The 144,179-nt window shown below is 40.6% G+C and overlaps 3 protein-coding genes and 1 pseudogene across 9 annotated transcripts; 2 read left to right on the forward strand and 2 right to left on the reverse strand.

Moving 5' to 3' along the window:
• Nucleotides 1-7,470: 7,470 nt before the first annotated feature.
• Nucleotides 7,471-20,968, forward strand: ELAC1 (elaC ribonuclease Z 1). The gene is made up of 4 exons (XM_003995200.4): nt 7,471-7,594; nt 11,011-11,175; nt 17,263-17,730; nt 19,479-20,968. The coding sequence occupies exons 2-4, from the start codon at nt 11,019-11,021 to the stop codon at nt 19,943-19,945; spliced, it is 1,092 nt and encodes a 363-aa protein (XP_003995249.2). The 5' UTR covers nt 7,471-7,594; nt 11,011-11,018; the 3' UTR covers nt 19,946-20,968.
• On the forward strand, nt 11,052-120,681 carry SMAD4 (SMAD family member 4). 6 transcript variants are annotated; one of them, XR_002737356.2, is made up of 13 exons: nt 58,242-58,376; nt 78,255-78,632; nt 79,474-79,648; nt 80,084-80,113; nt 85,022-85,234; nt 89,205-89,324; nt 89,419-89,535; nt 90,926-90,976; nt 100,530-100,713; nt 102,013-102,181; nt 112,329-112,467; nt 112,996-113,108; nt 113,954-114,092. XR_002737356.2 is itself a non-coding variant. In XM_019815278.3 (12 exons), exons 2-12 carry the CDS (start codon nt 78,384-78,386, stop codon nt 114,163-114,165), a joined length of 1,659 nt encoding a protein of 552 aa, XP_019670837.1. In that variant the 5' UTR covers nt 11,052-11,175; nt 78,255-78,383; the 3' UTR covers nt 114,166-120,681. The 6 variants fall into 6 exon arrangements, 5 of the variants coding, with proteins under 5 accessions (XP_019670837.1, XP_023097770.1, XP_044898241.1 ...); XM_019815278.3 differs by lacking the exons at nt 58,242-58,376; nt 112,996-113,108 and adding an exon at nt 11,052-11,175 and having other exon boundaries at nt 113,954-120,681; XM_023242002.2 differs by lacking the exon at nt 112,996-113,108 and having other exon boundaries at nt 113,954-120,681.
• LOC111557333 (translation initiation factor IF-2-like) lies at nt 49,008-58,363 on the reverse strand. 2 transcript variants are annotated; one of them, XR_006588404.1, is made up of 3 exons: nt 57,948-58,363; nt 51,514-51,600; nt 49,008-50,281 (listed from the first exon to the last, which is right to left on the reverse strand). XR_006588404.1 is itself a non-coding variant. In XM_023242004.2 (2 exons), the coding sequence occupies exons 1-2, from the start codon at nt 58,361-58,363 to the stop codon at nt 51,576-51,578; spliced, it is 441 nt and encodes a 146-aa protein (XP_023097772.1). In that variant the 3' UTR covers nt 51,245-51,575. The 2 variants fall into 2 exon arrangements, 1 of the variants encoding a protein (XP_023097772.1); XM_023242004.2 differs by lacking the exon at nt 49,008-50,281 and having other exon boundaries at nt 51,245-51,600.
• LOC101094886 lies at nt 63,754-66,210 on the reverse strand (annotated as a pseudogene).
• Nucleotides 120,682-144,179: the final 23,498 nt, after the last annotated feature.

The raw sequence follows: 144,179 nt of genomic DNA on the forward strand, positions 1-144,179 counted from the left end.
GAAGGCACCTTTCTCCTACCTGTATAAATCATATTATTAGATGTGCTAGGTATCACTTTGGAATGACTCACATTTGAATAACACTTTACAAAGCATTTTCAACAAACACCATTTAGCCTTTGTAACAAAAGTTTGAGGCAAGAGCAGACACAAAAAATCCAGACTGAAACTGTCTTTTGACTCAAAAGTTCATGCTGTTAAGCGATGTAAAAAGACAAATGACAAATTTGGAAAATATTTGCACCATATATCATAGTTAAAAAGTTAGTATCCCTAATATATAGAAAGTACCTAAAAATTCAGAAGAAAAAGACCATTAAAATGAAAAAAAAAAAACTGAACAGAAGATATGCACAAAATGTTCACAGAAAAAAATGCAAATGACCCTTAAACTTATGAAAACATACTCAACATAGCTCATGAAAGATAAATGCAAATTTCAACTACACTAAGATGTTAGATTGGCAAAACCCCCAAACTTTGATAACATTAATAGTGGTGAGGCTCTCAGGATAAAGGTACTCTGATACGTTGCTAATGGGAGGCAAATGACACAACATCCAGAGCAGTAATTCTGGCATTGTCTAGCAAAATTATACATGTAGTTACTAGTTGAGCCATCCCACTTGTACGAATCTATGTCAAAGATACACTTGCAAAAATAAAAAAAAATAACTTATACACATATTATAACAAAAGACTAAACAACCCAGAAGACTGACTGAATAAACTATAGTATAATCCATTCAGTATTAGATAACTGTAAAAAGGAATGAGGAAGAAATTTGTATCCCGATACAGGGTTGTGGTAGCCAAGGAGATGTGCTATTTGGAACTTCTTTCCAAAAATAACTTGCTGCAAGGAGTGCATCTTTACTGATGCTTTTTGCTTTTTCACATGTATTTGCTTCAATGTATTTGCTTCTTGAGAGAGAGAGAGAGACAGACAGACAATGTGAGTTGGGGAGGGGCAGAAAGAGAAGGAGACACACACTCTGAAGCAGGCTCCAGGCTCTGAGCTGTCAGCACAGAGCCCAATGCGGGGCTCAAACCCAGGAACCATGAGGTCGTGACCTGAGCCGAAGTCACCTGCTTAACTGACTGAGCCACCCAGGTGTCCCCTTTGCTTCTTTAATCATGATTTCTTTTAGTTCTTTGAACATATTTATAACGGCTACTTGGATAGCTTCGTCTGATAAATCTAACACCTGGGTCACTCTCACAGGCGGTTTCTGTTGCCTGCTTTCTATTATACAGGTCATAGTTTCCACTTTCTTTATATTTCCCACATTGTTTTTGCTGTTGTTGGAGAATGCATATTTTAGATAATATATTGTAGCAAGTCTGGGTATTGTCCACCTACCACTTCTGAAACTTGTTATTGTTATTTGCTTGCTTATTTGTTTAATGACTGCTGGATTCTTTTATTGGAGCCTATTTCCCCTAACCCCGTCTGCCTACAGAGTTAAGCCTCTGATATTTGCCCTTCAGAGACACAGTCTTTTTAGGCCCACTGTCATCCTGGGCTCACAGTGGTTTTGACAGGGCTCTCTTTGTCTCTTTCCCTAACTATACCAATCTGTTAAGCTTTCTGAATGCCAGCTGATTGCTTTATTATTTTCAACAATATCCAGGGCATAGATTGCCCCACAGATTAAAGCAATCAAATTTGAGTTCCTTTGAAGGGACAGTTTCTCTTACTGTTTGAATTTTGTTCTGACCTCAGGTAGGCTCCTTCCATTGTCTTGTGCCCACTGTCCCTTATTAGGAAAACTAGCTGCTGACAATTTAGCCTGTATGTCTAATGATACCAATCTCCTCCCAGTTCCCTTTCACCATCATTTCCATTCATTTTGTAAGTGTCCTTAAGCTTGAATGTCTCCACACTCCATTGCAAGTAAAACTAACACGGTGGAAGAGATTAAAAGATACATTTTTTAAAAAGTTTATTTTGAGAGGGGCGCCTGGGTGGCGCAGTCGGTTAAGCGTCCGACTTCAGCCAGGTCACGATCTCGCAGTCCGTGAGTTCGAGCCCCGCATCGGGCTCTGGGCTGATGGCTCAGAGCCTGGAGCCTGTTTCTGTATCTGTGTCTCCCTCTCTCTCTGCCCCTCCCCCGTTCATGCTGTGTCTCTCTCTGTCCCAAAAATAAATAAATGTTGAAAAAAAAAAAAGTTTATTTTGAGAGAGAGAGAATGACTGGGTGAGGGGCACAGAGAGGGGGACAGAGGATGTGAAGTGGGCTCTGTGCTGACAGCAGAGAGCCTGATGTGGGGCTCGAACTCACAAACCGTGAGATCACGACCTGAGCTGAAGTCAGACATTAAACAACTAAGCCACCCAGGTGCCCCAAAATACACGTTTTATTTATTTTTTTTTCTTACAGCAAGTGTAAGCAGGGGAGGGGCAGAGAGAGAGAGGGGGAGAAAGAATCTTAAGCAGGCTCCATGCTGAGCATGGAACCCAACACAGGGCTCCATCCCATGACCGTAAGATTCTGACCTGAGCCCATATCAAGAGTTGGACGCTCAACCTATTGAGCCACCTAATTCCCCTAACAGGTAGATTTTGGGTCTGCTTCTCCCCCCAGGCAAAGCATCTTTGCCAAGGCTCTGGAACTGGAGACAATGGCATGCTACTCACTCAGTGACATCCCCAATTTAGGAACTGGGCCCTTGAGGAGTGGAGTAGAGACCTCAGGTCTTCTTGGTTGGCCTCTCCCTCATGGAACCACCACTTTATGAGCCAGGCCAAGGGCAATCAGGACCCTTGTACTCTCGCTAAGCCAGGTCTAAGCCAAAGCCTCCATCCTGCCTCTTCGCTACACTTGCCTAGAATTTAGCTTCACCAACCAGTAGCTGGGGGCAGCATGAGAAACACCGATATGCTAGCCCTTCCTGGAAGACAGCCCCCTGACTGTGAGCTGGGAGGACAAGGAGTCTTGTGTTATTGGTTGTGCCAGTCTGGCGCAGAGGTTCAGTCTCACTGATTTGGGAGAGAAAAGGGGGGAAACAGGTCTCAGTTCAAATACTATAAACTCTCACTGTTTCTGCTGAATTTTGGTAGAATTTTTGAATAAATGTTTCTTCATTTGCTGAATGTCCTTAGGACAATTTCCAGAGACTTGAAGTGATTTTGTTTTTATCATTTTAACCAGTTTTCCTGGGGAATGGGCCCATAGGCACCTCATGCTGTCATACTAGAAGTTCCTCTAAAACTAATTTTAATAAAGTGTCACCAGGGCACCTGGGTGGCTCAGTTGGTTGAGCATCTGACTGTTGATTTCGATTCAGGTCATCCCAGGGTTGTGGGATGGAGTCCCGCATTGGGCTCTGCACTGGTCATAGAGCCTGCTTAAGATTCTCTCTCCCTCTCCCTCTGCCCCACCCCCCCCATTTACAAAAATAAAAAATAAATTTAAAAAAGTAAAGCGTCAAGGCGCTTGGGTGACTCGGTCAGTTGAGTGCCCGACTTAGGCTCAGGTCATGACCTCACAGTTTGTGGGTTCAAGCCCTGTGTTGGGCTCTGTGCTGACAGCTCAGAGCCTGGAGCCTGCTTTGGATTCTGTGTCTCCCTCTGTCTCTGCCCCTCCCACGCTCTCTCTCTCCCTCTCTCTCAAAAATGAATAAAATATTAAGAAAATATATTAAAAATATTTTTTGAAGTAAAGTGTCACCTATGGAAGGAAGGAATATTTTTCTGAATATGATTTTGACTTTGGAACCCATGTAAGTAATGTACATAATTTAAAACAAATTTTAAAAAGCAGTACCTAAAAATGGAAAATAAGTAAAAAATCTAACTGTATATCAGGTTGGTGGCATAACAACATGGAAAAATAATTCTTTTTTCTTTTTTCTAAATATTTATTTTATTTATTTTTTTTTAATTTTTTTTTCAACGTTTATTTATTTTTGGGACAGAGAGAGACAGAGCATGAATGGGGGAGGGGCAGAGAGAGAGGGAGACACAGAATCGGAAGCAGGCTCCAGGCTCTGAGCCATCAGCCCAGAGCCTGACGCGGGGCTCGAACTCACGGACCGCGAGATCATGACCTGGCTGAAGTCGGACGCTTAACCGATTGCGCCACCCAGGCGCCCCTAAATATTTATTTTTGAGAGAGACAGAGGGACAGAGTGTGAGCTGGGGAGGAGAGAGAGAGGGGGAGACACAGAATCTGAAGCAGGTTCCAGGCTCCGATCTGTCAGCATAGAGCCCAACTTGGGGCTTAAACTCACAAACTATGAGACCAAGACCTAAGCCAAAGTCAGAGGCTTAACCAAATGAGCCACCAAGGTGCCCTGAAAAAAACAATTCTTAAGAAACCTAAAAATAGGTTTTTGACTGTATATACCTACTGTGATATATACAGTGGTTTGCTAAAGTTACTCTCCTAGAGCCAAATCAAATTATGTTAATGTCATTAGGAACCAAGATTTTTTTTTTTTTTTTTTTGAGAGAGAGCAAGCAAGAGAGAGCGCTCATGTGAGTTGGAGAAAGGCAGAGGAAGAAAGAGAGAGAATCTTAAACAGGCTCCACGTCCAGCTCAGAGCCCCATGCAGGGCTCAATCTCACGACCATGAAATTATGACCTGAGCTGAAATCAAGAGCCGGATGCTCAATTGACTGAGCCACCCAGGGGTCCCAAGGAAACAAGATTTTTTATTTAAGTGACATCAGTATAAAACTAAACAAATTAAGTAAAAACTCTGTAATCTTGTAACTGAATTGAAAAAATCAGTATGAATTCATGATTTATTTTAAACTTTTTTTTAATGTTTATTTATTTTTGACAGAGAGAGAGAGAGATAGAGCATCCGAAGCGGGCTCCAGGCTCTGAGCTGTTGGCACAGAGCCTGATGCGGGGCTTGAACTCACAGACCATGAGGTCATGACCTGAGCTGAAGTCTGATGCTCAACCAACTGAGCCACCCGGGTGCCCCGATTTATTTTACTTTTAAAAATATGTATTTATTAGCTCTGCCCACTAAAAGGCCTAGAACAAGCCTCTAGATCTAACTCCCATGTGATAGGAAATGCATGGGATAGAGAAACATGTTACATGGAGATGGAATCAGCCAAGTCCAGAATTTCAGAAACTCTAGAGTATAAGCGACCCAATTTCTTCCACAAATAAATGGCAAGAAAAAAGGAGAGGGAAAAGAAACCATCAAAGTTTAACAGAAACTTTAGAAACTCATACTAAATGCAGTATAAACATTTTTTTTGAATCCTGGTTCAAACAAACCAACTACATATGAGACTCTTTGGGAATAATTAGGGAAAATTGAACACTGAACAGTTATTAGATGATATTAATAAGTAACCGGGTATTTTAACAAATTAGATGAAGGAATTGCTAACTTTTTCAGGGGAGACAATAACATTAAGAAATTTTTAATGTTTTTATTGTGTATTTTTATTTTCTGATTTGAACAAATGAGCCTCAAAAAGTTATGAGATGATCAGGAAAATTTAAACAATGAATGGATATTTGATATTAAGGAATTATTGTCTCCTTATGATAATATTATGATCATATAACAAAAAATTTATCTTTTATATTTATATACTCAACTGCCTATCATCATTATGTAGTGATAAGACTTTACCAAAAAAAAGGATTCTTTTTTTTTTAAGTGTATTTATTTATTTTTGAGAGATACAGAGACAGCGTGAGCAGGGGAGGGGCAGAGAGAGAAGGAGAGAATCCCAAGCAGGCCCCATGCTGTCAGCACAGAGCCTGATGCCAGGCTCAAACTCACCAAACCGTGAGATAACCTGAGGGGAAACCAAGAGTCAGGTGCTCAACTGACTGAGCCACCCCAGGTGCCCCCCAACAGAGGATTCTTAAATGCTTATAGAACTATTTATGGATAAAGTAATATTGTATCTGGAATTCGCTTGAAAATAATCCAGGTTTTTGTTGCTTTTGAAGGGGGAGGGGTTGGTTGTAGGTGAAACAAGATGGACCAGATGTTACTATTAAAGGTGAGTGATCACTATTCATTAAAGTTCATTAGACATTTTCCCAACTTTTCTATATGTTTAAAATTTCCCATAATGGAAAGTTTTAAAAATAAGCAAAAAGTTCTACCCATGATTCTCTAATGGGAAGAGAAGAGTTGGGAAGAGGAGTTGTAGGAATCCTTGATGGGTAGGCAGGAAGTTCTGGGGCAGATAAGTCCATTGAGGGTACTGCTGTGGGTAACCCGTAGCTGAGTTGTGACCAAGACCTCGCTGTAGAATGATGTGTGTCTTCCTGGGCCCTCCTGAGCTAAGCAAGTATCAGGATAAATAAAGTTCAAGTTCTGGTGTTTAATACTTTGCTAAGGCAGACCCCACATGACCAAATCCAACTTATTTTTTTCCTTTTCCAAAATACCAATCCAAGTCTCAACCATCCTACTGGACCCAGCTCAAACCCTTCCTTTTCTTAACTAACTGCATATCTAGTCATCTCTCTTTTTCTATATTTCTGTCACTCATTTTGTCTTCTTGTTTGTTCCCTCATATTGTGAGTTGGTGGCTTCCCAAGACATATTTTTCCAGCCTCAGTGTATGCTCCTAAAGCCAGGGACTATGACATACTCAAAAAATTATTTCAGCATCAAAAATAATACCATCCACAGAGCTGGAACTCAATTAATACTTGAATAAAGGCTTTGAAGAAGCCAAAAAGTAAATTATGCCATGGTCTATTGGATAAAACAGTCGGGGTGGGGCAAAAGGGTTCTTGAGTCCTCTCTCCTGGTAGTTCCAAAACCCCCACAGTCCCAGCACCTCTATTCCTGTTATGAAACTGTTGGATACTTTGACCATCTCAAGTATGTCTAGCAAAACTCAGGGCCATCTGGCACTGCATAGGAGCTTAAGATACCTTTTTTTTTTTTTTTTAAGTTGGAATTTAAGCCAAGTTTTTTGCCCTTGTGGTAATCACCACGTGCAGTTTCTGCACAGAGCAAGTCTGGGTTTTTCGCTGTCGTGTCCAGCAGGCTATGCTGTGCACAAAGAGAACACACCAGCAATGTTTGTGTGAAAGCAGATATCCTGTGTATCCCTAAATAAAGTGGAATAGAACGGAGCTCTCAGGATCTATAGTAATGCTGCTATGAACTCTGATTCAAAGGCACATTGCTTTCTCTTAAGGCATCGTAGGCTTAAACGTTTAGATTTAGTGATTAAAAGAAAGATTTATTACAGCGCAAGACTAGAAATTACACAAACATATGCAGCAACAAAGCATTAGGGACAACACTCATCTGGGAGCACGCTGGAAAACGTTACATGTTTCTCCTTTGGGCGCTGTGGTGACCGCTACCACCTTTACCCAGAGAATTGTGCGGACGAATGAAGGCCGACGGGTACCCACGCGGACCTAGAGGGCGCCTACCATCGGTGCGGAGCCCACCCACGCGGCCCGGCCAGGCCAGGCCCGGCACCACCGAGCGCGGACCTCCGGCGCATCCTAGAGCGGCCACACGCGGCCACAGCCCGCGGGGCACTTCCGCCCGCGCCGGCGCCGCCCGGTGGACGGCTGGGCCTTGCCGCGGGCCTGCGCCTCCCTCGGCTCCTGCCGCGGGCCTCGGGTAGTGGGTGAGTGGGACGGGGAGCGCCGGAGAGGGGCGGGCCAGGGTCTGCGCCGCCGTCTGTCCGCGTTCGCCTTGTGGGCCGAGCCGCGCGGGCGGGCGCGCTTCCTCCGGACTCGAGGGCCGGGCCGGAATGGAGGACCCAGGCCCGGGGAGCGCCCGGGAACGAGGACGCGCCTAGTCTGTCCTCCACGCCCCCCCCCCCCAAGGCGGGAGCCCCCGCCCACCCCTCCTTTGGGAAATTGACATTGATTTGAGGGCGAGCCTGGGCTCGCTGGTGGTCGGAGACCTGGCCTGTGGCCCTGACTCGGCGTTGGCATCTATTTGTCTCCGGGCCACGGTTCTTTCATTTCCAAAATGGAGGAAGGCAGTATGCGCCCTCCCTAGATCACAGGGTGATTGCAGGGTTGGCGCTGCCTGTATGGAAACTGGTTCTCAACCCGGCAGCCTTTAGAATCGTTTGGGAAGCCTTCCCAATGCTGAGTCCCCAGAATCACCAGGTGATTGGGATATCCTGCCCGGACGAGAACCACTGGCCGGGAGTGTCAGGTGACAGTACTGTGGTCGTGTGCTGTGCTCTCCACTGGAATGTGCACTTGGTCCAAGGTGGATCATAGCCATGAGAAAGCAAGTGGCTGGTTTTATGTTCAAGAAGACAGGGACCAAATCCGGTCTGGTCACATTGAATTCCTGGTGCATAGAATGGTGCATGCCACAAAACATGAACCATTGTAAATAAAGTAATTTCTGATTACTTTCCGACCTACTGGGTGGGTTTTGATCATTTGGCTCATTTTTTAACTTTTTATTGTGGAAACTTCCACACATTGAAACAAGATACTGTACCGAATTCCCAACTCTGTTGGGTGACTCTTATGCTCACCTCACGAGCTTAATTTGAAAGCAAATCTGAATGTTCCGTTTTGTCTATTAAATACTTGTTTGCGTTTATAAAACATAATAATTCCTTTTTAAAATATCAATTTAATAAGCATTTCATGTTACCATCTATCCAGTCAGTGTTTACATTTCCCCAGTTGTCTCTTTTTTCTCCCAGTTCTCTTTTTCATTCTGCCCAAATCCAGATCCAAACAAGCTACACATGACATTTGGTTGACATCTCTTATATTTCATTTAATCTCCTTATGCCATCCCTCTTTATTTTTTTTCCTCTGTATTTTACTTGTTGAAGCAACCTATTCATTTGTAACATTTCCTACGTACTGGATTTTGCTTCTTCCATTCCTGTGTTGTCCTTTAATAAACTGGTATTTAGGTTACAGGCTTTTTCAGATTTCAGGTCCTACTTTTTGGCAAGAAAACCTCATAGTGTTATTGTGTACCTCCTATTGCAGCCCACCAGGAGTTACATAAGGTCTTGTTTCTCTTTGTGGTGTTAAGATTGGTCAGTGGGCCTTTTCTGTACAAATCGCACTGCAGGGTAACTAAATAATTGGCCAGAGATTTACAGAAGGATGCCAACTAATAACTTCAGAAGGAATGAGAGAATGTCACCTTTTGGCAACCTCTAGTGAAATAACCCAGGCAATGATTAGTGGTTGTTAAACATCAGGAAGAGAGACATTCAGACAGCATGTGCTTCCTGATGGGAGTACCCAATACCATGTAAACAAGCATTCTTGGATAAATACTTATGAAATATTCTTGGATATGAATGTGGGTGGTGAATATAAACCAAGATTGGCCATGAGTTGATACTTGTTGAAGCTTGGTGATGGTCATGTGGTAATGCATTATACTAATCTCTCTACTTTTCTATGTGTTTGAAATTTTTCAAAATAAAATTTTATTTTGTTAAGTTTGGCTAATTGGCCAGTGAATTCAGGTCAGCCTGATCCATCCATTATAGTTCTCCATGAGCCTTTCACTAAGTGATTCTCAACCAGACTGCACATTAGAATCACAGGGGAAGAATTTTTTTTTAAAATACTAAAACACATGTCTCACTTGCAGAATTTCCTTTTTAATTGTTCTGGGATGGAACCCAATTATTGATATGTCTTAAAAGCTCTCCAGGTGATTCTAATATGCTCTTGAGTTCTGTACCATTGGCCTAGATCCATTATTTGTTAGGGATTGCAGAGTGATTATATTTTATTATTCCTTCTGCATTTATTAGCTTTTAAAATGTTTGACTTTCTATATTGTGTTATTCCCATCTCTGTTGCAAACTGCAATCCAACAGGAAAGCCTCTGCAAATTACCTAATTATCAGAGGAATGCTTGATTTTGGAAGTAGAAGTGTGGAGTAACACATGGAAGGGACAGTAGCATAACCTAAAGCCTGTGCATGAATTGGAGAGATGTACCATCTGTGTGGGTGAGGTGGGGGGGGCGGGGGGGGGTTGGGAGGGCTGACTGTGTCCCCAAACGGAAAGGAAGATTCGGTGATGTGTAGTTAGAAAAGTATGTTCGGCCTTGTGACCCATTTCTTTTTAATAATCAGTATTAAATAAATGAAATAAACATTGAAAATAGAGTCATCAGATGCTGCTCATTGCAATGAAAACCAATCCAAAGATTTAAAAGAAAACTTAATGACCACTCCCCACCATCACCATTTTAATCACTCCTGAGATAACCAATGTTAACAATATGCTGTGTATCCTTACACACAGACTTTCTCTCTCATATAAATGCAGAGGTTTGGGGCATTGTTGTAAAAATGATGTTGTAAAAATCTGTAACTTTTCTCATTGTCGTCCCTCCAGGACAAGAGTTACAGAGCTGACTTAACTGCAGAATAAATAGTTGATGGTAGGAATGTACAGTAAAATATTCAGTCATTGTCCTGGTGAAATATATTCAGACCGTGTCCAAATTTTAGCCACCTTAAAAGTACCACCAGAAACATTGTACATAGGTCCTTTATTTCTATAGGGTCGATTCCCCAAAATAGGGTGGCTGAGTTAAAATGTACTGTTAATAGCATCATTATTATTGGTAATATATATTGCCAAATTGCGCTCCCAAACATAAAAGCAGTTTACACCTCTGCCAGTAGTAACATATGAGAATACCCATTTCCCCCTGTGTTCTACCTATTCATTCTTCCCTCCTTCCCCCCCAAACCACTCTCAACCACTGGTCTTTTACTGTCTTCATAGTTTTACCTTTTCCAGAACATTACATAGTTGGGATTCGATTACAGTTTTTAATTGACTGGATCTGGCAGTTTTTTAACTTGTTTGTTTTTGTACGTGTGAGCAGCCATCCAAGGTTTGGTAACTTGTGGTTTTAACTCACTAAGAGTTATTCAAATCTTACTTGGGATTTCTGTATAAGAACCCACTGTCTTCTGAATAACGAAAAGATAAATGAACAGTAAATCTCACAACGACCTGTTTTTGGTGATATCGAGCAGTGATGTGTAATAATCCCTGGGTAATCTTTTCATTGTAGGGTGGAAGATGTCTATGGATGTGACATTTCTGGGTACGGGTGCAGCATACCCATCCCCAACCCGGGGTGCCTCTGCTCTGGTCCTTCGGTGTGAGGGCGAGTGCTGGCTCTTTGACTGTGGGGAGGGAACTCAGACACAGCTGATGAAAAGCCAACTTAAAGCAGGTTAGTGTGCATTCAACTCTCTCACCAAGACTATCTCTTACTCTGCTTCATTTTCTTGGCTCTCCTTGAGGCTTTTGCTCAGAAACAGCCCTCACAGTTGCATCCCACTTCAGTGCTAGAGCCCTGGCAAGGTTTGGAAGACCCTCAGGCATCCAGCCTCCCCCACTGAACTTTATCTACTTGTTTGTACTGTAAATGTTGAGAGCAAGGATTTATATAGGGTTAGGGGGTGGAGGATGGGTTGGGATACATGAGGCATATTAGATGGATACTATGCAAGCAAAGGAACAGTGTACATGATTCCACCAGGAGATGGTTGTCAGTATCACGAGAAGATACAAAGAGTAATAGACATTCAGAAGAGTGAGGTGTTCTTTTTCATGTGAGGTTATCAGGGTAGGCCTCTCACAGAAGGTGACCTGTGAGTCGTTGAAGGAGGTAGAGGGATTTGCTGGGCTGGGGAGATGAACATGCAAAGGCCCAGCACCAGGGAGACTGAGGAGTACAGTGGCGCAAAGCCTTGGCCTAGAGTCAGACCAACCTGGGTTGCAGTCCCAGCAGTGTCTTGGCTTTTGGCCTTAGCAGATCAACAAACTTAAGGCTTATTTTCCTTATCTTTTTTTTTTTTTAATGTTATGTATTTTTGAGAGAGAAAGAGAGAGAGAGACAACACGCATGAGCAAAGGAGGGGCACAGAGAGAGGGAGACATAGAATCTGAAGCAGGCTCCAGGCTCTGAGCTGTCAGCATAGAGCCCGACATGGGCCTCGAACTCACATGCTACAAGATCATGACCTGAGCCGAAGTCTGAAACTTAACCGACTGAGCCCCTTATCTTAAAACGTGGATAGAAACTCAACTCAAGTCAGCTTAAAAGGGGTGTTGTAAAAATTACGTAAAATAATCCCCTTTCTGTGTGGTTGTTTCTTTCTCATCAGTTAAAGCTTAGCTCAGATGCCATCTCCTCAGAGACTTTCCCTGAACCCCTGGAGTTCAGTAATTCCTCGTTCTTCTCAGGCATTTTACTGCTTTGTGCTATTTTTATTGACTTCTTAGCATCAATATCTAAAATTGTTATTTAAATAGTTGTTTCTGTGTTTGCTGTATTTTCCCTGTATGATAAAGTAAGCCCAAGGATCATTTATATCCTTAGTAGATGCCTAGTAAATATCTGATCAGTTAACGCATGAATAAGGTGTTCAGCACTTAGTATGGTTCCTCTCACTGCATCTTGTTAACTGGAAGTTATTGAAATTATTCCTCTGATTCATCACAGTGTGTGGCATTGATGGCTATAAGAAAGTTAGTTCTAGCGTCCAGGGATCTCTTAGTCTAGTGGTGGGAACTGATGTGTAAGTAGTCATAATGTAATGTGATAAAGAGAATAATGGATCTGTTTTCTAAATACTTTTGGAGCACAAAGGGGACGTTAACTGTGTGTTCAGAGAAAGCATCCCAGAGATGGTAATAGTACAGCTAGGATCTAAGTGATGATTAGAAGTTTCTCTGGGGAGAAAAGCAGGGATGGACTTTCAAGGAACAGAAAAAGTGATCAAGAAGTAATCGAGTTTCTAGGAGAGAAGTGACATGTTTGGCCAGGATAAATGAGAGGTAAAAATGCTGAAAAAGTGAGGGCAGATTATGAAGTTCTCTGTGGTTTGCTAAGGTATTTGGACCTTCTTATTCTGTTGGCAGTAAGGAACCATTAAAAGTTTTTAAGAAGGGGAATGATATGGTCTGATTTATGTGTTAGGGACAGAGTTTTCTCGTGGCAGATGTACTGGGAGAGACCAGTGTTAAGGCAGTTGCATTCATCTGAGAGAAGAGAGAGAGGATGAGGGTGTAGGGATAGGGATGAAGATGAGACTCAATTTAAGAAATACTTGTAGACCTAGCAGGGAGTGGGTGACTGACTGAATGTCTAGGATGTGAAGAAGTGAAGGATTATTCCAAGTTACAAGGATGGTGTCTGAGACCTAAACAGGGAGACAGGAAAGGAGCTGTTGGAGGAAGGAACTAATGCATTTCACTTAGGACTCGTGGCCTTCAGGTGTACACAGTTCAGCCTAAGACCCTGAGGTCTTAGTATAGCAGGTACTATACTTTATTTCCCTTGGGTCACACAGAGGTTCCTTTCATGAGAACTCTCAGGGAGGAGCAGGCTGGCGTGGAGGCAGTAATACCCCATTTTAGAGAGTAGGGGTTGAGGTGGTGGGATGATTAAAACAGAAACAAGAAACTGTTAAGTGTGGGTACTAGAGGTGTGGGTGTGGGGATTAGTCGTTACTTTTTATTTAATACCTGTGTCAGTTACCAATGCTGTATCACAGATTACAAATTTAGTGTCTTACTGCTTTTATTGTCTCATAGTTTCTGTGGGTCAGGGAGTTTGGGCCTGGGTTGGCTGGCTTCTCTGCGTCAAGGTCTCACTGGGTTGCATTCTGTATTTGGCTGGGGCTGAGGTCTCATCAGAGGCTCATCTGGGGAAGAATCTGCTTCAGAGCTCACATAGGTTGTTGGCAGGACTAAGGCTGCCTCAGCCCCTAGAGGTCTCCTCCAGTTCCTGATCATGTGAGTTTCTCCTTTGTGGTAGCTCGATTCCTTACTGCCATCCAAGGGCAAAGAAACTCCAGAGCAAGTCTGCTAGCAAGGTGGAGTCTTATAACATAATCACCATAATCACACTGCATCCCTGTGCCATATTTTACTGGTTAGAAACAGTTTGCAAGTCCCACCTACACTCAAGGAGAAGAAATTGTGAAAGGATATGAATATCAGGAGCCAGGGGCCATGGGTACCACCTCACGTCTATCTGTTATAGTACCTTTCTCTAATATTTTATATTTTGTAGCTATTTTATATATGTTTTAAGTAAACATTTTGCAAAGCTAAGCCTCATAAAAAATAAATAAAGTCTAAGGGAATCTTTAGTTTACTAAATTCGTATTGGCTAGAAAGATTACTGGCTTCAGAGAGGAGGGTGAGATGGTAATCCTAGAATATTATCTATGACTCTTTAGCATTTCAAAAGCCCTCAGTCTCAAACTGGAATGCAGCACCCTCAATTCATCTCGGTTACTCTCAACCCAATGAGGACCTGTTATTTGATTCATTGAAACCCTGTCAGCTTATACTCCTCCACTTATGAGTTTTGTAAGGAAGTGCTCTCTGTTTATCTAAACACACTTCTTTTAAGCTTCCTTGGCCCTAATGTGCAAGCATCTGATTAACAAGTAATAGGTTTGTCATGTCTTATTTCTTTCATAATTTTAAAGAGTGAGCTTAAGCTTTTCTTCTTTTTCCCTTAAAAATGATTATGAAAAGGGGGCGCCTGGGTGGCTCAGTTGGTTAAGCGACAGACTTCGGCTCAGGTCATGATCTCGCAGTTTGTGAGTTCGAGACCCACGTCGGGCTCTGTGCTGACAGCTCAGAGCCTGGAGCCTACTTCAGATTCTATGTCTCCCCTTCTCTCTACCCCTCCCCTGCTCACGCTCTGTGTCTGTCTCTCAATAATAAATAAACGTTAAACAATTTTTTTTAATGATTATAAAAAGTATTACAAAAGTATGATGAAAAAATGTTTATAAAAAGTATACTTAGGGAGCACCTAGCTGGCTCACTGAGAGGAACATGCAACTTCTTGATCTCGGGGTCATGAGTTCGAGCCCCACGCTTGGTGTAGAGGTTACTTAAGTAAATAAATAAAGACATTTTAAAAAGTGTACATTCTCATTGTAAAAATTCAAACAAAGCAGAAAAAGATTAAAAAAGCCTAAAATCCCCCTTATAGGTAAATATTTTATAGATGTATATATGTTAAAGGTATAGGTATATTTGGTGTGTGTGTGTGTGTGTGTGTGTGTGTGTGTGTGTGTACAATTTTGCATAAACAGTATCATGTTAGGTGTAACCTGCTTTTTTTTTTTCAACTGAACAATAATATATTGCAGATATTTTCCTATGGCAGTAAGTATAACTGTGTCATCACTTAGGGGATCCTTAGAATTCCACTTCTCTATGGATGGCATATTCCCCTGTAATTTTCTTGTTCGCAAGTGAAAGGAAATTCATGCACTTTGCTTTCTTCATTTGATAGCATCCCCTAAATTTGATAATTGAGGTTGCTATTCCTTCTCCTTCTGAAATCAAGTTTCTTGAAATGAAATGTTTGTCTTCCCTGAACCTGTGATAACTGTGGGAAGCAATTTTGACTTACTTAATTTGTCTCACTTGCTTTGGACTCACAGATTGTTTTGGTGTTCAGTTTTGGCTTTGTTTTACACCAGATAGGGAGAGGGCCCAAAAAGTCTCACTTGGCAGTTTTAAGGTCAACGTGGAGATCATGACTCAATAGCCATTCTAGTTATCTAGTTCTTTTGTCTGCAGAGGCCTCAGGTCACACTTATGTGTGTCTTGGCAGCTCGGACAGCAGGAAGGGGGGTGATGAATGGGTTCCAAGAAGTCAAAAGACAGCAACAACAGGGACTAAAAAGAGAAAACAAAAAGGAGCATACTGAGGATACTTCTGGAGTGCCTCAGGGTTCTCCAGATCTCAGATCAGCCTCTGCCCAACTGTTGTTCTCTGCCATGGGGCCTGGGTTTGATGTATTAACTCAGGAAAGACTTACTTGGAGAACACTTTCGCCTTGATGTCACAGGATAAATCACATTACAATAAACTATTCCTGTTCTTTTATGGTATCAAATACTTGAAATAGATGGGCCATGAGCTAGGAGCAGAAGCCTCTGTTATACTAAAATTGTGTTAATTGGGATTGTTACTTTTAAAATGCCTTGTGGCGCATCTCAGAGAAATGCTAATGTGGCATCATGCCACATACCAGCAGTAGATTCAGTTTACCATTGATGAATTCAAGTTACGACCTAAGCCAATATGTACTGAAAAAGCCATTGTGTTAGCTCACGTTGAAAAGAAGGCATGGGCACATGTACGTTGACATAATACCATAGGAGATCTGCCCTCTGATCTACATTCTAGCACCTATTGCCCACCTTCCCTCTGGGTTCTTCACCGCTTTCCTCTCCTGTGTCCTCCTTTCCCCCTCCTGTTTCATCAGCTTCTTTTTCCTCCTCCCCCTTCAACCTCACTCAGACAGGCAGGCTCTGTCTTGGTTAATTCATCTCTGTCCAGTGCAGAGGGTCCTTACACGGCAGTTTTGGGTTCAGGCATTGGTCCAGTTGGAGCCTGGGGAACATTTGTTTTGCTGGAGGTATGTATTTTTTATTCTCAGAGGGAACAGTAGAGGGCACTGTAACTGTCAGATGCTTTTGACGTTTGAGGCCTATCTAGTTTAAGTGAACTATTTTGGTACACTTTTTGTGTCCCTTTTCTTGCTTGCTTGCTTGCTTTCTGGCTTTCTGTCTGTCTTTTAAATTTTTTTTGAGGTTTATTCATTTTTCAGAGACAGACAAAGCATGAGTGGGGGAGGGGCAGAGAGAGAGGGAGACATAGAATCTGAAGCAGGCTCCATGGTCTGAGCTGTCAGCACAGAGCCTGACACGGGGCTCGAATCCACGGACTATGAGATCATGACCTGAGCTGAAGTCAGACGCTTAACCAACTGAGCCACTCAGGTGCCCCTGTTTCCCTTTGCTTTGCTTTGCTTTGCTTTGCTTCGCTTCGCTTCGCTTCGCTTCGCTTCGCTTCGCTTCGCTTCGCTTTGCTTTGCTTTGCTTTGCTTTGCTTTGCTTTGCTTTGCTTCGCTTCGCTTCGCTTTGCTTTGCTTTGCTATCACACTCTTTGTTTCCCTTTTCTTCCCTTTTCTTTTTCTATTTCCTTTCTTTCTGTAAGAAGATATGTAGGAAAATACTCTTAAAACTGCAATACTATGTAAATTGAAGATGCTTTATGAAAAAAGTTACATCTAGATCTTGTTAAAACATAAAGCCTGTCTTGCTTCTGAAATCATGTAGAAAAATATAAAGAAATACGTTTATGGTAATAAATAGAATTCTAAATTCATTTTGCTGCTTTCTATGTAAGTTGTTACACATGTTTCAAGTAGCTTTGTATAGGTTTTTATTTCTGGAAAAACTCCCAAATTTTTTTCTCTGCCTCAATCAAAAGGGAGAATTACCAAGATTTTCATCACACATCTTCATGGAGACCATTTCTTTGGCCTTCCTGGCCTCCTCTGCACAATCAGCCTGCAGAGTGGCTCTGTGGTTACCAAACAGCCTATTGAAATCTATGGCCCTGCCGGGCTTCGGGACTTTATCTGGAGAACCATGGAACTCTCTCACACAGAGCTGGTCTTCCCTTACGTGGTCCATGAGCTGGTGCCTACAGCAGATCAGTGTCCAACAGAAGAACTAAAAGAATTTATGCACGTGAATAAAACAGACAGTCTTCCCAAAGAGGGACAAGGAAGAACTATCCTACTAGACTCAGAAGAAAACTCATACCTTCTGGTTGATGATGAACAGTTTGTTGTAAAAGCATTTCGCCTCTTTCACCGAATTCCCTCCTTTGGGTTTTCAGTCGTAGAGAAGAAACGACCAGGTAAACTCAATGCACAGAAACTGAAAGACCTCGGTAAGTGGTTTTCTTTCTTCTTCTTTTTCTTCTTATCAGTTGAGCTGTTGTTAGCTGAAGCTGTTAGAAGTGTCATAATAACCTTCCTTTCCTTTCTCCCAGGCCCGAAACTGACATTTCTCCACTTATTTCTTTTGCCCAAAGTCTGCTTATTAAGGGAAATTCTTGAGGGCAAAAGATGCTATTCAGACCAAAATCCAAATATATACTTGAATCCTTTTCTCTTCAGCTCCCTGGATCCACATTTTTAGTCTCTCTTATCTTCAGCTAATGCTATCTTGCTTGGGAGGGTGGTTGTTGTTGTCCTAGGTCTAGGCTTTTATTTTTTCATGTCTTCCTTTTGAAATATGCTTTCAGTGACATCTTTGGCCTGAGAATTTTTGCCAGAGTTCTTAACCTTGCAACTGCAACCAGCTACTTTTCTTTGTTTCAGGATTTTCTTTCTTTATCAACTTTGCCTACTCATTCAACCTGGATTAAATTAATTTGATGTTCAGAATACTATGTCTCAATTGTTTTACATGCCTGGGTTCATCATAGGTGGAAACAAGCATACAGAGATAGACTTGGGCCCCATCTGAGGCTGTGTACCTCCTCCCTGCCAGGCCATCAAGCATGAGAGGATCTTCAGCACCTCTCTGGAAGCAGTGTCCAGGTCCTTTATACCTCCAGCATCACCACCTTCCTTGTCATGGCCATGTAGACCCTATAAAAAGCATGAGGGTATCTTCCGTAGATTTGTTTCTTTTTTCTTTTAAATTTACTTGTTTTTGAGAGAGAGAGAGAGAGACAGAGTGCGAGCAGGGAGGGAAAGAGACAGGGAGGGAGACGCAGAATCTGAAGCAGGCTCCAGGCTCCGAGCTGTCAGCACAGAGCCCAACATGGGGCTCGAACTCATAAGCTCTGAGATCATGACCTGAGCTGAATTCAGACACTTAACCGACTGAGCCACCCAGGTGCCCCTAGATTTGTTTCTTTATGCAAACTCTTCCTTCCTCCTCAACTAAAACAAAACGCTAAATAATGAGGAAAAGTGACTTAGGCCAAAGGTATTTTTATTATCTAAAAGCTGTGGAAATACTATTATATTGGGAAACTTTAAATATGATGTATGCTGGAATTAGCGAACACATTCTATTTGTTTATAGGTATTGTTCAGAGTGATGATCATCAGGTGTTGTTCTATATTAACGTAAGATAATTAATATAAGTTTTACCAAACCTAATTTGGTAAACATGGAACTGCCCTGCCTACGAAGAAGATTATGTATGATTGCCAGAAGTTCTCCTTGATCTTGTGATCCAAACAATCCCCTCAAACAATTTTTTTTATTAAGTTAGTCAGTTTGTAGGTACTTTGTCATTATTTAAATGGACTCGTTAAATTTACTCAAAAGATGAGCTTGTTAAGTAAAGCGGCCTCAAAAACTGTTATTCCTGTTCACAGCCGAGAATCAAAGCTGATAGCTTGACCCTAAGAAGGTCTTAGTGGGACTTAAAAGCTTAAAGCTCATCTGACATGTGTGCTTGGGAAATGTTTTAAGTACTAGGGCATCACTAACATCAATAGCCAACACTGAACTTTTAAAAATGTATAAATATTCCAGCTTTCCACAAGTAGTAAAATATTTATAACGATTATGAAAAGAATTGGATGCCTTTTCCATTTTGGTGCTGTTAAAACAGACTCTCTTAACAAGTCATAAATTCCATTCCCATGATGTGGTGTTATCTGCCTCCATCATTAGGTGTGCCGCCAGGTCCTGCCTATGGGAAGCTGAAAAATGGAATTTCTGTTGTTCTGGAAAACGGAGTTACAATTTCTCCCCAAGATGTCTTAAAAAAGCCTATTGTTGGAAGAAAAATCTGCATTTTGGGTGACTGTTCTGGGGTTGTGGGTGACGGAGGAGTGAAGCTGTGCTTTGAAGCAGACCTGTTGATCCATGAAGCGACCCTAGATGATGCCCAGATGGACAAAGCAAAGGAGCACGGCCACAGCACACCACAGATGGCAGCAGCATTTGCAAAGTTGTGCCAAGCAAAGAGGCTAGTTCTGACTCACTTCAGTCAGAGGTACAAGCCAGTTGCCTTGGCCAGAGAAGGAGAAACAGATGGGATTGTAGAACTGAAAAAGCAAGCCGAATCAGTGTTAGATCTCCAAGAAGTGACTCTAGCAGAAGACTTTATGGTGATTGGCATTCCGATCAAGAAATGAAACCCGGGTTCTGGAATACATACTGACATGTCCGTGAATATGTTCCTGAGCCAACAGCCAAGTTGGTTGTTGTAGTTGGAGGTTGTGCTTCTAGTTTTGGTCTGAAATTATTTGGGTCCTAACCACCCTAAAAAAGGGTAGAGCTGCATTGCTGAGCTGATTCAGCAGTGACAGGGAGCAAGCTTTTGGATAATAAATCATTTTAAAAAGAAAAAACCAGCATCCTTCTTAAAGCCCAAATTTGACAAAACGATAACCTGTTCAGGTATACTTTTTGTTCTGTGGCTGCTGCCTCAGGTGTAAGCCAGTACCCCCATGCAATCCTGGGCTTAGCTTCTGCCCGGGTTGATCGCTGTTGTCGGCACAGTATATAGGGATTGGCCCTTTGGGCTAAAAATGGTATTTTGGCAGTTTGTTGAATCTGTTCATATTATTAACAGAATACAGAGAAATGTAATGAGACATTGGACATGCAGGATTGAAGGTAGCATATTAAATCTGTATTTGTTTGCTGGAATACTGAATGCAGGATCAAGGTAGGTGTTTATCTTCAGTCGTTGTTTTATGGAACTTTCTGCTTTGCTGTAAACCTGTGGGTCTCGGCTGGGGGTGATACCACTCCCTTAGAAATTATGGGGATGTTTCTTGTCAAAATGACTCGGGGGCTGGAGAGGGGTACTACTAGAATTTAGTCAGTAGGGACCAGGGATGCTAGATACTAAAAAATTTGAGTCCTGTACAGTGAAAAATTATCTCCCCCCAAAATGCAAATCTCAGGCCTTTTGAAATACACAGCAAGTTAAAACCTATACTCCCAATGTAAATATACTTTGTCAAAATTAGTGATGTGAATTGAACTACTGGGTAAGTCAAATTCTGCAGAAAGCATTAAAAACCTAGCTACATGAAGGTATGGGGATTGGAATGTTATATCAAATATTATTTGACAGAAATGAGCCATGAACTGGAACTTATGAATCTGGAGGTAAAGAAATGATATCTATTAAACCGAAGTTTAATTTATGTGTCCCTATTAATTAATAATTCTTTGAGCACAGTTTCAATAAGCTAGCTTTTCTTCCTTCTTCCTTCTATCTGCCACAGTGTTTCTCAAAATGGGTTACATGGAAAGCTAGTCTCAAGCATAGATTCATTCAGAAGGATTTCCTAATCACATTAGTTTGGGGAACACTTTATGTTGTGTGTCCCTCTGTAGGTGTTCTAGTTCTCATCAATATATTAAAAACTGTACTGCTTGAGTGATAACAAACCAGTCTTTGGTGCCAGAAAGACTGATTTCAGAGTCCCAATTCTGTACCTTATGGTGGTACCTTTGTGGCCTGGTGCAGATTACTTACTCCCTGTCAGCTTCAGCTTGCCTTTTCCTTTTCCTTTTCCTTTTCCTTTTCCTTTTCCTTTTCCTTTTCCTTTTCCTTTTCCTTTTCCTTTTCCTTTTCCTTTTCCTTTTCCTTTTCCTTTCCATTTATTTTGAGAGAGGGAGCGTGAGAACGGGGAAGGGGCAGAGAGAGAGGAGAGAGAGAAAATCCCACGTAGGCTGCCTGTTGCCAGCACAGAGCCCGACGCAGGGCTCGAACCCATGAACCATTAGATCATAACCTGAGCCAAAATCAAGAGTTGGATGCCTAACTGACTGAGCCCCCCAGGTACCCCTTGCTCATTCTACACTAGGAAAAATAATGAGACCTACTGTGTAGGATTGCTGTGAAGACTAAATAGGAGGAACATAGCATAAAAGGAACATAGCACATGGCTTAAAGGTTGAGAAGTCCTGCAGTAGAGGGGCCTGTCATTTGTTTTGGGCCCCTTTCTCAGTCCTGTTTCACCACATACCATCTATGAACATGCAGGAACCTAGAGAATTTCATAGTACACATATTTACAAATTCTGTCATGGTATATACTGTTAAATCCCTTTAGGTTCTTTCTGGGACTTATCTCACAAAAACTTTTGACTGCTGATTCTACCCTACTCTAGGCTCCCGGGCCACCAAAGTTTGACCAGCCTAGCATATCTTGGTTTCCGAACTCAGTTAAAACAAGCATTTATTAGACACCTAATGTGTGCCCAACCCTGTACACCAGGGACTGGTTGGTAATACTCCTGGGGCTCTTGAGGTTAAAGACTGTAGCTTAATCACCTCTGCATTCTTGGAATTACCCACTCATCATAAGCACTCAAAAGTGTTTATTGAATGAAATGAGGCCTTGATATCATGACTGCATAAACTATATGGCCTAATGTTGAGGACCTGTGCTGAGCCCATTTCATTATTGCATTTGTCTAAAAAAATTTGGCCACCTGTTTGGTTGTGCTCTGTTCAACTGAGTACCAACTAAGTGCTGGGCTTTACCATGTTAGAACTACATAAGTGAATATAAGACACAATTTCAGGCTCAATGTCTGGTGGTAGAGACTACTAGTAAACAAAAGTAAATATACAATTCCTTCTCAGATTCTAATTTTGTAGCCTGGCACTAAATTTTGTTTTTCTTGAGTGTTATTTGGTAACTGATTTGAGCTGTGCCCTTAGAATCAGACCCTATTAATGTATGTGGTCTAAGTCATCAGAGACCATGGGAATGTAAGATTGATCAAACGTAGAGTGTCAGTCCATAGTGAGAAATCTTGGGCTCTCTCCTGGCCTAGAATTTTTTTTTTTAAGTTTATTTATTTTTTTATTTTGAGAGAGAGAGGAGAGAGAATCCCAAACAGGCTCTGCACTATCATTGCAGAGCCCAATGCGAGGCTCAAACTCATGAACCACGAGATCATGAGCCAAAATCAAGAGTCAGACGCTTAACTGACTGAGCCACCCTGGTGTCCCTAGTTTTTTTCTTAATGGTAGGACACATCCTAAGAATTTGTGGAGCTAGATTTAAGAATGAAGATTATACTGGACTTCCCAGAGCCTATAATATGCTCATGGTTGTATGACTCTAAGAGAGGATTAGAATATGTATCGTGCCCCAAAGTTATTTGATCATTGAATCCTTTTTGCCAAGGAACATCTTGGAGCACAGGAAAATACTGTTTCTTAATACTTTTCAAAATTATTATATTTATATTTTTTACCTGCACTATTTATTGAGTTAATGAATTTCGTATTTACACGTAGTATTTTTTTGTCCTAAACTATTTATTTTTTTCATTTATTATTATTATTATTATTATTAATTTATATCCAAGTTAGCATATAGTGCAATAATGATTTCAGGAATAGAATCCAGTGATTCATCCCCTATGTATAACACCCAGTGCTCATTCCAAAAAGTGCCCTCCTCAATGCCCCTTGCCCATTTAGCCCATCTCCTGCCCACCCAAAACCTCTCCATCAACCTTCAGTTTGTTCTCTCTAAACTGACATTCTGTCAGGAATCTATAGGTACCTGCTTGCTTTAAATTTTAAAAATGAACTTTCCAATTCTCAAAAGGTGTTTAGACTTGCCCAAATAGACCCCAAATCTGTTCTGTTTTTCTAATACTCATGCTTCATTAATATACTTTTAATGAGCTTTTAATTACAAAAGCAGCATATGCTTGGCAGATAATTTTTTTAAAGAATTCCAGGAAGAAGATTACTCATAATTCTGTCACCCAGAAAGCACCTACTTCTCATTCACTGGTGTTCAAATGGAGGTGTGAATCAGTATCAATCAAGGTAGGCCATAGGTGAACAAGGCAGGACATAGGTGGACAAGGCAGGGTATAGGCAGACAAGGTAGTACGTGGGTGGGCAAGGTAGGACGTGGGTGTGTAGGTAGGCAGAAATCCTAGGGCTGTGATGCCAAAGCCTCTAATTCAGTAGGTCTGGAGTGGAACCCAAGGATTTGCACTTGTAGCAAGCCCTCTAAGATACATGGATGTCTGACCATAGTGGGAGAAAAAGCTCTTTTTCTATGCACTAAAAAAAAGAAAGAAAGAAAAAAAATGGAGTGTGTGTAGATATTTTATATATATTTAAACATACTATGTTTGGGGCGCCTGGGTGGCTCAGTCGGTTAAGCGGCTGACTTCGGCTCAGGTCATGATCTCACGGTCCGTGAGTTCGAGCCCCGCGTCTGGCTCTGTGCTGACAGTTCAGAGCCTGGAGCCTGTTTCAGATTCTGTGTCTCCCTCTCTCTGACCCTCCCCCGTTCATGCTCTGTCTCTCTCTGTCTCAAAAATAAATAAACGTTAAAAAAAAAATTTAAACATACTATGTTTATGTATGTGTGTATGTTTTTACACGTAGGTTGACTTCAACTGTTTTTCTAATTTCACATTACGAGCATTGTCCCATGATGTTAACTGTTCTTTGAAAGCATGAATTTAATGATTATAATATTCCATTCTGTAGATGTAACAATTTAACCTATTTCCTATTTGGGGGGCATTGAGGTTCTTTTCCATTATGTATAAATAATACCATCATGAAGATTCTTTGGTGTCAATCTTTGTATCTCTGAATATTTCCTTAGGATTGATTGACTTATTGGAAGGCCAAAACCTCTGACTGTTGTTTTAGACTCTGCATAGGAATCACCCACCTGTTTAATAGCTCACAGCAGTGTGAGAGAGGCCTATTTTGCTAGTCAGTGGGTGGATTATACAGTTCATCAGTTAATGACTTTTCTAACACTTCTCTCCCAAGATATTTGTCTTGTAAAGATTATTTTTGCCTCCTAGTGCAAATAGCTTTATTATGTCTTTCAACTAGCATGTATAATTCAACTATAATTTCCTTGACTATTCTTATGCCAACTTAAAAAAATTGAACAGTTTTTACTTAATGGGGTATAAGTCCTTACTGCTTTAAGTGTGTTCATGACCGATGTACAGGGAAGGTACTTTTGTCTTCGCAATGTACTTGTTCTGTCCTTACTGATTGATGGATTTTTCAAGTAATGAATGAGTCAATATTTTTTCTTATTTGGGAAGAATAAAAAGAAAATGTTGGTAATGCTTTGAATATTCACTCTTGGCAGGATAAGAATAGAGTTTGGGCATGGTGGGACATGGGGTAAAATCAAGAAATTCTTTTCTTCCAAAGTAGAAAGTAAACAGTGTTTAAAACTGGAAAATAGAGGTGCCTAGGTGGCTTAGTTGATTGATCATCCTACGCTTGATTTTGGCTCAAGTCACAATCCCAGGGTTGCAGGACTGAGCCCTGTCAGGCTCTGTGCTAAGAGCATGGAGCCTGCTTAAGGTTCTCTTTCTCCCTTCACCCTCTCTCTCCCCCTCGGGCACTTTTCCTGGCTCACACTCTCTCCCTCTTTCCCTCTAAGATAAAAATTAAAAACTACTGAAAAATAAATAACGCTTTTAGCATGCTGTATTAAAAAAGAAAAAAGGGGGCACCTGGATAGCTCAGTCAGTTAAACATCCAACCCTTAATCCCAGCTCAGGTCATGATCTCACAGCTCATCAGATCGTACCCTGTGTCAGGCTCTGAGCTATCAGCACAGAGCCTGCTTGGGATTCTCTCTCTCCCTCTCTGTCTCTGCCCCTCCCTGCTCACTCTCTCAAAATAAATAAGTAAACATTTTAAAAGGTAAAAAAAATATTCTCCTAATAATAAAGGGGGGGGGGGTGTAGTCAATACCAGATGAATAGTTAGGAGTGGAGGAAGGGATCTTGAGTGGAAGGTGCGAGGGGTATGAGGAGGAATGATCAGAGGACTACTGACTTTTATAACCTAATATAGTATGAGTACCAGTTGCTATTTTTAAAATACTGTTTGCTATTCTGAATGATTTATGTGTATATGTATTCATTTTGTTTAAAAATTATATGAAACACATAAATATCATTCAGAGTAGAATAATCGTATCAGTTGCTGGTTTCCACATGGCTGCTCCAGGTATTCGACAGTTTCTCTCAAGCTTTTTTTAACATCCAATCCATTCTCCCTACTGAAAAGTGATTTTTTTTTTTTTTTTTTTTTTTTTTGCAAAACGCAAATCTGAGCCCAGCATCCCCTACTTGAAACTTTTTAATGGCCTTGCCTTAACACCCTTTCCAACCTAATCTTTCTCCAAAGTGGCATTCATTTTTGCAGCTCCAGCCACGGGTCCTTCTTTTGCTTTGTTAGGGGCTTCTGTTGTTCCAACCTCCACTTGGGAAGTTCTTTCTCCTCCCCACAAGATAACCTTTAGTGGGCCTTCAGATCACAGCTCTGCAGTCACATCCTCAGAGAGACCTTCTCAGACTTCCCACCAGGAGGCATATTAACTCTTGAAGCACCTGCACCCCCACCTTTCTGGTGCTTGTCGCTTATATTTTCGTTTTGTTTATTTGAGTATTTGATTAACGTTCCTTTTTCCCACTAACACTGCAATCAGAACTGTGTCTGATTTTGTTGCCTTTTGTGCCCTAGCTCCTAGCTCATTGGAGCATACTAGGCGCTCAATAAATAATAGTGACTGGCTCAATTTTCTTGCCATCCTGTTCTATTAAGATGCAACACCTCATTCTCCTAGGGATTTTTCCTGATCAATACTAAAAACAAAGAAAAATCCCCACCGTTACTCTCTGAACTAAAACTGGAGAGGAATAGAATGGTTGTCTGTGACCTTAATGAGGCAAATCCTTATAAATACTAATTCTAAAGCTTTAGCTTGTGTCCTAAGATATGCAGACAGATACCTAGAGTCAGAGAAAAGGTTGGAAAAAAGTTTTTGTGCCTAAGAAATTGGGATGTTGCCTTTTGCGAGGCATAGGAAAGTCGGAACAAAGGTAATAAAGAATGAGAGAAGGCTAAGCCCCATTCAGGATAAGGAAACTGGGGGAGAACCTTAAAAACACAGATAGGTGATAATTCAGTTTTTATGGTGGCTGCGCTGCTTGGAGTAAGCCCCTCCAATTCCCCCAGACTATCTTTGAAGTCTGATAGACACATAGGATTTGAGTAATCTCTCCTCAACTCTGCACACCAAATAAGAACAGGTTCTGAATTCCCTGACTGTGTTGACCTGGGTGGAAAAGGGACAGCAGAAGTGAGAGTGAGACAACCCCAAACTAACACGGTTGACAGGAGCTGGAGTCAGAGGTGAACACAGCCTAAGTCTCCCAGGAATTTTCAGAAAATTGTAAGGAGGGCATTGACCTTTATGTAACCCATGGGGTGGGGAGGCAGGAGAGGTATTGAGCCAATGTCATGTGTATCTTAAAGGAGAGGGCAACTTTGGCTAATGTCTGGACACATATTTCTGTGCCCTTGACAGAAATATTCTAGGGATTAAACACCTGTCATCTCCAGGATAATAAGGAAGTAGAGGGGGGTGCCTAAGTTGACCCAAAGTAAAAAATATTTCCATTCCTAAATAAAGCTGAGAAACACTGTTGCTCAGATGTCAGCATGCTAATTATACACTCAGCAGACATGGCAGGTACAAAGATTAAATTCGCCCACGAAAAAGTAAAAGGGGAAAGGCAAGAGATCAAGTTTCCCAGCTATATAAATCCCCCTGTAACTGCCAGAAACTGTTCAGGCAACCTCAGCTAGAGCTAAGCAACATTTAGTTTGGTGTTGCCAAATGAAGCCAAGGTTATTTTGTCTAGGTTGTACTCGACATTGTTGTGGCTTCCAGAGATCATAGGTTTGTCTGAATGAGACCATATCTTTGTCAAACATCCTGGACTGGAGCTGACCTTGTAGGAGTACCTATGTCTGGGTCAGCAACCCAAATGCTGTTCCTAATTGACCACAAAGGGCCTTGCTATGGAACGCATCTTCATACAGCTGGTAGATACTGGAAAACAGTTTTTTCTCCCACATGCCTCTACTAAGAGGCAGCATAGCCTACTGCAGTGGCCTTCAAACTAGGATATTTGTACCCCTCGGGACATGTAAAGACTTTCCTAAGGATACACAGGCAAGCTTCCATATGAAGGATTTCCTAAGATCAATCTTGCTGATAACTAGTGTAGGCACAGTATCTTTCTGGGTCCATTTCACAATGCTCCAGGATACCAAAAAAGGGGGAAATTGAAGTATTGGCATTGGGGCTAAGACATGAATGATTAGGTACCAAATTCTTTTGCAAAATGGGTAAGTAGTTTCTAATTTGTTGCTTTGAACAAAATTGAAAGAGGATCTAATCAAGTCTAGATCAAGGAGTATCTGACCTATCCAATGATAGATTTCTTAAATTGCTTTATTGAGATAACAATTCACATACCATGAAATTCAGCGGTTTTTCTTACATTCAGAGAGTTGTGTAAATATCACCATTATCAATTGTAGAACATTTTCATTATCCCCTGAAGAAACTCTGTACCCTTTGGCAGTCACTCCCACTTTCCTCCCAAACTTCATAGCCCTCAACCACTTTCTACCACTAATCTACTTTCTAACTACTAATCTGTTTTGTCTCTATAGATTTGCCTATTCTTAACATTTCATATAAATTGAATCACACAATATGTGGTCCTTTGTGATTGGCTTCTTTCAGTTAGCATAATGTTTTCAAGATGTATCCACGTTGTAGCTTGTATCAGCCAAATAATAATATTCCATTGCGTGGATACACTGCATTTTATTTATCCATTCATCAGTTGATCCAATGATAGATTATTGAAAATACTCTTTACAATATGCCTATATCAGGAATGAAGAAGGAGACATTGCTACAGATCTTACAAATATTAAAAAGTGAAAAGAATACTATAAGTAACTTTAATTTTAGATAAAATTGCTAAAAGAACTTCCTTAAAAAACAAAATTTTCTAGAACTGACATAAGAAAAAATATAGGACTATTCAAATTTTCTGTTTTTTAAAGAAATTGAATTTGTGGTAAGAAACACTTCTTACAAAAAACCTCCAAACCCTGCCTGCCTCCCCCCTGCCCCCCCCCCCCAAAAATCCAGGTTTACATGGTTTCACTAGTGAATCATTCTGAACAATTAAGGAAGAAATATACCTTTCTCCTACAAATACTTCCAGAAAACAGAAAAAGAGGGAACACTTCCCAACTCATTTTATGAGGTCAACATAACCTTGATTCCAAAACTAAAGGACATTAAAAGAAAGGAAAATTATAGTCTAATCTCTCTCATGAAAACCCTAAAGAAAATAATTAGTTAATTGAATTCAGTATTATATAAAAGGAGTAAGACATCTTGACAAAAGGAGTTTGTTCTTCAAGGAATGGAAGATTTATTTAACATTTTGAAATCAATATTATTCACAACATTAATAAAATAAGTGGGGAAAAAGTGGTAAGATGATCTTCATAAATACAAGATTTTTTTTGATAAAATTTAATACTCATATGATAAGAACTCTTAGCATATTAAGAACAGGAAGGAATGCCCTTAATCTGATATATATCCACAAAATAATAGACTAAATATTATATACATTTAGTAATAAAATATTGAAAGCTCCCCTTGTGGTGTGAGAAACAGACAAGGATGCTCATTTAATACCACTTCTATACAACATTGTTTTGAAGGTCTTAGCCAGTGTAATAAGGCAAGAAAAATAAATGAAAGGTATAAGGAGTAGAAAGGAAGAAATAAGACATTGTTAGCTGATGATATGATTATGTCTATAGAAAAATTCAAAAGAATAAGCAGATAACATGTTACCATTATAAGTGAGCTTAGCAAGATATCTGGATACTCAATCAGTGTATGGAAAATCAATTTTGTTTCTATATTCCAACAATAAACAGATTTAAATATTTTAACTGAAGCCATTTACAGGGGCATCGAAACTATCAAAAACCTTGGAATAGGGGCAGTTGGCTGGCTCAGTAGGTAGAGCATGTGACTGTTGATCTTGAGGTTGTGAGTTTAAGCCCCATGTTGGGTGTAGAGATTACTTAAAAATGAAAATCTTCAAAAAACAAAAACAAAAACAAAACCCTGGGAAAAGATCTAATGAAAGATATGCAAAACTTAATTGAAAACTACAAAACATTATTGAGATATATTAAAGAAGACTCAAATACATGGAACTTTATACCATGTTAATAAATTTGGAATACTCAGTATTAGAAAAATGTCATTTATCCCTAAATTTATCTTTAGTTTCTTGGTCTAGGTGGGAGTTATATGGGTACCTTTATGGTGTGAAAATAATCAAGCTTTTCAGTTCTGATTTAGGTATTTTTCTATATGTAGTTACACATCAATGAAAATTTAAGAACATTTTTGAGTTATATGTCAATTATATCTCAATGAAGCTGAAAAAGGGGGGAATATTTTTTGAAGAAAAGATTCTAGGAAGAGTTCTAATTCCTATTTCCTGGTTATTCGATCAAGCACCAATCTAGGTACTGCCATGAATTTTGCAAATATGATTAAAGTCCCAAGTCAATTGACCTTAAGACATGAAAATTATCAGTTTGAGCCCCGCATCAGGCTCTGTGCTGGCAGCTCAGAGCCTGGAGCCTGTTTCGGATTCTGTGTCTCCCTCTCTCTGCCCCTCCCCTGCTCACACTCAGTCTCTCTCTCAAAAATAAACATTAAAAAAAAGATATGGAAATTATCTGGATGGATCTGATTCAATCAGGGGTGTTATTTGAAAGCAGAGAATTTTCTCTGGCTAGTAGTAGAAGGGTAAGTTAGAGAAGTTTGAAGCATAAGAAATATTTGAGAGTCCATTGCTGGCTTTGAAAATGGAAAGGGCAACATTCAATGACCTGAGAGGGTGCTTTGCCAGTAGCCAGCTGGGAAACAGGACTTTGGTCCTACAACTGCAAGTATCTTAATTCTGCCAACAATACGAATGAAACATTTTCTTCCCCAGAGCCTCCAGATAAGAACTCAGTCCTACTAATATCTTAATTTTGGACTTGCAAGACCCTAAGCAGAAAACTCAGCCAGTAGTCCTAACCTCCTCTACCCACCACAGACTTCTCACCTACAAAATGGTGAGATAATAAATGGGTGTTATTTTAAGCTGCTGCTTTTATGGTATTTTGTTATGCAATAATAATACAATAGAAAACTAATGCAATCACTATGTAATTAAAAAAATATTTTTGTTTTATTAAGATAGAATTCACATACCACAATTCACTCATTTAAAGTGTACAATTCAATGACTTTTATTGTATTCATAGGGTTATACAAGCATCACCACAATCAATTTTAGAACATTTTCATCACATCAAAAAGAAATTCCTTACTCATTAGCTATCATCCCTTAGTTTTTCATCCCCTAGCCCTAGGCAACCACCAATCTACTTTCTGTCTCTCTGGATTTGTCTATTCTAGACATTTCATATAAGTGGAATCATACGATGTGTGATCTTTTGTGCTTGATTTCTTTCACTTAGCATGCTTCAAGTTTCACACATGCTATATCCATGTATCAGAACTTCATTTCTTTCTATGTCTGAACAGCAAATATTCCATTGTATGGATACACATTTTGTGGATATATGCATACATTTTGTATGGATATATATTTTGTTTACCTATTCATCAGTTGATGGACCAGGCTTTATTCTTCCTTCCTTCCTTCCTTCCTTCCTTCCTTCCTTCCTTCCTTCCTTCCTCCCTCCCTCCCTCCCTCCCTCCCTCCCTCCCTTCCTCCCTTCCTCCTTCCCTCCCTTTCTTCCTTCCTCTCTCTCTTTCTCAGAGCAAGATATATATTTTCTAATATTTATTTACTTATTTTGAGAGGGAGAATGAGTGAGCACACAAGCAGGGGAGTGACAGAGAGAGAGGGAGAGAGAGAATCCCAAGCAGGCTCCATGATGTCAGTGCAAAACCCGACACGGGGCTTGATCCATCAAACCCTGAGATCATGACCTCAGCTGAAATCAAGAGTTGGACGCTTAAAGAACTGAGCCATCCAAGCGCCCCTCTTTCTTTTTTTTAATAGTAAAAAAAAACCAATAAACACATAAACTTGCCCTAATAATTTTTAACTGTACCTTACAGTATTGCTATTACCAATAACACACTATTGTACAATAGACCTCTAGAATTTTTTCACTTTGCATGACTGAACCTTTATACCTATTGAACAACAACTCCCTATTCTCCCTCTCCCTAGCCCATCAGTCATATAATTATATAATATAATATAATATAATATAATATAATATAATATAATATAATATAATCCTAGCCCATCAGTCATATAATATAAATGATATATGTAAATAAAATATAATATAATATAGAATAATAAAGAGTATATGGTAAATATTAAATGAGGTTATAGGATAATCTATTCCTATCTATCTGTGTCTTTCTAGAAGAGCAGTTTAGCATGATGGCTAAGAGAGTGTTCTTTTAAATTCCAACTGTATCGGGGCGCCTGGGTGGCTCAGTCGGTTAAGCCACCGACTTCGGCTCAGGTCATGATCTCGCGGTCCGTGAGTTCAAGCCCCGCGTCGGGCTCTGTGCTGACAGCTCAGAGCCTGGAGCCTGTTTCAGATTCTGTGTCTCCCTCTCTCTGACCCTCCCCCATTCATGCTCTGTCTCTCTCTGTCTCAAAAATAAATAAACATTAAAAAAAAAATTCCAACTGTATCATTAGTCATGTGATTCTGGGCAAAATCACTTAATCTCTGATTCATTGTCCTCTTCTGTACACTGGGTAATATAATAGTATCCATCTCACAGGGTCATTGGGAGGCTTAAATGAGTTGATATGAGTGTAACACTAAGCATAGTGCCCAACACATAGTAAGTCCTCAATCAATGCTAGCAAACAATATTATGTCTAAGTTATATAGATTATAAATGCCTCAAAAGCAGGGGCCCTTGCATTCTTTATAGCTAACGTGTAGAGACTGCTCAAGTTTTATCCATTTGCTTGGCTCAGCAGTATTAATTTATTAGCAGATGCAGGCATTGTCTTGCTTGCTGGTTTCTCCATCTGCTCTAAATTTAGGACTAAATAAAGACAGTTGTGGGGGTGGAGGAAGGTTTAGAGATCTCTGGTCCAAATCCACTGGGTTTTTGTTTTGTTCGAAAGCTGTAATCCAGAGAAAATTTAGAAGCATCTGCTGAAGACCATTTTTAGGCATTTGCAGAAATGTGTAGCATCTATTTACATTGTTATGTGCATCCATACTTCGAATCTTCAGTCATTTGCATAGAGTAATATCCTAACTGGTGTTCCAAATTTGATGCTACTCTGTATATGGTAATTCCTAACTCATTATAACATATAGATATTAAATAAATTGATTTATGAGAAGCCATTCACTTTTTCAATCTTTGTAATTAGAATAGTCAGAATCTTACAATCCCAGATTTGAATAAAGATGTCTAAGAATAGGGCAGTGTAATTAAACTTTACATTTGTATAGTGCATAATAATACCTTACATCTGTATATCTTTTTTTTCAATGTTTATTTATTTATTTTGAGAGAAAGACAGCATGAGCAGGGGAGGGGCAGAGAGAGAGAGAAAATCCCAAGTAGGTTCCATGCTGATAGCACAAAGCCCAATGTGGGGCTCAATCCCACGACCCTGGGATCATGACCTGAGTCAAAATCAAGAGTCAGATGCTCAACTGACAGAGCCACCTAGGCACCCTAACATCTGCATATGTCGTTTGATGCAGGGGAGTATGATGAATTCCATTTTGTAGATGAAGAAATTAGAATCAAGAGGTGTTGGAGCACCTGGGTGGCTCAGTTGGTTAAGCGTCTGACTCTTAATTTCGGCTCAGGTCATGATCTCACAGTTCGTGAAACTGAGCCCTGCATCAGGCTCTGCGCTGACAGCATGAAGCCTGCTTGGGATTCTCTCTCTCCCTTTCTCTCTGCCCCTCCCTCCCTCCCTCTCTCTCTCTCTTTCTCTCTCAAAAATAAATAAACTTAAAAAAAAAAAGGGAATCAAGAGGTATTGACTGACTTGCCTAAATTTACTAACTGGTATTAAATGGCAGAGCCAAGGCTATCCTCAGGTTTCCTGACTGTTAGCCAGTGCCCTTTCCATCTGTTGGCAGAGGGAAAAGTTAGGAATTCCCACTTTCTTCCACCAAGTTTTACAGCCTGACTCTACTAAGGACCAGACATTATTTTCCAGGATGGTCTGTGTGTGAGCCTTCAGTGAAGCCCAGGCCTCCCTTGGTCAGTCCCATTTTGTAAATGCTACAGGCTCATCCGCCTGACAATGAGGATTTATACTAGGGAAATGTTGCAGATAACAGTGTTTAACTGCATTGCTGGAACTGAGAAACTTTGGAATTGAAAGATCAAAAGCAATCATCTATTAAATAACTTGAATGATGAGGGAAAATCTTCTAGTCAGCACTCAACCTCTTTGCTTCTCATGTCAGGCTAAAGATGCCTATAAAACCCCATGTAATGTGACTGCAGAAGGTGTTCTGTAGACAGAACATTGAATAAAAGCCATCATAGGAGTTTTGCAGTTTGTTTTCCCTGGAGGAAAGCCAGCATCCCAGAATTCCTTGTCATTGAATAGATGAGAGGGAGCAGGATTAAAGTGGAAAGAGAAGTAGCCTGAACATCTAGTTGAATGGGACTGCTCCTATGTGGTTGATGGAAAATATTTATACTGTAAAGGAGTTAGCTTGAGTGGTAGAGACAGAATGACTAAAATCTCAATGCAAGTTGTGTATAAATCCTGACCAGACAAGTATAAACTGGCATAGACAGGTATGAAGCATATGATGTTGGGGATAGAAACTGGTGAAGAGAAAGCCAGTGTAAAGGACCCATTTCGTGTAACACCCAAGTATGATAGGAGTGTTTATATTTCAGAGGACCAAAACCAAACTGAATGAGCCTAAACAGTAACAGAAGTTAATTGATTTCTTTTAAGTCAAAAGAACAGAGATGCTACCAGCATCAGGTACAACTGGATCCAGAGCTCAAAGGAGATCAGGGCTTTTTCCTCTCTCTCCTTCTAATTTTTAGCTCTGCTCCCCTCTGTTTATTATCTCTTTGCTAATGTAGAAGGACTTCCTCTACCTAGTCAGGGAAGAAGGGCAAACTGATGCTCCATCCTAGCATAGCAATCTCAGCACAAAGAAGGAATATGGATTCCCTGTATAAATTCACAGAGGATTGTGATTGGCTAGTGTAGGCCATATGTCTGCCTGTGGACCAGTCTAAGGCTCAAAGGCAATGGAGTGCCAGAACTGGTCAATTCTTGCTCTTGTGCTCACACCCAAATCACAGCCCATGGAGTTTATTATCAGGAAATTGGTGGTGAGAAATTTGGCTGGGCTATCACAGTCCACTATAGCTGTAGTTCTCCAATTTACCTGCAGATAAAAATCATCTTAGGGTATCTGGGTGGCTCAGTCAGTGGAGTGTTTGCCTTTGGCTCAGGTCATGATCTCATGGTTCTTGAATTCAAGCCCCACACCGGGCTTGATGTTGTCAGTGTAGAGCCCACTTCGTATCCTCTGTCCCTCTCCCTGCCCTTCCCCTGCTTGTGCTCTCTCAAAAATAAATAAAACATTTTAAAAAAAGGGGTGGTGGTGCCTGGATGGCTCAGTTGGTTAAGCATCCAACTCTTATTTTTGGCTTAGGTCATGATCCCACAGTTTGTGAGCCCCACATCAGGGCAATTTTCTCAAAAATTCTGTACTGCACTGTTAGCTGTTAGAGGGATTCTCTCTCTCTCTCTCTCTCTCTCTCTCTCTCTCTCTCTCTCTCTCTCTCTCTCTTTCTCTCTCTCTTTCTCTCTCCCTCTATGCCCTTCTTCTGCTCCTACTCTCTCTCTCAAAATAAGTAAATAAACTAAAAAAAGTCACCTTGGCCCGTTATAAAACAGATGCCTAGGCTCCCCCCTCAAACCAATGCAAGCAGAATTTACAGGAGAGACAGATGGTAACTTGTATAGTAAACGAGTAACCCAAGTGTGTTAGTTTCCTGTTGCCACTGTAACAAATTGCCAAAATCTTAGTGGCTTAAAACAACATGAAGTTATTGTCTTACAGTTCTGGAGGCCAAAAGTCCAAAATCAATTCAAATGGACTAACATCAAGGAGTTGATAGGACTGCTTTCTTCGGGAGGCTCTGAAGGAAGAATCTGTTTGTCTTTTTCAGCTTCTAGTGGTTTTCTAGTGGTGTTCCTTAGCTTATGGCCATTCCTCCATCCTCTTAGCATTTTCTACTCTGACTTTTCCTGTGTCCCTTTGGAGAGGGCCATTGTGACTACCTCAAGGCCCACCAGGATAATCCAGGATAGTCTCCCCACCTCAAAATCCTTAACTTAATCATGTCCACAAAGTCTCTCTTGCCATATAATGTGATATTCATATGTTCCATGGATTGGGTCATGGACATAGTTGAGCCATTATTCATGCTACCATACCACATAATTGTTATTAGGTAGATTTGAGACATACCACCAGGAATGCTAGCTAATACTAGAACTGCAATGTAAATATTCCAAACCACAAATATACAAGCATCATTAATTATTTAACTGTATATAATATATAGATGCCCAAACTGGGTGGCCCACATACCATGTCTTTGCATGTATCAATTAATCTTGCCATTTTGTGTAGGAGACCATTGAATGAATTTACTGCAATCTGTATTTTCACCCATGCATGGATATTTGGCTTATTTCCTGTTCTATTTTGAATAAAACTACTTATGAACATTGGTGTACAAGTCTTTGTGAAGACCTATGTTTTCATGTGGGGGTGGGGGTAAATATCTATGAGTCGAATTGCTGGGTCATATGATGAATGCATATATACATTTTTTAAGACACTGCTGAACTGTTTCCCAAAGTGACTGTACCATTTTACTCTCCTACTAACATTCCAAGTGCTCCACATCCTTGCCAACACTTTATACAGCAAACCTCTGTAATTTTAGCTATCCTGGTGGCCACAAAGAGGTATCTCAGTGTGTGTGTGTGTGTGTGTGTGTGTTTTATTTTATTTTTTTTCAAAATATGAAATTTATTGTCAAATTGGTTTCCATACAACACCCAGTGCTCATTGTGTGTGTGTGTTAATAAGCTCTAAGCCCAGTGTGGGGCTTGAAGCCTTGACCCTAAGATTGAGAGTCACATGCTCCACTGACTGAGCCCGCCGATGCCCCTCATTGTGGTTTTAACCTGCATTTCACTGATGACTATTACTATCGAGCTTCTTTTCTTGTGCTTTTGGCCATTTGTACATTCTTTTGGCATTTTTTTCCTTTTTTATTTGTACCATTTTTCTCCATCACCCTTTTTGAATTTTTTTGAGATCCTGTTAATGCAAATGCCCTTCAGGCAACAGTGGTGGCTACATAGGTGGTGGTTTCTGCTAAGTGAGGCCTAGGGAGGAAGTGATGATGGTAGATGAGGTTAGGGAGGTGGGGACAGGTGGGGTCAATGCTGAGAACAGGGTGAGGAAAACTGGGAGACTTTGGATCAGGAAAGTTAAGACAAGAGCAGCTGCAGTTTGGGTAGAAATGAAAGCCTTCCTCATCACCTTGGGGCTTTCCTCCCTCAGTAGTGCCTACTGAATTGTGTTGTTTTGCAACCAAAAGAGAACTATAGCCTAAGAAGGCACTGTGCTCCCTAGTCATCTGATCCAATATAAATTCTGACATTCCTGGGTAGTAACTGTGAAACTTCTTTGGATTTGTATCTGCTGAGCCTTTATTTTCTTATCTGTGAAAATGAGTTATGGCACCTTCCTCACAGAATTATCGAATAGCTGAAATGAGATCACACATCCAAAAATGCTTAGCAAATTGTGAGATACCCATAGGGTATACTGTGTTGTTGCTCCTAGAAGTTTTAACGCGGAAGTGATTGACAACAGGGTTAGCTTTGACAATCAGTTGGCTTGTGAAATTGCATTTCTACGTCCTTTTTGCCAACCTTTTTCAACTTCCAGGTGAAAATTGTCTAAGAGCCACTTGGAAATAAAGTTTGCCAAGAAGGATGGAACAAAAGAACAAATATTTGACTTGATTCCTGAGTGTTACTCACTTGATTCTTACAATGGCCCTAAGTTTCTTTTAAGGATAAGGCCAGGACATTTGCAACTACGTGGATGGAACTGGAGGGTATTATGCTAAGTGAAACTAGTCAGAGAAAGACAAAAATCATATGACTTCACTCATATGAGGACTTTAAGAGACAAAACAGATGAACATAAGGGAAGGGAAGCAAAAATAATATAAAAACAGGGAGGGGGACAAAACAGAAGAGACTCATAAGTATGGAGAACAAACAGAGGGTTCCTGGAGGGGGTGGTGGGAGGGGGGATGGGCTAAATGGGGAAGGGGCACTAAGGAATCTCCTCCTGAAATCACTGTTGCACTGTATGCTAACTAATTTGGATGTAAATTTTAAAAAATAAAAAATAAAATAGAATAGAATAAAATAAAGGAAAAAGGATAAGGCCAGGAGCAGAACTGCGGGGTTGGAAGGCTACGTACTCCTGTTTCCAAGCAGTGATGCCAAGTGCTCTCCTGAATGGCTGCCCAATTTACACTCCCACCAAGAGCACCTTAAACGTCCTGTGCCCTAGTCACTGCCAGCAGTTAATGCTATCTGATTCTCCTTTTTCTTTCTTCTAATCTGAGATGTGTAAAGTGGTATTTTAGCTCTAATTTACATTTCTCTGACTACTAATGAGTTTAAACATCTCTTAGGAGACTTAATAGTCATTCAGATTTCTCCTGTGAATTGCCTCATCACATCCTATGCTCATTTTATTTTCTGTTAGATTTCTTATATTTTCCTTGGAGCTATCTTAGGATTTTTAAAATATAAATCTTTATTTTGTGTTGACTTTGAATATTACAAATAAGCTTTCCCATTTGATCACCTATTAGTTGTGTTTATGGTGGCCTCTAGAAGACAGAAATAATATGATTTAATCAAATCTATGGCTTTCCCCCTTAAAATTTGTACATTTGGCATCTTTTAAAAGAAAATTTTCCCACCCCTAAAGTCCCAATAATATTCTTCCACATTTCCTTCCATTGGCTTTACAATTTTTTTCTTTCAAATTTAGGACTTAATCTGCTTAGAGGATTTTTTTTTTTTTTATATGTTGTGAGATTCAACATTCAGCTGATTATTCTAGCTTTGCAATATGTCTCATTATTTGGTAGGGTGCATCCCCCCTTTTACTCTTCTTTTGAGATGTGTCTTAGCTCTTTGTAGATATGTGTTCTTCCATATATATTTAATTCTGTATATATTTTAGAGTCAAATTCTCTTCAAGTAGGATTATAATACAATTACATTTAATTTATAGGTTAAAATTGAGAGAATTGCTATTTTTATGACGTTAAGCTCTTCTAGCAATGAACATACAATATATTCTCATTTATTCAGGTTTTCTTTAATGCCTTTTAATTGAGTTTTACATTTTTATCCAGATAGTTTATGTACATTACTGGGTAATTTAATTTCTGCATATTTTATAGTTTTATAACTCTGTAAATGGTATCTTATTTACTGGAATTTGAAGGTGTACAGAAATACTATTGATTTTTATATGTTGCCCTGCTATGTGGCAATCTTTGTGAATTTGTGTGAGATCTGATAACTTGTTAATTCTCTTGGGTTTTCCATATAAGTGACAATAACACATTTATCTTTTTCCTTCCAATCCTTGAACTCTCTTCTCATGGCATTAAATTGGTCATTCCTCTATATTTGTATCAAATTGCAGTGGTGGTTAGCAAGTCTGTTATCTTTCTGAATTAAAAGTAATCACATCTAAGGGGTTGCCATCTAAAGTCTTTGAATTCTAGATCCTTTTTTATCTTTTTATTTTTTTAATGTTTATTTATTTATTTTGAGAGAGAGAGAGTGAGAAAGAGAGAGCACACACACAAGCCGGGGAGGGGGAGAGAGAGAGGGAGAGAGAGAATCTCAAGCAGGCCCCGCCCTGTCAATGCAGAGCCTGATGCGGGGCTGGATCTCACAAACTGTGAGATTGTGACCGAGCCGAAATCAAGAGTTGGACGCCCAACCAACTGAGCCACCCAGGTGCCCCGTAGATCCTCTTTTAAAGGGCTATCTGATTAGTCAGGCTCACCAAGGAAAATATTCTTGATTAATTTAAAGTTAACTGATTTCAGAACTTTAATTATGTTTTTAAATTTTTTATGTTTTATTTTTATTTTTATTTTTGAGAGAGAGAGAGAGAGAGAGAGAGAGAGAGAGAGAGAGAGATCATGAGTGGGAGAGGGGCAGAGAGAGAGAGAGAGACAGAATCTGAAACAGGCTTTAGGCTCTGAGCTGTCAGCACAGAGCCTGACGTGGGGCTCGAACTCATGAACTTCAAGATCATGACTTGAGTCAAAGTCGGATGCCCAACCAACTGAGCGACCCAGGCACTCCCAGAACTTTAATTATATCTGTACAATACTTTATTTTCCTTTTTTATCACGTCCCTTTGCCCTATAACGTAACCTAACCACAGGAATGACACTTCATCATATTCCCAGGTTCTGCCTGCACCCAAGGGGGGGAGATTTCACAAGGGCTTGTCTCAGTGAGGATCATTATACAGTTCTGCCTACCACCTACTTCCAGTTCAAATCCAGGACTCCACACCTTCATCTATGTAACCCCTATATCTCCTTTCTGTCATGTCAGAAATCTCAGTTCTCAATAATACCAACCTAAATTACTCACTTCCTTTATCCTGCAATACATACTAGCATTCTCAGAATAATAATACTACAACTCCCTAGCACCTAGGTAGCTTAGTCAGTTATGGGTCCGACTCTTGATCTCAGCTTAGGTCTTGATCTCAGAGTCATGAGTTCAAGCTCCATGTTGGGCTAGCACTGTGTTGGGCTGGGCATGAAGCCTACATAAAAAGAAACCATGATACCAAACCTCTACGACCAATGTGATTATCAAAAATAATTTTTAGAGATTTTTTATGTGTATGCTTATGTTTGTATTGCAGTTCTTTCGTCCTCAGGCTATGTCCTGCTAGGGATATAGAGTCAAGTTATTTTTTTTTTTAACGTTTTATTTATTTTTGAGATAGAGAGAGAGACAGAGCATGAATGGGGGAGGGTCAGAGAGAGGGAGACACAGAATCGGAAACAGGCCCCAGGCTCTGAGCTGTCAGCACAGAGCCCGACGCGGGGCTCGAACTCATGGACCGCGAGATCATGACCTGAGCCGAAGTCGGCCGCCCAACCGACTGAGCCACCCAGGCGCCCCAATCAAGTTATTTGTTTTAAAGTCACTTGGTGGGCACCTGGGTGGCTCAGTCGGTTAAGTGTCTGACTTCAGCTCAGGTCATGATCTCACAGTGCATGGGTTCGAGCCCTGTGTTGGGCTCTGTGCTGGCAGCTCAGAGCCTAGAGCCTGCTTCAGATTCTGTATATCCCTCTCTCTGCCCCTCTCTGTTCACCTTTGTCTCTCTCTCTCTCTCTCTCTCTCTCTCTCTCTCCCTCAAAAATAAACAAACACTACAAAAAATAAACATAAATAGTCACTTGGAATAGCTCCCTTGTGTGCCACCAACTTGAAACAGAATCAGGTTCGTCTGTTTCAATTTGTTTTCATTTTAGGGATTGCTTTTTAACTTTAATTTAATTTTATTTCATAATTATGTTAAAGATCTACGTAGTTTTACAGTAAAATTCACGCAACCAGGTATATTTAGAGAATTCTAGTTTCTCTCTCCTTGTCTCTTTCCTCCTAAGTAGCTTTTATGATTTCTTATGACTTAGTTTTCCATTGATTTTTAAAATAAGCAAATGTGTGTATATGTTTATATCTGATGGAGTAGGGGGAATCTCATGACAATTTCAAATTTTTTAACGGTTATTTTTCTATTTAAAATTTTGTGTCAACAGGTATTTTCTGTTTTTCCAGCTGTATACCCTTCTCATCAATGTATTCAAATTTATTAGCAGATAGTAGTTAATAATCTTTTAAAAAATGCCTATTTTGTCTGTAAATTATTTTTTCCTTTTTATTTGGTGTTCTATTTACTTGCATATCTTCCTGCTTTTTATTGATCTTGGCACGATGGTCACTTTCAGGAGTCTTTTGAAAAAAATCATCTTTTAGTTTTGTTGTTCATGTGTACTGCTTTTCTCCCCTCTCCCCTGATGCCTCGTTATCATTGATTTTTGCCCCATCTGTATTCCTTTCTGCTTATTTCTCTGGGGTTTTTGCACGGGGCACTTGGCTCATTTGATTTCAATATTTCTTATTTGTTAAATGTATATAACTCTACAAATCCTTTTTATGTACCAGCTATGTACAGTTTGACACACGGTGCTTTTATTATATTTTGTAATTTCCAGTATGATAATTTCTTTATTCTATTATTTAATAGAATTTTTCATTTCCAGACTTCTAGGAATTTGAAGGTATTCTTTTGTTAATGATTTCCAAATTTATTGTATTATGATAGAGAACATGGCCTGAATGATGTGGATTTTTTTGGAATTTATTGAAGCGCATGACTAGTACATGACCGATCTTTGGAGTCTTCCATACATTCTTGAAAAATGTATATTCTTTATTTGTTGAGTACAAAGTTCTCTATTAGATCGAGCTCACTAATTGAGTCATTCAGTTGACCTACACTGCATATACAATCTTCTTTGTCCCTCATGATGTTTTCCACCTTACAGTCTCTTTCAGATGATATGAAAGTTACTACCCTGGAACTGTTTTGGTTTATATTTACCTGTATCTCTTTTTCCATCCCTTAATATTCAGATAATGATTTCACTGGGCACTTTCTGGGGCATGTTGTACAACAGCATGGCAAGCATCAGGATGCCCTTGAGCCAAGCTCAGTCCCTAAGGTTGCAGTAGGCTAGGCTCAGCTGTCTCTGACCCTGCAAATCACCCTGCTCACTTTCTCATTTTCCTTTCCCACATCTGTGTTGTTCGTTTTTATATTCCTATCTCGTAGCACAGTGACTGACACCTGGTAGGCACTCAGTATTTTCCAATGAATGAGTGCATTCAAAGAGTATATAGCCTCGTTAGGAAAACAAGACCCCTTTAAGAATAGTTGGAATGTATGGAGCACTGACCACATGCTGATGCTTCTCCCCACATATTACCTATCTGATCTTATCCCCTACCTTGCTCCTCTCTCTTGCCCTGCCCTAGCTGCGCTGATGTTACTGTTGTTCCATGAACACATCGACCTCGTTTCTGCTTCAGAATCTTTACACCTGCACTCCCCAGATTTTTGCATAGCTCACTTCTTTGTATCATTCAGGGCCCTGATCAAATGTCCCCTCTTCAGACATCCTTCCCTAATCATCCTATCTAAAATACTACTCCCCACCCTCTCCAAATCTAATCACTCTCTCTGGTATGTTGTGGTTTTTTTTAATGGTAATTATCACTAGTATTGTTTGTTTGGCTACAGGTTTATTGGTGTATCGTTAGTCATCCACCAGAATGTAAGTTCTTTGAGGACAAGGAGTTTGCCTTGTACACCACGGTATTGTCATCCACAGTAGTGCCTACCAAACACTAGACACTCGGTATATTTTTGTTGGATGAGAGAATTTGCCTTTAATCTTCGGAGGAGAACATTTTTTTAACAAGTGTGATGATACCTACTTTAAGAGAGGAAGTAATTAAAGCTGAGAAAGGTTCAGTAACTTGCCCAGGAACACACAGCAATGGAAGCAGGATTTGAATACATGTCCATTTGACTCCAAAGCCCATCTGTAATCTCCACTTCTATGCTACTCTGTTAATAAAGTCGAAAGTAAACAGGACATTAGGAAATCAAGGGTCAGTGGAGTGGCTGGTGAGATCAGCTGGGCTGGAGTCGTTGGTAGGGGAGAGTTGGGCCTCCCGATGGGATTTGGCATGGTGAGGGAGGCAGGGAGGGAAGGACGGCAGGCAAACGCTGGGCCTGGGCCTGGGATTGTTCACATGGCCTTTTCCTTGGCCGAAGAATCTGTTGGGACTTGCTCCTGGGGGAGCAGTGGGAATGGAGGGCAGCTGTAAGGGAGGATGGCATAAGCCTGCATTCCTGGGCCTTTGGATCAAAGATTGCACAAAGAGCCCCTGCCGAGGAGCCTTTGTGGACTGTGGCTAAGACCGGAGTCGGCCTGGTATTCTAACTAACCCATGGAGCCTCAGGCAAGTTCAGACCAACTGCGGCTCCCGGCCACGCCAGTGGTGTGTGTGTATGCTGGGGAGGGCGGGCCGGGCGTCCAGGCTGGAGACGTGCTGCGGAACCAGGGCACCTTTCTCAGTGAGGATAGGTGTCAGCGCTGAACCAGGTGGGGGCCAACCCGGGAACCAGCTTCCCGGAAAAACGGGCGGGAGGCAAACATCTGCCGCCACTGGTGGCCTCCCGGGGCGTGTGGCTGGGAGGGTGTTGATTTCTCACTTCCTTGCTGGTGAAAGATGCGCGTATGGAGGCCCAGGTAGCCAGGCCCAGAAGGCGGCTCCATGGGCAGCAGTGCTCCCGCACGGGGCTGACCTTGCGTGGGCTGCACGGGGCGGAGGGCAGGAAGCGTGGGGACAGTTCATCCGCAGCAGCTGGGTGCAGCTTGTCAGAAGGGCCCGGGAAGTGAAAGTCCACCAGGCAAAGGAAAGGGGAAGAGAAAACAGCAGAGGGGAGAGGTGGCCGCAGCCAATGGGCGCAAGAGAAAGACAAATCTGAGTGGCAGGTGTTGTGGGAGCTTCTGCCGGGCACCTTTTCTTGGAGGAGGGGACAGCAAGGAGGGGACACCTTTTCTTGGAGGCTGAGTCCTGGAAGCAGCTTCGCACATCCTTCACACAGCCGGTTCCCAAGGAGAAGCGAGGTAAGGGCTGTTCAAGCGCTCACAGCATCCTTCTCCTTCAAATCCTGCGTTTCCACCTCTGAAAAGGTGGCACTTGTTTATCCTTGAACCCTTTAAAATAAAATAGTAACTGCAATTTTCTTCCCAGGTAAAGTTAATTACCCGCCTCAAGGTTGTCTCCCAAGAAAAATTCTTTAAAACTAAGGAAAGATTTTGGTGATGTTAAGGTTAGATGTTTTCCCCCCTCAGAGCTGAAAGCTCAAAACCCTTTGCACAAATATTCATTATAAGATCCTTTTGTCACTAAAACGATACCAACTCTACCTTTAAAAAAAATGTTTTGTTTTTGCCTTTGATGAAATTGTTATTTCCAGCACCCCCCTCCCTGCAATGTTCCCTGTTGTGCCTGTGACACTGACTGAGACGGTTAGATGCTACATTCACTTGTTTGAACCAAAAACTGTCTAGTTTTAAGGCAGATCTGGAGTCTCCTAGGGGAAGGGAGAGGCTGGATAAATTTTAGGCGTTTCAGTTAATGTTCATCACCATCCAATTCCTCACCCGAAATAAAGCATGGCACCCAGTAGGCTCACTCTGCATGTTTCCTGAATGAAAGGATGTTTAAAAAAAGAAAGCTACGCTAATCATTGACAAGCATTTGAAGTAGGTAGCATCGCAACTGTGGACTGTCTCCTAAATCAGCTAGTTTTCCTTTCTATTTCCCACCTCAAGAAATTTTGCAGTTTAGGCTCTAGAGATCTAGGCTCTGGAGTCTAGGGTCTTGCGTTCAGAGCTCTGGTCCAGCGACCAGCTGCATCACTTCACCTGGGAGCCTGTTAGAAATGTGGCCCCACCTTGGAGTCACCAAATCAAAACCTGCATTTTTTGTTAAAATTTGTTTTTAATGTTTCATTTTTTAGAGACAAAGAAAGAGTGCAAGGCCGGGGAGAGGCAGAGAGAGAGGGAGACACAGAATCCAAAGCAGGCTCCAGGCTCTGAGCTGTCAGCAAGGAGCCTGATGTGGGGCTTGAACCCATGAACCCGAGATCATGACCAGAGCCAAAGCTGGACGCTCAACCGACTGAGCCACCCAGGCACCCCAAACCTGTATTTTAATAAGATCATGTTAAAGTGGAAGAAACACTGTTCAAAGGCACCTGGGCCACTTCCTGAAGCATCTGGTCAAGAGGCCCTTCTGGGTCCTGGCTTCAGATTTGGGTTGCAGGACTGCTCCACACTGCACTCAGTGTGGAGGGCTGGAAGCTGGAGAGGGCTCAGGTTCCAGCTCTGCTGTTAAAGGGACTTCATCACATGGGCAGGTAACTTAAAAATTGTTTTATGGGGCGCCTGGGTGGTGCAGTCGGTTAAGCGTCCGACTTCAGCCAGGTCACGATCTCGCGGTCCGGGAGTTCGAGCCCCGCGTCAGGCTCTGGGCTGATGGCTCGGAGCCTGGAGCCTGTTTCCGATTCTGTGTCTCCCTCTCTCTCTGCCCCTGCCCCGTTCATGCTCTGTCTCTCTCTGTCCCAAAAATAAATAAAAAACGTTGAAAAAAAATAAAAAAAATAAAAATTGTTTTAAAAACCCAGTCTTACAGAAAACTTGCAAGAGTAGTACAAAAAACTTCTGCATATCCTTTATCCAGATTCACAAATTATTAACATTTTGCCACATACGCTTTAATATTTTCTTTCTATGCTTATATATTATTTTGGAACTACTGGAAGGCTAGTTACATACATATATGCCTTTCTTCTTAATACTTCAGTGTGTACTTACTAAAAACAAGGACATCCTTGGGGCGCCTGGGTGGCTCAGTTGAGCTCAAGTCGGTTGAGCATCCAACTTCGGCTCAGATTGTGATCTCGTGGTTTTTGAATTTGAGCCTCGCATCGGGCTCTGTCCTGACACTGCAGAGCCAGCTTTGGATCCTCTGTCCCCCTCTGTCTCTGCCCCTCTCCCACTCATGCTCTCTCTCTCTCAAAATAAATAAATAAATAAATAAAATAAATAAATAAATAAAATAAAATAAGATAAATAAAATAAAAACAAGGACATCTCTTATGCCACCATAACACCAGGGCCAGATCCAGGGGGGAAGCAAGCAATGCCTGAGTCATGGCCCTGAGAGGGCTTCCCAGGAGCTTTGCTCGCCACACCCTAGGTCCTGGCTTTGCACACTATCGTTGCCCAAATCAGGAATCCTAACATGGATTCACTACTATTATCTGATCTGCTGTCCATATTCCAATTTTGTCAGTTGTCCCAATAATGTCCCCCCCTTCTTCCATCCCCAGTTCAGGAGCACGCACAGCATTTGATTGTCATGTCTGTTGAGCCTCCTTCAGTCCAGAACAGTTCTCCAGTCTGTTTTTCATGACATTGACACGTTTGAAAAATACAGACCAATTATTTTATAGAATCTTCCCTAATATGGGGACAAGTTATTTTTAATCTCTTGATAGTTCAGTTTCACCACCTATAGATTGAGAATAATCCCTGCTTCGTGTTGAATTGAATAAATTAAGACATGTTATAGACTTGACATATGTAGGTGTAGGTGGATTAAAAAGTTAGCTAATACTGATCAGGTGCTTGTCAGGACCATGTTACGTGCTTTACAGGCATTATCTCACTGAGTCCTCTCTACAGCTCAGTGGCACAACAGGCTTTATTTTTATCCCTGTTTCACAGATGAAGAAACTGAGACTTAGAATGCTTTGTCCCCTGTCTCATAGCTAGTAAGAAGTGAAATGAAAACCTGAACCAAGTGAGGCTGCCTCCAAGGGCTATTTGCTTAGTAACCTTGTTAGTGATGCTTACCTCAAATGTAACTTTTTTTTTTTTTTTTTTTTTTTTTTGAGCAGCAGGCAAGTTTATTAGAGTATAAGATCAGAAAGGAAGAATAGTAGGAAAGCTCTCTCTACAGAGAGGGGGCATTCGAAAGTGAATGCCACCTAGAATGTAACTTTTTAAGATAAAATGTACATAACATAAAGCTTACCATTTTAATAATTTTATTTCCCCCAGCTTTATTGAGAGATAATTGACATAAAGCATTGTATAGGTTTAAGGCATACGATGCAATGATTTTATACATGTATATATTGTGAAATGATTACCCTTATAAAGTTAGTTTACTACATCACTCACCTCACATAATTATACCTTTTTTTTGGTGGCGAGAACATTTAAGATCTTAGCAACTTTCAAGTATATATGATACAGTATTGTTAACTAAAGTCACTATGCTATATGTTAGATCCCTAGAACTTATTCATCTTATAATTGGAAACTGGTATCCTTTGACCAACATTTTCTCATTTCTCCCCCGACCCTTGGCAACCACCATTCGACTCTTTGTTTCTATGAATTTGGACGATTTTATTTGTTTGTTTTTATTGAAGTATAGTTGACACACAGTGCTACATTAGTTTCAGGTGCATGTGTTTTAACCATTTTAAAGTGTACAATTCAGTCTTTGAATATATTCACAATGTAGCACAACCATCAGCACGAATTCCAGAACATTTCCATTACCTCAAAAACAAACCCCGTGTCTTTCAATTCCCCTCCTCTCCTGTCCTGTGACCACCGCTAATCTGCCAATCTACTTTCTGTTTCTATGGATTTGCAAATACACACAATGGAATACTACTGAACAATAAAAAGGAGCTAACTACTGATACACGCAATAACATTTTCGATCTCAAAAACATCATGCTGAGTAAAAACAATCCAGATGCAAAAATTACATGTTGTAAGATTCCATTTATATGGAATTTTCGAAAAACCAAAACCTGAAAAACAGGAAGCAGGCAGCGGCAATGGTTGCCTGGGGCCAGGAATATGGGGGTGGGGATTGACAGCAAAGGGGCAGAAGGGAACATTCTGGAGCGATGTCGTAATGGTTGCACAATGTATACATTTACCCAAATTCATCCAACTCCCTTAAAAAGTTTGTAAATGTAAGTTGTACCTCAGTAAAACTATAAAACCCAAACATATCTGTCCCCCAGTGGAGTTCGACTCATGAGCATGTCTTCCTTCATAGTCTGGCTCCAAATCTATCTTCCCAGCCTCATCTCTCACCTCTGTGCATTCATTCAACAAACATTCTCTGACACTTCCACACTTGTTATGCAGAAGGCCCTCAAGAGAACCTCTGTCCTCAGGGACAAAGGAACTCACAGTCTGGTCTGGGAGCAGAAAGAAAGGGCACCCAGTCCTGACAAACATCAGGGATCCTAGAGGATCATCAAGTCTTTTTTTTTTTTTTTTGAATATATGTATATATGTGCGTATATATATATATATATATGTGTGTGTGTGTGTGTATGTGTGTGTGTGTGTGTGTGTATATATATATATATATATTTAGTACCTATCACGGGGCTCGAACTCATGACCCCAAGATCAAGATCAGGAGTCCCATACTCTTCCAACTGAGCCAGCCAGGCACCCTGATTATCGACAGAGTCTTAAAGGAAAGGAAGGGCATACACATTCCAGTCACTCTGAATTTCAAGTTTGAATCTAGTTTCAGTTTAATTTTTTGAATAGGTAATGCATCTACATGGTTGAATAATAAAAGAAGTTATACAGTGAAAAATTTTCTCCCATCCATTCCTCATCTGTCCAATTCTCACTCTACTCCATACAACCATTATTGTTATAAATGTATACTATTTTTCCTCCTTTATGATAGAAAAGATAGCATAATATACACATTGTTTTGGACTTTGCATTGTCATTTGGCAGTAAACCTTTGAGATCTTTCCATACGGGTACAGTGAAAACTTCCACTTAAATTACAGCTATCTAGTCTTCCATTGTATGGATGTGCCATAGTTTATTTATCCAGTCTCCTTTTGGTAAACCTTTGAGTTATTTCCAACAGTCTGTTAAGGCCAACAACGCTGTAATATGTACCCTCTTGAACGTGGTGTATTGCGTTTTGCTTTGTTTGTATATGACAAGTATACCTACGGCTATATATTGAATTCCACAAACACACCAATCACTTTCATATCTGTAGCCTGTTTTCTCTGCCCTGAAAGTCTTCACTCAATCCTATTCGACTGGCAAACTCCTACTTTCCCTCAAAGTCCAGCTCAAATGTCACTTTCTTGTGAAGGCTTCTGAACTCTGGCAAGATTAGGTTGCTCCTTCTTTGTTTTTTCACAGCATTCTGTGTCCACCTCATCAGAATTATCTATTAACACTTCACTCTTCCCCCACTAGACTCGGCGCTACTCAAGGGCATGTGCTATAGATTTCTCTCTGAATCCCTTAGTACTTGGTACCTGGTCCGTATTGAATAAAAACGTGCATTGTGTGAATGGTTAGGGCTGACAGAGGGGTGTGTACTGCTCCTGTCCCTTGCTTTCAGCTGCCTCTTGGTCTCTGTTAGTACTTAGAGGACTGCAGCCAGACAAAGGTGGGCTGTGATTTCCCTTCCCCTCCCACGTAATTCCTTCCTGCCTGCCCAACCCCTTTCCCCCACTTCGGATTCTGTCCACAGCTGCCTCTGTCACCCTTGCTGGATCTGGCATGGATAGCAGCTATTGTAGCTTTTTAGTAGATTAAAATAAATAAATAAAATGGAGCATTGGCTCTACCCATCTTCGCTCTTCTTCGTCAAGTCTTTGGCCTCCTATAGAGCTGAAAGAACAAATCACTTGATAGTCAAATGTACACCAGTCACTCTCAAACATAATGTTCTACACTTTAAGCCAAAGGAGATGACAGTTTACTGTAGTGCTTTTAGGGATGAGGGAAATAGTGCTTTGCAGTGTTTAAGTTAATCAATGTTAAATGATTTTCAAGGGCAACTTAGATTATTTTTTAAAACATTGGGTTAACTCCCATTATGCTCCTAAAATAACCCACTGGTTCTACATCTTTTTTAATGTATGAGCTCCTTTCATTTTATCAGTACCCTTTATTACTATTCACTAGACCTGGCGTAAAACAATTATAATTTATCACTTGCCTAGCGAATGAAAGCAAATAAACAGAACCAAAACAGGCTAAAAAAAAATTGGGTTAACTCTAAAATGTCATGATGCCTAACTCATGCCTTGAACTGTCAATTGCTACATCATTTCCACATTTCCATTAAGCATCTTTTTTTTTAATGTATGTTTGTTTGTTTATTTATTTATTTATTTATTTATTTATTTATTTATTTATTTATTTATTTTTGAGAGACAGAGAGACAGAGCATGAGCGGGAGAGGGGCAGAGAGAGGGGAAGACACAGAATCTGAAGCAGGCTCCAGGCTCTGAACTGTCAACACAAGCCCGACACGGGGCTTGAACTCATGAACTGCAAGATTATGACCTGAGCCAAAGTCAGACGCTTCACTGACTGAGCCACCCAGAAGCATCCAACTCTTGATCTCAGCTCAGTCATAATCTCACAGTTTGTGGGTTCAAGGCCCGCATTGGGCTCCGTGCTGACAGTGAATAGGTTTTTTTTTAAGTTTTATTTATTTATTTTGAAAGAGAGAGTGTGATCAGGGGAGGGGCAGAGAGAGAGAGAGAGAGGGAGAGAGAATCCCAAGCAGGCTCCACACTATTAGTACAGAGCCCTGTGGGGGGCTTGAACCCACGAACTCTGAAATCATGACCTAAGTGGAGATCAAGAGCCGGATGCTTAAATGACTGAGCCACCCAGGCACTCCCACATGAAAAATTATTCTATTTCTTCCTCAGTGGGCGGTGCTGGAAGTGGGACGGCTAGGTCTTCAACTCTGGGATGAAAAGGTAAAAGCTCTATGTTCTCCTTACCCTGGGGAAGCTCTGTTTCACAGGAGGTGAGCCTCAGAGAAAACAAAAGGGAACGAGAGCCCAGGGAAGAGACGGATGGAAGAACGGAGTGAGATGTTTCACCTGAAGAAGTCTCCGGAAAGGTGGTGGCTTAGGTCCCCTGGAGTGCCTTGGCACTGTGGTCTTCAAAATTTCTTGCTTGCATGCCTCCTAAGAGAAATTTGAGAAATGATGTTTCTTCTTGTACCTTTAAAGGTCATATCTAAAACGTTTCATCTTAAGTTTAAATAATGGCAAAGTTTGTTATTTCTGGCATATTATAAGTATTGGCATTTTAAAATAAGATTGTTACATCATTCTGTAAGTGTATCCAAGGGAATCTAAATATCATAATGCATCTATGATCTATTTAAAAAAATACATGAACAAGCTTTTCTTAAAAAGAAATTCTGTATCACTCTTTTTCTCCTTATCTTGTACTTCCATTCTACTTGCTCCTGAACATTTTAATATAAGATTTTAGTCTGGAAAGTCTTTTATTGATCAGCCTATCATATTTCCCTAAAAATTAAAAAAAAAAATCTTTGAGTCTCTAAGTTTAAAACATTCATCTTGCTTGTATTATTAATACAATTTTGAATACCTAATTGGTATAAACAACATAAAATGTTACAAATTTTGATGAACTACTGAAATTAAAATGTAGAATATTTTTGCTGGAATAAGACATGGTTAGAAGTATGAAACACCGTATTCATTTACCCAAACGAATTTATCAAGAACCTCCTATGTGTCAATAGCAACTCTAGTCACTTGGGATATATTAGTAAACACTATGTATAAATCCCTGCCCTTGTGGAGCTTACATTCTAGTGGGGGGTAGGAGACAATAAGCAATAAGCATAAATATAAGTAAATAACACAGTAAATGAGAAGAGCTATGAGGAAGATAGATCAGGGTAAGGGGAATCTGGGGTGTAGGGTAGGGTTCAAAACGAGTTATGGTTTTAAAAAGGTTAGGGTGGGCCTCATTGAGAAGATGACGTATGACTCAAGAGGGTTAGGGAGTTAGCACTGCAGGTATCTGGGGGAGATGTGTCCCAGGCAGAGGGAAGAGCCAACACAAATGCCCTAATTTGAGAATATGGCTCATATCTTCTAGGGTCAATAAAGAAAGTTAGTAAGGCTGCAGCAGATTCATCCAAGGGAACAACAAGAGATGAGATTAGAAAAATAATGATTGGGGTAGGATGGTGGTGAAAATCTTGTGGAACCCTGTAGACTACGGTAAGGACAGTCTTTTACTCTGAGTGAAATGAGGAGCCATTGTGGAGATTTAAGCAGAGGAGTGACATCATTATGTTTTCGGAGGATCACTCTGGTTATTACGTTGAGAACAGACTCTAAGGGGCAAGATGGAAAGCAGGGAGAGCTTTTTTTTTTTTTTCTTCAATATATGAAATTTATTGTCAAATTGGTTTCCATACAACACCCAGTGCTCATCCCAAAAGGTTCCCTCCTCAATACCCATCACCCACCCTCCCCTCCCTCCCACCCCCCACCAACCCTCAGTTTGTTCTCAGTTTTTAACAGTCTCTTATGCTTTGGCTCTCTCCCACTCTAACCTCTTTTTTTTTTTTTTTCCTTCCCCTCCCCCATGGGTTTCTGTTAAGTTTCTCAAGATCCACATAAGAGTGAAACCATATGGTATCTGTCTTTCTCTGTATGGCTTATTTCAGTTAGCATCACACTCTCCAGTTCCATCCACGTTGCTACAAAAGGCCATATTTCATTCTTTCTCATTGCCACGTAGTATTCCATTGTGTATATAAACCACAATTTCTTTATCCATTCATCAGTTGATGGACATTTAGGCTCTTTCCACAATTTGGCTATTGTTGAGAGTGCAAGCAGGGAGAGCTTTTAGAAGACTAATCCAAACATGAGATGGTGGTGGCTCAGACCAGGGAGGAAGCAGTAAAGATGGTAAGGGATGCTCTGAATCTGGACTAGACACTGGACATAAAAGAAAGAGGGAAGGCAGCATGCTTCCAGGGCTTTTGATCTGAGCAATTTGAAGGATGGACTTGTCGTCAATGAGAGAGGAAAGCTGGTGAGTTGAACAGGTTTAAGAGAGAATATTTTTTCAGTTTGTGGCATAAGTTTGAGATGTACAGCAGACTGCTGGATATCAGAATCTGGAGTTTAGATGAGAGGTCTGGGCTGAATCTATAAATTTGGAAATGTCATCATATATGATGATATCTTGTATCTCTGATGTTGTTGAAAGTTAGGAGATTTAATGAGATCACCAATGAAATAAGTATAGATGGAAAGGAGAAGTAATCCAAGGAATGAGCCCTACGTCATTGCAAGGTTGTCTGGGAAAAGAGAACCAACAAAGAAGAAATAAGACAGGAAAAGAGGGATCAGTGATGAAGGAGGAAAACTGGCGAATGTGGTTAAAAAAAAAAAAGGTGAATCAAGTGATTAGCTATGTTAGCTGTTACAGACAGGTCAATTAAAATGAAAATTGTGAATAGATCAATGGACTTAGGCAATATGAAGTTCATTGTTGACCTTGACTAGAATAGTTTTGATAGAGTAGTAAGGATGAAAGCATGAATGGGACTGGTTTAAGTGGGAGACCTGCTCACTTGGATACTTCAAATGTGCCACATCTGTAACCTTATATGCACTGGTGTGATTCTATTACATATGCATGTAGTGTTATCACAGGCATTATATTTGGCATGTTTTTTAACTTTATATAAATTGTATCATATGGCATGAATTCTGCTGCTACAGGGTGGCAGGAGAACCAGAAACAGAAAGCATGGAAAACTCTTGAAATTTTGTTGGAATTGAAGGACAGACACGAGGCAGTAGCGGAGAGAAGTGGGTCAAAGAGGCTTTGTATGATTGGAGAAGTAACAGCTGCTTGTCAGCTGGATGGGAATGACCCGGTATAGAGGGAAACATTGATAATTAGAAGGGGGCAGATAATTGCTGGAGTCATGGTGATGATCTGGATTAGTCAAGCCAAGATTGGTATTTGTTGCCTTAGCAGAGGGACTGGCTTTAGCTAGGAGCATGGAAAATTCAACTACGTAATGGAGGGAAGGTGGAGAAGAGGTTATAGATGTTGGTATGAGGGTATGGGTGGATGGGATCGTGGGATTGTGTGGAGATTTTCGTCTCATTGCTTCAATTTTCTCAACGAAACAGGAAGCAAGGTTACTGAGAATAAGGATGAAAGGGAAGGAGGTGTAGGTTAGAGGACAGAGAGCTATGACATCCAGAAGAATGGAGGAGTGAAGTGGGAGTCTGGGGCAGCACGGAGGGCACACTGGAGGTTGAGTGATGAGATTAAAGTGAAGCTAAGCAGTGTCATTGTGTTTTTCTCCAGCCACATTCAGATGCGTGAGTGCTGGTGTGGGGTAGGTGGGAGCTGGCTTGATCAGGATTGTGGTTTTGCCTAGCAAGCACAACAAAGGGGGATGAGAGTGTGCCGGGGTGGAGAATGTGTGCAAGGGAGTGATTGTAATGATTGGCCAGATATTTAGCCTGGGTAAGGATGGGAGAGAGCAGATACGTACTTTCAACAATTGCTGCAAGGAGATTTGTAAATGAGATCGTGTTCAGAGTATATTTGAAATTGTGATTATGATGAGTTGCAAAGTTTGATAAGGCGCCTATGATTATGCCCATGGGAGTGAGTGGCAGACTTAGGGTAGGACAGGGTCCTTGGAAGAGAAGTCAAAGAACTGAGAGGTCAGGATATTGGGAAGATCATCCACATGTACATTATAAGCACCTAGGATTAAGACAGAAGAGGGGCGCCTGGGTGGCTCAGTCGGTTAAGCGGCCGACTTCACTTCAGGTCATGATCTCGCACTCCGTGAGTTCGAGCCCCGCGTCGGGCTCTGTGCTGACAGCTCAGAGCCTGGAGCCTGTTTCAGATTCTGTGTCTCCCTCTCTCTGACCCTCCCCCGTTCATGCTCTGTCTCTCTCTGTCTCAAAAATAAATAAATGTTAAAAAAAAATTGAAAAAAAAAAAAGACAGAAGTGGTATTGGAGTGACTGACAGAGCAAATGGTGACAAAATGAAGGGGAATGAGAGCAACGATGAGGGGTACTGGATAGGAAGATTTAAAGCTGCAGGTTAGTAGGAAGAGAGGGGGATGGTCTGTTGAGGAACAGGGAGGACACCTACCCGGCTTCCAGGCACAGTCTAAGAGACTTAGGATTGAAAACACAGTTACCACTACTTTCAAAGGGGGAAGGGAAAGCACTGTCCCAGGGGAAAGTCAGGTTTCCCTTAAGCAAGGAAGTGAAGAGAGCTTGAAGACAAATTCTGAGGAGGTTGGGGTTATAGGATTATTATTTGCATAAATAAATAGACGGTGTAGTGGATTCTAATACGGCCCCACATGATCCCTGCCTATGTGGTCTCCTTCTTTTGAGTAAGGGCAGGGCTTGTGAGTTGCTTCTGGTCAATAGAGTATGGCAGAGGCACCTGGGTGGCTCAGTTGGTTAAGCCTCTGAGTTCAGCTCAGGTCATGATCTCTATATTCTTGAGTTCAAGCCCCGTGTCGGGCTCTGTGCTGACAGCTTAGAGCCTGGAGCCTGCTTCAGATTCTGTGTCTCCCCCTCTCTCTGCCCCTTGCCTGCTCTCACTGTCTCTCTCTCTCAAAAATAAATAAGCATTAAAAAAATAGAGTATGGCAAAGGTGACAGGATATATGCAATTATGCATACGTGATTGTTACATACGTCTGTTACCAGTGTCTTACACTGAGAATCTCCCCCTTGCTGTCTTTGAAGAAGCAAGCTGCTATATTGACAAAAAACTGAAGGGACCTCCAGCTGACAGTGAGCAAGGGACTAAGGCCTTCAGTCCTGTGCAGCCTGCAGGGAACTGAATGCTGCCAGTGACAGTTTGGAAGTGCATCCTTTCCCATCCAACCTTCATTTGGGATCTTACAGAGGACCCAGCTAAGCCATGCCTAAACTCTTGACCCACGGAAACTGTGAACTAATAAATGTGTGTTGTTTTAAGCTGCTAAATTTGTGGTTATATTGTCATACAGTGATAAATAACAAATACGAATGGCAAAGGAAGAGGTTTAGTTATACCAATGTTACTTTTTAATTCCTTCTGAGGTAGAGTGCCTAGGAATCACATATTGATCTTTTACCAAATCACCGAGTTAGAGCTTCCTTCAATTTCGTTGGCAGCAAGAACTGGAAACCACCTGACTTGCAAAAGAATTTATAACCCATTCATTTGGGCCATTCACTTCCACATCACAGACACCCATTTCTGAATTGTCCCTTTGAATTGCCCTGGAGGTTTTTACATCTTGAGCTGATGCACCTTAAGTAACGGGTGAGAGTTTTACTTTTTTTCTGTCCGGTGGGAGAAGGACGGTTTTCAAAGGGGACACTCTGTCCTCAGGTGATTTCTCAAGCTGAGCAATTTTTATTAAATAGTACATATAGCAGTGGAAGATGTGTAAATGAATTCCCTTAAAACTAGTCTTGGAAAGTCTTCCTGCACCCTAGGAGTAGGGAACACCAGTGACCATGACAGTTGTAGAGGCTTTCTGGTAGAAGAGGTAAGAGCCCAGGACATGATGGCGGGTAGGACAGCATGGGGATAGGAGGTAGGACACTGTGTGAAAGATAGGAGGGCAACGAGACTTAAGAAATGACTTTAGAACTTCCCAATAATTAGTTTCCGTGGGACCCCCAATGGAGGTATTTCCTAGGTGGTAGAAAAGTAAAATAAAAATTAAAAAAATATATAATTAGTATGTGTTTTCCGAAACTTTTAAAATATAAAATAAACGCATGTATCTTGGAAAGCTTTCAAATAAGTATTAATTCAAAAGCAGAGTTTATGCCTTTCTCTACCCAACAGGTAACCTAGTTAACAGGTGTGTTGTAGGTCCTGGAAGGTCCCTTCCAACTCTGAGGTTTCACCTAGATTCTTCCACTCACTTTTCATAACACCTGGCCAGATTCTCAAATGTGTGATTCCTTGACGCTCCTGTGCATCTCTTCAGCCCAAAAAGGGATTTGGCAAGTTTAAACACCTTTGGATCTAGTAATCCAGGGCTGGTGGAAAGGGAAAGAAGGTGCGGTCATCGCCTGTTTCTTCCCAACGTAAACCGCTACAACCATCTTCTCCCCGGAGCTGGCTGTCCAAGCCTAATTTTTGTGGCCGCAGGTCCTCAAAAAACAAGGCCCGGCTCATCGCTGTTTACAAACACTTACTGGACGCCCACTCTACTCCGAGCTCTGAGCGCTGCTTGCGTACTTTTCTGTAAAGGGATGCCAATTTCCCTGATGAACACACTGCAAGCAGCCTCTCTGGGGCAGCGCCCTCCGCCAGGCCCGGAGCCCAGACCGGCACTCCGGGCAGCTTGCCGACTGGTGCCGCCTCGTGAGCGCCTGCGCAGAGCGACCCTCCCGTCACTCCGGGCGGGAGGCGGGGGCAGCAGGGAGAAAGGAAAGCTGCAGGGGGAAAAAGGGCCAAACCCTGAAATTACCCGGATGTGGTCTCCGTGCGCGCATGCTCAGTGTCCTTTCGACAAGTTGGCAGCAACAACACGGCCCTGGTCGTCGTCGCCGCTGCGGTAACGGAGCGGCTCGGGTGGCGGAGCCCGCGTTCGCGCCCGCCCGCTCTCCTCGGGAGGCCCTTCCCGCCCTCCCCGCGACTCCACGGCCGCCCAGGGGGCGGGAGCGGGTGAGGGGAGCCGGGCGCCCCGCGAGAGAGGCCCCCGGTCGCGGGGCGGCCCGGGAGCTCTAGGCGGCCCGCGCGGGCAGCGGCGCGGCGCCGAGGAGGGGCGGCCTGGCTCGGACGCGGCGGGGCCGGGGCCGAGGAGCGCTCCGGGCCGCCAGGGGAGCGACGGGCTCGGCGCTCCCGCGGACGAGTCGCGGCGGGAGAGTGGACACTCCTCGCCATCGCCCGAGCCCAGGTAACGCGCCATGTCCCCTCCCCTTCCCCCGGCCGGGCCCGCGCACCCCGCCCGCGGCTTCCCCGCCCCGGGGCGGGCTCCCGGCCGCGGCCGGGAGCAAGCAGGAGGCCGGCGGGTGCGCCGGGAGAGCGAGCGCGGCCCCCTGACGGGCCGGGCCGGCGGCCCCTGCGCAGGGGCCGCGGGGCCTCGCGTCACTCGGGCTACGGGCTGGGTCCTGCGGCCCCGAACTCCCCTTGCGGTTTGTGGCAGAATCAAGTTAAACTCGGACCGGGACTCCTGCTGCGGCCGCCGCTTCTCTTTGTTGTTCTTGAGTAGTTTCGCTGTCCGCCCCAGCCGAGTGCGCTGGGTTGGCCGGAGCGTGTCGCCTCAGGTATAAATGAAAGTTGTAAATGGCTTGTCTTCATTTCTTTTCTTAAGCAAATTTTTGTTTTCTCTTTGTCCTTCACTTTCCCTTCCTGGTTGTGTCATTCCAGTTTATGTTTCTGGCTTTGATTTGTTTACTTACTTTTTGAGTAGTGTGGGTGATGGCGGTATGCGGGAAACATTCTCGGCACCTAACTGACCACCCCCACCTTCCACTCCTCTAACAAAAAATAAAGGACGTAGTTTATTTTATTGCTAGGATTACGTGTACTGAGCGTGAAATTGGTATACGATGTAGGGCGGTGGCTCCATCACAGCCCCAAACTGCTGTTATAATCTCTCCGGCAAGATTTTCAAAGAAATGGGTGTGTTTGGTTAACTGGAAAGATTTCTTTGAGGGTGCAGAGAGGTTTTTAAAACTCTGTTGATGGTTGATAGCTATCCCCCCCCCCCCCCGAAAGTACTGGTAAAAATTTTAATGAATATATTTTTAATTAATTTGTTTTGAATTTGGTTTCCTCATGCCTTTCGTTTTTGCATTCTAGTTTAAGGTGAAACCGCTCGTTTTTCCGGAATTACAAATATAAGATGATGTGGAATCATTTTAATTAGTCTGAGTTGATTTTCTAAAGGCATGTAATCTTGGCTAATTTTGTTAACAACCTTTGACTTTTGCCAGACTTACATCTTTTTAGCATCAATAGCAGTTTAATAATGTGGGTTTTAAAAAGTAGGTTCAGTATTTTTTGTTGGAAGAAACTATGTAGTCTTATAGAAAATAAAGAAATGCATACTTTCATAAAGTAATTAGATTTAGAATATTGCAGTGGAATAAATTTTACTGTGGATTTCATTAACTGCCTTTGCCTTGTTGCACTGAGACTGTATTTCAGTTGAAATATAGCATAGGAAGTTCCAATGTGTAACTTCTTTTTCTGCTAAGGACTTATTTCTTATTTTCTCTTTTGGAAAGTTCTGATATGCTTAGTACATGACATTTCAAGTTGTAAATGATTGATATCATTAACGTTTTAAAATATGATATCCTGTTAATGCTTCCTAAGTTCATTTTTTTATGATTTTGTTTTCTTAAATGGGTTTGTTACTGAACAAAGTAATACAGGTAGGCTAAGCATTTAAGATTTGCAGAATCTTTAGATATAAAGGTGCTAATGAATTATGTAAATTTCAGTTGTTGGAATTAAAACTAAAAGCCTTTCTAGAGAAAATGGATACATTTTGTGAGTCTATTAATAGAAGTGGCTTTTTCTTTGCTTTCCAGGTTTTTGGGGTGAGGTTGCTTTAAAGAGGTATTACACCTTAATTTTCTGATTTTCGAGGTGGGAGTACCTAATAGGAATTTCTCTGTATAGCTAAGTGCCTTCATTGTAAATCTTGAGCTTAGAAAAAAACTGCAAATCAATTTCAGATTTAATGAAAATTTGGGCTGAGAAGGTGAATTTGAAATTTTGTATACATTTTATGTGGATCTTTGGCCTTTTCTGATGGCTTTGTTGTTTGAAACAATTCTGCTTATACTATGAAGCAGCAATTCTTATTTCGAAAACCTATGCTTCACTTTTTAAAGCTACATTTTAGTTGAGCTATTTCTTTATTTGTATGTGAATTATTTTTTCTGCATTCCTCTTTAGATCCGCCCCCCAAACCCCCAAATTAAGAGCAAGTATTAAACTAATTTATGCTGCCCAGTCACACACCGCCTCTCTGGCTTGGAAGCTGTTTTTTCTGATTGAGCTGGTGTTATAGTAACATCATTAGCCACTATTCTAATTGAGCTGTGAATTGCTGAGGCCCCTACTAGGGCAGTTAACCCCACAGGATCTGCCTCGTTCATTACATTTAAAATGCATATTTAGTCTTGTCTAAGATTTTACCTACTTTGGTGAGAACATATATTATTTTTTTTTTATGTTTAAACTTACTTCAGTTCTATTTTGGCCTCCTCTAGCTCATGCCTAACTTTTTTTTCATTTTTCATTTAGTGATTTTAAGGGTGAATGGTTCTTTAAACATCTTATGTTGGCATTTCAGTGCTCCTTGTACATGTTTTGATTTCCTTTTTTTCTAGAAGATTGTGTAGTTAGGCAGGAATTTTTGTTTTGCTTAAGTGATGATTAAAGATGACTGTGGGGGCACCTAGGTAGCTCAGTTGGTTAAGCTTCTGACTTCGGCTCAGGTCACGATCTCACAGTTCATGAGTTTGAGCTCTGCGTCGGTCTCTGTGCTGTCAGCTCAGAGCCTGGAGCACGCTTTGGATTCTGTGCCTCTCTCTCTTTCTGCCCCTTCCCTGCTCGCGCTCTCTTTCTCTCTCAAAAATGAATAAACATTTAAAAAAATAAACATGACTCTGAGGTGATGTTTAATCATGTGTAAAACTAATATGACTAAGTTTCATTGATTTCATTATTTTCTACACTCAATGAAAGTTAAAGGACTTACATCAGCATAACACAGAATTTAATTTTGTTAAATTATCAAATTTAGGGCTTTTTACTCAACAGTTGATGAAGATTCAGTTGCTTTAAAAAGAGAAACAGTTGACAAATATGTCTAGATATTCATTTGAATAACTTTCAGTATGATACTGTTTGCATCATAACATAACAAAACATATGCTTGATAATGAGTCAGATTTAGTATTTTTGGATTTTTTGTTTCATTTTTAAAATGTGTAATTTTGGTGATGGAAAATGTGGCCGAATTCCAGTTTCTCAGGAACAAGGTATTTTAGGTTGTGTCACCCTGACACTATTATGTGATATGTTTGGCATCCAGGAAAATTTGTTTTAACCATGAAAGTGGATAGAAACTAGGGTGGTACTTATGTAAAACTAAGATGATGGGTGGTGAGAATCTTATAATTTAAGTCTTGATTATTTGCGACTGCAAATGATACAGGTCAGATAGCTAGCTACAAGAGACCGATTATAAAGAGTATCTGTTGGGGTACCTGGGTGCCTCAGTCAGTTGAGCATCCGACTCTTGATTTTGGCTCAGGTCATGGTCCCAGGGTGGTGGGATCAAACCTCATCTCTGGCTCCATGCTGAGCGTGGAGCCTACTTGAGATTCTCTCCCTCCCCCTCTCTCCCTCTCCCCCTCTACCCTCTTCCAGGCTTCTGTTCTCTCTCTCTCAAAAAAAGTGTCTATTATAACATCTTAATTTAAAATTGGTGATAATTGGGGGTGCCTGTGTGGTTCAGTAGGTTAAGTTCCCGACTTTGGCTCAGGTCATGATCTCACGGTCCGTGAGTTTGAGCCCCACGTCAGACCCTGTGCTGATAGCTTGGAGCCTGGTACTGCTTCCGATTCTGTGTCTCCTTCACTCTCTCCCCCTCCCCTGCTCACACTCTGTCTCTCTTTCTCTCTCTCAAAAATAAACATTAAAAAAAATTTTTTTTAAGTTGGTGATAATTGTAAATACGTTTAGGGTCAAAGACTATGTTAAGTGAAAATTGCATTTTAGAAAACTTGTAACTGTATGGGATCCATCTTTTTATTGCTTTTTTACTCCCAAGGTTTAGGACAGTGTTTCTCAACTTTGGCTGCATTTTGAAATCTTCCGGGGAGCTTTACAAAATACTAGTGGCTGGATCCTACCTCCAGAAATTGTGATTCATTTGGCCTGCGGTGCAGCAAGATCAGAGTTGGAGGTGGTTTAGCTGTTAGAGTCCTCTAACTTAATTTTTTTTAATGTTTTTAATTTATTTTTTGAGACAGAGTGCCAGTGAGGGAGGGGTAGAGAGAGGGGAACAGAGGATCTGAAGTGGGCTCTGTGCTTGATAGGCTGACTGCAGCAAGCCTGATGTGGGCCTCGAACTCATGAACTGTGAGAGATCACAACCTGAGCTGAAGTCAGATGCTCAACCCACTGAGCCACCCAGACACTCCATCTAACTTTATTTTTTGAACTGTTTCAACTTGTGTTGGCTTTACATTCTTTAATACAGTGAGGTGTCTGTGTACTATGTAATCATCTCACATCTAATTTAATGGGTCTCTTGAAGGTATTGCCCCATTCGTTTTGCTTCAGTGTTTGTCTCTTCATTTGTCGCTCTCTCCCCTTTTCTCCTCTTTTTCAATTCATTTGAAGTGTCTGGTAGCAAGTTTTAGGTACTTGTATTTTCCCATGATAAGAAGTTGGTATAGCATCACTATTCTGAATAGGGAGTTGATCTCCCCCCCCCCCCCCCCCCAACCCCGGCCGGCCAAGTACTCAAAAATACTTACTTGGGCTCCTTTTAGAGATTTAGGATTTTGTGTAGGTGCCAAAATTACCATCTAAACTCCCAGTGGAATTTGTTCTTCAAGGGGGGAAGGTTAATCTGCTTGGAAGCCATAACATTTTCTAGGCACCAGTTAACTAGTCACTTCACTGGTTCTGAGAGGCAAGCTGCACCTTTTTGCTGTCAGGAGTTAACTTAAACACTGGGAGACAGTTGTTCAGCAGGCCCCACCAGTTAGCATTTTTTTATATCATCCAAGGAGGGCATGTCCAGTTCATTTACATCACCTGGAGTAGTACCCAAGTGCTAGTTGAAGAGTGGTTGCATCTCCATCTCTGGAAGAGCTTTATTTCTCTCTTCCCATGCTCCATCCCAACACACACACAGATTCAGAATGGGAATTGAGTGGAGGAGGCATGGGGATCTGTATTATATATTTTAAAAAAATAGCTCTTGATTTTATAGGCTTTGGGTATTTTAGTATGCTTATCCTTATTGCTTTAATATGGTACCAGCTTTATTTTGCAGTCATTGATGCACTGGAGTAATTTACTTAAAATCTGTCAAATCCCAATTTGCATGTTTAGAATGCATATCATTTATGTTTGTTTTTTTTTAAAGGACTGCTACTGAATATTTGTGTTTTTTTGTAGTAAGGGATGATTTCTATATTTTAATATTGATGAATTCAATCTTTTTCAAGTCAAAATGTATTTCTGGTTTTTTTTTCATGCTATATGATCTTTAAGTATAAAGACTTCCAATCACATCACCTACGGACCATTTTACCCACTGCTCTTTTGGCCCCCAGTCTCTTGTCTCTCTCTTCAGCAATGGTGAGGTGGATACACTTTCCATGGGGAAGAGAAATCCATGTTTTGTTGCCTTTGTGATTAACAAAAATGTTGGAGAGCTGGGTGGCAAAGCTGTTGCCATTGGCATCTTTCACGTGACCCAGTTCTTCCTAGGTTAGAACCTTCAGTCACCATACACAGATTACCAGTATCAAACTTGTTGAAATCAGTAATCTTTCTAGTCTCCAACATTCTGAATGGTGTCATTCACCTTGATTGAGGGGATCAGGATAGCAGATGGTGAGAGCATCATGGGTCACCATGAGGCATTCCTTTTATCCCCATAAAGATTGTTATCATTTTGCACAACTTATACTTGGCCTCCTTAGGTGAAATCTGATGAACAGCAAAGTGACCCTTGGTGTCATAAATGAGACAGAAATTCTCCCCAGTTTTGTCAATGCTGATGACATCCGTAAAACCAGCAGGGTAGGTTGTATCAGTGTGGACCTTGTCATCAATCTTAATAAAACACTACATACAGATCTTCTTTACTTCACGTCCCGTTAGGGCATACCTAGTCTGATCTTTAGGGAAATAATGAGGAGATGATCTCTCAGTTTATGGGGACTGGTAGATGGATGAGGGGCAAACATACCAATCAGTTAATCCAGCATCCTGCGCTCTGGAGCTGCTACATGCTTTAGAGGCTTCTTGGGACCACAAGCATGGCCACAATAGGCATGTGAAAAGAGCAAAATATATTTCTAAATGTAAAACTTTATGAAGGATATTTATCAGTGGTATTCATTAGTGAATTCTAGAGCATATCAACAGATGCTAATCATTGTAACAATTCAGTAATTTGGTGAAAGGATGGCCGGAAGTAGTACTTAATGTGGTAAGATAAACCAGGTATCATTGTACACAAACACACTAGGTACATCTCTGTCATAGATATGTCCCACTAAATTAGTTGAAGGAAGAATTTCGTGTGTATACATGTCGAAATTAAGCAGCGAGTTTTAAAGAAAAATGATGTAACTTTTGTGCAGTTAGTCTTTTTTAAAAGTTTCTTAAATGTTTATTTTTTAGAGAGAGAGCGCGAACAGGGGAGGGGCACAGAGAGAGGAAGACATAGAATCTGAAGCAGGCTCCAAGCTATCAGCACAGAGCCTGACGTGGGGCTCCAACTCACAAACCGTGAGATCATGACCTGAGCCAAAGTCAGGCACTTAACTGACCGAGCCACCCTGGTGCCCTGTGCAGTTAGTCTTTTTTATCAGTTGCATATATCCATGATACTGCAATTTGTTTCACTGTCTTTTTGCTAATTTGTAAAGTGAAGTATGTAGACTAGCATAGGCTAGATCAGTGCTTTCTGAAACTGACAGCACCTCAAACTCTTAGAGTGCTTTTTAAAGGTAGGGCCCCATTCCTGGTACATAGTTAGTAGGACTGGGCTAACCTGCAGGGGATTCTGAAACACCTCTTTTGAAAGAATAAGCTACATGAGTTGATAGTTTCCTTTGTGTCAAAGGTTTTAGGAATTGTATTTTTCAGTTATCAGTTATTAAAATTCAGTTTTTAGGGGGCGCCTGGGTGGCGCAGTCGGTTAAGCGTCCGACTTCAGCCAGGTCACGATCTCACGGTCCGGGAGTTCGAGCCCCGCGTCAGGCTCTGGGCTGATGGCTCAGAGCCTGGAGCCTGTTTCTGATTCTGTGTCTCCCTCTCTCTCTGCCCCTCCCCCATTCATGCTCTGTCTCTCTCTGTCCCAAAAATAAATAAACGTTGAAAAAAAAATTAAAAAATAAAATAAAATTCAGTTTTTAGAACAGTGTTTCCCAAGGCACCTGGGTGACTCAAGTCAGTTGAGCATCCAACTCTTGGTTTCGGCTCAGGTCATGATCTCATGGTTTGTGAGATTGAGCCCCACATTGGGCTCTGAGCTGATGGCGTGGAGCCTGCTTGGGGTTCTCTCTCTGTCCTCCCCCACTTGCTCTCTCTCTCAAAATAAATAAACATTAAAAAAAATTAAAAATTGTGTTTCTCAAAGTGTAGTCCACAAAATCCTGGGGTCCCCGTGGCCTTTTTCTTTTAGGGGGCTCATGAAGTCATTATTTTTAATATTTAATTTTGAGTGAGAGAGAGAGAGAGAGAGAGAGAGAGAGAACACAAGTGGGGGAGGGGCAGAGAGAGAGGGAAACAGAATCTGAAGGAGGCTCTGCACTGTCAGCACAAAGCCTGAGGTGGGGCTCAAACTCAACCATGAGATCCTGACCTGAGCCGAAGTTGGATGCTCAACTGACTGAGCCACCCAGACACCCCATCAAAATAATTTTTATAATAAAATATGTTACTTGCTGTATTTCTGTGTTGATATTTGCACTGATGGTGAAGAAGTGGGTGGCACACCGCTTGTACCTTAGCATGAATCAGGGCAGTGGCATTAAACTGTATGAATCTTTACTTGTTCTTCACAGCCAAACACATCTTAAGCGTTTGAAAAAGTCTCGTTTCACTTAAGAAAAGCCTTGGTGAAGCAGTAATAAGTTTTATTTTTGAAATCTCTACTCTGGAGTGCATATCTTTTTAATACTCTGTGTGATTCAGTGGAAGTGTGCATAAAATACTTCTGCACATCCAAGTACAAGATTCATCTCTAGGAACAGTACTTGTGTGGTTGAGCTGCAAGGTAAATTAACTTTTTTTGAATGGAATACCACTTTTATTTTTACTTAAAACTGACTGAGATGAACTATAGTTTCTCATACTTGGATATTTGTCAGGTATTTCCTTGAAAATTAATGAAGTGGGCCTGACACTCAAGGAGAATAACTAGCTGTTGCCAATGATAAAATCCTGATCTTTCAGGTGAAAATTAGATTTGAAAACTTGTGTCTGTCACCATGGGCAGATCATTACACCAGCTGTGTAATACTTAAAGATTTTTCTGATGAGATTGGTGATGATATTAAGGAATGTGATTTTTAAACGATGTATATTGTGTAAGGAAGTATGCCAGCATTTGGAAGATCTGTATAATTCATCGAACCAGTACTTTTTAGTGACCAATGCATGATGTTACAAGATATATCACCAATATATCACCAGTATACACCAAACAGAGCCAAGAAGTTCGTTGATATGGTTTCAGATTCCACATTGCAGCTAACCTTTAACGATTGCCATTTGGTGCATTTTGGTGTTGAATAAAAGATGAATAATCATTATGATCTAACATGCTATTAAAATACTCCTCCCTTTTCCAAGTATGTGTGTGTGAGAGGCACATTTTCTTCATGTTCTTTAACCAAAACAACAGATTGAATGCAGAAGCAGGGGCACCTGCCTGGCTCAGTTGGTGGAATGTGCGACTCTTGTACGTTTGAGCTCTATATTGGATGTAGAGATTACTTAAAAAGAAAATCTTAAAAAAATAAATAAAATAAAAAAGTGCAGAAGCAAAGATGAGAATCTAGTTGTCTTAAGTTAGATACTAAAGAAATTAGCAAAAATGGAAAACAATGTCACTCTGAATACTGATGTTTTTGTTTTGGAAAATAGTTATTTTTCATACAACATATTAACACATATGGGCTTATTATTTTAAACTAATTTAATAAAATGCATGTTTAAACACTTTTTAGCTTTAGCACATGAAAGAAACATTAACAAAAGCTGTTTGGAATTCTTAGTAATTAAGAATGTAAATAAGGGGACCTGAAACCAGACAGTTTGACAACTGCTGGTTTTTTTTTTTTTTAATGTTTATTTATTTACTTTGAAAGAGGGAGGGAGAGAGAGCAAGTGTGGGGGAGGGGCAGAGAGAGGGAGAGAGAGAATCCCAAGCAGGCTCCCTTCGCAATGCAGAGCCCAATGTGGGGCTCAATCCCACAACCATGAGATTATGACCTGAGCCGAAATGAAGAGACAGATGCTTAACTGACTGAACCACTCAGACCCCCCTTGACAACTGCTATTTTTAAGGTTATTAATTGTCTATTGTTGACAGGATTATGATTGGTTCCACTTTTTATGTGGTTTGTGTTATATCGCTGTTATTCTATGAATGTTAAGTCAATTTTTGCTTAGTAATTATGTACTGGAAAACATGTATCAGTCAAATTTTTGTCAAAAGGGGAATTCCTTGGCTTGGTCTGAAAATAGAGCTGGCCTCAGAGTGCCAGATCGTTGGTCACAACCAGCCAGTATCATCAGGACTCATTGTCTTGTATTTGCTTTTCTTTCTGTTAGTTTAAGTCTTGGGTCAGGTTGAGGATAACTACTTCCAGTGTCAAGCCCAGCAGAGAGAGATTTTTTTTCCCTTTGCAGTTCCAACAGAAGTCCTGGAGCTGTGTCATTGATCTGACTTGGGTCCTTTCCCATCTTAGAAGCAACTAATGTGGCTAGGAGGTGGCTCTGGTTAGTCAGCCTGGGGATCGTCCCACCTGCCCAGATGGGGAGATTCTCCTTGGAAAATCAATTGCAGGATAGTTGGCAGACAAAAAACAGGTGTCGCATTCACATAGAGGACTTCGTTGATTCTTTTTTCTTTTTTTTTTTTTTTTAACTTTTTAGAAGTGTATTTATTTTGAGAGAGGGAGCGTGAGTGAGCAGGGGAGGGATAGAGAGGGAGAGAGAGGATCCTAACCAGGCTCCGCACTGTCCGCACAGAGCCCAGTGTGGGTCTGGAGCTCACGAATGGTGAGATCCTGACCTGAGCCGAAACCAAGAGTTGGATGCTTAACCAACTGAGTCACCCAGGTGGCCCCTGTTGTTTCTTCTTTTAACTTCTATTATGAATCTAGAAAAATGTTAATTTTTTTGGCTTAATAGAAATTTATTTTAACCTTAATTAACCTCTTTAAGTTTATTTATTTTTTTTGAGAGAGAGAGAACAAGTGGGGGAGGAAGAGAGAGAGGGAGACAGAGAATCCCAAGCAAGCTCTGCACTGTCAGTGCAGAGTCCGACGCAAGGCTCGAACTCACGAACTGTGAGATCATGACCTGAGCTGAAATCAAGAGTTGGACGCTTAACCCACTGAACCATCCAGGCACCCCCTTAATTAACTTCTTTAAAGCTCTGTCTCCAAATATAGTCACATTCTGATGGAGTTCTGGGGTTTAGAGCTTCAACATATGAATTTGGGTGGGAGAGACCTTTTAGCCTGTAACACCCTGTCAGTAACAGTATTTGAAACTCTGATATGAAATACTCAGATCAGGCACATCTTAAGCTCCTTCTAAGATTCTCTGGATTCTTTAGCGGCTTTGGCAGCTTGTTCTGTTTCAGCTGCTGCTCCAGCCTTCCTCTTCTGTTTGTGACTACATGGTTTCACTGCCTGGAGGTGACCATTCACTGAGACCTGCTGCAGAGCCTGACTGATCAGTTGTCACCCTGAGTTTCTGGCCTCTCCTCCTCCCCTGGGACCTGGATGAGATGCTGTGTGGTGGGGCATGGGATCTCATTTCTGGCACAGCAACCAAAGGGGCCAGATGATGCAACCCAGAAATGCAGAGAGGTTAAGTCCCCATTGAAGCAAACTTTTTTTTATTTAAAAAAATGTTTATTTAAAAATTCTGTTTATTAAACAGAGAGGGAGAGGGAGACACAGAATCTGAAGCAGGTTCTAGGCTCTGAGCTGTCAGCGCAGAGCCTGACACGGGGCTTGAACTCATGAACTGTGAGATCATGACCTGAGCCAAAGTTGGACACTTAACTGACTGAGCCACCCAGGTGCTCCGAAGCAAACTTTTTTTTTAATTGAAGTATAATTGACATACAATATCCTATCAGTTTCAGCTGTATATCATGGTGATTTGATGTTTTTATATGTTATAAAAATATCTCCACAATAAGTCTAGTTACAAAGTTAATTTTTAAATAAGATTATTTAAGGTAAAGCTGGTATACCAGTATGACACTTACCCAAGACCAGTGGGTAAACAAGAAGCTTGTCTCTAAATTTGTCCCTCGTAGTTCATCTTTCTCTTTTTTAAGTTTATTTATTTTGGGAGAGAGAGAGAGAGTGCAAACAGGGGAGGAGCAGAGAGAGAAGGAGAGATAATCCTAAGCAGGCTCCGTGCTGTCAGCGCAAAGCCCAACGCGGGGTTCCATCTCATGAACTGAACCGTCGTCAGGTCGTGATCTGAGCCGAAATCAAGGAGATCAAGAGTTAGGTGCTCAACCAACTGAGCCACCCAGTCGTCTCCCCTTGTAGTTCATCTTAAATGTTAGCACAAAAACATTCTTTTTATTTGATTGTATTATTTGCACCTGAGATTTTATAATCACTTATACCTGTGCACTTAATCCTTTGTGCTCTTTGGAGATTTTCTCCCGTTGCCCTCAGTTTAAGGAACTTCAATTCTTAGGAGCATCTGGGTGGCTCAGTCGGTTGAGTGTCCGACTTCAGCTCAGGTCAGGATCTCACGGTATGTGGGTTCGAGCCCCGCCTCGGGCTCTGTGCTGACAGCTCAGAGCCTGGAGCCTGCTTTGGATTCTGTGTCTCACTCTCTCTCTGCCCTTCCCCCACTCACGCTCTGTCTCTCTCTGTCTCAAAAATAAATAAAATGTTAAAAAAAAAAGGAACTTCAATTCTTAGACTTTCCTCTGTTTAGAAACTAGGCTATAACTTCTGCTGTAGGCAGTTGAACTAAGCCTGCACAACCTTTTTATGTTTTCTGCTTGTAAACCTACAGTTTGAATTTCTTTCTAGTGATATTTCACTGTGCCAGGCTTTTTTCCCCCTTGTTAAACAAAAGCATTTGTCTCATATTCTCATATTAACTAGTTTATTGATCATTGATCAAAATACCTATAACTTCTAGAAAATCTGTTTCATATGTGTAATAGTGCCAATAATTCAAAAGTAAATAGCCATCTGAGAATAAAAAAATGTCAACATTCATTAACTAAAGTTTATGAATTCCCATGAGAACCTCTCAGGCCAGCATTCATCTTTGCTGTTTTAGAGAGTATCTTAATTAGTTTGGTTGTCTGGCTCTATAGTTCATGGAGTTCCTGTTAGACCTGTGGTCAGTATAGCTTATGATATATAGCAGGTGCAAGGCTAGAGACATAACACAATAGGTGGGTAGATGTAAGGGAGCCTCTATCTCTTTTGCTGACTTTTTACCTCCCATTACCCCTGTCATCATGGGATGGTTTGTTCTATTACAGAGACTTTATCTAATAGTTGTATGTTAGAGACTTTTAAATAGGCTTACCTTCCCTACTGAGCTCTTCAAACTCACTATATTTAAAACTGAATTTATTTACCCTTTTAAAATCTTGTGTTCTTTCTTTATCATTTAGTTAACTAAGAAATGGGTCCTCTTTTGACTCTCCCTTCTTTTCACCCTTTATACTTAGTTGATTAAAAAATCTAGTCCATTCTACCTAGAAATATTGGTTCTCCCTTTGTTTCTATTGCCCATGCCCCAACCTATCACTTTTCTGATCATTGTCTCCTGACTAGTTTTCTGTTTCCCTTTCCAGAGTTATTCTCCATGTTCTTACTGTAGTTTTCTTTCTAATGCAAATCTAATGTTGTTATTTCTTCCCCTTTCCTAATGATGAATCTAGACAAAACATCTGCACTCTATATCCCTCTGCTTGTCTGGTTTTTCCTGCAGCCTGGCAAATTCTTATTCACGTGTGGTAGTTATTAGTATTATTCCACCAGTATTCTGATGGCTCTCTTCTGGCACATGGTAGTATTGTGCTTCTCTGCCTCCTTCCCCCACACTGAAATTAGGCATAGTCCAGGGTGTCGCAACCTCAGCACTGTTGACATTTTGGGTTGGCTAAATTGTTGTTGTGGGTTGCTGTCTTGTGCATTGTAGGATGTTTAGCAGTAGCTCTAGCCTTTACCTACTTGACCCCCAGTAGTACTTTTCCTCCTACCTCCCTATTGCAGTTGTGACAATCAAAAATTTCTTTAAACATTGCCAAAAGTCCCCTGAGAGAGTTTTTTCCTGGTTGAGAACCACTGACGTGGCCTTTTAACTTTGGCCAATCAAATGTGAACAGAAGTGATAGCCTTTAAAAGACAGTATGTGTTGGGGCGCCTGGGTGGCTCAGTCGGTTGAACTTCTGACTTCAGCTCAGGTCATGATCTCATGGTTCGTGAGTTCGAGCCCCGCGTCGTGCTCTGTGCTGACGGCTCAGAGCTGGAGCCTGCTTCAGATTCTGTGTCTCCCTCTCTCTCTGACCCTCCCCCACTCATATTCTGTCTCTCAAAAATAAATAAACATTAAAAAAAGTTTTTTAAAAGACAGTACGTGAGTTACCCTATCTTTCCTCTTGCCATTTAAGGACATAGGTAGTGATGGAGTCTTTGTTAGCCTGATCCCTGAAAGATGTTAGTGAGCAGTGACCTTTTTATCTGTGATGGACATACAGTTTAGTTTATTCAGAAAATAAACCTTTGTTTTAAGCCACTGATATTTTGAGGGTTGGTGGTTGCTGCAGCCTAGCCTAGCCTAGCCTGATACATCATGCTCAGACTTACTTTAACTCTGGACTTCCATCCTTTCTCACTTATGGTCCTGAATCACTTTAGTACCTACCTCTATTAGCATCTCTTACTTAGTGTAGTAATATTTTGGATCTTCTAGATTAGTGGTTCTCAGTGGAGTAAGTAGTGCTGTTTAAGGGATGTTGTGGAAATTAGTGAGAGGAACTTTGGTAGATGAGGGTAAGGGATGCCATCCTGTAATGTGAGGTTCTGTGAAGAATTACCAATGCATCTTGTAGCACTTTGACATGCCCCAGAAATTCATGTAGGAGGAAAATGTTATAACTAGCTTACTATCTGACTCCATCTTAACGTATAGTCAGTTTTTCAGGAATTAAGTTTCTCTTAATTCTTTTTCTTACAGTTTTTTTTTAATGTTTATTTATTTTTGAGAGAGAGCATGAGTTGGTGAGGGGCAGAGAGAGAGGGAGACACAGAATCCGAAATGGGCTCCAGACTCAGAGCTGTTAGCACAGAGCCCAATGCGGCAATCGAACTCACGAACCATGAGATCATGACCTGAGTCGAAGTTGGACGCCCAACCGACTGAGCCACCCAGGCGCCCCATCTTAATTCTTTTTCTTAAATTGAAGTTGTTATGTTTGGCACTTTATCAAGAATTCACCATTTGCGGAAATCCGTCTCACCATCTGCAGTGCCATTGTGCTGTTGGAGTTGCCAAAACACCACACCTCTCTTGGAAGGTGTGAATTTGTCATAATTATGCTGTCATAATTAAAGTATTGTTAAATTTTTAAAAATACGTGTGTTAGAACTTTGTTTCAGAATAACTGAGAGGAGGTAATATAAATTATTTGTTAACAAAAATGGGATATTTGGTAGAGTTGAGAACCACTTTCTGATTATGTGCTACTTTTTGTATCTGGAGTGCTTTGTGCATATTTTAGATACAGTGTTTGTTGAATTGGTCAATTTATGGTTCCTAGATTGCTTTTTTTTAAAAATTTTTTTTTCAACGTTTATTTATTTTTGAGACAGAGAGAGACAGAGCATGAACAGGGGAGGGGCAGAGACAGAGGGAGACACAGAATCGGAAACAGGCTGCAGGCTCTGAGCGGTCAGCACAGAGCCCGACGCGGGGCTCGAACTCACGGGCCGTGAGATCATGACCTGAGCCGAAGTCCCGAAGTCGGATGCTTAACCGACCAAGCCACCCAGGCACCCCCCCTAGATTGCTTTTATATACACTGTTGCATTTGATTACCGTAGAGAATCTGTAAAGTTGTTCCCATTTTACAGATAAGATAATTGAAAAACATATTAACTTGCCCAGTCATACTGCTAGAGTTTTAATCAGAACTTACAGTTTTGTTTATACCGTCCTAGTACCTTTGTCTATCATTCCGTACCACTTGTAAAAAATTGTAATCCAGAGCTGTTTAACGTAGGAAAGCACGTATATATCCCTGTTGGTATTATTTTATCTTTTAAAGATGTGTACTTATTTTGAGAGAGAGAGAGAGAGAGCACGAGTTGGGGAGAGGCAGAGAGCGAAGGAGAGAGAGAATCCCAAGCAGCCTGGCATTGTCAGTGGCTGTCAGCACAGAGCCCAACTTGAGGCACGATCTCACAACTCATGAGATCATGACCTAAGCCGAAAGCAAGAGTCCGATGCTTAACTGTGACTGAGCCGCCCAGGAGTCCATGTATTATTTTTTATGCAAGGAACTTTATATTATGTTTTAGGCACTTGTGATCATAGGAAATCAACAAGGATAAAATCGAGAACATGGTGCCTAAGAAAGTTTTCAAAGGAAACTGTTAAAACAGTTTCTAAGATACCATTAGGTCCCAAATAGCTTAAGTTTTAGGAATGGTAACATCTGGGTGTGGGGAAATAATTACACTCAAATTCTTTAATTATAAATTGGTGCAAATCTTTTGGAATGTAATATCAGAAAATGAATTTAACAACAAAAATTTTGTATTCTTTAAAATTTGTTGCAAGGAAATGCCACAGAATAAAAAAGCTATAGTCACTCCATATTTGCCTCATGTATGTCAGGAAGTGTGCATGGTGCTGGGAATTTCTAAGGTGAGAAAGTTTTGCTGTTTTCTTGAACTTCTAGATTTGTGGCAACAGTGTAAGACAAAGACGTAATCATATAACTGTAATATAACATGTTGGGTTGTAATTGGGGTGTGTTTTAAATTTGAGGGAGGGAATCAATTAACATACCAGGAATACACAGTAAACATACCAGGAAAGTCATTCTCCAGATTGGTGGGGAGAGGAGACATTTAAGCTGCAATTTGAAGGATAACTAGGACTTAGCCATGTGGATAAAATGAGACTGGATGTTTTAGACAAAAGAAATAGCACGAGCATGGATCTGACAGTGCATACAGAAATGCATCCATTTGACTGTAAGGAGCACTCACAAGTGCTAGGAGTTGGGCACATCTAATGAATGAGACAAGTACAGTCCCTGTACTGTAGATCTTTCAGTCTAGATCTTAAAATTGTTGTGATGTTGGCATTCAGAAATTTCAAACTGGTGGTTCTCTTGGGCCAGCTTTTTTTTTTTTTTATTGCTATTAACTATATTGTCAAATTGGTTTCCATACAGCACCCAGTGCTCATCCCAGCAGGTGCCCCCCTCAGTGTCTTGGGCCAGCCTTGAGTTGAAGGTGTGTTGTGTTTGGCATACACGGTGGTTTTTCTCTCCTCCTCTTCCTTCCTCCCCTTTCTCCACAAATAAGTTGCTGATACTTAAAAATAAGATTTTATATACAAATGGGCATTGGAGATCGGTTAGCAGTGGTCTAGCATTCTCAAACGCCACGTCCATGGGAAGTGAATAGTGTTTACCCATTTTTGATGGGTGTGCACTTGTGCTCCTCAATACTTTTCTTTAAATCCGAGATATTTATATAATTTGCCTGGCTCCTGTAGAGGAGTTGTGAGTCCTGAATGAGTGATTTACTTCTGTCCTTGCCCTTCTGAATTTTCTTTTACAAGTTTTAATAGAAATACAGAAACATGAGTAATGTGTTATGGGAAAATCTTCTTTTAAAGTAAACATTCTAGTACTCAGACTATAAACACTAAACATTTTAGTACTCACACTGTAGCTGCTTTTTACTGAACATTATGTGCTAGGCATTTCATGTAGTTTTTCTCCCTTGAGCTCTGTGTACTCCTTTTCAGCCACGTTCAGAGTTTAACTTAATCTGTCCAACTACCTAGTGTGACAGCTGGGATTCTAACCCAGGTCTCTGACTCCCAACGTCCCCCACCACCCCAGTCAGGTAATCTTGGGTTATTCAGAAAATCTACCTTCAACATGTATTTATTGAATGTGGGCAAATGCTTGCTATTCAAAGGTATAAGAAAACGTTCTCTGTATTGGGCTAATTTAGTTGAGAAGACAGGCATTTATGTAAAACAGATAACAATAGAGGGGAACATGAGGTAAATACCAAGTGATTGATAGAAATGCCTAGGAGACCCAAAACTACAACAGCATCAGGGAGAATAGAGAGGAGACTGCTAGAAATGACAAAGGTAGAGAATCATGTAACTTTGTGAGAGAATATGGGGGTAGTAAAAGAGAGAAGTAATGGGGGTAGGAAAAGAGAGAAGGAAGTCAGAGATGACTTATCACGCTTTCCAATGCTGGGTAATTGAGTGGAATTAAATACAGTAAAAGTCATCAGAAGAGTAACAAGCTTTGGTAGAGACTGATGAGTTAGTTTTATTAATTTGGTTGGGGGAGTGCGGGTAGATTAATTTTAGTAAAGCTCTATGCCCAATGTGGGCCTTGAACTCGACCCCAAGAACAAGAGTTACATGCTTTACCGACTGAGCCAGCCAGGTACCCAGGGGGGTAGATTTTTAATGATTCAAGTAAATAGCAAAAGAAAATAAAAGCAGAATAGGCATGGAATAGAATATCATCAGCAAACAAATTAAAAACAGCTCAGCATAAAGTATAGCCTCCACTCCTGCTTTACTTCATTTATTCTTAGACTGATGGCCTTTTCTTATTCCATGTGGGATCTTAAGGTTAGATAAGTTACTTTAGTTTCACACATATTGGATAGATGCTTCACTAATACTCATTTTCTATATTTTGATTTCTGTTGAAAATAACTTACTTTATTACAGGTAAAATCTTTTGAGGAATTAAGTGGTCTTTCATTTTAATAACAACTTTATTGGGGGGTGCCTGGGTGGCTCAGTTGGTTAAGCATCTGACTGCTGATTTTGGCTCAGGGCATGATCTAAGGGCTTGTGAGACTGGGCCCTGTGTTGAGCCCTGTGTCCTGCCCTGTGTCGCATTGGATTCTGTGCTGACAGCACTGAGCCTGCTTGGGACTATCTCTCTCCCCCTTCTTTCTCTGTCCCTGCCCCATGTGCATGGGCTTGCGGCTGTCTGTCTCAAAAATAAATAACCATTAAAAAGAATAGTAACTTTATTGAGATATGATTGATATACTCTAAAATTCACTCTTTTAAAATGTATAATTCAGTGGTTTTCATATAGTGATAGAGTTGTGCAACTATCACCATTATCAATTTTAGGATATTTTATTAGGCCTAAAAGAAACTCCATATCCTTCGGAGTTGCCTCTGGCAACCACTAATCTACTTTTTCTTTGTATGCATTTGCCTGTTCAGATATTTCTTGTAAATGGGATTATACGATATGTGGCCTTTTGTGACTGGCTTTTTTCACTTAGCATGTATTCCAGGTTCATCCATGTTTTAGCATGGTAATGGTACTTCATTCTTTTTTATGACTGAATAATGTTTACATTGTATGGATATATATACTCATTTATTTTATTTATTTTTAAAAAAATTTTTTTTTCAACCTTTATTTATTTTTGGGACAGAGAGAGACAGAGCATGAACAGGGGAGGGGCAGAGAGAGAGGGAGACACAGAATCAGAAACAGGCTCCAGGCTCTGAGCCATCAGCCCAGAGCCCGAGGCGGGGCTCGAACTCCCGGACCGCGAGATCGTGACCTGGCTGAAGTCGGACGCTTAACCGACTGCGCCACCCAGGCGCCCCTATATACTCATTTAAATAGTCATTAGTTAATGGACATTTGTATTACACTTCTGGCTGTTACGAATGATAACTGCTGTGAACATTTATGTACAGGTTTTTGTGTGGACATAGGCTTTCAGTAATCTTGGGTAGAATTGCTAAGTGTGGAATTCCTGGGTCATACGGTAACTCTGTGTTTCACATTCTGAGGAATTGTCAAACTACTTTTCAAAGTGGCTGTACCATTTTGCAGTCCCGCCAGCAGTTGGATGAGGGTACCGTTTCTCCACTTCCTCACCAATATTTATGATTATCTACCCTTTTGCTTTACTCAACCTAGTGAATGTGAAGTGGTATCTCCTTGTGTTTTTGATTTGCATTTCCCTGTTGACTAGTGATATTAGCATATTTCATATGCATATTGGCCATTCTTTGGAGAGAGGAGTATTAGAATCCTTTGCCCATTTAAAAATTTGTGTTCATCTTTTTTTTACTGTTGCCAGTGGTCTCTTATAACAAAGATGGGTGTTTTTAACTGATAAACAGCATTTCGTATCAGGTGATGGTAAATTTTTCATGTGTATGATGGTAGACATTTAGGTTTAACTAGTCAATCAAGCGTGTTTTAAAGTGCTGGTCTTCATTAGTAATCATTTTAAAAAGTTATGTTAAGATTTAACTTTAGGGTGACTAGTTCAGTCCACAAGACTTGATTGAGTATGCCCCTATAATAATGAGAAGGCCTAACTTTAATATTTTTTTTGAATGTCAGAAACAGCAACATTTTAATTAAGTTATTTAAAACTCTAAGTACAAAATTTAAATTATGTACATTGAGTCTTTGACTTAACTGAAGCAACTCCCTCTTTTCCCAAGTAATTGAATCTACTTTGTGAAATGTGTTTTAATGTCTATGTCTCATTTTTTTTAGGTTATCCTGAATACCACATGCCTAATAATTTTCCTTGCAACGTTAGTCATTGTTTTTCACTGCCTCCAAAAGATCAAAATTTCTCCGGAAATTGGAGACCTATTTGATTTAAAAGAATAACTTTGACAAATGGACAATATGTCTATTACAAATACACCAACAAGTAATGATGCCTGTCTGAGCATTGTACATAGTTTGATGTGCCATAGACAAGGTGGAGAGAGTGAAACATTTGCAAAGAGAGCAATTGAAAGTTTGGTAAAGAAGCTGAAGGAGAAAAAAGATGAACTGGATTCTTTAATAACAGCTATAACTACAAATGGAGCTCATCCTAGCAAATGTGTTACCATACAGAGAACATTGGATGGGAGGCTTCAGGTTAGTCTTGTTCTAGAGTTTTTCTATATGTTTTGTAGTGGCAGATTAAAATATTCTTGCTTTCTCTTACATTACTATTGGATAATTTAATGTTTGCTCCATTTCTTCAGGTACTCTACATCCTGTACCAATATGATTATGGGAATATATGGAAGAATAGATGTTCCTTATAGTAAAGTTATATTTTAAGTTTTTTAATGTTACAAGAAAAAAATTCAAAGTAGAAAATTTGGAAAATAAAAGCAAAAAGCAGAAGAAACCCCATACCTTTAGCACTTTGGTATTCATTTTTGTAGCTTTTTTTCCCTTCTTTTTTTGGTATTATATGTACATTTTAAAAACTGAGTTATATTTGGTCCTTTTATAATTTAGAAATCTGATACTGTATATTTGGTACTTTTATATGAAAAACTCTAAAAGAATTCAAGCATATCTTTAAAATTTAGTATTAAAAGCTTATATCTTATAATTTTTTTAATCTTTCATTTTCAGTGATTATATTTTTTGTATAGAACTATATCATATATCTTCTGTGCTGCGTGTTTTTAAAGAAACATACAGAAATCTTCTGTCATTAGATTTAAAATGTTTATTTCTAGATTTTAGAAATGGGTACTTCAGCAAACTCATACTTTTTTTTTTTTTTTTGCATTTTAAAAACGAGCACAGGTCTCAAAGAAGTAACTTTAGTTCATAAATGTTTCTCACTTATGAGATGGGGGTTATAATACTGACTTTGTAGGATTGTAAGAATTAAATGAGAATATATATTAAGTGCCTTATTTAATGTATGGTCAGTATATTAACTGATGACCAGTAAATGGTTGTTTGTTTTTCCTAGGTGGCTGGTCGGAAAGGATTTCCTCATGTGATATATGCCCGTCTCTGGAGGTGGCCTGATCTTCACAAAAATGAACTCAAACATGTTAAATATTGTCAGTATGCATTTGACTTAAAATGTGATAGTGTCTGTGTAAATCCATATCACTATGAACGAGTTGTATCACCTGGAATTGGTGAGTAGACCTTGCTCTTATCCTTAGATGCACAAAGGGAACAGATCTCAATAATTTGATTTTTCTACATTAAATTATAAATTTGGAGATAGCCCAGTACTTCAACTAAGGTTAAAGAGTCAGATATTCTTAATGAAATATAAATATTTAAATTTGAACTCTAGAACAGATTTGTATTTTGACTGCTAAAATTAAATATACACTATAGCTCATATTCTGCCCATTTAGAACATTATTTTTAAAAAATAAGATGGAAGGCATTATAGGTTGAATAGTTTATGTATTGTCAGTTATAAATAGTAGTATTTATACTACTAATCTTGGATTGAAATGGTTTGTGAAGTAAAATTACATTTTGTAATTTTAAATACAATGGAAAATATTATTGTGGTAATGATTAATGTTTCATTTTCTTTTCCCCTTTAAAAAATTAAGATCTCTCAGGATTAACACTGCAGAGTAATGGTAGGTAATCTGTTTCTTGTAACTTTCTGTTTTCTTTTATCCTGTCCCCTCTATTTTTTATTGACCTAAAATTAGTTTGTGTGAGTTCTGGTAGCATTTTCAAGAAAAATACTTACTGTTTTGGAAATGTAGATTTGGGGGGACATTTATCAGTATTTAAAACTGGATTTAAATAGGCTGTTGGTTCTTTGGATTTGAACTACACTTATGTACCAAAGTGGTCTAAAAAAAAATGATAGGAGAATATAAAACATAAACAATATTTTTTGATTGGTAAAAACAGACTATTTTGGAAGAAAATCTCACAGAGCAGATTAAATGAATATAGATACCGATAATGTCTGGTAATTTAGAGTCATGTATAACATATCCTTTAAAAATACCAATATTCTAATTTTTCTTTGTTTCTAACTTATTTATATATATATAAATATTTTTTCAGTCTTGTTACATTTTGAGTCGATAAAACAAGGCTACTTTAACTTTCATAGATAATTTCCAATTCTGTTTTTAAAAGGAGAGTTTTGAGGTGGGGAAATTAAATCAATGGGGGGGTGTTTTTTGTTTTGTTTTTTAGTATAATATTTGAGAACAGAGTTCTGTTAAAACTTTAGCGCTGTTACTTAGAACGTGTTAATTAACTAAAATTTTTGTAGGAACTAATTAATTTACAGAGAAATTCTGATAAAGAACCACTGTCATCTTAGAAAGGTGTGCTGTTCTGGAGGGAAATCGGTGGGTTGGCACTTCTTGTTGCAGAGTCTTAGGGGTGGGTCAGAACTACCATCCATTTGTTTAACAATCTTAAACAAAATTTAGGAAGAGCATGAAAGTCTACTTGTTTTTATTGTCCATTTTTCTTCTATGTCATGAATAATGGAGGAAGATTCTAGTGCCTTTTGTTACTTGTTAGTGGTTAGTAGGTTTCTGAGAACAGTGGGTTGGTAATGTGGTAGTGGTCTGGGAAGAGTACCTTTAAGATTGGTTCAAGCCCTTGATATTATGTCTTTTATTTTCTTCGAAAGTAAATACCCTTCAGATTTTCACCTTTGTCCATCCCTGCTTTTGGAGAATTAAAGTACTAGGGTTTGGGAGACTGTAGTGATAATTATATCAGAATTTCCTTAGTGGTGGTGGTGGTTGTGAGGAGATCCAATTCTGAGGACTCATCACACTCCTCCCTTACTCTGAAATACTGCTGTCATGAGTAGCTGTTATTGGTCGGATTGTGTGGATGATCAGCTCTTTTTAGTGGCTCTAGGGCTGTTTTAGCCTTGTAGGTCCCCCTAGTGGTGGTTTGTTAAGGCCAGGTTCAGTGGTTCATTTCCTCAGAAAACAACAGATGTTTTTCACAGTCCCTTCTAGATTTGGACAAAGAAATAATACAAAGCCAGGTAAAGAAGAAGTTAAGAAAATGGGATAATTCCTTCACTTTTGAGTTGGAATTTTGGTGATAATCATTTCCAGCTTATTTCCTGTCTTCTATGAAACTTTCCATGACCACATCAGCCTGCATATTCATTTTAAGAAGATTTAATGAGCGTGTATTGCTTGGTACTGTGTTGGGATCTCGGGGTGATAGGATAAGTAAGGTATGTTTTCTCCACTCTAGGTAGCTCATAGTCTAGTGGAGGAAGGAAAAGGAAAAGGTAAATGAGACAGCAAGAGTAGCATCAGAGAAGTGCTGTGGTCGGAGGTGAGCCCAGTGGCTTCAGCTTTTCTGTCCCTTATACATATTCCTTACACTTCATAGGACATTTTCCAGTCACTACAGGTATGACTGCTCTAAAAGTACAATGAAATCATCACAGCTAACACTTACTAAGTACACATTTGTGTCAGGTACTGACTGAGCCAAGTGAATTCAAGTGTTGCACCATTCCCATTATCCCCTCCATGGTAGGTGGCATTGTCCACACTTGATTAGATGAAGATCAAGATGGACAGCTAGGAGAAGCTGGAGTAATGTGTACTCAATATTAGATACTTAAACAATAAAAAAATATTACAGAAGAGTGTAAGTTCTATGAGGGTAGAGATTTTTCTTTTGTTTATTAATATATCCCAAGTGCTAGAACTGTACCTGGAACATAAGTGCTCAATAAATATTTACTCAGTGGATGAATTTGTGGAATGCTAGTCCATAAAGAGAAATACTTAATAGTTTGGTGTCTGTTTTTCTGGACTTAAAAAATATATACTATATGTTTTTTAATTTTATTTTTTTGAATAGGCAATACATGGTCCATAAATCAAAATACTATAAAAAGGTATACAGTGAAAAGAAGTGCTCCCACCCTTGCCCCCATTCCCCCCTACCTCAGGTAATCACTTTTATTAGTTTCTGGTGTTTCCTTCCAGGGTTTCTTTACGCAAAAATACATGTATTATTTCCCTCCTTTCTTAAATAAAAAGCATATTGTGCACTTGTTCCGGACCTTGCTTTTTAAATTACGTGATGTGATTTTTTAAACATGCATGTGATCATAGTGTACAATAGTGTTTTGTAACCTACTTTTTTTCTTTTGCAAAAAAGTATATTGCAGACATCTATCCTTGATACCTACAGTTTCACCTAAAGAGACTTGTAGTCAGGTAGAAGTCTCAAGCTTACATTTGGGGAAGGTTTAGTCAATGTATTAGGCAAAAAAAAATATTATGAGGCATAAAGTAGGATTTAATTGTTACAACTGCACATTAGGCCGAAGAGTCCACTGAAAAGCAAAAGCGATGAATATCAAGTTGACCAACTGTTTCCTCAAATCAGTAGCTTTCTCTTTATGTACTAGTAATACCAGTATCTGATAAAAAGATCCTAGTCAGTATAACAACAAAAACTCTAAAATGTCCAGGAATTAAATAGAGATGTCAGGATCTATATGAAGAAAATTATAGAACTTTGTTGAATGACATAATTTTTTTGAAAGATTGAATAAATACAGTAATATTCACTTTGTGTCCCAAATGATTTTTTCTTGAATTTTTATGATTTGGCCAACATTAGTGATGAATGGTTGGGTCCAGTTTTTTCTTTTTTCACTTATACATAGTGATGTGTTAAGCATCCTTTTGGTTATCTTTTTGTTTCCCTAGAATTTTTTCATTTTTAAAAATGTTTTTAAATTAAATTTTATTTTGTTAAGTGTTTGTTTTGAGAGAGCAAGCACAAGCAGGGGAGGGGAAGAGCAAGAGAGAGGGAGAATGAATCCCAAGCAGGCTCTGCACTGTCAGCGCAGAGCTGGAGGTGGGGCTCAAACCCATACACTGTGAGATTATGATCTGAGCATAAACCCAAGAGTCAGACACTTAACTGACTGAGCCACTCAGGTGCCCCTCCCTAGAATTTTTTAAAGAAAAACTTTTGGGAACGGGATTTTTTGGTCTTAACTATATCGGTGTCTGCATGACTTTTGATGTATGAAAAAGCCCTTTAAGAGATTGTACACAGTAATTTGAACAATGGCTTATTCTTTTAAATATTCTCAATTAAAAAAAAAGGTCATGTTGGGGCACCTGGTTGGCTCAGTCTGTAGATTACACAACTCTCAGGGTTGTGATCTCAGGGATCTTAGGGTCATGAGTTCAAGCCCCACTTTGGGCATGGAGCCTACTTAAAAAAAAAAAAGCCATGTAACTAATTGGTATTTATGTATAATCAATGTTTTCAAAAACTGACATAAGGGAAACACAAAGGGTGCTGGATGTTGATTCTTAATGGAAAAGAGGATGTCTTCTTGTGGACTGTTAATTGATTATTCTAAGAGAACCTAGTATTAGAATTCTGTGGGTTGTAAAATTATGGGGTAGTTTTAGTTTAGAAGCAGTAAAGGGTTGTTTGCTAAAGACAAAAAGCATACCCTAAAACAAATAGGGAGGTTCTGGGCAGAGAACAGTTGACATTATCAGTGCAGTCTAAGTTTTCTTTTTTTCCTTGAGGAAAAGGCAGCTTTCCCTAATTTGTTAAAGGAAAAGTGTTGTTGTATCAGCTAGAGTCTAGGTTTGCTTAAGGCGTAACCACATAGGTGAAAGATGTTGATTATTGGGTTTTTTCACACCATATGTTTATCAAACATCATTTGATTTGGGTTTCTAGAAGGAAATTTCAGTTTGACTTACCATTTAGGATTTTTCTTTTTGGTTCTAACCCTGGAGGGGACGGACATTGAATACGTTTCAATCTTTGAATGCATGACACTTAACAATAAGTCTAAATCCTGGAATTGGATAGCTATCAGATCCCACTCATTTCTACAGTGTGAAATTAGCAAGAAGATACAGCTAATTACTTGATCTCAATTTGGTCTTCTCATCTGGATAAACATTTTCCCCAGCCATTTGGTTTTCATCTAACTCCTGTGTTTAAGATGATTATTACCGGGGCGCCTGGGTGGCTCAGTCGGTTAAGTGTCCGACTTCGGCTCAGGTCATGATCTCGTGGTGCGTGAGTTTGAGCCCCGCGTCGGGCTCTGTGCTGACAGCTCAGAGCCTGGAGCCTGTTTCGGATTCTGTGTCTCCCTCTCTCTCTGACCCTCCCCTGTTCATGCTCTGTCTCTCTCTGTCTCAAAAATAAATAAACATTAAAAAAAAAAAGATTATTATTACTTCTAGGTTAATCAATAAACTAAGGAATACCTCTTCAGGATCATTGCTGGAAGTTGTTGGGAGTATAGTCTATCTTCACATTTCTGGGGGGTCTGTCAGATTGATTGGTAAAATATATTTGATGTCACTATTTCTAAATGCATAGTTTTTGTTGATAAAGTAGTATTCTTTTCAAATATTATGAAAAAATTCTGAGTTAGAGTTATTTACATTATAGTTAATTTTAGGTGTTATTACAATACAAGATTTTTTTTTCTGGTAACAGAAGCTTATAAAATTTTTAAATGTGTTTACTTTTTTATATAGCTCCACCAAGTATGTTGGTGAAGGATGAATATGTTCATGACTTTGAAGGGCAGCCATCATTATCCACTGAAGGTCATTCAATTCAAACCATCCAGCATCCACCAAGTAATCGTGCCTCAACGGAGACATACAGCACCCCAGCTCTGTTAGCTCCATCTGAGTCTAATGCTACCAGCACCACCAACTTTCCCAACATTCCTGTGGCTTCCACAAGTGAGTAGTAGAATCCAGTGTAGTCAGCAAGTTGAGTTTCCCTATTTAATATTTACATGTAGTCACTTGGAGGAAACTCCAAGTAAAAATTAAAAGTAATGTGATATCTTTTATAGGAAAAAAGTATTAAAAAGGTCTTTCAGTTGGTCCTAGAAAAAATGGTGTTTGTAATTTTGCAATTTACTTAAAAAAATTTTTTTAATGTTTTAGTTTTGAGAGAGAGTGTGGGCAGGGAAGGGGCAAAGAGAGAGGGGTATAGAGGATTTGAAGTGGGCTGTATGCTGACAGCAGAAAGCCTGATAGGGCTCGAACTCATGAACCTCGACATTGTGACCTGAGCTGAACTCACAAACTGTGAGATAGTGACTTGAGGTGAAGTCGGACACTAAAGCGACTGAACCACCCAGGCTCCCCTACTTAAGTGTTTTTATGTTGATGTACAGTCAACTTGGAATTTAAGTAATAACTTTGATTATAATATTGATTTAAATTAATGGTCAATTTGTACTACCTCTACTACTACATGCAGAAGTAAGAATTGTCTTGAGCTTTCAGGTATGTTTTAGAGAAGTGTTTCAGTAGTTAACAAGTAGTTTTGGACCAAGATGTTTGTAAACATTTCTGTTAATGGAATTGCAAGCTTTACTTTAATCAGTTTTTATTTTTTATCTGGCAGAATATTACTTTATAATAGCCGTTTCAGTCTCCCTTGTACAAATTTAGAAAAAAGGATCTTGATAAAGTTGTTCATAACTTATATCCCTTAAGATAGACATTATGTATTTTAGTCAACTTTGAAATAAAGCTAAATTCTGTGTATCTTTTTTTTTTTTAACAAATTTTTCTAAAAGGCTCTTCGTGATAGAGATACACCATCTTCTCTGCTACATTATAGAGACAGAGGGATATTAGGTTTATCTTTTCTTGGGCCTGATCAGGGCAATAATGATTCTGTTCTTTTTTTTTTTTTTTTTTTAATTTTTTTAACGTTTATTTATTTTTGAGACAGAGACAGAGCATGAACGGGGGAAGGTCAGAGTGAGGGAGACACAGAATCTGAAACAGGCTCAAGGCTCTGAGCTGTCAGCACAGAGCCCAATGCGGGGCTTGAACTCACGGACCGCGAGATCATGACCTGAGCTGAAGTTGGCCGCTTAACCGACTGAGTCACCCAAGCGCCCTTTAATATTGTTCTTTAATATTGTTGTTTATTTGCAGTCACCAAATGTTGCATGGTTTGCTGTTTGGCAAGTGGAGTCGCTTTTTTTTTTTTTTTTTTTTAAACTAATTACAGAGCAGGGTCTTGGCATGTATAAGGTGTTATTTGCACCTGGTTGCTAAGGAGAGTGTATCTCAGCCCACATCAGCAGTAGATTGTTGATAGATCTGGACTAATACTTTGTTAGCTGCCACCAAAGGAAGCATTATTCTATTTAATATCAAATGAGATTCAGAATAGAAATTTGATCTTTGGAATAAATGGGGGACTAATTTCTATAATTGAGTTTACAAGTAAAGTATACCAAATATCCTCCCTTTAATTTGTTTTACCTCTTCACCAAAATGTATGTAGCAACATATTTTGGATTTGCTACCTGAGATGACGGTCTCACCATAGACAGCATATTCTAAGTGGATCTTATAGTTTAAGCATATACTTTAGAGCCTGGGCCCTCTTAATCACTTAGTGCTTCTATTATCTGTCTACTCTTTATTTACCAATTTGGGAATATAGTTTACAGAGTGGTCAGTGATGGATAATAAAAGAAAGCACATTATAGCCAGCCAAGCATAGATTAGTGATAGAGTACAGCCACTTACTTTTATTGATATTATCTGGAGATTAAATTTGTATGCCTTTGTTGATGCTTGCTAAAGTGACTTCATTCTAACTGTTCTATTCCCTAGAGCCAAGTCTATTGAAAACCAGGAAAAGTGATATGAATGAAATGCAGATAGTTTTTCTTGGTATTTTTTAGATATATTTTCATAGTCGAATCGTGATTTTTAAAGAATTTGTTTCAAAATGTTCTGTAGATCTCAAAAAAATGTATTGATAGGATTAAAAGAAAAGAAATTGGACAAAATAGGGGAATTGGAAGACTATTTCAGGGGCTCCTGGGTGGCTCAGTTGGTTAAGCGTCTGACTTCATCTCAAGTCATCATCTCCCAGTTTGTGGGTTTGAGCCCTGTGTCGGTCTCTGCACTGGGGGTGTGGAGCCTGCTTGGAATTCTCTCTCTGTCCTTGTCTCTCTCTGTCCGTTCCCCACTTGTGCTCTCTCAAAAATAAATAAACTTAAAAAAAAAAAAAAGGACGACTTTTTCAAATAAGCTTATCTAGGTGTATTGTTTAATTTCATCTTACACACTTGGAATTGTGTAATAGAAATATTCAGTACCGATAACAACCTGTGTTCATTTGGCACTTGAATATCTTCAGTTTTTTTTTTTTTAAGTATCTGTAAATTAAGATAATCTCATTTCTCTTATATAGGGACGCTTTTTGTAAGGTAGCTAAGAATCTGACATGTACAGTTGTTAAAAGCAAGAGTAAAAATGTCATTAACATTTGAAGATAACTTGGAAAAAATTTTGGGGGATGAGTAGGAAGGGAGGTTTCTAAAAACATCATGTTTAAAAATAAATAATTGGGGAGTATTGAAATAATCTCTTTAACTTTTAATTTTATAATCCTAGCCTTAAGGAAATGTGATTTGTAGAGAGGAGAAAAATGTTCCTTTTCCTTGATACTTTGATCTATGGTGTCATTTCCTTTTGTGTATCTTGATTATATTCCCATTTAGATGAGAAAAGATTGAAGTTATGTCAGTGATAGATAACAACTGTGAAATTTCATTGCTTTCCAAATGGAATAAACAATTGACTTCATTAATGCTTGCTTAAAGAAATCAAGCATTTTCCACTTAAAAAAAAAAAAGGCCTTAAAAATGTAGGTCATTGGGTCGCTTGGCTGGCCTGGTTGGTGGGGCATGTGACTCTTGATCTTGGAGTTGTGGGTTTGAGCCCCACGTTGAAGATAGAGATTACTTAAGGAAAAAAAAAAAAACAATAAAATCTTTTAAAAAATGTAGGTCAGTAAGCAATATTGTAGAATGGTTTTGAATAGAATAGAAGCCACAGGAGTCTTACTCCTTCTGGTATATTACATATAGAAAGAGTAAGTAATTTCTTGTAAATCCAGGAATATGGTAGTGTTCTTGGAAAGAGATGATTTTTGGTTTTTAAAAGTACATGAAAAAATTTCAAAGTAGACTTCGAGTTTGTTGTGGTTTTTTGTTTTTTGGGTTTTTTTTTTTTGTTATCTTTTTTTTGTGTGTTTTTTTTTTTGTTTGTTTTTTTGGTTTTTTTTTCGGTGGTTTTTCGTTTTTGTTTTTGTTTTTGTTTTTACTAGCAATGCTCTATTGATTTAACAGTGAAGCTTGAACTTTTCTAAACTTCACCTTACCCATCACATTCCATTTAAAAGATTTGCCTGCTCTGCTTTTCTTTTATCAAACCATAGCATTTTGCCATTACCAGTACCAGTGCTGATGATAATGAATTTCTAGTTTTCAACATTTTCTTGAGCCTGGACTTTTGGAGTCCTAATTAGAAGGGTCTAGAGCTAGATGGCATGGCCAGTGATGAGCTGATGTGCTTCTAAAGTTACTGTGATAGGCTAGACACGTAGTGGGATTTTGCTGGCACGTGAAGAATATTAATGAAGGAAAAGGCCTCTAAAATTAGCTAGGCATTACTTTAAGGTAGAATAATTTCCAACTTTTTCAAGTTAAGGTTTGCCTTCATAGATGACTTTAGGGTTTGTTATTTGATAGACCATGGACTAGTTCCACTTTTTGCCCATCTTTATAGCTTCGATCATCAGTTATAGTTGGTCCTTCATTTACTGTATAAAAACGCAGGATTGCATCTAAAAATGTACCGTATTAATGTCTTCTTGTTCCTCTAGGTCAGCCTGCCAGTATACTGGCAGGCAGCCATAGTGAAGGATTGTTGCAGATAGCTTCAGGGCCTCAGCCAGGACAGCAGCAGAATGGATTTACTGGTCAGCCAGCTACTTACCATCATAGTATGTACATGCTTTTTAAAATCTTTTAAGTAGTTGAGAAAAAATAGGCAGACTTTATAAAAGCAAATTAATCCATGTGGGCCTTAATTTTTAGACAGCACTACCACCTGGACTGGAAGTAGGACTGCACCATACACACCTAATTTGCCTCACCACCAAAACGGCCATCTTCAGCACCACCCGCCTATGCCGCCCCATCCCGGACATTACTGTAAGCTCTTGTTTTTGTTTTAAGGGCCTTTTCTTTTTGAGAACTTGTTTTCTTTCTGTTTTTTTTAAATGTTTTTACATCTTTTATTCATCTTACAATTTAGTTTCATTAAATGATTACTGCTTTTCAGCATTTTGGTAAAAACAGTATTATTTACTTTTCATAGTTTTGTTATCATACCTTTGTTTTAGAGGAGTAATGTTTACTAAATTTCTTTCTCTTGCTAATGTTTCATTAACATCACATTGATTTCCATTCATTTGTTTGTTTACTTTGTATATGTTCTTAGGTCTCATGTATATCTGTATATCCACCCTAAGTGGATTGAAATCCCTTGAGTGTCAAGATCTCAAGGTTTCCCTCATCATAGTATTCAGCAAAATGCAGACACTTACGTGTTGTCTCTATCATTACTCCGTGCAGGCTTGATTTGGAGGGATACTCTACTAATAACCATAGCTTGTAATTTCAGACAGAAGAGGAACATTGTTCATTTGGCTTAGTGAAATCAAGACCCTGAATTTTTCATATGTATCCAATTCCTTTTCCTCCATTATAAGATTAATAGAACCAAAGAAAACTTGGAACATACAGAAAAGTGTAAATAAGAAAATTTACAGAGTCCTACCACGTAGAGATATCCACTTCTAATATTTTTCATATTTTTTCTTCCAGTCATATAAACGGGTGTATATATATTGGGAGAGAAAGGATCATACTATGTATATATTGTTGTATCCTGCTTTTTTTCAATTATGTTACTATTTTCCATATCTTAGGGAATGTAATTTTTTATGGCTGCCTGGCCCAGCAAAGTGGTTAAGGTGCTGAGGTTGGACCCTTAACTGGCTGTGTGACCATTGGCAGGTTATATAACCCCCACTAACTAAGCCTTAAGGGTAATAGTATCTATCTCAAGGAGTGTTGTAAAAAGCAAATGGAATAATTCGTGTGAAGGGTTTAGCACAGTGTTTTAATGCTTAATAACCTCTCAATTTATCCTTAATTTAATAAACTTTAAACATTTGTTTTTAGAACGGACCTAAGATTTTGAATTATTGTTGTATATTGCATTGTAGATTACACTCTTATCACCTTACATGAATAATTCATTTATAATTTAAATCTTGTGTGTACAGTTATTGCAAATTGCTTAACAGCACTTGGCACATAGCATTAAAATGTTAGCTATTAAATATCCACAAAAGTACCTTGAGAGTATTTGCTTATATAAAGTAATCTAAACTAAGCTTTTAAATTTTTAGACATTGAATAAGTTTTAAACCACTCCTAAGGTATGATAGTTATATTTAAGTAAGGTTTATTAAAAGTTTTAGCATTGGAAAACTTTTAATAAATAAAATTGGGATTTTTATTGTCTTTTCTTCAGGGCCAGTTCACAATGAGCTTGCATTCCAGCCTCCCATTTCCAATCATCCTGGTAAGTGTATTTCAACAATGATTCCCTATATTTAGATTTTCTTCATAGTAATTAAAACACACACACACACACACACACACACACACACACACACACACACACAGAGGTTTTAGTCTAGTTACACAGTAACCTACCTAACTTTTTAGATAAGTACAGTACTCCTTATGGCATTAGCTAATCAACAGTTTATGAGTAGCCAATAGAGTCCACATAAGCTGCCTATATTTGATACTTTTTAACTGTCTGGAATAAAAGACAAGAACTGTTTTTTCAGCTAAAATATGAAGTACCAAAGTGCTGGTTTTAGCATTGAATACATAAATATGCAGCAGAAGAAAACTAGGTTTCAAAATAGAACAGCTGTAAAAATGTAGTTTAAAAAGCCAGGGAAAAATCTAAAATGTGCGCTGGAAATAAAAATAATTCACTGTGTCTGTTTTAGAAGATAGATTCAGGAATTTTTGGTTAACTGGAATTTTTAGAAACTTTTTGATTAAATTATGTTCAAAGGAGTAAATAGCTGAATAGATTTCCTTAATTCAAATTTGAATATATCTTTTAAACCATAGAAGTAAAAAAGCAGAGAGAGTTAAAATACTGAAGGCTTCTTAACATAAACATAGCATTTTGAATTACTTTCCTCTATCCCTTCATATGTTTTTCTTAGCTTAAAAAGATGCAAATAAAATTGATCGCTTAATTTTTTTCCTAATTAAAAGTAATTTGTTTTATTATGAAGAATTTCAAACATATACCAAATATCAGACAGCACCCCCACCCCCACCCCGACCCCCCATTGTACTAATCCCTCAGTTTCAGCCATTGTCAGCTAAGGACCAGTTTGGTCTCATTTATACCCTCACCTATTATTTTGAAGGAAATCCTATAAAATTGTTTTATATATAAATATATCAGCATGCATTTCCAATAAAATTTAAAAAATAATGTAACTACAATAACCATAATGATCATTTTAAAGGATAACTTATAGTTCTTCAAATAGATCTACATAATTTTCTTAAGCAGTGTTTGGTTTGTTATTTTTTATGTTGGTTCTAATTTTTCTTCCAGCTGTTAAAAAAAAACCATTGAGGGTAAGATTTTTAAGCTTATAACACTTCTCATGTTTCAGTTTAAGAGATTTGAAGAGTTTCTGAATCAAAAGGCCAAACTGCTTTATAGAGATCACATCAGAGTATGAGAACCAGTTTTACTTACCATGCTTGCCAGCATAGGCATGATAGTTCAATAGTCTTTTTGCTGATTTAGGAGGCAAATAATATTGGTTTTGATTAGAAGAAAAATGCTACTGGCGGGGTCTAAGTACTTTTTAACCATACATATATACTACTTAAATTATCCTCTTTAGTGGGTTTTCTATATGTTATTTGCATATTTATTGAACATTGTTTATGGGTTAAGGAGCCTTCCCTTTTTAAAACATTTTTATTGAGAAATATAGAGAAAAGTATATAAAACAAGTATACATACAGTCTCATGAATAACAGTAAAGCCAACACCTAGGTAACCACCACCCAGATTGAGAACTACGACAGCACTCCTAAAAAACTTCCTACCCCATGCATTTTGTTTCAGTCAAAAACTTTTCTTCTTCATCTCCAGAGATCGGCACTATCCTGCTTTTTGTGGATACTGTTTTTGTTTTTTGAAACTGATGAATGCATCCTTAGACCATCTAGTAGATTGGTTTTACTTGTTTTTAAAATTATATGAATGAAATCATTATATCAGAATCTTAATTTGTTGTGAATAAATATGTTGGGATAAGAGGGGAAAATCTAGAGTCTTAAGAATGAGAATTTTTTCTGACTTCAATGAAGCAGAAAGTCATTAGTCATTGAGAGTCATTAGTGATGCCTGGCATTTTGGGGAGCCTCAGTGTCCATATGGCTAAGTGGAAGGTGGTCTGCAGGAGGGAGGGTTACCAGAGCTCAGAAGAAAGACCTACTCTGGATGGGATGGTGAGAGGTGGGGTTAGAAATGGTGGCTGGTTATTTGGGCTCAATTTGGATTCAGCAATTGCTTTTGGTTTCCTGATAGATTTCCTTCATTCTCATGATGCAACTGATGTTGAGGTCTAACAGTTCCTGGTGGTTAGGGAATAACATTAACTAGTTATGAGGATACACATCTGGAGCACCCCACACTGGTATTAAAACTTCTGTCTTGAGTAGACTAGACTTAATGACTTAATGGTAAGAATTATTCTGAAAGGTCTCTGTCCAAGTGGTTGTGGGAGAGGATCAACTGTGCACATACACCTGTAGTGGAGTCAGCTGGTTGGAATGCAGAGGGCTGTGAACTCTTTGACTATGAATACTTAGAGGCCCCAGAGGAGTTTTACCTGACGACTGTTATCTTCATTACTCCTATTACAGTATTAAGAGAATATTTTAACTGGTCGCCCTGTTGGGAGGGCTTGTAGTCATGGTTTACTGTCTACTCTTATTCAATATTTCTTTTAAAATTTGGATCCAGTTATTTCTCTGCTGAAGAACTTGCATTAATTTCCCTGATCATTGCTTGGCCAAAAGGATGAAGTTGGAATTCCTTAGCTGGGCAGAAAATAGACTCTGATCCTGTTCCATGTGTACTTTTCTAGCCTTGTCTCTTTATGCTTTAACCATCCTGAAGCACATACTCAAGCTTGCCCAGGTGTCATTCCTCTGTGCTTCTTCTTTGTCTTATGTCTTGTGCACTATATTAGTTACCTGTGTTCTGCAACAGACTACTCCCCAAACTTAACTAGTTAAACAGTAATAACCATTTATTATACTTAGTTCTGTGGGCCAGGGATCTGGGAATGGTTTGGTTGGTTTGCTTTGGCTTAAAGTCGCATGAGGTTGCAGTCAGGTTGTTGGCTTGGGCTGCTATCATCAGAAGGATTTTCTGGGGCTGGAAGATTCACTTTCCAAGTGGTTTACCCATATAGCTGGCAAGTTAATGTTATTGTAAGCAGTAAGCTCCACTTTCTCTGCATGGAACTTCTCAAGTGTCTTCACACGATAGCCAGCTTCCCTCAGAGTAAGTAAGTGATCAAGAGAAGGCAAGACAGAGCCTCAGGGTCTTTTAAGACTTATCAGAGGCACCTGGGTGGCTCAGTTGGTTAAATGTATGACTCTTGATTTTAGCTCAGGTCATGATTGCACAGTTCTTGAGTTTGAGCCCCACGTCGGGTTCTGTGCTGACAGTGTGGAGCCTGCTTGAGATTCTCTCTCTCCCCTTTCTCTGGCCCTACACTGTTCACACACACACCCTCTCTCTCAAATAAAGAAAGAAAAGAAAATTCAAAAAAGAGGATCAAAAGTCATGTCATAATTTCTGTAAGGTCCTATTTTGTGAGGAGGGGATAACACACAGATATGAATATCAGGAGGTGAGAATCCTTGGGGACCATCTTGATGCCCACCCACATACTCCTAAACTCCTAAATGTGTGTGGCAAATTCCATTGATTGATTGATTGATTGATTGAGACAGAGCATGAGTCAGGGAGGGGCAGAGAGCAAAGGAGAGAGAAAATCCCAAGTAGGCTCCGAGTTGTTAGCACGTAGCCCAGTGCGGGGCTCATTCCCATGAACCGTGAGATCATGACCTGAGCCGCAATCAAGAGTCAGAGGCTCAACACCCTGAGTCTCCCAGGTGCCCCTGTGCAAACTCTTTGTAAAGATCCAGCTGGAGTATACCACTTTTGGGAAGCCTTTCCTAATCCCTGTGTCCTCTGCTACCTAGTACTTTTAATTCTACTAAATTACAGTTGGTAGTTCACTTCTTATCCTTGATTCATGAACGAATAGAAAAGAAAGCAAAGTGGGGCGCCTGGGTGGCTCAGTTGGTTGAGCATCCAACTTCAGCTCAGGTCATGATCTCACGGTTGGTGGGTTTGAGCCCCGCATTGGGCTCTGCGCTTGGCAGGTCAGAGCCTGGAGCTTGCTTCAGATTCTGTGTCTCCCTCTCTCTGCCCCTACCCCGCTCATGCTGTCTGTCTGTCTGTCTGTCTGTCTCTCTCTCTCTCTCTCTGTCTCTCAAAAATAACATTTGGAAAAAAAAAAGAAAAGAAAGCAAAGTAATACTTGTTTTAGGTGTGTGGTTAATGTGGCCCCTTAAGGTCTGATTAAGAAATGTTAAAATGTTCTACCCCAGACTTAGGACCTTTAAGAGGGAAAATAAGCATATACTTCTGAATATATAAAATATTTGAAATAATTAAAAATCCTCAATAATAAATATAGTGTATCTATTTTGAGAAATAATTTTTCTTTATTAAAACATTTTTTAATGTTTAATTTTGAGAGAGAGTACAAGCTGGGGAGGGGCAGAGAGCAAGGGAGACACAGAATCCGAAGCAGGCTCCAGGCCCTGAACTGTCAGCACAGAGCCCGACACTGGGCTTGAACTCATGAGCTGTGAGATTGTGACCTGAGCCAAAGTTGGACACTTAACCAACTGAGCCACCCAGGAGCCCTGCGAAACGATTTTTGAGGACAGTTACATAAATGCTTTCAGACATAGATGTAATATAAATTGTAGAAAATTAAAATAATTAGTATTGGTCATTACCTTGGTATTAAGGATTTCAGGTAGGCCATATACTTGATGATTTTTATGCTTTGACTTTGATAACTAAGTCGAAAAAAATTTTGGGCAAGGTTAGTCATTTTATTTCTTTTTTATGGATTAACTTTGTTTTTGCTTTTTCTTAAAGCAGAAGCTTTTTCTTTAATATTCATCAAATTAAATATTAATTGCAAATTAAAGTGACTTTCCTCAGTGTCTTTGAGGTTGTTTTGGTAATTCACAAATGGATTCAAAATTGACAGATTTCCAAATTCAGGTTATATTTTAGTAGTTTGGAACTATACCATTCAAGAGAGAGTCTTTATGTGTAGATAAAAGATTCTCCTAGGGCATCTCATTCAGATCTAAATAATAAAAGAAATAATTCATAATGAGTCTCTTGGGCACTTTAACCAAATTTTTAACTTCTTGAATTACTTGCTGTCAGAAATTGAAGATAATGCCTTGGAGACTTATATTTCCCAGTGTAATTGAATAACATTTATTTGATAAACTGTGCTTTATAATACATTTCTCCATTATAAAAAATATTTAGCTAAGTTCTTATATTGTAAAAAAAAATTCAGGTTGCTAACTTAGTCTTTTAAAAACCTTTTCTCTCGCCTGGGTGGCTCGGTTGGTTAAGCGTCCAACTTTGGCTCACGTCATGATCTCACAGTTTGTGGGTTTGAGCCCTACGTTGGGCTCTGTGCTGACAGCTCAGAGCCTGGAGCCTGCTTTGGATTCTGTCTCCATCTCTCTCTCTCTGCCCTCCCCCCCTCCAAAGAATAAGTAAACATTAAAAAATAAATACATAAAAACCTTTTCTCTGGCCAGTAATGAGCAGTCCATAGGCTTCATGAGACCAGCTCAACTTCACTAGTTCAGCAACAAGGAGCTAAAAGTATCAAATGAGCAAGCACATTAATAATCCCACTCCATCTTGGTAGGTGTTGTTGAGTTATTAAGAATGTTCTCTCTAATTACATCCTGCTGTTAATACTAGTTTTGAGAAGCTGCAGGCTTATCACTTATATGGCATTTGATCCTTGGAGCAAAAGAGCAAAGAGAGATCTAGAAAGTCTTTTTTTTTTTTTTAAGTTTATTTATTTATTTTGAAAGAGAGAGAGAGTGTGAGCACAAGCAGGGGAAGGGCAGAGAAAGAGAGAATCCTAAGTAGGCTCTGCACTGTTAGCACAGAGCTGAATGTGGGGCCTGAACTCACAAACCATAAGATTATGACCTGAGTCAAAATCCAGAGTTGGATGCTTAACCAGGTGAGCCACCCAGGCGCCCCAGGATCTAAAAAGTCTTAATGAGTGCTTCTTATTCCTTACTCCTGTTTATTACTCAATTAGCAAGTTGAGAGTGGAAAGTTTTCCACATTATATACTGTATCCCAGGACTGCCAAGTTCTCTGGAACCCTCTTAGATTACCTCTGGTTCTCTCTGTCCTCCTAGATGGTAACCTCCTTCCTCCTTTCTTAGGCCTTAATAATCTCTTCACAGATCGTTGTTTTTCTTCCCTGATCAATGGTGTGCAGTTCTGATGCCAGTTTCTGTTTACTTCAAGTTTCTTAAAATACTTCTTCCCAGTAGCAGGAGATCAACTCATACTAAACCTATTCAGATATGCAGCTTTATGTAACCATCATTGCTGTATGGTATCTGAGATAATTAGGTAAATGAAAACCCCTTTGGCAGCTGGGAAATAAAATAAGGTTTAAGTGCAGTTGCAGATATTACAGTTCATGATGATAAAAGTATCTTTTTTCTTATTTAAACATGGAGATTATACAATTCTCTTTTTCTCCCGTAAATTGACTCTAATGGAAAAAGGTTGCTCACCATGGAACTTTACTTCTGGATAGTGTTCTTCAGTATGAACTAGGAAATGCATGTCCTTGTGCCTTATTTTTTACTGAGCATTATAGACATTCATGACTTTAGGGCATTGTTTGTAACAGAATTTACTGTGTGGACTGTGTAAAGACCTCTTTTAAGTGCTATTACTGTTATTTTTTTTGCTTCCAAAACATTGGGTAGTTGTTAACTTACCTTAACACAACCTCTTTAGTTTTAGCTTCAACCAGTATACCTGCCAGTTCCGTTTGCTGAGGCTTTTGGTTCATAGCATAATGGAATGTTTTCTATAAAGAATAACTTCATAAATATTTCAAACTGTTTTTTTAAGAGGGGACTTCAGTGTATCACTACTTTTCAAGTTTAATGATAACCAAACATATTTAAAGAAATTTAAGTATTTGTGATTAGTTGATTTGATCTGTGTGGCAAAACATTTCAAGTTAAGTTTTTGAATCACCATCTTCATGTGGTCTATTTTATTAATTCTTAGTTGAAAAGTACTTTCTTCCTTGACAGCATTTTTGTTTTTTTGTTTTTTTGTTTTAAATGTTTATTTTTGAAAGACAGAGAGACAGAGTGAGAGAGGGGGAGGGGCAGGGAGAGAGAGAGAGACACAGAATCCGAAGCAGGCTCCAGGCTCTGAGCTGAGCCCGATGTGGGGCTCAAACCCAGGAACCGCGAGATCATGACCTGAGCTGAAGTTGGACGCTCAGTCCTACTGAGCCACCTAGGCACCCCCTTGACATTCGAAAAGCAATTAGATACATAGATTTTACAAGATTTTTGAAAATATATTTGAAATGTCTGTCATACTTCATTTTAAGATATTTTGGGAGTTTGAGAAGATCTATTGTTTTGTCATCCCAAGTATCTTTATAGATTGTTGAAAGTTTTATTGCTGCAAATTTTAGATGAGTCAGAGTTCATAAAGGACACATTGAAAAGCAGATCAATAATTGGTTTATCAGCAGAAAGCTTTCAGGGGCACCTGGGTGGCTTAGTTGGTTGAGCATCCGACTTCGGCTCAGATCATGATCTCATAGTTCATGAGTTCAAGCCCCGCGTCGGGCTCTGTGCTGACAGCTTGGAGCCTGGAGCCTGCTTTGGATTCTGTGTCTCCCTCTCTCTTCCCCTTCCCTGCTCATGCTCTGTCTCTCTCTGTCTCTCAAAAATGAATAAATGTTAAAAAAAAATTTTTTTTTAAAGAAAGCTTTCATTCTCTAGTAAGTGCCAGTGGCCTTTTCCCCCTTAAATAAGTCAAATCCATTTTTATTCCAGGGCCTTTGCATTTGCTTTCTTCTTAGTATATGTGCTGCTGAAGCGAGCACATCATTTGCTTTCTTCTTGAAGTGTTCTGTTCACAGTCTTTTTTTTTTTTTTTAATTTTTTTTTTTCAACGTTTAAAAAAAAACGTTGACAGAGACAGAGCATGAACGGGGGAGGGGCAGAGAGAGAGGGAGACACAGAATCGGAAACAGGCTCCAGGCTCTGAGCCATCAGCCCAGAGCCTGACGCGGGGCTCGAACTCACGGACCGCAAGATCGTGACCTGGCTGAAGTCGGACGCTTAACCGACTGCGCCACTCAGGCGCCCTGTTCACAGTCTTTACATAAATACGTGGTCTTTCAAAGTTTATCTTTTCAGATAGGATGTACTCCTGCCCTCTAGTCTGATGATTCTTTCCAATCATCTTCTGTTCCACACCCCATTTTATTTTCTTTACAGTATTTATCATTACCTGAGTCATCTTACTCATTTATCTCCTTATTTGCCTCTGCATTTCCATGAGATTAGGGACAGTAGCGGTCCTGTTTATTGCTGTTGTATGCCATGCCTAGAATAATTTCTAGAGGGGTGCCTGGGTGGCTCAGTCAGTTAAGCGTCTGACTTCAGCTCAGGTCATGATGTCAGGTTTCATGAGTTTGAGCCCCATGTAGGGCTGTGTGCTGACAGCCCGGAGCCCGGAGCCTGGAGCCTGTTTCAGGTTCTGTGTCTCCCTCTCTCTCTGCCCCTCCCCTGCTTGCACTCTGTCTCTGTCTCTCTCAAAAATAAATAAGCATTAAAAAAAAAAATTAGAATAATTCCTAGATACCCTATAAATTGTTAGTTAAAGGAAAACCAAATAATTTCCATTTATGTTGTCTCTAATAATTGTATTCAAACAAAAATTAGAAATACTTGATCAACTATATTTGCAAATCAAACCAAGTAGTGCCTTTTTTCCCAATCCCATTTAAAATTATTTTAAATCATTTATCGTTGCTTAAATGAATACACGGAATACATCTTCAGAGTTAAAATTGTAGTAGTTAACATCAATTGACTTCACCAAAAACGACCTTTCAATCAAGAGACAGTTGAGAATTCCTATCCAGAGCAACTGTGTAGTGGAGTGTGATTAACCTTGACTCTAGTCTGGGATGGCTGACTTGCTTATGCCCTGTCTCTCAATTAGGGATCTATACAAATATGCCATAAATTGATGTTACTCAAGAACACTTCCCTGGAATATGTCTTAGAGTCAGTGTGTTTTAAAAAAATACAAGTTAGACTACGTAGAAAATATATGCAGCCAAATGAAACACTATGATAAAATAATTTATTTTAGATTCTAATTACTTCCATTCTTTAAATTCCTAGTTGGCTGTGTCCTTTGAGGTAAGAACCAATGTCCAGATTTAAAAAATGACTACAGTTTCAAGAATGCTTGGTACTGAGCTGAAAAATGGAAGACATGGAAGTGTCTACTTTTTTTTTTAATGTTTGTTTATTTTTGAGAGAGCAAGCATAAGCAGGGGAGGGGCAGAGAGACAGAGGGGGATACAGAATCCCAAGTAGGCTCAGGCTCTGAGCTGTCAGTGCAGAACCTGACACAGAAACTGTGAGATCACGTCCTGAGCTGAAGTCGGGTGTTTAACCGTCTGAGCCCCCCCAGGTGCCTTGGAAGTGCCTACTTTTAATACATTGTCATTTTCATCAAATTCTTTTGGGTGCTTTTCAAATGCCTGTCTCTTCCCTTCACCCTTTCTTTTAGGAAAAGCTTTGTCTTAAGTGAAAATGAATGCTTTGTATCTTACATGGGTAGGTGTTCTCCTGTTTATCCTCTGTAGCTCCTGAGTATTGGTGTTCCATCGCTTACTTTGAAATGGATGTTCAAGTTGGAGAGACATTTAAGGTTCCTTCAAGCTGCCCTATTGTTACTGTTGATGGATATGTGGACCCTTCTGGAGGAGATCGCTTTTGCTTGGGTCAACTCTCGAATGTCCACAGGACAGAAGCCATTGAAAGAGCAAGGTATTGTTGACTGTATAGTTATTTTAAAAATTGAATATAGTACATTGTCATTTATTCTTCAAAATTTTTTTAATGTTTATTTATTTTTTGAGAGAGAGAGCAGGGGAGGGGCAGAGAGAGAGGGAGACAAGGCTCTGTGGGGCTCAAACTCAGGAGCCATGAGATCACGACCTGAGCCAAAGTCGAACGCTTAACTGACTGAGCGACCTAGGCGCCTCCATTGTCATGTATTCTAAGTTCTGTTTTTCAGCGTAGACTTACAAGATTTTGAATATAGACAAAAAAGTAAAGATCATCTTAAAAGTCAGAAAATTTGTAAGCACTGCAGTATAATTGTGGATGTTTGTTATTTAAGATATAATAAAAAGTCTTGTTTAAGTTAATGACGTTTCTATGTTTTGAATAGTAAACTAGACCTTTTGGTATCCAGTTTGAAAACTAATCTTTATTTCCTCTGATCATATATTATTTCTACAAATCTGTTGAGAGGAAGTAATGTAAAACGAGGATGTTTTTGTAAATATTATTTATAATGTTGGAAAAATGATAAAGGGTAATGCTTAAGTAAATTTTGATGAACTTTCATTTTTTATGTAGTCATTAAAATGTTAATTAAAAGTTTATATATCAAATGTAAATGCTTAAGATGAAATATAGGAAAAGATAATAGTTTTAGGCACTTTATGATCTCAACTCTTTAAGGAAGTATATATGTGCATAAGTATGTACTCATGGTTCTATCACTAGCTATGTGACTTTGGTGAATTACTGTCTAAGCTGGTGCTAATAGAATTATCTGTGATGAAGAAGATAGTTTATATCTGTGCTGTTCACTGCAGTAGCCACTGCCTACATTAAAACATGGCTATTGAGCAGTTAGAATATGGTTCATATGATTAACTGAATTTTATAATTAGTTTAATTTAAATAGTCACATGTAGCTAGTAGCTGTTGACTTGCACAGTGTAACTATATGCTTTTATAAGCTTTAGTTTCAACATTTATAAAATGGGTTTAATGGTATCTACCTTACTGAATTGTAAAGGTTAAGTGAGGATTTATGTTAAGTATTCAGCAGGTAGTAAACATTATGTATATGCTCGTTATTTTATATGAATAAGATATTTTAAAAAAGGAAATACGCAAGAATGTTAATAATGGCTGTCTTTCAGTTACGGTATAATATAATGTCTTTTATTTAAAAATTTTTTTTAATATTGGGTATGCAATATAATCTGAACCAAAACTTATTTTTAAATACTTATCCAAACAAAATGTGATTCTCTTTTTCTTCCTAAGGTTGCACATAGGCAAAGGTGTGCAGCTGGAATGTAAAGGTGAAGGTGATGTTTGGGTCAGGTGCCTTAGCGACCATGCAGTCTTTGTGCAGAGTTACTACTTAGACAGAGAAGCGGGCCGTGCACCTGGAGATGCTGTTCATAAGATCTACCCAAGTGCATATATAAAGGTTAGTTACAGTCTTACTCAAATATTTTAGACTTAGAAAGCTCTATTGTTAAAAGAATTGAGATGGAGGTGGGGGCAGTAGAAAAATGTCTTTTACGTATTAAACAATCAGAAGTGATATTTGTGTATAAAACATATTTCCTGGGGCATTTATTGATGTTATTGCCTATTGAGTTTTATGGTTGCATTCATGCCCTATTATTTATTAATAAATTTGTTTATTAATAAATTTGTTTTACAGTAATACACAAGCTCTTGAAAATATTGAGTGAAATCTCCAAATTTGTATTCCTTTGATTTATAAAGTATGTAAAACTCAGACTCTAGAATTTTATCTTAGCCAATCTTCAGGATCGTATGGAGGGGAATTCTAAAATAAATAGCTTTTCAAATTAAGAACCTGAGAAATGAAAAATGCTTCAATACCAGGTTATTAAATGTAATTTTGTGCATTAAATGAACATTTATCTATTGTTTATTATGATATTTATTATATTGTTTTGCATATTAAGCCTGAGGTGTTTATCATTTATTACCTATTCAACCCATTTCAATTTTGGTTTATAACATAAAACACTCTTTTTGAAAGAAAGTTGGAATTAGGCTAAATATATTTTTAATTTCAGATTTTGTACAGTCATCCTAAGCATCTTCATTGTTGGCTATTGTAAATTAGTGGAATTAACTGTATAACTCATCACTTATTTCCAGGAAATTCCTGAACATACAAATAATATAGTCAAATAGTGTATACAGAAATGGAATTGCTTGTTTGCCTCACAACAACAAACCCAATATCTCATTTTCAGTTAAAGGATATAGGGATCTATATAATGAGACTTTTTTTTTTATAATGAAATTTCTAAATATTATCAAGTAGAGTGAAAATAAGAAACCTTCATGTACCCCTCATCCAGCTTCAACAATTATCAGCATTCTATCAACCTTTTATTGTGCTTACCACTTTACTTTTTTTCTCCAGTAATTTAAAGCCATTTCCAAATATTCTTTCAGTTCACTCATAAAATACTCTCGTACGAATTGCTAATTGATAAATATTTCTAAAAGACATAATCACAATGCTATTTATCACACCTTCTGAAATTAACAGTAATTTCCAATAATTGAACAGTAATGTTAAGTCGTGACAGTAGAGAACCATTTATAGTTTTGATCTGTTAGAACAATGGAATACAATAGAACAATAAAATATTGAAATACATTTATTGATAGGATGTTTATGATGTGGAAATGTCAGTTGTTAAACAATACATAGACTATGATCTGTTAAACATTACATAGGATATTTGTATTCGTTTATATATATACCCACAAGTCAGTGGTGTGTACAATGTCTTACCAGGAATTGTCTCTGGGAGGTGGAATTATCTTCACTTGCATTTTCCAATTTCTTCACAAGGAATTTTAGTTATTTGTGCTTTATTGTTATTTTTAAGTGGTGTTGGATTTCCTCGTATGCTTTGCAGTCTATTTTATATTGGTTGGCAAATTTGTCTTGAGAGAATTAATTCTTTTTATTTTTTTTCCTCCCTGTTATTGCTTCTCCCTATAGGGCAGTTTTGCCTTAGTCTGGCACCCTGGGATCCACATCTCAGAACCAATTCTTATATTTAGGAGGTAGAGGAATTTTGTCCCATGAGGAAATTGAGTTCCAATCCCCAGGTATGCTCAGGGCCTAATTCCTATTGCATAGGTTTCTGTTGCTTATCTCTGCCATGGGCAAGAATTTTATTCCTAGGTGCATTTCTGAATTAGCTGTCAGAGTATTTTACCAGCACTTGGTTTATGGGCAAGTGCCCAGTTGTAGACCTCAGAGAGCCTGGCTATTGTATCTTTCCTTATTATTCTAAGAAGTTAAATTACTAACCTCTACACCTTCTTTTTTTGATCTTGGTACCCAAGTACCTCCTGTCTTTAGTCCCTGCTCTCCACTGTAGATTTTGTTTATCCATCATCAGTTGATGGACACATGGATTATTTCCATTTTTTGGCTATTGCGAATAATGTTGCTCTGAACATTCACGTACTGGTTTTTAGGTAGATGTATGTTTTCAGTTTCTTGGATATATACCTAGGAGTAGAATTGCTGGATTATAAGGCAACTGTGTTCAGTGTTTTTGGATGGATTGCCAGACTATTTCCCAAGTTGCTATGCCATCTTACATTTCCATCAGCAATGTATATATGAGAGTTTTAATTTCTCTGTATTCTCATCAACACTTGTTGTTATCTATTTTAGCCATCTTAGTGGGTATGAAGTAGTATCTCATTGTGGTTTTGATTTGCCCTAATTGATAATAATATTGAACATCTTTTCATGTGTTTATTGGCCATTTGTATATCTTCTCTGGAGAAATATCTATTCAGATCTTTTGCCCATTTTTAAATTGGGTTCTTTGTCATTTTGTTACTGGGTTATAAGAGTTCTTTATATATTTTGGGTATCAGTCCCTTATAAGATACATGATTTGTGTATATTTTCTTCAATTCTTTGGCTTGTTCTTCATTTCACTTTCTTGGTGATATGACTTGCAGTATGAAAGGTTTTAATTTTGATGTAGTTCAATTTATTCTTTGGTAGCTTTTGCTTTCAGTGTCTTATCTAAGAAACTATTGCCTAATCCAGTGTCATGAAGATTTACTTCTATGTTTTCTTCTAAGTATTTTATAGTTTTAGCTCTTTATTTTAGGTCTGTGCTCCATTTTGAGTTAATTTGTGTTTATGGTATAAGGAAGGGATCCAGCTTTATTCTTTTGAATTGGAATATCCAGTTCTGGCAACCATTTATTGAAAAGACTATGTTTTCTCTTATGAATTATCTTGACACCTTTGGTGAAATTCAGTTGACCTTGAATGTAAAGGCTTATTTCTGTGTTTATATACATATATACATATATATATATATATATGTACACACACACAATTATACATATGTACATATATATATACACGTACATATATATGTATATATGTGTATATACACACACATATATATATACACACATATATACACATATATATATATATATACACACACACGTATATGTGTACACACACACACACACACACACACACACATACGTATATAATCCTTATGACAGTACTACTCTGACTTGATTACTCTAGCTTTGTGGTAAGTTTTGAAGTTGGGAAGTATGAGTTTTTCAACGTTGTCCTTTCTCAGGATTGACTATTGACCACTCTTTGTATTTCTATGTGAATTTTATGATTGGCTTAAGGGATATATATCTTTAATAATTGTTCTACCCTTTGTATGTGCTTATAGCAGAGAGAAAAAAGTGTTCATGTATACTTACTCATCCATCTTGACTTGGAAATCTCTGGGTTACTTGAATAATTTGCAGCGGATGGACAGGGAACTATGTGTTGATTATATACTATGTGTCAGACAAGAGTTATGAATTTATTTGATATAGGGTCATTTAAAAACATTTGAGTAGACTCCTACAATTAAAGTAATTTTTAGGATTGTCAAATAAGTGTAACATCTCTGTTTTAGTACAAATGGCTCTTGAAAAGCTCCTAAGGTAAGAGATATATCATCACTTGATAAACCACTGTCAATGGATAGATATTCAAAGTAATATAAGGCTTTTGCTGTGAACAATAAATAACAGTCTTGTGGGACATTTTAGTGGAGTAAAAAACAATATCCTCTTTTTATCATATTAACTGTTAAGATTTTAAAAGAATGATTTCTGTTTACCAAACATATTATTGTTCTTCAAAAGAATCTTATTAGCCAGAAAGAAGGACATACAAATATACCCTAAGTCTAACTGTTGGCATGTTTTTTAGGCAGTGATAACTAGAGGATCTGTATAATGGTGTTTAGATTTATTGATTCTCACCAGAGATGGTATTACTGGGGTCAATTATATGCAAATAACATGAACCTCTGGAAGGAGGACCCACACATTGGGAATACACCTCTCCCTATCCCCCCCAAACATGCATACACACACACAAACACATTTTTCTCTTTTAAAATGAGGAAAACATGAGTTTGGAGAACCATTCTTTCATTTTATAAATCAAGAAGCTAAAGCTAAATTGTGAAGTTTCTTTTCTCCTAAGATGTTGATTTTTCCCCCTTCATCTTTCATGACATTATAGTCATCTTTCATTCATGAAAATCTGATGTAATGAAATGTCATTTTACAAGGTTTAAATGAAGCAAATGTTTGAGTTCTAAGTGGCCTTGTTGTTTTGCTCTCAAAAGTAAGATGTTTTGTTTTGTTTTGTTTTGTTTTTGAGAGAGAGCACATGTGCGGGAAGAACGAGTGGGGTAAGGGCAACGGAAGAGGGAGAGAGAATCTTAAGCAGGCTCCACACCCAGCACCGGAAGGCTGACGCCAGGCTTAATCCCACTATCTGCGCAGTCAGATTTTTTAACAGCTTTATTAAGATATTGAGATATAATCCACATACCATGTAATTCATCCATTTAAATTGTACAGTTCAGTGATTTTTAAAAATATATCCACATAGTTATGCAGCCATCATCACAATCAATTTTGAGCATTTTCATCAGTCTAGAAAGAAGCCCTGTACCCTTGAGTTATCATTTCTCAATCCCCCATTTCTCTCAGCCCTAAACAACCATTAATTTACTTTCTCTATAGATTTGCCTATTCAGAACATTTTGTATAAATGAATTCGAATAGTGTAGTCTTCTGTGACTTCTTTCTGTCTTTTTTTAAAACGTTTATTTTGAGAGAGAGAAAGCATGCATGCATGAGAAGGGGAGAGGCAGAGAGAGAGAGGGGGAGAGAGAGAATCCCAAGTAGGCTCTGCACTGTCAGCACACAGCCTGACGCACATCTCAGTGTCACGAATTGTGAGATTATGACCTGAACTGAAATCAAGAGTTGGACATTTAATCCACTGAGCCACCCAAGCACCTTTTCTGTGACTGCTTTCATTAGATATAATGTTTCAAGCTTCATCCACATAACAGACATGTGTAGTTCATTCATTTTATGGCAGAATAATATTCCATATACCACATCTTATTTATCCATTCTTCAGTTGATGGATATAGGAGTTTCCATTTTTTGGCTATATTATGAATAATACTACTACAAACATTAGTGTACAAGGTCTTATGTGAATGTATGTCCTCATTTCTCTTGGGTATATACCTAAGAGAGGTATTGCGGGATCATAAGGTAACTCTGTGTAACATTTTGAGGGACTCCCAAACTGTTTTCCAGCGTGACTTAAACTGTTTTACATTCTGATCTGCAGTGTGGGAAGCTTTCAATTTCTGTACAGTCTCATCAACACTTATTATCTATCTTTTGTATTTTAGCCATCCTAATGGGTGTAGAGTGTTATCTCATTGTGATGGTTATTGATTTGCATTTCCCTGATGATGTTGAGTCAGGTTTGGTTTTGCACACATAAATGCTAGGGGAGGCTTCTAAACCATAGGTAGGCTAGGTTGAAGATTATTATGATCCCCACTTAACGTTGATTTCCCAATTACGGTGTATTGTGATTCTTACCTCCAGATCAGGTAACTTAGCAAATTTTTAATGAAGTCTTATGTTCACATGCCCAATATACAACACAATTCCCTTTCTCTTTCTGGGTTGCTATTTCTTGGTGTTGATTCCAACTGAGAGTGTTGTAATTAAGCCTTATAATAGAAAAATGTCCAAATTTGACTCCTGGTTGAAAGTATTCTGAAGATGTTGACATTGAGCTTTAAGTAATAGGTTTGTAATAAATTTATATGAGAGTAACCACAGGAAGCATGCTTAAATAAATGGAAGGAAGGGAGTTGATTAGGTCAGCAGTGGTGATCAGAAATATCTTCTGGATCTGAGCCCAAAAGGGTATTTAAACTTTGATTCCTTTGAATTGTCTTTATTAATAACTCCGATTCTGAAAGGAAGATGGTCACATTTCAATGGTAGCCTTAATTTTAGCATCCAGTAAAACAGATAAAATCTGTTATGGTTTAATGGATCAGATACAGTAGTAGAGAGGCAACCCAGGTTTTAGTTAGGTTTCAGTTACTGGCAGTATAGCCAGTAATTAGAAGTGTTCTGGTTTGAGTGCATTAATTACATAAATCTACTCTGGAAGGATTTGCTGAAGTGCTGAATAAATAATTTCTACATCTGCAGATAAAAGTGATAATATTATAAAATTTCATTTTTTGTGGTTACCTATAATAATGTGTAGCTGGTGTTAGCATAGATTTAGGCTAAGACATTCATAATTGTGATTGTTTACAACATTGTAAGGAACTGTGTGTGAAGATCTTTTGGCTATTTTTAATGATTCATGATGGGGGTGAGGGTACATTGAGAGCATATTTGAACCCTAGGAATTTATAAGGTATATTCCCTGCTCCTGGACAGTAAGACTATATAGATACCAGACTTGGTTAGTGATGTTTTAAAAAATTTTTTTTTTGGTTGTAAAGAGCAAAGTGTAAAACACAAAACTATGAAACTCCTAGAAGAGAACATCAGAGAAAATGTAGATGACCTTGGGTGTGGTGGTGACTTTAGGTATGACACCAGAAGTGCCCCATGAAAAACAATTGATAGGTTGCACTTCCCTGATGAAATTAAAATTAAAAAATTAAAAACTGTGAAAGTTTGTCAAGCAAATGAGAAGATAAGTCACAGACTGGGAGAAAATATTTACAAAAGACACATCTGATAAAGGATTGTTATCTAAAATGTAGAAAACTTTTAAAACTCAGCAATAAGAAAACAACCTGATTTTTTGAATGTGCAGGGGGTGCCTGGGTAGGCTCAGTCAGTGAAGCATCCGACTCTTGATACTGGCTCAGGTCATGATCTCATGGTTGGTGAGTTTTAGCCCCACATTGCTGCAGAGCCTGCTTGGGATTTTCTCTCTCCCCCTCTCTCTGCCCCTCCCCCACTTCAGTGGGTGCTCTCTCTCTCTCTCTCCCTCCCTCCCTCCCCCCCCCTCAAAATAAATATTTTAAAAAATGTGTAGGGGTACCTGGGTGGCTCAGTTGGCTGAGCATCCGACTTCAGCTCAGGTCATGATCTTGGGGTACGTGGGTTCGAACCCCACATCGGGCTCTGTGCTGACAGCTCGGAGCCTGGAGCCTGCTTTGGATTCTGTGTCTCCCTCTCTCTCTGCCCTCCCCCCACACTCGTGCTCTGCCCCCTCCCTTCAAAAATAAATAAACAATAAAAATGTTTTTTAATATGTAAAAGACATGAATAAATGCCTCACTGAAGAAGATATACAGATAGCATATGTATATCATATATATATGTATATATGTATATACATGTATGTATATCATATATATGTCATATATATGATACATATATCATATATATGTTCCCTATATGTTATTAGGGAATTGCAAATTAAAACAATGAGATACCATTATATACCTAGTGGAATGGCCAAAATCTAAAACGCTGACAACCCCAAATGCTGACAAGGATGTGGAGCAACAGGAACTCGCATTTATTGCTGGTGGGAATGCATAATGGTACAGCCACTTTGGAAGACAGTGGGTAGTTTCTTACATAGTTAAACATACTCTTACCATATCATCCAACAATCAGAGTCCTTGGTGTTTACCCAAGTAAATTAAAAACGTATGCCCACACAGAAACATGCACTGGGATGTTTGTAGCAGCTTTAATAATTTAATAATTTACTAATTTAATAATTGCCCAAACTTGGAAGCAACCAAGATATTCTTCAGTAGGTGAACGGATAAACTGTGGTACATTCACACAATGGAATATCGTTCAGCCCTAAGAAAACATGAGCTATCAAGCCATGAGAAGACATACAGGAATCTTATATGCATATTACTTAGTGAAAGAAGTCAATATGAAAAGGCTACATACTCTGTGATTCTAACTACATGACGTTCTGGGAAGGTCAGAACTATGGAGACAGTAAGAAGATCAGTGGTTTCCAGGGATGAGCAAGGAGGGAAGGATAAATAGAGCACAGAGGATTTGTAGGGCATTCACACTACTTTGTATGGTACTCAGGTGTTGGATACATGTCATCATACATTTGTCCAGTCCCATTAAAATGTACAAAATCAAGAGTGAAACCTTAAGTAAACTATGACTTTGGTAGGTTTATTGACTGTAACAAATGTACCACTGTGCTGGAGGAGGTTGTACTTGAGTAGTACTTGAGTAGGGACAGGGAACTCTCTTTACTTTCTGCTCATTTTAGCATGAACCTAAAACGACTCTAAAATAAAAAGTTTTATTAATTTCTTTCTTAAAAAAAAAAGTGGTTGTAGAGCTATTTGGCTTTTCAAATATTTGAGTTCCTGCTTTGTGCTGTGCTGCATAATGCCTTCTGAGAGGTCATAGCCCAGTGGAAAAGTTCAGAATCTAATGGACTCTTCAGAAATCTTGAAAAAACAGTGGTTTCTGTTCTGGGCATAGTGGAATTTCTGATTTTCAGACCTAACTCTGCCATGCTTTCTGTCCTGAAGTCTTTCGGAACTTATAGTTTGGCCGGGTGTTACATACCTATATACTTGACAAATTCATACCTCTTCAGAAAATGAGATTAAGTTTTGTCCTTTATTGATGCTAGAAGATAGGCATTGAATAGAGAAGTAAATAGAAATGTGATTTGCTATTTTGAGAGGATTGTTGTGTTTATTGTTCGTGTGTGTTCTTATTTTTTAGTACCAGGTACCATGATTAAAGACAATCATAATTTCTTTTTTAGGCATCTGAAAATTAGTGGCTTGGGCTCTAAACCTGTTGTTTATCTGAGAAAGTCATATGTTATGCATTATTTGATCTTTTCTTTTCTTGGCAAGGATAATTATGCTTGCTCATATTTGGGTTTTGTGCATACTAAGAGGACTTTTTAAAAACTTAATTTACTCTGAATAAGGAATATAATCACATGGTTCTGAAATTAAAGTTTGCATTGAACAGCCTGTTTCTACTCTGTCCTTGTCTTCCTTTCCCACAGCTTCTGTAGATGACCACTCTGTTTGCTGATCGTTCAGTGCTCTTTTTAAAAGCAAATATAAGCAAATACATTATTTTAGGAAGTTGGCTTTTTTCTAGAAAGATGATATGGCTTATCATTCATAATCTGTTGCTTACTTAAAGAGCATGTCAGTACTTTCATAAGGATAAGGGTAAAAGTGGCAGTCCCCATAACCAACCCTTGGTGTGGCTGATAAACCACCCGGAGATTACTTAGGAACTCCTTAACTCATCCTGAAAGGTAAATGGTGCAGGGGAGGCCAGAACCAAAATATTAGGTAACATTTATTGACAGCTTAGTGTATATTATGCCAAGTTTACAAACTCTATGAAAAAGCATGTACACTTAGCATTCCCATTTTATCGATAAGTAAGTTGAGACTCTAGAGAGGTTAAGAAATTTAATTTAGCCCATGTAATTAATTAGTGGCAGAATTCAAAGCTAAACTTTTTTTTAAATGATGAGCATTATCAAACATACAAAAAAGTAGAGAAAAAATAGTTTAATGAAATCCTGTGTACCCATCACTGAGATCAGTCGTTGTTAACATTTTACATTTGCTTGATCTGTCGTTTTTTCCTTTATTTCTTAAGTATTTTGAAATAAGTCCTGAATGTTATGTGAATTTGCTCCTGTGTACTAAAGCATACATCTCTAAAAAATATAGATTCTTTCTTAAATTGCGACAGTGCCATTTATTACACACCTCCAAGTAGCTAGAATGGTAAAGAAGTTGGCCCTGTGACCAAGGCCATCAATCAATTCAGCCTAAAGAGAACTCTCAGCAGTTTGGTTACGAAAGGGTGGTTTATTTTATGCAAGTGGTGGTTGTTCACAAGGACAGTGTGACTGACCCTTGCTGAGCTAGATAAAGGCTGGAGAGGCCCGTGGCAGCCCAAGCCCTGCTGATAGTGAAGTGTGCCTTTAGGCTGAGTTCCAGTCCCCTTCTCTAACCACCAGCTGTAATCGACATAAAAACTTAGGTTTTTAAATTAATTATTCTGAGAGCTAAATGAAGCTATGAGCTTTAAATAGATTTTGCATTGGCTTTTGATGTGTGGTAGAATCTCTTCCGATGGACTCATAGCATTGAACTTGCACTTCTTGTTTAAAGGTCTTTGATTTGCGTCAGTGTCATCGGCAGATGCAGCAGCAGGCGGCCACTGCTCAAGCTGCAGCCGCTGCGCAGGCCGCCGCCGTGGCAGGAAACATCCCTGGCCCTGGATCAGTAGGTGGAATAGCTCCAGCTATCAGTAAGTATGCTTTTGATACTTTGTTGTCAAGTGTAGTAGTTGGCACTTTATCTTGATTCACTCAGCTGATTAGTTACTTCAGGCAATAATGGAAACTAAAGTGTTCTTTTACTGGGATGATAACATTTTTGAATTAGCAAAAAACTGTTTTTCTGTAATAGTTGTCCTTTGTCTAGGACACTGTCTTCATTCTTTTTGTATCAAAAAGGGAGTATGGGATAAAGGAGAAAGGGGGTCATTGTTAGATTATATTGATCAATCTCCTGTTTTTTTGTTGATGCTTTTAATTCCTGCCTCACCAGCAAGGGTGGGTTGTAATCACCAATGTGCTTGGCTTTATTCTAGAAGGAGAGCATATTTCAAGTTCAGAATTAGGTACCTCTCCAAATTTTTTTTTAAGTACGCTAAGCATGGAGAGAAAACTTACGTGAGGGTGGTATTTTGATAACTTGTAGACTTTTTTTTAATTTTAGGGTAAAATTGAACTGTGTGCCAGGTTTCACACTGATGGGGAATTTTTTACTGCAGAGTTAAACTCCTGACTATAGACTTTTATGATGGAAACACGTGGCACCCATCTTCCACGTCTGAAGGCATAACTAGTGATTCATTCAACCCCTGTTCTTAACCTCTTCAGTGTGGTAAGCAAATCACACTGGCTAAGAAACTGCAGCGGCCCTGCAGGTTTCTGTACAGCACATGCAGACTCCTCCCCCTAGTTTCACTGTGATATTGATGAATGGAGACTGACTATATGACTGTATGTTCTGACTGGAAAATTAGATGCAGAATCTCCTTTGTGACTTATGTTCAGGAGTTTACAGTGTAGAGGTAGATGAGGCATATGCCCTTAGAGAATTTGACTTTTTAAAAAATTTGAGCACCTAAACCATTAATTTGCTAGTGTTGATGTTATAAACATGCTTTTACTAAAGAGGCCAGAATTATTATTAAATTTCTCATTCTTATCTACTGCCCCCATTGAGTAATTGCACGGTACCTCTGTTACACTGTGAAATTGAGAGACAGACATCATCTGGGTCATCCAAGAAGTCTTAGTGGAACCAGGACTATTAACTGTCTCGTTATTAGTCATGTCTTTCATTGAACCAGGCTGTTTAGACAGACAGTAAGGTTCTTAGAACCAACCTGTGGACATGTGCTACCTCTTAAAAACAAGTTATTTTTTCACCTTCACCTCTCCTTCTAAAGAGAAAAATAGGTGGGGTGTTGGTGGATTGTGGTAATTTACTTTATAGTTGCTGGTAGCTAGAAGACTCCTGTGGAATGTGAATTGTCTTAACCAAAAGTTTTCGGTCCCTGTTGATAAAGCGTAGATCTACACTTAACTTCTTGGCACTTTGACAGAGAAGTTATATGCTGGGGAGAATGAAGTAAAGAAAGCTGGTCACTTTATTGATAAGGTGTAGGGAGGATGGAAGAGATCAGCCTGTCCCTCTGACGTCTTCCAAATCTTTTCTGTTAGGTTTGTCAGCTGCTGCCGGCATTGGTGTCGATGACCTTCGCCGTTTGTGCATACTCAGGATGAGTTTTGTGAAGGGCTGGGGACCGGATTACCCAAGACAGAGCATCAAAGAAACGCCTTGCTGGATCGAGATTCACTTACACCGGGCCCTCCAGCTCTTAGATGAAGTGCTTCATACCATGCCTATTGCTGACCCACAGCCTTTAGACTGAGGTCTTTCAGTGTTGGGGCCCTTAACATTGTCAGGATGGTGGACTATAAAATACAATCCTGTTTATAATCTGAAGATATATTTCACTTTTGTTCTGCTTTTTTCATAAAGGGTTGAAAAGTGTGTTTGCTGCCTTGCTCCTAGCAGACAGAAACTGGATTAAAACAATTTTTTTTCCTACTTAGAACTTTTCAGGCATGGCTCAGAGCTTGAAGATCAGGAAAAACACATTCTTATTAAATCTTTACCAGTTATGTATGAAGGAATCATTCCAGTGCTGGAAAATTTAGCCCTTTAAAATGTCTTAGAGCCTTTTATATGCAGAACATCGATACATGTGTTATTCTACAGAATAAATTCAATATTGCTGATTTTAAAGGAGAGAAGTTCTCAAAGTTAATTCACCTATGTTATTTTGTGTGCAAGTTGTTATTATTGAACATACTTTACTCCAAAATATTGTGCCATGTGGGTGAGTTAATTTTACCAAGAGCAACTTCACTCTGTGTTTAAAAAATAAGATAGTAATGTATTATATAACCTTTTATCCAAAATATTTTTTTGCAAGTTAAAACGAGTGAAGACGATTTCAATTCAGATGGTCTTGCAACTTCAGTTTTATTTTTGCCAAGGCAAAACACTAATGTGTGTGTATACTGGGAATTCCTTAAAATCACCCACAAAAATACACCATTTAAAATTTACACTTGTTATCCCTGTTCAGGGTAACTATTTGTCAAGAAATATTCTTTTGCCCTGTTATACAGTAGATATATTCTTTTATATTTCTAGGCACAAGGTGGTCACTACGGAGCCTAGAAGAGGAATTTCTTTCCTTCATTAATTCATAAGGAAAGGTTTTGTATTTTTAAAAACACTAAAGGCAGTGTCACTTCACCTAATATCTCACCATTCTGCAAAAGTGGCAATGCTTAAACTAAGTGAGTATTTTGGAAACTGCTAAATTCTATGTTAAATACTGTGCAGAATAATGGAAACATTACAGTTCATAATAGCTAGTTTGGATATTTTTGTACTTGATTTGATGTGTGACTTTTTTTTTTTTCGTATACTGTTTAAATCATGTATGTTTTGACATTGTTTAAAATTCAGTTTTTGTATCTTGGGGCAAGACTGCAAACTTTTTTATACCTTTTGGTTATTCTAAGCCCTTTGCCATCAATGATCATATTAATTGGCAGTGACTTTGTATAGAGAATTTAAGTAGAAAAGTTGCAAATGTATTGACTGTACCACAGACACAATATGTATGCTTTTTACTTAGCTAGTAGCCTAAATAAAACCGAATCTCAACATACAAAGTTGAATTCTAGGTTTGGTTTTTAAGTTTTGTTTTCTTTTGCACTTTTGAGTTGAACCTCAGAGGCAAGATACCTTCTACTAAATGACAGGCAACAGCCAGTGCTATTGGACAGCTTTGGTTTCCCTCACACTCTGCCAGGACTTCCCCACAGACATTATGTATCGAGTGTAGAGTTGGTTGGGGTTTTTTTGTTTTGTTTTGTTTTATTTTGTTTTAGCTTTTATTTTACTGTAGCAAAATAGGCCTGATTGTCTACAAGGTAAATAGGTTGTCTACAGGATAAAATAGTGTGAAATAAAACCAAGGATTATCTTTCAGATGCTTTTATGTTTTGCTTGGAGGGCCTTCTTAGGTGTAATAAGATTCTTGAAGGTGTGTTACAAGTATGAGATTTGAGAAACACTTAGAATAGTCATCCTTAAATGACTTAAACGAATAAGTCTTCTACTTCCTTGCTCAGAAGGTCATCTTCAGAAGACCATCCTAGGAGAACCACTGAGTTTGCTTATTGTGATTTAAACATAGATCTGGATCCAAGCTACATGTTTTGTTTTGTTTTGTTTTGTTTTAAAATATTTTCTCTGCCAAGCTCATTTGAACTCTTGAGTACTTACGGATACTTTTGTTAAAGACCAAATTTTAATCTGTAAAAGTTTGGTGATTTAAGTTTTATTGGCAGATTTTTTTTAAAAAAGATCATCTTCATTCTCTAGAAATTGCTGACTTTAGGTCCATTTTACTGTGAATGAAGAATAGGAGTGATGAGAGATTTTTTAAATCCAGATTATTTGATTAGGATCATTTGATTAGCATGCTGTGATACAATCCGTTGCCTCCTTTTCTCCTTTAAGGAAGGTTTTCATGTTTAATCGTCTGGGGAAAGTGTGTGGAAATATTTGCTAAAAAGTCTTTCTTTGAGGCCAAGCCACCTGTCTTGGTTTCTTTCTACTAAGAGCCATAATGTTAACTACCAGTATGTAGCATTATTTCTAGTTGTTAATTGCTTTATGTTTGTACCTAGATTCAGTCTTATGCTTCTGAGAAAACATCTAGTATGTTCATGATCAGTTATTTTTGAGAGCTTAGTTGTTAAACAGTATTTCCATTTCTTAGAGATAGTCATCTTTGATGAGTAAGACTCAAGAATCACTAGGTTTAAAATTTTATGGCTACTTTAGGGTAGAATAGTTTCTGCAGTTCTCAGAATCTGATTATTTTGAGGATATGGTTCCGGGTAGATTTTCTCCAGCTATTTCATATCTCAAAATGTTGAGCTTCAGTGCAAGCTGAATTGAGAGTTGAACCAAGTACCCTTCTAATCCAGTATGAGGCCATTCCACTTTGGCCCAGTGCCTTTCAGTGCGTTATCAAAGGGAATCCTAAAATGGTGTTGCCTTTATTTTCCAGGGAGTAGATTCTTTTGAGGGATATGCCCTATCTCATTTTTTATAGTGTGCTACCCCTGGTATACAAAGATAATGATAATAAATCACTGCCATATAACCTTGTTTTTCTAGAAACACTGCTCATTTGTATTGACCTACCCACCAAATAGGTCTCTTGTCTCATCCTTCCTGTAGTCATTGTAGGTTCACAGGTTGGGTGGTCTAGTTTAAGGATTACCATCCTCGAATTATCCAAGGAAACTGAATACATGTTAGCTGTGTTGTATTTCAAAGTTAAAAATCCATTTTTGTGGGGGAAGGGTGTGGTATAAAGGGGGGTATTTGTAATAGAAATTTTGAAGGTAAAATAAAATATCCTGTCTTCCAGATGGTAAACATCTTACTTTTACAAGTTTATTGCAGGTATCTTTTTGACTATGCCCATCTGGAAAAGGGAAATTTTACATTGTCCCATGGTGCTCCTCATGCATATATGGAGGTTAAGGAATATAAGGTGAAATATTTCTACTCGTGGTTTGGTGGTAACTGGTTAATAGTTACTCACTAGCTATTATGCAAAATTAGATTAGTTCAGATCTTTTTTAGAGCCTTTTGGAAGAAGCAGTTTTATTCTGACTAGGGCAGAATCCTTTTTGGTGATAGTTTCTATAGTTCTCCTCATCATTAAGTCATTTTACTGGCATTTTATTTAATGCTAGCAGATTGGGAAGATGATGAATTTTAGGTTACTGAGGTAAATGAGTATATGAAAGCAATTATCTGCAAACTCACTTAACTTTTTTGTAGAGGGGGCTTGGCTAAGACTAGCAGATAATAGCATGAAGAAATGCTGTTTTTTTCTTCCAGTTTTCAAAACTCCTTACTACACTATTTCGCTTGATCTTTATAGTAACTCTGTGAGAGGGGGTTAGAGGGAAGGAAATGCTTTTTTTTTTCTTTCTAAAGGCAGACCTCATCTTGTCACAGGTAGCTCTCTGTGAATAGTTGCCTAAATTCTGCTTTGCAAAGATTACAGAAAAGAGGCTCTGAGAATCTTTTGTGCAAGCCTTTCCATTCTTTTCTGACAACTAGGTAACTTCTCCCAGGGTGTATCAGGAAGGATGTATATGGTTAGTGGCCGCATTCACAGAAGCATCCTCGGCTTGGCCTTGTCCCTAAGCACTTGTACCAGTGCTTCCAGCTGTTGATCTTGTTTATCTGCTGTCACTGTGGAATGGAATTTTCTGCATTACCCAGACTTGCCTTATTTAAGCAGTAAGCCTTTTTATTTTAGCCATTTTGAGGATGGAGTTATTAATGTGTATATCAGAGAACATACTAGATACAGTGTTTTTTTGTGTGTGCCAACCTGTCTTTGGATGTCAGGGGCTGCTAAGGTTTTGCAGACTGCTATGGTTTTGAATGTTTACCTTTTTTCTTTTCTACACAGTACCTTTCAGTATTCTCCCTTTCTGAGAGGTCACTTCGTGTGTAGCTCCCCTTGTAGTTTCTTCTTCGCTTTCTGATTCGTTTTTCCAACTGCTTGGGCAAGAAACCCAGATAACCAGACTTAGAACTACCTTTAAAACACAAGGACAAATTGGGACAGGTCCCAAGAAACTTTCCTGTAAAGTATTGAAAAGGCCTTCAGTGCTTTGGTGTCTGACATCTGTTTGACTGCTTAGAATGATTCCTGATTCTTTGCTGAGTTCAGGTAGTTGAAATAGGGAGAAGTGGGTCAGATTCATATTTTCTGCCTTTGAAAGATTTTGTTGCTTCCATCTCAGTGCTGCTCGTACAAAAACTGGGGTTACAGGGGTTACTAAATTACCATCAGTAGTCAGAGGCATGCCTTGCCTAGAGGATACCAGCAAAAAAAAAAAAAAAATCCTAAATGAACAACAAAAAACAAACCTTAGGAAATGAGAGGGTTGTTTTTGTTTTGTTTTGGTGTCCCCTTTTGAGTCCTATCTTGGGGCTTTCCTCCTCTACAGATATTTTTGACCTATAGGTGCCTTTATGAGAATTGAGGGTCTGATATCCTGCCCCAAGGAGTAGCTAAAGTAATTGCTAATGTTTTCAGGGATTTTAACATCAGACTTGAATGAATGAATGAAGCATTTTCCTCCCTGCCCCCTTTCCCTCCCACCCTCCTTCCCTCCCTCCTTTCCTCCCTCCCTCCCTCCCTCCCTTCCTCCCTTCCTTCCTTCCTCCCTCCCTCCCTCCCTCCCTTCCTCCCTCCCTTCCTCCCCCCCCCTCCCTCCCTCTGTCTTTCTTTCATAGGAAGGACTGAGGTGAAGACAATCATTTCTGTCTATTGATGTGGATAGTTTTCAGTGTATTTAAGATGCTTTCACAGTAAGTCTCAGAGCCCATGTTCTTATTCAGCCTAAAACTGGTGGCTCTGGGCTGGCACCAGGTACACTCTGGTTTGCACTCTGCCACTGATTTGATGTATGACCTTGAGCAGGTCATTTCCCTTCTCTGGGCCTCAGTTGCCTCATCTGTAAAATGAGGGAGTTGGACTAGATGTGTTCTAGCTCCGAAATTTAAGTGACCTTGCCTACCTCGCAGCAGTTTTTGATTTCTTCCTTAGTTTTGCTCTGCTGTTTGAAGGGGCTTTTTACTTACTTCCATGTTATTCAAATGAGATTAGGCTTGATATTTTATTACTATTCTCCAATGGACAAGAAGTTACATAGTATGTCCTTGAGACTTAAATTTAACCAAAGGCCTAGCACCACCTTGCAATAAATACTTAGAAAAAGAAAAAAAAAAAAAAACTGAGAGGAGAGGAAAAGCCTTCATTCTCTTTTCCCATCATCTAGATTAAAGGTTTCTTAAGGCTTTTTTTTTTTTTTTTTGAGTCATGGCATTCTACCTTTTGGGCTGGTGTGTGTGTGACAGCATCCTCTTAATGCTGTGTGCTGGTGATTTTTTTTCAACTAAAATGAAATTGAAAACTTACTGTAAATGCCTAATGATATTAGAGGTCATTACTTCTGGTCTTTGGTTTCTTATCTCTTTTATAAGTTGAAAACAGGGGAATTCCTCTGAACCACATCAATTAAAATGGTTCATATGATAGAAGAAAACCATACCAGTGGATGATCATTCACTTTATTCTTGGCTCTTTTTGGGTCCATTTTGATTAGAATACTTTTGGGTGGAGCATTCCTTTCAGAGTACTTTTCTGGCCTGTTCTTAGATGAGTATCATTAATGAACTTGTCTTTTTCAAGGACCTTGAGGACCTTCCTTGGGGGTGGGTTAAGGGTGGGGGGTTGGGGAGTCCTGGTAGAGGCCAGCTCTGTGATAGCTGGAGAGGAAGGGATGAAACCAACTGCTGTTGCTATGGCTGCTTGTCATTGATAGAAGGACTCATGGGCTTGGATTGGTTGAAAGGCTAAACATGGAGTTGACAGACTTCCTCCACATACTGGGTTCTGGCCAATGCCTTGGACATGTGATTTAAGGGAAAAGTGTGAATGCTTGTAGATGATGAAAACCTGGTGGGCTGCTGAACCATTGGAGGAAGTGACTGGGGGGTGGGGACTTATTTGGTCATGGTATTTCCCAACTCTGTCTCCTCCCCTAAAATCAGAGGAATGCAGCTATGCCAAAACCCAGAGAAGAGCCACACTTAGCTTCTGCTTTTGGGAAAACTGGTCAGCTAAAGCTCCGGTAGTTCCTTTGTGGCTTTCTGTATACTTTTGCCTGGTTGAAGTCTGTGGCTAAGAAATAGTTGAACCTTTCCTGAGAACTCTGTAACAAAGTATGTTTTTGATTAAAAGAGAAAGCCAATTAAATCATTATGTGCTCATTCTTTTTCTTAAGCTTGTGGATGTCTTGAATCTGAAAAGAGTTCCTGATCACTTAGAGAATTCTCAAACTTGAGGACAACAGTTTGCCTTCGCTGCTTTGTGACCGTTGAAATGGAAAATACAGCATTTCAGATATGCCCACGGAAGAACAGTCCCCATTCTCTTCTCATTTCTAAAAGGCGAGGGTGGAGAGATGGCAGTAGAAGAGGTGGATGCTAGAGGATTATGAGAACCAAGACGCTTAAGGGAGAGGGGGACACTGAAAACTAGAGACCCTGTCATCGCCCATCTAAGGATTAAGGAAAGCCATTTCCCCCTTCCCCCCCAGCTGCCTCTTCTGTGAAATGGGGGTCAAGGTGGCGGGGAGGGGGTCAGATAAGGTGGCTCTATGGCAATGGATTATAAATTTCATGAGCAAATCAATATCTTCTTTCTGATCCTGCTGACGTGAATTCCAGGGACGTTTATTAGGCTGAGAGACTTGTTCTCACCTGATCTAAAGTTTACAGGATTTTATTTTAGACTAGAACTTGAAGGGGGTACTCGTTTGGCATTCTTTGGGGGAAATATAAACCTTTCTTTGTAAAGCACTGACGTATGAAGGGCAGTTGTATGTATTCATCTCTGCTCTCTGCTCTCTGCTCTTGACCCTTGACTCTTTATGCTTATCCTGCCTCATCAAAACTCTCACAAACCCCAAATCCCCTCAGACCCTTCTTACCCTGTGATAAATTGCAGTGCCCTTTCCCCTCACCCCTTTCTGTTCTAAAAGAATTTTTTTTCTTTTAGCTCTGGCCATACTTTGGGGGTGGCACCCACTTCTGTATTTTGATGTTGGTCTGTTGAGCCACCACTTGGAGCTCATGTTGGACGAGCTGGATGTTGGAGCCCTCCAGATGGATGGACAGAATGGGTTCAGAAGGTCAGAGAACTTGTCTCCGGCAGATGTACCTTAAAAGAGTGGCTAAAGGAAGTTCTCTAAACAGAAAGGAAATGATTAAAAAAAAAAAAAAGGAAGAAGGGAAAAACATGGTAAGCATAAATATGGACAAATACAGTAGACTTTCCTTTTCATCTTAATTTTTCTAAATTTATGTTTGATCGCTGAAATCAAACATTGCTGAAATCAAAGCAAAAATCATATCACTGCCTAACATAATTCTAAATATGTATAGAGGAAATATTTGAAACTACTGAAAAAGCTTTATAAAGAGAGACAAATACTACAGATAAAATGGAATTCTAAAAAAAGTTCAAGTAACTTAAAATGAGGCAGGTATAAAAAACAGCAGCAAAAAATAGAATGAGAAAATAAAATGGCAGACTTAAGCTTTAATGTGTCAATAATTAAATGTAAATGGTCTAAATATACCAATTAAAAGTCATTGGCAAGCTATTGGCAGGTTAAGAAAATGATCCGACTATATACTGCCTACAGGAAACGTTTCAAATATAATGATGTAGACAAGCTGAAAGAAAAAGTATGGAACATATATATCAAGTAAAAATTAAAGAAAAGCAGGAGTGGCTATGTTAATATCAGATAAAAGATTCCAAAGCAAAAAACAAAAAACAAAGGGACATCATATAAAGATAAAAAGGCCAATCCATCAAGAAGATACAGTAATCCTGACTGTGTGTATACCAAACCAGGAAGCTGCAAAATGTGCGAAGCAAAAAGTGATAGGACTGAATGGAGAAATAAATCTGCAACTGTAGTTGGGAACTTCAACATCTTTTTAAACAACTGATAGAACAACTAAAGTCATCAAAGATGTAGAAGCCATCCAACAACACTACCAAACTGCATATGCTTTTCTTTAAAAAAAAAATTTTGTTTAATGTCTATTTTGGGGGGGGGAAGGAAGGGCAGAGAGAGAGAGAGAGAGAGAGAGAGAGAGAGAGAGAGAGAGAATCCCAAGCAGGCTCCATGCTGTCAGCACAGAGCCCAACACAGGGTTCAGTCTCACGACTGTGAGATCGTGATCTGAGCCAAAATCAAGAGTCAGATGCTTAACTGACTGAGCCACCCAGGCACCCCTAAAATGCACATGCTTTTCAAGTGAAAACACAACATATACCAAGATAGACTATACCTTGGATAGACCCAAAACTCAACAAAGTTTTAAAAATTGAAATCATAACAGAGTATTCTGACCACAGTGCAATCAAACTGGGAATAAATAATGAAAGGAAAATCTCCAAACACATAGAAAAAAGAACACACTTCTAAACAATCTATGGGCTAAATAAGTAATTTCAAGGGAAATTAAAAAAACAAACAAAAACTAAGCTGAATGAAAAGTGAAAATATATTGATATTTGTGAGATACAGCTAATGCAATAATGAAAGGGAAATTTATGGCACTAAATGCAAACATAGAAGAGGAAAAATCTCAAATCAGCACCCCAGGCTTCAACTTCAAACACCTAGAAAAACCCAAAGCAAGCAAGTAAGCAGAAGGAAGGAAATAAAGAGCAGAAATCAGTAAATCAGTATAGTTGAAACAGAAAAACAATAGAGAATATTAATGGAACAAAGAGCTGGTTCTTAGAAAAGATTAGTAAAATCAACATACCTCTAGCAAGAGTGACAAAAGAGAAGATACAAGTTACCAGGATGGGGAAATATCACTTCTAGACTCTGGAAACATCAAAAGGATAATAAGGGAAAACACAAATTTGTCAACTTCCATGATTTCGATATCTAATTTTCAGCAATTTGTTGAAAAGCACACTATCACAACTCACCCAATATGAAATAAATTATTTGAATGGCTCTATAGCTATGAAGGAAATTAAATTCATAATTATAAAATTCCCCAAAAGAGGGGCACTTGGCTGGCTCAGTCAAAACAGCAAACGACTCTTGATCTTGGGGCTGTGATCCCGAGCCCGTGTTGGGTATAGAGATCACTAAAAAAATAAATAAAATTAAAAATTAAAAAAAAAATCCCCAAAATGAAATCTCTAGTCCCAGGTGGTTTCACTGGAAATTCTACCAAACAAAGAAATTTAATACCAACTACCCAGTCTTCCAGAAGTGAACACTTCTTAATTCACTTTATAAAGCTAGTATTCTCCTGCTACAGAGCCAAAGACAATGCAAAAAATATCCCTCATGAATATGCATGCAAAGAGATCCTTGACGAAATATTAGCAAAACGAATTCAGCAATATATAAAACATACAGTGGTTGCCAGGGACTGAAGAGGGGATGGGCTGTGAGGGCACTGGATGTGAATGTAAGAGAGGGATCCTTGTGGTGATGGAAATGTGTACCTTGACTGTACCTTGTGTTACTGTCCTATAGTTTCTATAGCCTCCCCAGTAGTTTCTATGGGGGGGTTCTCTGTATAATTCGTACAGCTGCGTGTGATCTATATATTGTTTCAAAATAAAAAGTTTAACTTGAAAAAGTCATTACTGAGTGGGTCCAGCTCCAGGATTGGGGCTTTGGGCCCCTAACAGAGTGTGCACCCAAGCAGCTGCTGCCTCCCATTTCTCCTGAGCTAAGGCGAGAGGGGTCTTGAGTGGCGAACCCTGCAAAGTTCCCATGGGAAGCATACAGTTCTTAGAACCCACTGTTCAGTCTCCCTCCCCGCATTCTACATCCTCTTTTAACTGTCCCTCATCTGATGCTTAATACTATATTGTCCACTTAAAACATTGTTCAGAGGGTAGATCTCAGTGCTTAGTGTTATCACAGTAAAATTAAAAAAATTTAAGTCATTTCTACAATATTTATAATGAAATAGTCAATGATCTTTTAAGAAATTAAAAAGCAGGGGTGCCTGGGTGGCTCAATAGGTAAAGCGTCCAGCTTCGGCTCAGGTCATGATCTCATGGTTCGTGAGTTCGAGCCTCACGTCGGGCTCTGTGCTGACAGGGTGGAGCCTGGAGCCTGCTCCGGATTCTGTGTCTCCCTCTCTCTCTGCCCCTCCCCTGCTCGCTCTCTGTCTCTCTCAAAAATAAACATTTTAAAAAAAGAGCAAGTATTTTAATCTATACTTAATGATTTCTGGTGACTTTCATCCTTTTGTGTAGATTTGAGTTTCCATTTAGCTTATCTTCTTTATGCCTCAAGAATTTCCTTATTTCTTACAGCACAGCTCTGCTGGCAGTATGTTTTCTCAGGTTTTGTTTGAGAAAGTTTTGGCTTCATTTTTGAAAATTCCACTGGATAAAGAATTCTACGCCGACAGTTTTTTCTTTTAGCACTTTAAAGATTTTATTACATTGTTTTGTGGGTAAAGATGAATTTGTGTGTCAACTGAAAGAATGTGTCACTAAGAGAAGTAACACAGGGAATTAGGTCTACTGAGCAGGAATCACCTCTCCAAAAACAAATAACCGAAGTACCTAGGGCTGGACAAGGCTTCCATTTCAACGCCTGTGTTACTGACTGGAGCGGGAAACTCAGTCTTCATTGCGAAGCTCAGAACATCCCCTCCAAAACCAGCTTTTCACCCAAGCAGGGCTGCCTCTTCCAGACCACAGGATCCAACCAGAGAAGCCACACTCCATGCTGATGCTAGTAACCCAGGATCCCTGGGGGCTTACCAGGAGGCCAGAGGCCAAGAGGAGGAGGGGGCTGGAGTTCTTGCTCATGGCTTATTTGTCACTCTCTGAAGTCTTCCTGTTGCACGTACTTGGCACCTCAGCTAATAAACGGGGGTGGGGGCGGGGGTCACACTTCTACATTCCCACCTGCTTGGAACTATTTCTGGCTTTGCTATTCAGTTTCATGGGTTTGCCTATTCCTGTGTTGTTAACATACTATTTAAATTCCTATGGCTTTATAATTTAACACATGTGATGTAATATATGGTATGTCAATATTTAATAATATATTTAGAATCTCTGAATAGGTAAGAATATATTTTAAATCTTGCAGGGCTAATGCATTCTCATAGAAGATCCTAATGCACATAGAGTACAGTATTAGAAACTTGTTTAAAAAAATGTTTTATTTATTTTTGAGAGAGAGAGAGACAGAGCATGAGAGGGGCAGAGAGAGAGAGAGGGAGACACAGAATCTGAAGCAGGCTCCAGACTTTAAGCTGTCAGCGCAGAGCCCGATGCGGGGCTCAAACTCACGAACCATGAGATCATGACCTGAGCCCAAATCAGATGCTTAACCCACTGAGCCACCCAGGTGCCCCTAGAAACTTCTTTGCTGCTTACCTCCTACTTCATTTCTCTCCCTAAAGCTAACTAACTCTCCACAGATGTTTTATATCCTTCGATCTTTCCAATGTTTTTTCAATGTATATTTATACACACAGTTTATTTTCTGCTCACACCAACGAAATTATAATACAACATTTTATTAGCTATAAGATGTCATCAATAATAATATACACACATACTACCAAGAAGAGAATATACTGTAGGTAAACTGACACAGTGCTTGCTTTTCACTTATTTTTTTAAATGTTTATTTTTGAAAGAGAGAGAGTGGGAAGGGAGAGGCAGAGAGAGAGGGAGAGAGAGAGAGAGAGATTGAGAGAATCCCAAGTAGACTCTGTGCTGTGAGCATAGAGCCCCATGAGGGGCTTGAACTCACGAACCGTGATATCGTGACCTGAGCTGAAATCAAGAGTCAGACGCTCAATCAACTGAGCCACCCAGGAGCCCCTTCACTTAAAATTTTTATATTTATTGGAAGTTTAGACTTATTTACACATAAGAAAATTTTGTTTGTATTATATCTCATGTCCATACATTAAATGGAAACATAAATAAGTTGGTTCAGGTGTTTGCTAAATTTCTGAATGTTCAGAATCTGATTTCTGAATCTCTTCTGACCCTAAACTGCCCATGACTGGTTTATACACTGTATCCTCCCGTGCATCATCAAGAACCTTGTGATGCAGCATTTCTTAAAAGACTACTTTGCTACTGTCTCAGGGAGTTTCTTCCAGATTGCTAATCCCTTCCCCAGTTGTTGATACTGCACTTTCTTGGTCTACCCAGGAGTTAACAGAAAGTTGTTAGGTGGTAGGGGTCATGTTCTTCCATCAAATAGTCCATAAGTGTTTATTTTTATTTGAAGAGAGAGAGAGAGCACATGTGCAAGTGAGCAGGGGAGGGACAGAGAGAGAATCCCAAGTAGGCTCCATGCCATCAGCACAGAGCCCGACACGGGGCCTGATCTCACAAACCGTGAGATCATGACCTGAACCCAAATCAAGAGTCAGATGCTTAAGAGCCACATGGGTGCCCCCTTAAATGGTTTTGTTAGCTGAAATTTTCAGGGTTTATGTATGCTTGGGCAACATAGCTACATCTCGGCTGGTACTGGGCCAATAGCACTTAAAACAAGCCATTCATTGTAAGGTCAATGTGTGGAAATGTGTTAAGATGTGTGTCTCAGAATCAACTGATAAAATATGACATGTCCGTATTTTTCTGCAACTTCCTTTTCTCACCTAATGACATGTGCAGGAGATCTCATATTCATTCATATAGACCCGCTGAAGATTTTACATGTAAACACTGTGGTATTTTACAGTATATTCCATATACTGCAGTCTGTCTAAACCCTGTTCTAACCCGAAAAACAATCCAGTGAAGTAATGGGCAGAACACACGAGCAGACACTTTCCCAAAGAAGACATCCAGATGGCCAACAGACACATGAAACGATGCCCAACGTCACTCATCATCAGGGAAATACAAATCAGAGCCACACTGAGATGCCACCTCACACCGGTCAGAGTGGCTAAAATGAACAAATCAGGAGACTATAGATGCTGGCGAGGATGTGGAGAAACGGGAACCCTCTTGCACTGTTGGTGGGAATGCAAACTGGTGCAGCCACTCTGGAAACAGTGTGGAGATTCCTCAAAAAATTAAAAATAGATCTACCTTATGACCCAGCAATGGCACTGCTAGGAATTGACCCAAGGGATACAGGAGTGCTGATGCACAGGGGCACTTGCACCCCAATGTTTATAGCAGCACTTTCAACAATAGCCAAATTATGGAAAGAGCCTACATGTCCATCAACTGATAAATGGATAATGGAAGATGCAGTGTATATATACAATAGAATACTACTTGGCAATGGAGAAGAATAAAATCCCGCCATTTGCAGCAATGTGGATGGAACTGGAGGTTATTATGATAAGTGAAATAAGTCAGTCAGAGAAAGACAGATACCATATGTTTTCATTCATAGGTGGATCCTGAGAAACTTAACAGAAGACAATGGGGGAAGAGAAGAGGGAAAAAAGTTACAAACAGAGAGAGGGAGGGAGGCAAACCATAAGAGACTCTTAAATACAGAGAACAAACTGAGGGTTGATGGGGGGTGGGGAGAGGGGAAAGTGGGTGATGGTCATGAGGAGGGCACTTGTTGGGATGAGCACTGGGTGTTGTATGGAAGGCAATTTGACAATAAATTATATTTTAAAAAGTAAATAAACCCTGTTCTAGTATAGATACCTGTCTTGTTTCTAAATAGTATGAAACTGCTACCCTAATTATCTTTCACCATGGATATTTCTCTAGGATAGATATTTAGAAGTAAAATTGTTGTTGGGGCGCCTGAGTGGCCCAGTCGGTTAAGCATCCAGCTTCAGCTCAGGTCAGGTCAGGTCCTGGTTCATGAGTTTGAGCCCCGTATCAGGCTCTGTGCTGACAGCTCGGAGCCTGGAGCCTGCTTCCGATTCTGTGTCTCCCTCTCTCTGTGCCCCTCCCCGCACATGCTCTGTCTCTCTCTCTCAAAAATAAACACTAAAAAAAAAATTTTTTTTAAAGAAGTAAAATTCTTGGATTGAAGTGCCTGCCCACTTAAAATTCTGAATTGTCCCCCAGAAGGCCTTATCATTTGCAAGCCTTAACAAATATTTGAGTGTCTGTATTCCTCATCCTTGACCACAATGGACTTTCTCAACTTAGAAATTGTGCCAATAACACTGGATTAAGAGTGATCTCTTGGGGCACCTGGGTGGCTCAGTCGGTTAAGCGTCCAACTCATGGTTTTGGCTCAGGTCGCGATCTCACAGTCTGTGAGTTTGAGCCCCACATCAGGCTCTGAGCTGGCAGCGCAGAGCTTGCTTGGGATTCTCTCTCTGCCCCTCTCTCTGCCTCTTCCCTGCTTGTCTCTCTCTCTCAAAATAAATAAAATATAAAAGAAAAAGAGAAGAGTGATGTTGTGATTTACTTTGCATTTCCCTGATTACTAATAAGATAAAAAGCTTTTGTATACTTATGGTCCACTTACTTTTTGGTGAGTTGCGTGTGCCTAATCTAGTTGTCATTTTAAAATGTATCAGTAGAAGCTTCTATCTACTCTGTTTCTGGATATTTATCCTTTGCCTCTTGTATATCTTTAAACGCTTTCTCCCAGCCTGACCCTTGCTGCTTTCACTTTTGTTATTATTGCTCCCAATGTTTACTTGAAACTTTGAGTTGATGGAGTCAAATCTCTCAGAAATTTCCATTACAGCTTCTCTATAGCTTGCTTAGGAAAGCCTTCCCAATTCAAAGTTTACATAAATATTTTTCTACTGTTTTGTGATACTGTAGTACTTTACAGGCTGTATGGTTATCTACTTATCTTAGTCATTTAATTCAGTTGTAATTTATATATGATGTGAGATTTCGAGATCTTTCATTTTTTTCCAAAGGGATACCTATCTGATTCCACACCATTTATTAAATAAGCCATTTAGTCACTGATTTATTTCTTGGTGTGCCTCCTTTATCATGCACAAAACATCCACACGTGTGTGTGTTCAGTTCTGGGCCCATTATTACATTCCCTTGATCTGATTAATCTATCTGTATCCTTGCGTCAATACCAGGAACGTTCTTCTGGCTTTAAAGTATTCTTTAATGCCTCCAGGGTACATCTCCCCTCATTGCTTTTCTTTCTCTGGGTGTAGGAGCAGGCGTGTCCCACCATTAGAGCTACCTACAGCGGATTTGAGGGAACACCCTGTCGTGGCAGGTGCCCAGAGCATTGACGACTGGTATTAGTTTTCCATTGCTGTGTAACAAATTGTCACATACAGAGCAGATGAAAATAACACCCATTTGTTAGCTCAAATTTTCCGTGGTTCAGGAGGGAGTCTAGCACATTTTAGCTGGTTTCTGTGACATAGAACATAACCTAATCAAAACCAGCGTCTTCACAGTCTCAGGGATTATTCAGAGAAGCTACACCTGGAGTGCAGGAAATGTTGGGGTCCACCTTACAATTCTGCTTTTCATGTCACCTGAAAGGGGTGCAAAAGAGAGACTTCTTACATCGGATAAGAAGTTATTCTTGATCACTATTCTGTGCTGGGCACAGGCATTTTGTGTGTGTGTGTGTGTGTGTGTGTGTGTGTGTGTGTAAAGTACCTCCAAAGAAGCCCAGGTAGAGTTTCCACAAGGAGCTCATAGTCTGATAGTCTTAGCAGTTAAAGGGTGCTGGGCCACATGACTTTCTCGATGTCTTCTCTTTCCCAAGGAAACGTCTCCAGCAACCTCATCTATTTCTCATAGGAAATGGCCTCTAGACTTCTCTCCATTACTTGTCTCCTGCTGAGCAGGAGTGGAGAAAACAGGGCAAAGACACAAATTTGCTTCAGCCCAAGGCAGCAGGCAAGCAGGGCCCTAACTGAAGGGCCACCAGAGTCACCAGCCTTCTGTGAAGGAAGCTGGAGGATCAGGGAAAACTTCCTGAGGGAGATGGACTTTGAACTTGGCCTTGAACACTGGGGAGAATCTCAGCGGGACACAGGAAGGGTGATTCCAAGAATGGCACAGCAAGGCATGGATGTTGAAGCCTGTGGGCATTTCCTGGAAGGGCCAGGAGCAGTGTGCAGGGAGCCCCGAGGGCGAGGAGCCGGGAGGAACGCAGAGGCCGGTCTGGCCTACGAAAAGGCAGAGGAGTTCGACTTCCGTGAGGATGCCGGATCAGCTTGACTTGTTTTGACATTAGAATGTTTTTTTGCCACTGCCTGGGAGGGAGAGGCTATATTCCAAGGTAATATTCCATGTCGACACCTAACATGAAGAGAGCGAACGAGAAACACAGGAACTTAAGCCTGAAGTAAACGCAAGCATTCCCGAGACCACCAAAGCATCACTGATGAACTAATGGACAGGAGTCACGGCTGAACCAAGTACATCTTTGGAAGTCGGCATCACCTCATAAACGCTGTCAGCCCTTTGCTGGCTGTGACAAACCAAGCCCTGGGAACTTCGGTTTTAACTGAGTCAGACCACAAACACTGGTTATGGGCTGAATTGTGTCCTTCCCCAAAAGATATGCTGAAGTCCTAACTCCCGGGACCTGTGATTGTGACCCTCTTTGGAAATAGGGTCCTTGCAGATGTGATCTGGTTAAGACGAGGTCATTGGGTGGGGCCCTGATCCAATTGGACCAGTGTCCTTGGAAGAGGAGAGACAGGCTGACACACGAGGAGAGGGCCACGTGAGGACGGAGGCAGAGACCCAAGAGACGCATCTACAAGCCCAGGAACGCAGAGCATCGCCAGAGGCAAGGAAGGGTTCTCCCCTACAGGTTCCAGAGGGAGCATGCGGAGTTTGGACTTCTGTGACAGAACTGTGAAAGAGTAAGCTTCCGCTGCTTTGAGCCACCTGGGTCATGGTGCTTTATATGGCAGCTGTAGGAAATTAATACAATGTTCATCTGTCCATTCTTCAAACGTGTCACATGTGCCTGCTGGGCCAGGCTCTGTACGGGGTGAGAGGCTGGCAGCACGGGCCACGGTGTCCCTAAGGGAACCCACCGAGAATGGGAGCCTCAATCAGGAAAGACAAAGGCTGAGGGGCATATGGGACGGGATGGCAGCGAGGCTGCGAAACCACCCAGGACAAGTTAGAGCAGCAGGACTTTGCTGATTGCTTCCTGGGGTCCTGGAGGTGCCATTGTTTGGCTCACCGAGGACCAGCAAAAAGGGGTGCTCAGGCAGGAGGGGGAGTAATGTGCAAAATGTACCCAGGGTGAAGCGCCTCTGCGGTAATCTTTGCACAGTTTACACAAATCAGCTGCCAGGAGCTGGAGCCTGTCTGTCCTAGCGGAGGGTCTTGGTGACTGTCAGATCTTACACCTTCTTTAAGTTTCAGTTTCTTTACCTGTACAACACTGACAGGCAGACTTAACGTCTGAGGTTTGACATGGGGCAAAAATGAGAACAACGAGTGTAACTGTACTTAAAAATGTGCCTGGTGCACAGGAAGGGAAAGCCAGTATGTTTGGGGGATGCCCCTTTACCTTTTTGATGTCCAGTGTGTCACTGTACCCACTGGAGGAGGGCTGCTTTGAGGTCCTCCTTCCTGCACTGGTGACCTCCTCCCCTCACCAGTGCAGCCCCCGCCATCTGGGACGTGTCCTGGGAGCCCCTAATCTGGCCCCAGGGGGACTGTTGCTCCAAACTTTGGGGCTCCGGCTGCCAGATTTCAGGTACAGGGCAAAACCTTTGCCAGGTGACAGACAGCATGAAGCAGAGGACCCCTGGGTCTCCTGGAGGGGGGTGGGAGGGTGGGGGGGGGGAGGAGGGAGGGTCTTTTTCAGCACCGGCTTTGAATTCCCACAGATCTGTCAACAGGAGCCAGGCGAAGGGGTTGGGTAGATCGGTGTTTACTGGGAGACCAACAGGTAGTCAGGGGACAGGTATCCTGGGGGGATGGCGGGGGAGACCGGCGTCAGAGGCGTGGCCGGTGGGACCCTGGCACCGAGCCGGCTTGTCCCCAGGAGGGGCGGAGGAACGGGGACCAGCGGCCTGGGGCAAGCTGTCAGGGGACAGAGGAACGCAGTCCCAGGGCAGGCAGTGGCGGGGAGTGGATGGAAGGAGGGAAGGGCCCACCCGGGAATAGGTAGAGAGGCCTGGAGGCGCCTCTCTGGGCTTTCCGCTTCCTGAGACGACCACTAGGTGTCGCCATTGCCCCGCGAAGCCAGCCGGAGCGGCGGTCCTTTGAGGCTCCTCCCTCTCCTCCTTCCCGGGCACTTCCCAAGTTACACTTGGTCCTGCAAAGATGACACGCGCTGAGTCCCAGCCTTGAGTCGGATGCCAGAGGCCTGTGCAGAGTGAAGCGGGCCAAGCCCACCTGCTGACCCCTGAGGCCTGGGAACCAGACCGACTCTGATGCTCTTGATACCCGAATTTTTGCATGTTAAGGATGTTGAATTTGATGCTGCAAAGGGCTCCTTGGGAGATTACCTGTGTGACAGCGGTCGTATTTAGTCCACAAGACCCTGGGTCCTGCAGATGAACTAAGCCAGGCCCTTAGTTGCCAAGGATCTGGAAGGTGGTGGTGTAAGCTCTGCTCAGGACAGAGACCCCCCTCCCTGGGACCGTCCAACTTGGAGGCCTGCGGGTGTCCTGGGCCCCTTCCCTTCCTGGGACCCAGGGGGAGCTCCTCAGGAGCGTTGGGTCAGAAGCTTCCCCACCGCATGCTAGTGGCTTGGGTTTCAGAACATCAGAAGGAAAGTTGTTACCCCCCACCCAGCATCGGCTCTCCAAAGAGCCCCTGTGGCTGAAAGGCTGCGGGAGCCCCCCTGAACATGGGGAGCTGAAGCCAAAGAGGAAATTCTACAGCCAGGCCCAGGAGGCATGAAAATAACAACGACGACGCCCAGGAAGACTTACATTTAGTAAGCACTTACTGTAAGCCAGGCACTGTTGTAAGCACATTACCTATAATCACTGACTTAATCCTCATGAAGACTTTATAAAGGAATCTGATCACTTTCGTGCAGATGGGGGGGGGGGGGGGGGGTAGGTAGTGAGGCACAGAGATCTTAAGTCTCTCTGTGACTCAGTTTCCTGAAAAGCCAACAGTTTTGAAGGAAAGTGCCCTAAACACCCCATGTGAAGAGAGTTAACTGACCTGTGGCTCCGGAGGAAAGATCCCGCCACCCCTCCCCCCACCATGTGAGCCATAAATTATTCTACTGAAATAGAAGGCAACTTCATGGTGAATAAGTGGCAAAGTGTAAGGGTGAGACCAGGAAAATGTTTTTTTTTTGGGGGGGTGGGTAGTGCGGGTTGTATACTCTGCGGTGGGAAGTGAGCATTAGAAAAATTGCTGGAGAGCCTGCGGGCTCTAAGGAGCTGCCCGGGAATTTTTCACTTAAAGCGCCCCCTGGTGGTAAGGGCGCGCAGTGCCGCCGCCTTGGCAAAGTTCCTCGGAGGTCAGCCCTGGAAGGGGTTTCTCACCCTGTTGACGGAAAGCCTCCTGGCGGCGTGGGCAAGGGGCAGCTTGACCACACGAAGCTGGAAGGGACACTCGTGGAGTGACTGTCCCGACTGGTGGCCCGCGACAGGCGGGCGTTTGTGGTGTGTGCACCATGTGGTGGAGGCGGTGTTGGGCAAAGGCAGACTTGAAGGGGCTGGTAAAGGGGGATCTGAAACCACAGCAGTCCCAGAACTGCCAACAGTGTGAGAAATTCCATCACCAGAGGGAAGAGGACATAGCACAAGGCTGGGTCTCACATCTGCCCCTTTCAGAATTTAGAAACCTCTTCTCCCTGTTGAGGCAAGGACTGGTCCCCAGTCACTTCCTTCCAGGCTAGGAGGCCTAGTTCCACTCCAGGGAGGGCCTCTGAGGAAGGAGCTCATCAGGCACTTTCCAGAGCCTGGGGCTGGGGGTGGGGAGCAGGACCCTCCCCCTGGGCCTGCAGAGGGCAGATTGAGGGTGTCTGCCCTCTTTAAGAGCTGCGTTACAGTGAGAACTCACACTCCTGCCTCTGCTGCCCCAGGCATGACTGTGGGCGCTCACGGAGCCCTCACACTGCCCTTCTGGGTCGGCAAGTCGCTGTGGGGCACGCTGCTCCTGAGAATCATGTACCCCCATCAGCCTGGGTGCAGGAGCTTTCCAGGCTATTGTTACAGCCCCTCACTTTGCTTGCCAGCTCCAAGGCACAAGTTTCCTGTCTGGTGCAGCTGCTCTAATGGTTGGGGGCTCCTCTCAGGCTCCCTGGCAGCCCGACCCTCCCCCACGATGCTGGGCCCACAGTGGCCGCAGCTCCCAGTCAGCCAGGGGTCACGGAGGGTCAACCACGGACACACTGACAACCGTCTGTACCCACACCCCATCCTTTTCTTCGCTTTCATTACCTGAGATAACCAACGCTTTCTTATGAAACAGGTTCTGTGTGAGACCATTTTACCCGACTGCAGACTCGGACACGTGTTCCGAGCTCATTGACCCGAGGGTTGGCCAAACTATCGTGTTCCGCACGTGAGGTGTGGTAAATGCCTTTTCGGCCTTACAAGATTTTCAGGTTTATCAGGACGTAACCCCATCGCAAGGAGAAGATACGCCGCAGATGATTAAGTCTCGGAGAGAAGAGGCTGAAGAAACAGAATGCAGCTTTTGGTCAGACGCAGGAGGGTTTCCTTTGGAGGGAGCCCGGGAGAAGGAGGCCCAGGGCTCAGAGGTGGTCACCAGCAAGAACTCGCAAGCCTGGCTGCTCAGGTCTGATCCTAGCTCTTCCACTCACGAGCCTGGCCTTCGTTCTTCTGAGCCTCAGTTCCTCATCTGCAGAATGGGAATAATCACGACCCTCATGCGGCTGGCTGTATAAGGATTAAGTGAATTCGTGTATACGAATAACTCAGCACAGTGCCTGGCTCGCTGAGAGGGCTCTCTGTAAGAGCCAGCTCCTACAGGTGATCCTTGAACAATGTGGGAGGCTGGCGGGGAGGGGGTTAGGGGCACTGACCTCCCTTCCCAACCCTGAACAGATGAAAATCCAACTATGACCTTGATTCGCTCAAAACTGCACTACTAATAGGCTGCTGTTGACTGGAAGCCATAAGTGAAAACACAAACTGTCAATTAGCATGTGTTTTGTATGTTGTATGTGTTATATACTGTATTCTTACATCAAAGGAAACTAGAGAAAAGAAAAAGGTATTAAGCAAATCCTAAGAGAAGGGGTGTCTGAGTGGCTCGGTGGGGTAAGGGTCCGACTTTGGCTCAGGACATGATCTTGTGGCTCATGAGTTTGAGGCCCGTGTCAGCTCTGTGCTGACAGCTCAGAGCCTGGAGCCTGCTTTGGATTCTGTGTCTCCCTCTTTCTATGCCCCTCCCCTGCTTGCGCTCTCTCTCTCAAAAAACAAATAAACATAAAAAAAAAAAGAAAACCATAAAAGAAAAATACATTCACAGCACTGTACTTTATAAAAAACCCAAACCTGTAAGGGGAACTGCCCAGTTCTAGCCCGTGTTGCTAAAGGGTCAAATGTATTATTTTTCTTCTGAAGTGAACACTTTAGCAAATTTGTGGATACGAGCGGGGAAGGTCCAAGCGGATGTCCAGCCTAATCGTTTCTTCTACAGGTGAGAGCACAGCAGCCGGGAGAGCTGCTCTCCTCGCTCCCACCTGGACCCTGGACCCAACACCTGCCAACACCTTTCTCTGCCTGCTTGCGGCCAGGTCGGGACTGTTTGTGCAGCTCTCCCGGGAATCTGTGTCTCAGCAGGGGCAGCGCCTGGGAGGGGGCACCATGGCCGGTCTGTGCCTCCGTCCAGGGGCCAGGAGCGGACAGTCCAACTCAGGAGAGTTTAACCCAACAGCAACAAAAAGGTGACAGCCCATGCGAGTGGAAAGTCTGGGGTGCTTTTCAGGTACCGGTGCATCTGGGGCCGGAAAGGATTCCGTGAGGACACAGTGTGCTTCTCATTTGTGTTTCTTCCGGTGGGTCTAGGTCCCAGGGGGGAATGAGGGGCGGCCACCAGCAGCTACAAGGTTACATTGTCCTCCTGTTTATTTATTTATTTAAAAAAAATTTTTTTTTTCAACGTTTATTTTTGGGACAGAGAGAGACAGAGCATGAACGGGGGAGGGGCAGAGAGAGAGGGAGACACAGAATCGGAAACAGGCTCCAGGCTCCGAGCCATCAGCCCAGAGCCCGACGCGGGGCTCGAACTCACGGACCGAGAGATCGTGACCTGGCTGAAGTCTGACGCTTAACCGACTGCGCCACCCAGGCGCCCCTGTCCTCCTGTTTAAAATGTGGGTTTTATTATTCAGATGTGATGAGGCCAACCGATCAGGAGACGATTGCCATTGGAAAGATAGTTTGTTACTCAGGGTCCCCAAGAGGGGGCTCACCACGTCCTGCAGGGCCCGCAGGTCAGGAGGCAGAGGGGGCAGGAGGCAAGGGAGGGCAAGAGCCTGTACTATGGACGAGCAGGCTAAGCAGGTTTGGGATTGCTGATTTGGAACAATTTCAGAGAGCTCTGGGGAGGAGGTGTCTGGTCCTGGGCCCTGTGGTGATAAGGGCAGGGAGAGAGTAAGAGCCCCGGGTAGGAGGCAGGAGGCGGTTGGGGGGGGTGGGTGGGCTCTAGAGTCGTCCATCTGCATATGGAAGGCAGGAGAATCATTAGCCAACTCTTCGAGGGGCAATCTTGTCAGCAAGTCCCCAGACAAAACATCAGAAATACAGCACAAAAAAAACAAAACAAAACAAAACGTAAAACACCTCCCACCAGTAAGGACGCGCCTCTCAACACCGCCAGCTCACGTCTGGGAGATGCTCTGATTGGCCCACTGACATCATAGGCTTAACACTAAACGCTGGTAGAGGGTGCCGGGGAAACCGGATCCCCCCTACATTGTTGACCGGATGGAAAATGGTAGCGACACTCTGAAAATGGCTTGGCAGTCTCTTAAAAAACTCAGCAGACACATGACCTGGCAATGGCGCATTTACCCCAGAGAAACGGAAGTTCGCGTCCACACACAAACCTGTGCACGGATATTCATAACCGTTTATTTGGAGTAGCCCCCCAAAAGCCAATCTCAAACTGTCACATGTTGTATGATTTCACTTGTACAACGCTCTTGAAATGACAAAAGTAGAGAGATGGAGAAAGAGGTTCCTGGTTGCCAGGGATTAGGGATGGGCGAGTGGAAGAGGCAGTAGGAGGGTAAACCTCTCTGGAGCTGGACTGGTTCTACCTCTTGGCCCCGGGTGGTGGCTCTGGGAATGTGTACACATGGGTACAGCTCTACCCACGCATTGTATCCGCGTCGATTCCTCGGCCACTATACTCACGTAAGATGTAACCACTGGGGGAAAACGAGTGGAGGGTACTTGGGACCTCTCTGTCTTTTTTGCCACTTCCCGGGAGTCCGTAACAATTTCTAACTAGAAAGTAAACAGATGTTAAACTCTTAGCTCTAAGGGGTGTTAAAAACCCTTGGTGGGAACTCCAGCTCTGTTAGGCGGACCAACAGTCGCAGTTGTCTTGGGGAAAGGCGTGGGTTCCGGCTCTATCTTTCTGCTTGTGTCCCGGGAGGACACGGTCTCTGTTTTGTTCTTCTGTCAAACTCGGTTGCGGCCATGAATCTGCTGAGTGATGAGCGTTAGCTAATCAACCGGGTTAGCTGTGGAGATCAAGAAAGAAAGACCGAGGGTCTTTAAAAGAAGAAAACTGACGGAATTTTATGTGTGTGTAACCAAAATGAATCCCACCTGGCAGCCTGGGAAGAGCTTATGATGTTCAGTGAACTCATTAGGAGACAATTTTATGTGCCCTATGATCGTACGCACATATAACATATAAAAGCAGATGGATGAAAACAGAAAGAGAATAAGCACAAATGACTGTGCTTTGACAGCAGTTGGGTAAATAGTGGATTTTCCTCCTCTGTTTTTTAAACTATTTATGAATTATCTGTGGTATTTTTATTTAAAAAAAATTTTTAATGTTGATTTATATTTGAGAGAGAGAGAGACAGAGCACAAACGGGAGAGGGGCAGAAAGGGAGAGGGAGACCCAGAATCCGAAGAAGGCTCCAGGTTCTGAGCTGCCAGCACAGAGCCCAACGCGGGGCTCGAACTCACAGACCGCAAGATCATGACCTGAGCTGAAGTCAGACGCTCAACCGACTGAGTCACCCAGGCGCCCCTATCTGTGGTATTTTTAAAAACCTGTTTATTTATTTATTTTTGAGAGACACAGAGAGAGAGTGTGCACAAGCCAGGGAGGGGCAGAGAGAGAGGGAGACACAGAATCCGAAGCAGGCTCCAGCTTCCGAGCTGTCTGCTCAGAGCCTGACATGGGGCTCGAACCCACGAACTATGAGATCATGACCCGAGCTGAAGTCAGATGCTTAACAGACTGAGCCACCCAGGCCCCCCTGGTCTTTTTATTTAGTTTAAATTTTACTTTATTTTTTAAATGTATACTCTGAGATGTATTCTTCTCCCTTGTCCCCCAGCAACCACTTTTGTTAGCTTCTTGTGTGTTCTTCCATATTTCCTTTAAATTTTTTAAAATTTATTTTTGAGAGAGAGACTGGGAGTCAGGGAGGGGCAGAGAGAGAGACTCCCAAGCAGGCTCAGCACTATCAGCGTGAAGCCTGATGTGGGGCTCAGACTCACAAAACGTGAGATCGCGACCTGAGCCATAAGTGAGATGCTCACGACTGAGCCACCCAGGCGCCCCTCATATCCTCTTGATGGAAATCCAAGCAAGCCTGAATAAGATTCTTTCCAGCCTCATCCCACCATAAGAGTAGCATTCTAGACGCATTGTTTCTGCTCCTGGTTTTCACCCAGCGATCTTTCCGTATTCGTGCGTGGTACTTTTTCCGTAAACAAACCGAGGGGAAAAACAAATGGGCAAATGGAAGTGTGAATGTTGTGACTGTGAACCCGGCAAAGAAATGAGGATTCTGCATGTACAGCTCACCTGGTTGGTCGAAGGGCAGGCCACCTCCCTCCACTGCAGAGCTGTGTCCCCACTCGTCTCCTAGCGAGATGAAGGGCTCACATCCTTTGCCCTTTTACCCGGCAAGCATCACTCTCCAGTCCAGGCAATGGGGCAAACATGTGTCTCCATGTTGTTTCATCAGTTTTGAGGGCTCGAAGTGAATGGGCTTTGCCAGCCGCTGGGGGCACGAACCTGCCGTGCCCTTGTCACAACCACTGTGGGGGAGCCGAGAGGAGCCCAGGCTCCGGGGGCCTCCCCGTTCCAGTCAGGCTGCTGACCCCACAAGGGCAAGCCTCGTCTGGGACCCTGCTTCGCCTGTTCTGAAAGCGGCAGGCGTCTGGGTGTGGCCGGCCCCACCTCCTGGAGACAGCACTGCACTCGGGGCCCTGAGGGTGGGATGTCCTCAGGAACAGAGGAGAGTCGAGAAGGTGGCAGAAATGCCAAGCCAAACATCTCACCAGGGGTGACTGCCCTCAATCCGGCTTAATTTGTGTTTTTCTCCTTCCTCTGCCTGGATGTGGCTCTTGAGGAAAGCCGGGGGGAGGCTGAGTATTGAATTTTGCTCCCACCTGTGGTACATTATCTGTCCTTGGGGCACAAGAACCAACAAATGGCCAACAAATGGTGACCTGGCCCTGTAGCATTAGAACTGGAAAGCCCCAGACCTCAGACACCCTGGGCCTTGGGGCCCCCACTCCAGAGCCAACTCTTTGTATCTGGAGGATGGTCACCTCTCAGGGCCTCAGTCTCCTCATGGGAAATGGCTGGAATGGCCACCTTCCCTTTTGTCATGGGGTGCAGCAGAAACAAATAGATCAGACGGCAAACCCAAGTGTCCCTGGTGAGGACGGAGGTGCGTGGGGGGAGCAGCTGAGGAGAAAAGGGTTTTTTCGCAGAGACACCCAGTCTTCTTGGCGTAGCTCTGATTTCTTTGCCTTTTGATCAAAAGAGGGATGGAAACCATTTCCCTCTCCTCTTACCTCTGCTCTGAGAAAAGCCGGACATGTAGCTGATTACGGCTGTGAGCCACTGCAGGACCCCGCGGGGGGACAGGCAGAGAGAGGGCTGCGGGGCTGGGGGCGCGAAGCCACATCCAAGGGGCAGCAGCTGCCGAGCGCCAGGCAGGAAACAAGGCTCCGGTCCCCAGAGCTAAGTTTCCAGGAGAATTGGAACCCATTTTTTTTTACTGACATTTCCTCATGTTGGAACGTTGGCAAATGATTCAAAAAACTGTTAAGACGCCGCGAGCCAATCAAAACAGGTCTGAGGGCCAGATTTCAGCCTCAGTCTGCCAGTTTGCTGACCTCAGACCCAGACCTCTTCAGGGCCGCGTGCTGTCTGAGGGCGCACAGCCAGCCATTTCCGCCAGGGGACAGGGCCCGCGGACCTGCCCCCCTCACCCCCCTCACCCCCCTCACCCCAGGCTGGCATTCAGCTGTGAGACATTGGAATACTTCGTTTTGAGGCAGAAATGCACGAGGGATATTCGGGGAGTTTGGCACCTGTCCTTGTTTCACAGGAGCAGTTTGAAATCACGTGCATGCTCTGCAGCGACACCGGGTGACCCCGGCCAAACCGGTCACTTCTCACTGGGCCTTAGTTTCATCGTGGGTAAAACCGAAGGGGTCCAACGAGACGTTCATCCAGGTCAAAATTTCCTTGGCTCCAGGACCAATGTTTTGTGTGGTGGGGTGGAATTTTCGTAACGTGATATTATATATATTTTTAAAGGTTATTTATTTTGAGTGAATGAGAGAGTGGGGAGGGGCAGAGGGAGAGAGAGAGAATCCTAAGCAGGCTCTGAGCCAACAGCACGGAGCCAGATATGGGGCTCGAACCCATAAACTGTGACATCATGACCTGAGCCAAAACCAAGAGTCTGAGGCTTAACCGACTGAGTCATCCAGGCGCCCCTGAAAATTTTAAACGTAAAATTGAAAAATGTTACATCTGAGGCTCACATCACATTTCTGTTGGACAGTGTGGCCTTAGAGACCCTGAAATCATTGCATTTTAATATTACATTAGGAGGGGCACCTGGGTGGCTCAGTCTGTTGAGTGTCCGACTTGGGCTCAGGTCATGATCTCACAGTTTGTGGGTCTGAGCCCTGCATCAGGCTTCCTGCTGACAGCATGGAGCCTGCTTGGGATTTCCTCTCTCTCCCTCTCTCTCTGCCCCTCCCCTGCTCACTTGTTCTCTCAAAATAAATAAATAAACTTAAAAAAATTTACAAAAAATTTTTCTAGTAGTCGCATTAAGAAATAAAAAGAAATAGGGGCACCTGGGTGGCTCAGTCAGTTAAACATCTGACTTCGGCTCAGGTCATGAGCTCACAGTTCCATGAGTTCGAGTCCTGCGTCGGGCTCTGTGCTGACAGCTCAGAGCCTGGAGCCTCCTTTGGGTTCTGTGTCTCCCTCTCTCTCTACCCCTCCCTCATTAGTACTCTGTCTCTCTCTCAAAAATAAACAAACATTAAAAAAAAAATTTTAGGAAGAAATGAAAAGAAATAGATGAAATTAATTTTAACAATACATTGGATCTAATGCAATATAAAAGTATCATCAGGGGGCATCTGACTTTAGCTCAGGTCATGATCTCATGGTTTGTGAGTTTGAGCCCTACATCGGGCTCTGTGCTGTCACTGCAGGGACTGCTTTGGACCTTCTGTCCCTCTCTCTCTCTCTGCCCCTCTCCTGCTGGTTCTCTCTTTCTCAAAATAAATAAACATTAAAATAAAATATTATCAGTTTAACTGTAATCAATTTAATTTTTAATTTTTAATATTAATTTGTTTAATGTTTATTTTTGAGAAAGAGAGAGCGAGTGGGGAAAGGACCGAGACAGAGAAAGTTCCAAGCAGGCTCCCCTCTGTCAGCACAGAGCCCAGTGTGGGGCTCTAACTCACGAACCATGAGATCATGATCTGAGCAGAAGTCAGACACTTAACTGAGCCACCCAGCTGCCCGTATTTTATTTTATTTATTTATTTTTAAATATTTATTTATTTTGTGACAGAGAGCATGAGCAGGGGGACAGGGCGGGGGGAGAAGCAGAGAGAGGAGAGAGAGAGAATCCCAAACAGGCTCCATCGCGTCAGCGGGGCTTGACCCCACAAACTACAAGATCACGACCTGAGAGGGAGAGAGAAAATCGTAAGCGGGCCCCACACTCCGTGCGGAGCCCCATGTGGGACTTGATCCCACTACCCTGCGCTAAAATCAAGAGTCAGACGCTCAATCAACTGAGCCACCCCGGCGCCCCCACGTGAATTCAATCGTAAAACTATTACTCAGGTATTTTTTATTATTGAAAACCCAGTGCATAGTTTGCACTTCAGCACATGTGGCTGGTGGCCATCAGGTCGGACAGCACAGCTCCAAGGCCGGAAGTGACAACCATTCCCACATTCCCAAGTGAGAGGCCAGGTCCCCCAAGGGGGAGTAAAAATTCTGCCTTTCACCTGGTGCACAAGAGCGGTGCATTATCTTCCTTTCCCTGCACCCAAATTTTCTTTCCACTGAAAACACGTCTTCCTAGCGGAGGGGGGCCACACCGTGTTCAGCTTGCCTGACACGCACTGCTCTCTGACTCAGGCGATCTGACGCGTCTGCTTCCACCCCTCGGCCGCCCGCCCTGGGGGTGCTTCTGAGTAGGCGAGACCTGCATGGGAGACCTGAAGAAGCCACTCTGGGGTCACAGCTGCCCACCACCTTTGAGAGCCGGGGGCGGGGGGACATCCCCTGTGTGCTTACCTACCCCTGAAGGAGCCAGAGGCAGATACCAGCCCAGGCTCCCAGCCTGCAGCAGCCAAGGTGGGTGGTAGGGTGGGGGGTGGAGGAGGAGAGGCAGGTGGTGGGAGGGGTGGGGTGAGGGGGGAAGCTTGAACTGGAGATGAAGTTTGGAAGTCCTAGATTACTGAACTGGGGCTATTTTTGTTTCTAGAAGCAATTGGAGGATTTGTCTTGAAATATCCCAGCACACACACACAAAGTGTGTGTGTGCTGGGGGGAGAATGGGGACGGGTGAAACAAGAAAGACCGTTCATAACTGTTGAAGCGGAGTGACTGGCTACATGGGGTTCATTGCAGCACTTGTACAGACGGTGGTTGTGTGTGAAAATTTCCACAATGAACGTTTTTTGTTTTTTTAAAAACATTTATTTATTTTTGAGACAGAGAGAGACAGAGCATGAACAGGGGAGGGGCAGAGAGAGAGGGAGACACAGAATCGGAAACAGTCTCCAGGCTCTGAGCGGTCAGCACAGAGCCCGACGCGGGGCTCGAACTCACGGACCGCGAGATCGTGACCTGAGCCAAAGTCGGACGATTAACCAACCAAGCCACCCAGGCGCCCCCACAATGAACGTTTTAAAAAACCGTTTAAGTGGGGAGTGAACGGGAGAGGCACAGAGCCTGCCAGAGACTCACTCCTGCGCAGAATCAGAGCTAGCCCCACAGAACAGGGTTCAGTGGGTAAATTCTGGGCAAAAATGGTAAAACAAGGAGACCCTCTAGTCCGATGCGCCGTTTGTTTTTGCCGGTGGGTGTATACGCTCCCATCCGCCAGCTTTCCCCTGCCTCATTCCTTGGGATGCGCCTTGTTGCTGACTTCCCCGGCACGGCTTTTCTTGGTGATTTGATGACACAGTGGCTTCTTGTGACAGACACCTAGATGGATGTTCCCGAAGCGCAGAGGCCCTCGGAGCATGGAAGGACGACCTCTGGGAAGATATTGAGCACAGCAGGGGCCATTAGTCACCAAGGATCATTTGACATTTTGAAATGAA

The sequence above is a fragment of the Felis catus genome, chromosome D3 (assembly GCF_018350175.1).
Source record: "Felis catus isolate Fca126 chromosome D3, F.catus_Fca126_mat1.0, whole genome shotgun sequence".
Classification (NCBI taxonomy): domain Eukaryota; kingdom Metazoa; phylum Chordata; class Mammalia; order Carnivora; family Felidae; genus Felis; species Felis catus.

Bases quoted from the DNA above. Each gene is read 5' to 3' on its own strand.
- LOC111557333 (XM_023242004.2), bottom strand. From the start codon at position 58,363: ATGGCGAGGAGTGTCCACTCTCCCGCCGCGACTCGTCCGCGGGAGCGC. The intron at 51,601-57,947 runs GTAATTTCAGGG...AATTTCTCTTAG, and splicing joins CGCACGGAGACCACATCCGG to GAGGCATGCAAGCAAGAAAT.
- ELAC1 (XM_003995200.4), top strand. From the start codon at position 11,019: ATGTCTATGGATGTGACATTTCTGGGTACGGGTGCAGCATACCCATCC. The intron at 11,176-17,262 runs GTTAGTGTGCAT...CTCAATCAAAAG, and splicing joins GAAAAGCCAACTTAAAGCAG to GGAGAATTACCAAGATTTTC. The intron at 17,731-19,478 runs GTAAGTGGTTTT...CTCCATCATTAG, and splicing joins ACAGAAACTGAAAGACCTCG to GTGTGCCGCCAGGTCCTGCC.
- SMAD4 (XM_019815278.3), top strand. From the start codon at position 78,384: ATGGACAATATGTCTATTACAAATACACCAACAAGTAATGATGCCTGT. The intron at 78,633-79,473 runs GTTAGTCTTGTT...TGTTTTTCCTAG, and splicing joins CATTGGATGGGAGGCTTCAG to GTGGCTGGTCGGAAAGGATT. The intron at 112,468-113,953 runs GTAAGTATGCTT...CTTTTCTGTTAG, and splicing joins TGGAATAGCTCCAGCTATCA to GTTTGTCAGCTGCTGCCGGC.